At 39.2% G+C, this 144,179-nt stretch overlaps 1 protein-coding gene across 1 annotated transcript; it reads right to left on the bottom strand.

Annotated features, from left to right (window-relative positions):
• Positions 1-39,233: 39,233 nt before the first annotated feature.
• Positions 39,234-87,645, bottom strand: LOC137287084 (pyrokinin-1 receptor-like). The gene is made up of 4 exons (XM_067819214.1): positions 87,244-87,645; positions 41,863-42,402; positions 40,712-40,843; positions 39,234-39,958 (listed from the first exon to the last, which is right to left on the bottom strand). Exons 1-4 carry the CDS (start codon positions 87,575-87,577, stop codon positions 39,390-39,392), a joined length of 1,575 nt encoding a protein of 524 aa, XP_067675315.1. The 5' UTR covers positions 87,578-87,645; the 3' UTR covers positions 39,234-39,389.
• Between the last annotated feature and the right edge of the window lie 56,534 nt (positions 87,646-144,179).

Consider the following 144,179-nt stretch of genomic DNA (forward strand, 5'->3'; position numbering starts at 1 on the left):
CCTCTGGTGATGCACGTCAAGATTCATGATGAAAGCAAGGAATTCCACAGCTACTTTAAGCGTGCCAAGGTTGTTGGACACAATTTGAAATTTGAAGTTGATTTTGTTGATGGCGATGTACTGCTGGACGGTACAGTGATGGGAGTAAACCAGGTGAAGTCTTTCACCAAGTCTGCCCAGAGTCGGTCCTTTGTGGAGAAGCTGTCTGAGAAGCCATTGCATCGTGTGTATATGCAGTGTGTGGAACAGAACAGCAATCCAACCGACTCCTTCGCCTGGATGAAGTCGGCTGGTCTCAAATGTGAAACTGAGGGCTTCCTTTTTGCTGCTCAGGACCAGTCACTTCCCACTCGCAATCGCCAGAATGTGATTCTTAAAGAAAATATCAATATGAAATGTCGTCTTTGCAATCAATTTACAGAGACTGTCCAACACCTTGTCAGTGGATGCCCTTCCTTGGCACAAACAGCTTATCTTAAAAGACATGATGGCATGGCTCGCTGCTTTTATTATCGTCTCCGCCATGCCTGTGGCTTTGACTCCGAGGTCCATCCATGGTACGACCCTGAGCATGTCCAGGGCGTCCTGGAAAATTCCAGCTACAAACTTCTCTGGAATAGGCCAATATACAGCCCGAGACGAATTCCAGCCAACAAACCTGATCTTGTCCTTTTTGATAAAACCAATGAAATTATTTATATCATTGAATTTTCTGTCCCTTTTGACAGCAATGTGATTGGCAAGATTCAGGAAAAGCATGATAAATATGCGGACCTCGCCTTTGAAATGTCTCGCTTGCATCCCAAGTACACTGTCGTCAGGCTCCCCATTGTTCTCGGTTCCCTTGGTTTGGTACCTCCTGATCTCTTGGCGCAGATCAGGAGAGTGCCCGGGTTCTCCACCGGGAGCACAGCCCTTCTGACAATCTGGGTAATGCAGAAGGCTGCAGTGTTGGGGAGCCTCCATATTCTCCGGAAAGTTCTTGGTGGGTTCGACTAGGCAGTGTTTCCTGGGAGAAGTCCCATTCGCTGTCTGGGCTGCGCGTAGAGGGGGCGAGGGCCCTGAGCTGATGATGAGCTTGACCAGCCTGACTGTGCCAGGATCACCCGAACCCTCTCTGCTGCATTTCAATTTTTAATCTGTAAAACATAATAATAATAATCGGATCGGATGGATCGGTCTAGTTACAAGGGGGAGGAGTTATTGAGCATCTTGTGGAAGATCAGGCCTACACCTATCTTGGAATGCAAGTTCGAGACAAGCTCCAGAATGCCCAGATTCAAGATAAACTTCGGGCCGAGTATAAATCTCGTTTAAAGAAAATCTGGAGTTCAGAGCTAAATGCTCGAAACAAAGTCAAAGCCACCAATACTTTTGCTGTGCCAGTCCTCTCCTACTCCTTTGGAGTAGTTGATTGGACAAAACAAGACATCCAGAGTCTTGACCGCCTGACCAGAAGGATCATGTCTGATAACAGAGCACACCACCCTCGTTCCTCTCTTAATCGTTTATATATGCCAATCAATTCGGGAGGTCGGGGTTTGATTAATGTGGAAGCTCTTCATGACAGAATGTTATTGTGTACTTTTGCACATATTTATTTGTCAGATGATTCTCTGGTGATGCACATCAAGATTCTTGATGAAAGCAAGGAATTCCACAGCTACTTTAAGCGTGCCAAGGTTGTTGGACACAATTTGAAATTTGAAGTTGATTTTGTTGATGGCGATGTACTGCTGGACGGTACAGTGATGGGAGTAAACCAGGTGAAGTCTTTCACCAAATCTGCCCAGAGTCGGTCCTTTGTGGAGAAGCTGTCTGAGAAGCCACTGCATCGTGTGTATATGCAGTGTGTGGAACAGAACAGCAATCCAACAGACTCCTTCGCCTGGATGAAGTCGGCTGGTCTCAAATGTGAAACTGAGGGCTTCCTTTTTGCTGCTCAGGACCAGTCACTTCCCACTCGCAATCGCCAGAATGTGATTCTTAAAGAAAACATCAATATGAAATGTCGTCTTTGCAATCAATTTACAGAGACTGTCCAACACCTTGTCAGTGGATGCCCTTCCTTGGCACAAACAGCATATCTTAAAAGACATGATGGCATGGCTCGCTGCTTTTATTATCGTCTCCGCCATGCCTGTGGCTTTGACTCTGAGGTCCATCCATGGTATGACCCTGAACATGTCCAGGGCGTCCTGGAAAATGATGCTTTTAAACTTCTCTGGAATAGGCCAATATACAGCCTGAGACGAATTCCAGCCAACAAACCTGATCTTGTCCTTTTTGATAAAACCAATGAAATTATTTATATCATTGAATTTTCTGTCCCTTTTGACAGCAATGTGATTGGCAAGATTCAGGAAAAGCATGATAAATATGCGGACCTCGCCTTTGAAATGTCTCGCTTGCATCCCAAGTACACTGTCGTCAGGCTCCCCATTGTTCTCGGTGCCCTTGGTTTGGTACCTCCTGATCTCTTGGCGCAGATGAGGAGAGTGCCCGGGTTCTCCACCGGGAGCACAGCCCTTCTGACAATCTGGGTAATGCAGAAGGCTGCAGTGTTGGGGAGCCTCCATATTCTCCGGAAAGTTCTTGGTGGGTTCGACTAGGCAGTGTTTCCTGGGAGAAGTCCCATTCGCTGTCTGGGCTGCGCGTAGAGGGGGCGAGGGCCCTGAGCTGATGATGAGCTTGACCAGCCTGACTGTGCCAGGATCACCCGAACCCTCTCTGCTGCATTTTCATTCTAATCTGTAAAAAATATAATAATAATCCACACTACTTGAGTGTGCGATGGCGACTGGATGGCCTGACAATCCACGCATAAATGGCAAATCGCTTAAGCTGCATTGGGACAATGCCATGCCCATGTATGCTTACCTGACGGAGCAAAATCTCCGAGATCAACTCCGGAGGCTAAAACATCTTATGCCCCGTGAGCCAGTTCAACCCACAACTGGTGCCCGTCAGGAACCATTGCAAGAGCAAAATACTCAAGTGGCAGCAGACCCAAAACTTCTTATGGACGTCCGCGTCAACCTCTTTCCTCTTCCTGGTGGAAACTCTTCCGAGAAAGAGCCAATTGGCCCCGAAATTTTGGACCCTCAATCTTCCTCTTCTTCAGTTGCAGACCTTACCGAAAACCCTGTTTATATTTTGTTTACTTCTATTTATGAGGAAATTTGTGATTTACCTTTAGAGAAACGGAGGCCAAGTAAACAACTAAACATGTCTTTTAACAAAAATGAAATTGATTTACTTAAATAAATTATCTCTTTAAAACTTCCTGCGGACTGTTCATTACATGAAGTGAATTGTTGTGTCTATGCTGCCGCTCGAACCTTGGAGGAACTTCACACAGTTTCCAAAGAAAAGTCTTCTAATACTACTAAAAATAAACCAAGAAAAAACCGGTTTCAAGTAAAATTAACAGAAACTAGAAAATATATTTCCTGGATAGAACTGTGCCTGAAATTAAGATCATCAGGGAATCCCATGTCTAAACGACAAAAGGCAATCTGGAGAAAATTAAAATTACAGTACAAAACAACAAAAGAAAATGTACTTCTCCAAATTGTCGATTTCCTTAAGGCAAAAATAAAAGTTTGGACTGAAAGAAAGAAAAAATGGGAAAAGAGAAACAAATTTATCAAACAAAATAAACTTTTCAAAAATAATGAAAAGCAATTCTATAGGCAACTTAAAACAAGTGGTGATGGTGAGCATGATGAACGGCCTCCCATGGCTGCCAGTGAAAGGTTCTGGAAACAGTTGTGGTCTGTACCCGGCAACTGTAACCTGGAGGCACCATGTGTCAGTGATTATGACCATGCAATGCATGAGAAAGTAACTAGGTCGTTTGTGTGTTACATCTCACCAGATTGCCTTAAAAGTGTCATTAAAAAGTCCAAATCTAATACAGCTCCAGGGCCTGATGGCATTCGAAACCGGTACTGGAAACTGTTTCCCTGTGTCCAAGCACCACTCCTTCACTGTTTCAATTCTCTTGTGGATACAGGTGATGTTCCTCCATGGTTCTGCAAAGGTCGCACAATACTCCTTCCCCAAAAAGGAGACTTGACTGATCCCAAAAACTTCCGCCCTATCACATGTCTAAATACTCAATATAAATTATTCACAGGGTGTTTGTCAAACCTTGTGTCATGTTACTGCTCTTCCAATGAGATAACTTACAGGGAGCAGAAGGGGGCGAGAAAGGGATGTTGGGGGTGCAAGGATCAACTTCTTGTACAGAAAATGATTTTGGAAGAGGCTAAAACCTATCACCGCAACCTCTCCATGTGCTGGATAGACTACAAACAGGCATACGACTCTGTCCCTCACGAATGGATTCTGAAATCTCTTCAGTGTATTGACCTCCCTGAGCGATTACTTGATTTACTCAAGTCTTTAATGAGTTGCTGGTCGACTCAACTTGAGATGTACTCACAAGGGCAGGTGCAGACTTCGGAATCTATTCCAATTAGAAGGGGAATTTTCCAGGGGGACTCCTTCAGTCCTTTGCTTTTTTCTCTGTCTCTGAATCCTTTGAGTTTTCTGCTCAATAGGGAGGAGGGCTATCATCCCGGACCTCCTCAGCACAGATCCCCAACACCTCTTACTCATCTCCTCTATATGGATGACATCGAGCTCCTTGCCAAGGGAGAGACCAATTTGAAAGAACAGGTTCTCCTTGTCGAGTCCGTCTCTAATGATATAGGCATGACGTTTGGACTCGACAAATGTAATACTCTTCATTTGAAACGTGGCAAGGTAACTAATGATGGATCGGTCTAGTTACAAGGGGGAGGAGTTATTGAGCATCTTGTGGAAGATCAGGCCTACACCTATCATGGAATGCAAGTTCGAGACAAGCTCCAGAATGCCCTGATTCAAGATAAACTTCGGGCCGAGTATAAATCTCGTTTAAAGAAAATCTGGAGTTCAGAGCTAGATGCTCGAAACAAAGTCAAAGCCACCAATACTTTTGCTGTGCCAGTCCTCTCCTACTCCTTTGGAGTAGTTGATTGGACAAAACAAGACATCCAGAGTCTTGACCGCCTGACCAGAAGGATCATGTCTGATAACAGAGCACACCACCCTCGTTCCTCTCTTAATCGTTTATATATGCCAATCAATTCAGGAGGACTGGGTTTGATTAATGTGGAAGCTCTTCATGACAGAATTTTATTGTGTACTTTTGCACATATTTATTTGTCAGATGATCCTCTGGTGATGCACGTCAAGATTCATGATGAAAGCAAGGAATTCCACAGCTACTTTAAGCGTGCCAAGGTTGTTGGACACAATTTGAAATTTGACGTTGATTTTGTTGATGGCGATGTACTGCTGGACGGTACAGTGATGGGAGTAAACCAGGTGAAGTCTTTCACCAAGTCTGCCCAGAGTCGGTCCTTTGTGGAGAAGCTTTCGGAGAAGCCATTGCATCGTGTTTACATGCAGTGTGTGGAACAGAACAGCAATCCAACAGACTCCTTCGCCTGGATGAAGTCGGCTGGTCTCAAATGTGAAACTGAGGGCTTCCTTTTTGCTGCTCAGGACCAGTCACTTCCCACTCGCAATCGCCAGAATGTTAAAGAACATATCAATATCAAATGTCTTTGCAATGAATTTACAGAGACTGTCCAACACCTTGTCAGTGGATGCCCTTCCTTGGCACAAACTGCATATCTCAAAAGACATGATGGCATGGCTCGCTGCTTTTATTATCGTCTCCGCCATGCCTGTGGCTTTGACTCCGAGGTCCATCCATGGTATGACCCTGAACATGTCCAGGGCGTCCTGGAAAATGATGCTTTTAAACTTCTCTGGAATAGGCCAATATACAGCCTGAGACGAATTCCAGCCAACAAACCTGATCTTGTCCTTTTTGATAAAACCAATGAATTTTCTGTCCCTTTTGACAGCAATGTGATTGGCAAGATTCAGGAAAAGCATGATAAATATGCGGACCTCGCCTTTGAAATGTCTCGCTTGCATCCCAAGTACACTGTCGTCAGGCTCCCCATTGTTCTCGGTGCCCTTGGTTTGGTACCTCCTGATCTCTTGGCGCAGATGAGGAGAGTGCCCGGGTTCTCCACCGGGAGCACAGCCCTTCTGACAATCTGGATAATGCAGAAGGCTGCAGTGTTGGGGAGCCTCCATATTCTCCGGAAAGTTCTTGGTGGGTTCGACTAGGCAGTGTTTCCTGGGAGAAGTCCCATTCGCTGTCTGGGCTGCGTGTAGAGGGGGCGAGGGCCCTGAGCTGATGATGAGCTTGACCAGCCTGACTGTGCCAGGATCACCCAAACCCTCTCTGCTGCATTTCTATCTCAATCTGTAAAACATAATAATTTCGTTTGTAACAAATGAATGAATGTTTGTTAATGCACTGTGAGTGACACAGTGTTCGACAGGTGTCGACAAAAACACTTTGGAAGCTCATATGTCTATATTGACAGATATTATTTGCACTTCGGTATGTTGTTTTGCTGATGCCATTCATACACTGATATCTAACTGGTGTGTACCACAGCTAGTGTACAAAACAGTTCCATTCTCCACTCACGCCATCTTGTGAATATGGTATGGGATTTGCTCACCTTTACGTTAAGACGGACAGTGTTGCCATATATAGGAAATGTCTTATGCTGTATATCACTGATTAACTGGACCAACGGAAGCATATGCCTGTCCGTATCCGTGAGTCGTCGTGAGAAAATATGTGGCTAACAACGTTACATTTAGGCTACAAAGATGCTTCTTATTGATGGATTGATGGCCCACCAAAGCTAGCTATGATTAGTTACAGTATCTCCTGATTCTTAATTAAATGAAGAACATTTGGCTGGTGTCATAGACGTTGGTAATGGATCCCTTGAAATCTGAACACTTGTTCTCGAGTACTACGTTTCCGATGACAGATAACGGATTTGCAGAAAAGAGAACTTCAGTTTCTGCGTCTGATCAGTCACCTTATGAAAGTCTCCGATAAAGGTATAGAGTGACTATGCGCTTATAATACCTCTTGGCGTTGTAAATACTATCTTTTCTGAAAGTGTAACGATGTTTGTGTGTAATTAAGATACTCATTACCTTACGAATTATGTAAATGTGTCAGTTTGGAGGTTGAATGATTGAAAGATTTGAATCAAACCTGAAACACCTAAGATAGGATGTACCTAACTGAGCCTTTAAGGCCATGGCATTTGCACATAACTAGGCGAATCCACTCGATGCTACGGGCCCTAATGCCAACTGTCAAGTGACTGAGAGCAGATTGAATAGCAAAGCACTTTGAATGAGTACACGGATAAGTATGATTGAGGAGAAATATATTTCCAACATCGACTGATGTAGGTCGTCCCTCATATCGTCCTTCATCAGTACACAGAGACAATGTCATTTAGCTAATTGAACATGAAGACTGTTGTTGCTGAAAAACAACAGCATGAGACTTCTTTGTTGGGTGAAACTTTCACTCCACTTCTACCTTGCGCGTTATGGTCCAGGTGAGTAAAATGACAAAAGATGTCGTTTTGGGGAGAAACTGTCCACTTCCACCTTATGGTCCAGGTGAGTACAATGACAAAAGCAATGTGTACTAATTTACGTGCTGAAAACATCACACTTGAGCAGACCAGTGAGTAGAGTCAAGCCAAAATGTCTGACTTTTCCTTGCCAAATTGTTAATTTGTACCTGTTTGTATATCAACATGGTTTTAATTTGTTACACAATTACAAAAGACTAAAGGCACTGCAGAGGTAAAGACATTGACGAGTGTAAATGGCAGTCATGCTGGAAAGGATGGTCACTGTCTAATCCGGCACCTTGACTACACCTGCATTTTATATCGGTCTCGTGGGGTGCCGTTGTAGACAGGTTTCACTGTACTTCAAAGCATTTTGTCAACACCTGAACCACACTCTATATAAATACAAAGCTGGTGAAACTGTCGCCTTATAAAACATACACTCACCTGAAAGTGATGTGGAGTGTTTTATCTATCAAAATTCACGCATCCAAACATTTTGACACTCTTTTCGCAAACCAGGTTTGATGCTAATGTATTAATCATTTTCCATAGCAATATCAACAACTTCGTGACATAAGTACCCTTTCGCGTCCTTGTATGGCAATATAGTACTACTTATAACTAATATCTTTGTCCCTACGAGACCCTTTTCCGGGGAAACCACTCGATCAATCATGCATTTGAAATTCATTTATCTAATAAGAACGTGGTTATGCAAAGCTACTGGGACCAGAGAATCTGGTGTTACATACTTGTCAGACGTCTATACATCGTGCTTGGATAAAATCAATGTGTTTATTTGCAGCTACGTGTACAAGAGTGACTACGTGTCTTAAAGGTAATGCTGCCTAAATATTGGTTTCAGAACTGACTAGGGATTCCGGGTTCGGTGATTGATGGAACGTAAACCTAAACCTACACCAAGGGCGTGTTTTTCTGCTCATAACATAATTAGTCACTGGGATACTAGTGCTATTAACATAAAACACGAAAAAATGAACTCTTGTGTTGATTCAAGCACCGAATAAAAACAAATATTCATCGGAAAATCTAAAAGAATGTGTACTCGGTAAAGTATATTTCACACTGTTGACGCCACCTATTCAAAATCCAGAATTCACGGGACCGCGCATGCCACATTTATACTGAATCAAAGATTAAAACCAGAAAGTTGAAAACATAACGTTCCTTAGTTCACATACTAATTAATAATATATTTTGGCTTTAACACCTCTACTATGTTACAGTTCTAAAGCGTGACGTTGTAACTTACGTTCTTCCTCAATCCAAAGACTGAATATTTATCTACAAATATCTACAAACAACGATCACACAATTAGACATGGAGAAAATTTGATTGCTTTTGCTTACTTTTACTTATCGTACTTATTTAAGTAAGCTAAAGGACAATCAGAAAAGTTGACAAAACGTACACTTCAATTTCATCAACATATTATCATTTAATGAATGATTCCGTAAGAAATTTTCGCAACACCTTTATGTTATCGAAGAAAAGTGGCATTATCGACAATGGAATCCGTAAAATGAACTCTGCTCTGCACGCGTTAACAATATATTGATTGATACTAATAATCTACAAAGTGAATTCACAAATAGGTCCAAACTTCTTGTTTTCCTGTAATAGATATGGGCAACTAAATACATATTCAGCGAAAGAATTCATGACCAGAGCATTTCCTCTGCAAAAGTGCCATAACAGCATAGGATTCATTTATGGGATAATGTATCTAATCTAACTATAACTTACAAGGAGACTTACATCACGGACTTGCCTTGAAAAATCATCTTATAACTGAATAAATATAATTTTCAGAGCAATCTTCAATGATTCGAATGAAAACCCAGAAAAAAATTATCGGGTGTATGCTTGTGTAAGGCTGACAAGAAAGAGACTCTGGAACAATCCCGTTCATAAAGCACCACCGTGATTTAATTGTGGAAAAGAAATCGCGCACGATGTGATTATCTGTGGCGATAAGTGACATAACTACGTGATTTGCGTTTCTTTTAAGAAACCACTGCATTGTAGACCTGATTTTAATATAATAAAGGGGTAACATGCAAATCACTAAGCATCGTCACATGCTAAAAATGACACCGTTTATCATCTTTCAATGACCACCGTTCGTCAGTATATCACAGCTATGCTTGGTTCACTAATGCGTGTAATCCTCACTTGCTCATGGAGGAATATGAATGTTGTATTCACCAGGAAAATTAGTCACCTTTACTAGTATAACGAACCACGTCTCTGCTCTGCATAAATTAGCTTTACGCCGCAGTCAGCAATATTCTGACTATATGGCGGTGGTCTGTAAATAATCGAGTCTGGACCGGACAATCCAGGGAGATACAGCATGAGCACTGTTCCACGACAATGAGAACTGATGACATGAGTCAACCATGTCAGCGAGCCTGCTCATCCGATGCCGTGAGTCAACCATGTCAGCGAGCCTGCTCATCCGATGCCGTGAGTCACCTCTTACGACAAGAATGGGTCCCTGAAGACCAATTCTTCACGTATCTTGCAAAAATTGAATTGTCCAAAATATTTCTGTAATAATGCCATTCTACTCATTGTGGATCATCTTCTACCAACATCTGATAATATTTCTTCAAATGTTCACAGCCTTTGTAAGATACCAAAGACGTGATCTGCATATTTTCAATCTTCCCTTCGTAAGATGCACATAGAATCAATACACATCATTGTACCAGGACTCCACTCTGCATCTTTGACGTTGATCATAAATCTGAAGTATATTGATCCCTTGAAAGACGACCGTCATGAGGCCAAACAAGGTCGATATTCCTTTTATTTGTGACATATCTCTCCAAGTTACCTCTATAGCTTTTATATGGCTTTATCCAACTTACAAATAGCAGTAGTTATCCAACAAAATATGTCACGTCATCACTGTTATCCAAGCACCTGTCAGTCAGGATGGAATTTATCAGGGCTGCATGGATGTGCATCACACGCTCATTGATACATTCTATCAGAATTCGATTACTTAGATACAGCCATGGCATCAACCAACAATCCAAACAGCATTCGGATGGCGAGTGTAAACGTTCAAATATCCCTTATATATATTCGCAGCTAGCCTCCATAAATTACTACCTACTGACATTTGTTTGAGTTCATCAGACAAAGTAATGTCTATGATAGGGATTTACTGGATCTGTCAAATATTCTCCACAGGCCAGCACAGGATGTATGGTAAATATACACTGAAGTGAACTGAACTTTATTTTCACTCCGACCGCGTCATCGGAATTAGCGGCTCATGTTTATATCATAATGTACAACTAAATACAGGTATGAAACATAAAGTGGTCACGGGGGAGCCAAGAGAGCCAAGATGGTGGTTACATAATGTGACAAGTAACAGTGTGGTAGCTGTTCTTTCATAAGCCACTTCAGACCCATGTCTTTAAAGTTCTCTCTGATGTGTGATGTGCTAACTAGGCGTTCATTGAACAATCTTGCCTTTGTTCTATAAAAGGAAGAGCATGTGTTTGTCTCTCAAACTCTAGTCAGTGCTGAATGGAATACGTCTATTGTGCTACACACAATCTGTATAGAACCTGTGATATCCATATTACTACCAATGACAGATGATAGATTGTGCGGATATTGCAATGTGATCCACACCTGAAATGCAGCAGGATGGGATATATGATGTGAATAGCAAAAACATATTTGTAAGCATCAGGGTCTCTGCGTCCCGATACAACAGTCGCAATTCAATTAATTTGCTTAGTTTTGGGTATGTCCATTTTTATCTATTGATCGCATGATCAATAAGTCATGTAGTTGTAACAAAAATGCTGTGAAAAACATGTTTACATATACACCTTGCAAATGTATTTCTAGGTGTGATCATTGTTCAATACATAATTGGAGGCACATGAGTGCATGTAATGAACGCGATGTTGATATATATTTCACTTCTAAAAATATGTGTGATGTTTACCTACGTTCTAGAACAATACAAGCACAAGCAGACCTTTGGTCGTGATATCAAAATACAAATTGTGACGAGCATGTAATTTAGACAGATTGCATATGGCGCTTTATTGTCCATATTGAATTTGTACATAGCAATGGGTTGTCGGAATCCAACATTACTCACGATTCAATCAATTTTCCGCTACAGTATATCTGCTGTTGTAATGACTTCTTGTAATGGAAACTAGAGGCATTGCAGTTATACATTGTCTAGCGAAAACCGTTTCTATTACAATTAAGTATGAAAGTAGATGGACCTCCGCAATGCATTACCCAGCTGGGTCCCCGTATTTTAACGCCACTACATTCGAGTAGGGTGCCAGGATAAAATGAGGGATGTTGTGTATAAACGCCCAATGTGAGACACAATGATCCGCAATACTATTTACTACCAATGACACCGCTCAGAAGTGTAGATATCTTAATGAATTCCCACAAACCTCATCCAGGTTTATATTATCCAGAATACGATATTCTGTACTCTGATTACATGCTTCACGTCCCATCTATTATGATCAGGTTGATGGGAAATAATAACCTGACCCCAGGACTGAATTGTACACTAATTGTAACTGGATTTCCTCAGTTGTTAATGGTCAGGAAACAGACGTGTTTACTATTTAAAGGTAACATCGGGCAATGGAATAAGAGATAAGATTTTGCTTCTTTGGAATCTACAGACTTTAAAGTTTTCATGAACCTTTTGTGTTGACCTTTTCCACGCCGAAGGTATCTTTGATATCTCTAAATATCATTTCTTATATACTCATTATTTTCAGAAATACATTTTACTCGAAAGTACATCTACATTTTTCACACGTTTATATTCCGCATTTCTTGGCTATTTTTCAAGTGTTGATCTTACCATCCATTCCATTATATTAATTGTTTCAAGTAATAACTTTCAGTGGGAAATACACTTTCGCCTCCTAACAAATAGTAAACTGTGTCCATGTTTTAGTAGTAGTGAGTATTTTATGTCTATTAAGTTTATTAGTCTATTAGTTAGATTGCTTTTCATCAGTCCGCTTATCAGCCAACCGGGCCATAGGTAAGTTGCAGATTCGTTCTATGTACATCATCCATATTTCCGTGAACAGTCATAGGATTGTCATTTATTGAAGTACCTGGGTCCTATTTGTGTCACGGATCAATGATTAATTTTGATAACGCATACTGCATAAACTGAGTGTGTGATGCTTTAGATTTTGTTCTTCTCATTACGCGATACATGGCAAATTACTCAAGAGCTCATGATGCTTTCGTTGTATTATGATTGTTGATATGTTACTTCACTACATGGTGCCAGATTAAAAAAATAGTTTTCAAAAAGATTAAAAACGTAGTATCACCCAAAATTAATTCATCTTGTTTGACCAGTTTGCATATATATTATCTTCTTTTATAATGTTTTATTTTGCTGACGGTTAGATCAAATTAGAAATGTGTATAACACTACATATTGAGAGTCCTGCTCGTGTGCGCTTAGTTGAATGTATAGGTAAGATCGGAAACTGTCTTCCGATTTTCTGACATTGTCAATCCCGCAGCACCCGCTCTGCTAAATGTCCTGCCCCTGATATTGTGGTTCGGGCAAGCATAAGATAGGATAGAACGTTACTATGATCGACGCTCAAGTTTTACGAAGTATGATACAAACGATATATATTTCATGACCGAGAATGGCCTACGTTTTCTATCTTGAGTTACATACACTGTATCAATGATTAACTACGAAGTACAGGCAAGCTTTAAGGATGTCAACTATGGGCGTTAATGCAGTGAATTTAGGTCTCGTCCACTTCTTCCAATCTCCCATCAGCTACTTTGCACTCATTAGTTCAGGCTATAACCTTCTCTTATATACAATTTATGTGCGTAGGTATATAATTCGATGGTTAATGTCTGATCAGTATTTTGTCTATCGCAAAGCGCAATTTACCTTACAACTATATAAGTTTAGAACGTTTCAATTTTAGGACATAAGAGACAAGAGATGAATGACCTAGGTTTCGTATCGTGAGTCAGATACACAAACGGATGGGAACACTGTTTTTATGATTAACTGAGAGGTAGTTCTTGAAACTCTCTTCAGAAGGTAATGAATGTAGCATTATTAAACAATATTATGTCATGTTTACTTTAGACACGTGTGCCCCATTAGGACTCTTAATCATGAAGCTCCCTGAGAGCATTATGTATGCAAACTAAGTCAATGTTAAGACCACTGTTACTCACATTTTACAAAATACGTCTACTATTGGATGGTTTTAATGCATTGAGAGTGACGCAATGCAATCTCCACATCAACATACATTATAGGTACTTAGGTTTACTGTTTTATTGATGTCATTCACACACTGATGTCTGATTGATATCTAACGCAGCTGCTGTACAAGACACTTCAGTTCCCCACTCATGTTGTCTTGTGGATGTGAAAAGGGCTTTGCCACGTTTATGTTATGACGTGATGCAAGCAGTGTGGTCATGGATGATTACATAAAGGCCACAAAGATGCTTCTTATCAATGAACCTACATTGAACCTGGTCATCATTGGTGACAATATCTCTTGATTCGTAGTTAGTCATGGATTTTTCTGTAAATGTTCAAATTAGTCATCGAGTGTTAAGCTTCCGGTGATAGATTAATTCCTCTTTACAAGAATCAATCTGCTAAAAAGTGAATATTATTCAATTGTCAAAGAACGTGTCTGAAAGAATACATCTGATGAACATCTCATGAACATCTCTTGAACTGACTCTGTTTCATTTCCTTTTTTCTGATGTATGATGTAAGCACACTACACATGAGTAAACAAGGGAAAGTTTTTTTAATCTGCAAGTCGGTAACATAACAGCTTCAAAACGAGAATGGGTAAATACTCCTATAGTTTAGTAGTTCCGTCCTCTGTTCATACTACTTTATGATAAGTTCACACAAGCACCGAATATGATTAGACTGCTTCTAACAATATTTCACAGTCGAGGACACCAGGAATAGACTTCGAACAAGGTATCCGTGACAGAAATCAAACCCAGACGACCCACAGGATAGCATAAAAGAGGTGTGTGTAGAAACAGCGTGTACAATTACGTATGGTTTAAGGCATTTCTTGTTTGGTAGACTATCCTACTAATATTTGACATTGGAAATACCATTGTGTCTGGCAATTACTGCACCTGTCACCTTAAGATTGATTTTAATGAGTAATATCGAAACAGTCAGTTTAGAGATTGAAGGATTGGAATCAAACCTGCAATCACCTACATTAAGATGAACTCGTTTGACTTTAAGTTCATGGCATTCCGCCATGACTTGGTGAATACATTTGATGCAGCTTGCCTAATGCCAACTGTGAATTTACTCAAAGTAGATTTGTAGAAAAACGATTTGTATAAGTATATGGGTGACCTAGTGGGAATTGGGAAGACACATTTCTATTGCCCTCTCTGTGAAGAATACTCCACTATGAAGGAATAATGCCGGCCGCCTTCGTATCAGAAAAAGACAGAAATAATGACAACGCATTGGCATCCATTAGCTAATGGACTGAAAGGGGCATAAGAGACTGACGATTGCTTCAAATGTATGTCCATCAATAGCACGGCTAGTTTCACAATTAACAGAATACTTACTGAACTTACCCAACCCTGCAGTTCTTCGAATTCCTTGCGTGTTATGTTCAGGAATGAGTAAATACTTCTGCAACAGAATGCAATTAATGCAAAGGTACATAATTGATAGATTTTCTTTTGTTCAACAATTTTAACAGAACGTAATGTCATTTCAATGATTTCAGGAGGCCCAGAGTCGAACATTTACGCAAGAACAGACGAACATGACTAAATAAGCGGTACCATATTGCGGGAGTATTGCTGAATGTGGTATTGACTACAAATACCCCCCACAATATCTCAGCAATTTGAGACAGACAACATGTAACATGTATTTGTATTATTAAACATCTTTACGTCATATGGACTATCGCCATCAGAGACTGTGGTACTCACGAATCTATCAGAATTCATGCATGCAAACATTCTGACACTCGTGTCCCAGAAGCACAGCAGTCATGTATGAATCTCCATATCGTAATACAGAAACTGCCGAGATGCTGAAACTAGGGTGAGAACAGACTAGACGATTAAAATCGGGCTGTGACTCATTCATATCATGGAAATAAATACCATTAATGCACTAGAATATCTTATGGGATATGGCACAGTGAACATCTATCTTAAAATACGAAACTTTGGTGTATGTACAGCTAGTGGTGCCAGAGAATCTCGTATTTCAGATCTTTCATAAGTCTATACATCTTGATTGGACAAAATCAGTGCTTTTGCTTTTCAGCTTTATGTACGCGAGTGACTAAGTGACGTAAAAGCAATGCTACCTTGGATATAGTGTCAGACCCAACTGTGTGATTCCACGCTTGGTGACCGATGGAATGTCAACATAAAGCTATAACAGGCGTGTTCATCTGCTCATATTGGGGAGTAAAATAGGTCGACGTGTTTAGGTTTAAGACAAGTATGTACATGTTCACGTGTGGCGTTTTACCCAAAGCAAACCGTTTTCTCGTGGTGGGTGACAGATTCTTCCAGGATGTTATAGGAATGAGGTGAACACCTTTCCAGTGTTAGTACCTTGAGTTACTTGAAGATGGCTTTTAACATCCTCTTTGAACCAAAACACATTGTTCATTGTTCACAACACCACAATCGCGTTCAGGAGTCTCAGGATCGCATACATAAAACATAGTATTTACATTCCACCTGGAAATATATGTATACTGGACATTTAAAACAGGGATATATTTGTATTTTGAAATTATCAATAATGATGTATTTGACATGATACTAATAAATACCAATGTCCCTTACTAAGTTTTCCAGTATATATGCAGACTGATGACATCATTGCTACAAATCTTCCAGAAAGCGCGGTCACAGTTGGGTACATGGCTTCCTTGGTTTTCATGAAAGCTATTAAATAATTCATATAGGTATGACAAATTTTTCATAACATATTCATCATTCGTAAATCATCATCTGAAAATAATTTCATCTCCGAGTCTGAGAAAGTGTTTTGTGGGATGGTGTTTCGAAACTGACATTCATATTTCCTTGCAATATGAGAGAAGGTCACATCCGGATCTCTTGAAACATGAGTTGTTCCTTCTAGAACCATGCAACTTACAGTACAAGGTGAGGAGTTACCACAGTCAATAGTGTCCGACAGAGTCCACGGGGAGAGGACGGGAAAGTCAGTCTTGAGCATCTCCTTACACTATGACACATTATGACAGATGGCATTGCATCGGTATGATCCGAGCGAATGATATTCATCTGAAACACCGAAACGGTACTTACAAAGCCATCCTTCCTTTCTTTCCGAAGAGGGTACCGTAAGTCCAAAAACGTTCTAAGTAAAGCTTAAAATTACCACGTTTTAACGTAATATTTTTTGTTTTTGTTTTTCAGTGTTGTCTAAATTTTCCCACAATCGCCAGTGGCTGAAGGAACCATATAAAACCAACTAAGGTCAATGCAGGTAGGAAAAGTAATGTATGTGGTCATAGTCCCTGGTATGGTGATCTACCGTCAGCTGCTGGCAATCTATAGCCCGTTTTTATATTGTATTGCCTTCTATGATTAAACTGTTTGGGATTTATGTACTAGTTTTAAATGGATATCTGCGATATACTAGCGGTTTTACTGTTCTTTGTCAGCAGGGTTTAAGTCTCTAATATTCGTGATATACAATGTAATCTTTGATTGTTCTCGTCATGATATTGCGGATGTGACGATAAATATTAACCCGCCCACTCCTGGTATTGTTGGCGATCTGTAGCCAGTTTTCATACTGTATCGTCCTCTATAGTGAAAGTATATTGCCGCACTCAGCAATATTCCAGGTATATAGCAAACATTGGTTGCTTAAGGCCTATTCTACCCTGGGACCTTCACGGGTCATATTAAATTGATCACCTTGTTTTCATCGCTATATGGCTGTGATATTGCTTATGCGATTGATGATTTTACCTCACTCACTCGCTTTTCTTTCAAGACTTGGCATACAAATTTGACTGGTAACAAAACAATGCACTCACACAAAACAATGCAACAAAAAGCATTTACGTAATATGTCGGTAAGTCGGTAACGCAAAACGTACAGATTGAAAAAGACATCTCTCCTATATTTCGTTGTTCCATGATAATGTATTTGGTTTGCGTTTGTAATAATATGTGTATGTGCCTATTTGGGACGAACATCTTTAATTTGTACACACCTGCAATAATTATATTAACTAAAGTGGTAACCTGTAATGTAAAATGTTGTCTGTATTCTGGTGAAATATTTTTCAATGGTCCAGATGTGAGAGAAATTCTTTGTCCAATAACATGTTTCTAACTATTCGAGTCAATTGCTATTTGTGAGGTTTTCATGTCATTCCTCTGATTCTGTTTATCATGCGGTGTATCCTGTAGATATTCACATCAGTCATGACATTCTCCAAGTAGAATATGTGCCACTGAAAGCACGTACATAATGTGAGAGTGTTAGTCTACTCCTTGTGGGTTCTGTGCTTTCAACAACCGAAAGGACACCTCTCAACTGGTCACCACCCTTTGAAGGATGCTTATGACATGATGTTCAATACAATCCTCAGTTCTTAAGCTTCTGGCAACATCAACACACGCCATTGAACGAGGCATTCCGCATTTTTGACGTACTCCACTATAGCTCATCGTAGACCTGAAATAATATAGCCTCCATGAATGACGACATGATGAGTGAGTGAGTGAGTTAAAATTTATCGTCACATCGGCAATATGTCAGCCATTTCGTGACGAGACCAATTAATGTATACATAATAGTGAACAGAAATTGGTAAATCTCTGTCAGCGAAGGACAGAAAAACAACCATTATCATAGATAGTTATTTACATCAAGAAATTAAACCTAAAACAGTTGAACTATAGAGGACGAAACAATAAAACTATATACCGCCAACAACTGAAGGTAGATCACAATACCAGGGACGATGGGGACTTACAGTATCTTTGATACCTGCATGGACCCTAGCTGAATTGCCACCTTCCCTTCAATCCCTGGGGATTGTAGGGAAATTCAGCAACAATTAAAGAAACATATATATTGCGATTAAGAATAATAGGTGGTTTAAAACTGACCTTGAGTGCTTTGGGACATGCGTACCCTCTCAGGAGGACAATCAATTTTCAATACTTCAACTCCCTTTGAGGGCCACTAACAATCTAATATACTAATTTAAATTACCTACCACTAAAATATATCTTTCTACAAAACATATTACTCAGAACTCATTAATAAAATCAATTTCGCTTAAAAAACACATTAATTAAACGGTAATTAAGAGTAGTAAAACGAACCTTAACTGTGTTTACATTAAAGTATTCACCCCTTGTGATGGAGAATTCAGCTGCGTCAAGCAGGATATGCTTGACCGTGACTCTCTCGATGACGTGACGATATTGTTGCATTAATGAAAATCTCTAAGTTCTCCCAAACAAAGGCCTGCCAGAAGTTGTTCAGAGACCTTGAACATAGCAAACTCCTCTATTTGACAGTAATTGCTGACATGACACCTGCTAGAATTTCAGAGACCTTGAACATTGCACCCTCCTGTGTTTGACGGAGCTTGCTGGTGCTTCTGCATTCAATGTCGGGGTCAGTTTTATTGCCAGCAACCCTTTGTTTCTTTCTTGACGGGAGCCCTGTATCTTCAGTCCTGTGTATATGGGTCTGGTGTACACGTGCCACATGTTTTCATTTCCAAGGGAATTATATTTTCAAATTTTGGTCTGAAGCTTCATTTAGTCAGCATCACATATCCCTTGGCGAACGTCGATGGCATTTATGTTGACGTTGCGTACACAAATGATTAATAATGTTACAAGATAGTCCCAGCGAACAATTTCACGTCGTTGCAACGTTATTCTGTGGACTCATCGCAACGTTGTGGTCTGGGAAACGTCAATTTTCAATATTTATTCGTCAGTTTGCTTATTGTTTTGGTCGTGTGTTTCCTGGCGCTTCAGTTGAATAGTGAAGAAAGAATCTCTGAAAGGTTTTAGAGAAACGCTCTTGACACCAAGTTATGAGAAACATTGTTGTAACATTCTGAGCAGCCCAAATAAAACGTTTTCTCAACGTAAATTTTACAACGGGGTTATTACGTTGTGACAAAACGTTACTGAATGACGTAATTTGACGGTACCAATCTACAGCATTCCCACAAAGTTGTGCAACCTTTGTATACTAGGTGGGACTGACCTACAATGGAGGAAAAGGCATGAATCAGAAGTAGACAGCTGCAACTACGAAGACAATTTTCTGTGAGAGGAAAACCAACAACACCATGGACGAAGTCACTACACATGATCTCTGTATTTCTACACAACAGTAGTAATTAATTTAATTTACAAGTAGATATTGGCCAAGATCAGATGACTCATTTGATCACAGACCATGCAAGTAGGAAAGGCACTGTAAGCCTCCATGGTCCCTAGCATGGTGATCTATCTTCGGTTATTGGCGATCTGTAACCTGTTTTTATATTGTACCGTCCAAATAGTGATACTATTATTTTTTAAGTTTCCACGCTAGTTTTAGATACTAACTGTGATAATCTAGTGGTTTTACTGTCCTTCGTCGACAGGTTCTTCATAATATGCATATATTTTTGGTTTGTAATGTCAGGCATGTTCTCGTCACGATATGGCTGCAATATTGCCGATGTGACGTTAAATATTAACTCACTCACTCTTTTGATCACAGTTTACCGATGTATGCAACTGAACCATAAATGCTGTGAATATAGTATGTTCCCTTACCAGTGTATTTCTTCGCGAGCTCATCGACAACCACTGTTTAATGCATAATCTGAGAAGTACGCGGACATTTCATCAACGTCAAAGTAAACGAGAGTTGATGCGTATATCACTTCGATAATATGTGTCATATTCATGCATATTGTAGAACAACAGAGTAACACAAAAACAGACTTGTAGTCGGAATATCGGTACCGTGCGATCAGATATCAAAATCTGTAAAGAGCATGTAATGTAGATAGATGATATATGGCTTTTTATTGCCCATAATGAACTGGTACGAAGCTGTGGATTGTCGGAATCTAACGTTACTCGCGATCCAATCATTTTTAACGACAGTATTTCTACGGTATTAACGACTTGCTGTAATTGAAACTAGAAACATTGCTGCTAATACTGTCAAGCGTAAGCCGTTTTTATTTGAATCCAAGATGAAAGCAGGTGGGTCTTCATAATGTATTACCCAGGGGGTTTTCGTAATCGAGTATCGTGCAACGATAATACCAGTAATGTTGTGCATAAAGGCGCATTGCAAGACACCATGACCCATCATATCATTTGCCGATGACACCCTCCTAGTATCCTAGGTGTTGTCTTCTGGAGATCCACAGGCATGAGGTATCGTCCTTGTTGACACTCCGTGGTGGGCGGGAAGCTAGGAGGGTGAATCATATATTTTTCTATTATATATAAGTTCTACCCCCACTTAAAAAAGATCACACGAATCTGATGATTCGTTCTCTTCAGATGATGAGTCGCATACAACTTCCTAAAACCCTGAAAATTGGCCTTGTTTCATTGTGATGTGTGCCCCTGATGGGGGCCCTCTCAAGTTCCCTTTGCTGTGTCACAAGGCATTGAAAGTTTGGTTGCGGAGGTGAAAGACATTAAAAGTTGAGATCTGGTTCCCTGCCAATCGAATGGAGGACAGAAACACATTACAACATTTTGCTCAAAACAAATTCTTTAGCAAATGTTCCTGTGGAGGTGTCCCCTCACGGCACATAAGATACCAGCAAAGGCATCGTCCGTGATACTGGACGTTGCCTTTCAGACATGAGTGAACTTGACATAGTTACTGAACTACAATCACAAGGTGTTAATCATGTTAAACGCTTTACAAAAAGAATAATATTGTCTCCCAGACAAATTCTAGCTTCTGTTGTTGGCGATCTATAGCCTGATTTTAGACTGTATTGTCCATAAAATGATATCAGTTTTAACTTTCCACACTAGTTTTAATGCTAATTTTTGATATTCTAGTTGTTTTACTGTCCTTCGTTGACAGATCTTTACAATACGCATATAGTTCATTTAAGTGTTAAATGCTCTCGTCACGATATGTCTGAGATATTGTCGATGTGACATTAAATATTAACTCACTCACTCAAGACAAATACTTGCTTGTTCACATTTTGTCTCCAGGTGTCTCCAAATACTCTGAAAGCAGAATGCTGCAACTTAAGGGTTGATACTTTTATCATGACCCCCGAAGGAGTTATAATTGCCAAGTGTATTGGCACGGGTCCAAGTCTTGCCACAATCCAGCTGCATGCCAACGATGCGCTGGAGCGTGCAAAGACAGTACCCTTTGTGATAGAACACCTGTATGTGTAAAATGCTCTGGGTGCCATCCTTCTTCATCCATGGAATGTCCTTCCAGGCAGTTACAGTCAAATACTTCACGGGTGAAACATGATCAAAACGTTTCGTTCTTTGAAGCAAAACAGATTGTTCTGGCACAAGAACAGTCGGACCCGAGTTATGCTACCGTTGTTTCTGCTTTTGTACAGGCCTCTAAACCCAAACACGTTTCGTGCAGCTCAGTCGGTTGTCAGACGGATTACACGTGGGCTAGAACATCAGCTCCAACATTGCTGTGTGCTGAAATTCAGGCGAAGGCTTCAAAAGAAACTTCCAGCGTACAAACCATTGTTCAGGCTAAATTATCCTCTGAGAAGGATCCCTCTGCTCCTCAGAAACAAGCATCTAAATCAGACTCAAATGTGAAATCAAATGTGAACACTACATTAAGATCGAGCAATGATATCAGTACGATAAATGAACGTAACAGACCTTCTAATGACCAGGTCCAACTATATAATAAGGTCGGATCACTTGAGGTCATGGATGTGTCCGACCACATCCAAGGTCGGACTCGTAGTTTGTCACCCACAAGGAAAGTGAGGGGTAGATCTCCTGTACATAAACCAAAGAAATAATGTCTTCTGCTATAATTCAATGGAATAATTTAAATTATCTACAGTTATTAAACCAAGATTTCAAACAGTCAGCGTTCTGATCCAAGAAACTCATCTGAAACAGACAGATAATTTTTACCTCCGTCACTTCAATGCATACTACTCCTTTTCTCCTCCGGGTGAAAGAGCTTTTGGTGGATCATCAATCCTGGGGAGGAACAATCTTATCCATAGCATGATAATCAGGTATGAATCCCCATATTGTATACAGAAACTACCGACAAGCTAGCTAGATGTAAACATAACAGATGTAACTCGTTTCCTCATTTCGTTTCATACGTGAATAAATAATATTAATGCATATAAAATCTTTGCCCTTGCGAGACAAAGATATTCTGGGGAAGGAATGCAATAAGCCAAGCAAGGTGAAGTTCAATGGACATATTATCCTAAAATATTTCAGAGGATTTGGTGAATACTAAACTCGTGGTACGAGACTATCTTTTGTTTCACACTCTTCAGAAATTACCTCTCGCATGGATTGAATAAGACTCTACGAGGGATTCCGATCGCCGTGATTGAATGTCAACGTATAACTATGTTGAATGGACGCTCATAATATCAATCACTTACCCAGACTCGATATTACCAGCATATGCCTGGGACATATGGAAAAGTACGGTATGCAACAACGAACACACAAATCACTGAAGACAACACATCCATAGGCTGCTGTCATTTTCTTTCTATTATCTCTAATCCAATCTACTTCTGCTCATGTAGTTTCAAGACAATTCTGTTTATGCTCGTGTGTGACTTTTACCCATTTTGTGTAGGTACGTGACAGATTCTACTTGGATGCTGAAGGCTCCGCCCTTGTGTCAATACTTAATAACATAGGGGTAATTTGACAAGGAAAGATTCGAACAACAACGCATTCTCATCCACGACATCCAGTTAGATCCGAACGATTTATGTTCATATTAAACCCCCAAACGGGACTATTTTAAGAGGTGTGGCAAACAAAGGTGATTTACACTTGAAAACATTTCAGTGTAATACGTTCGTAAGATGCAAAACAAGAAACATTTTAGGATGCAAGTACCTCAAACCTCTTTACCTTATTTTCGTTCCATAATCATATCACATATGTATTTGCCATTGGTTTGCGTATGTACGTATTCAATAATTATGTTTTTGTTTGTACGTATTTGGAATGATTATATTCACAAGTTAAATATCTATTATGTACATGTAATCTGTATTATGACGAAATCCTTCGTCTTTGTTCAGAAAAATGGATCCATTGACCAATAGCTTGTTTGAAAATATTCAGTCAGAATAATTATTTGTACACGTTCACTTCCTTCATCTGCTTCTGTTTATCATGTGGTGTAACCGGACGACATTCAGATCAGTCATGAAATTTCTCAAGTAGAACACGTGTCACTGAAAACAAATAAACAATGTGAGCGTGTTAGTCTACCCCGTGTGAATCCATTTTTCTTTCAACAAACGAAAGGTCACCTCTCAGTTGGACACCAGCTTCGAAAGATGCGAATGGCATCTTTCAGTACAATCCTCTGTTCTTAAGCACCTCGCAACATCAACACACACTCTTGACACAGGAACGCATTCCGCATCTTTGGAGTACTCTGCCATCGCTGATCATTAATCTTAAGCATATTGCCTCCATGAATGACGACCGGGGTGAGGTCAAACAAGGTCGATATTTTGTTACATACATGAATATCCATAAGTTCTCTCAAAGACCTGTCAGATACCACCAATCAATGACAAAGCAAATAACCTTAATGGGTTGTTCATTAGTAGTACTGGAATAGTTAGTCATCCGAACATGTCACGAACACTGGCTATCTGAACACCTGTCTATCTGTATTACAGTCACTCAGCTCCATGTCATGTCCATTGATACAATCAACACGACTTCCATAACCGACTGTGTATAAGCGCCCTTAGACATAACTGAAGGATGGGATGTGTCAACAATGAAATGTGTTTTCTTCGCAGTTGTCGTTCAATAATTATTTCCTATTGTCCATCCAACTACTCAATGATCATGGTTGGGATGAATGGTATCTGTCGAATGTACGTCACTGTCCAGTGCATTAGCACACGGTAAATATATCATGGTTTCCATTTGGGAATACTCTTGAATGCTATGAATTATGGCGACACGGGATGGTGGTCGTATGTGATCTGACTGATTGTGTGTCACGGTTGGGTGGAGCGTTGTCCTTCAAAATCCTCAAATGATAAACATTACCAATTAGTACACAGATGGCTATGACACACACGAGTGCGTTTAGTTTTACGCCGCGCTCAGTAATATGCTAGCTTGTGGCGGCTGTCTGTAAATAGTCGAGTCTGGATCAGACAACCCAGTGATCAACAGCATGTGTATAAATCTCCTTTCAGTTGGGATACGAAGAAACGTCAACCAAGTCTGCGAGCCTGACCACCAGATGTACTTAGACGCCTCTTTCAAGTTACTGGCGCCCAGTTCTCACCGGGATCTTCGTGTCTATGATATGATTTGCATGCTGACAGCCTCCTCCGTTCGCCTTTTATCTACCTTCAAAATTCGCGAACATCGAATTTGTCTTTAAATTTAATGTTTCTCCATTTCCCGTATTATGACTTCACAAACTCAATGTGATTTTTTTAAAGCTGCTTTATAGGTGGATTAAACAGGTCTATTGTGGTACAAACGACCTGTGTAAACGCCTCTGTTGTCTCTTTTAAGCCACTATTAACAGCGGATGAAGTACTAGTGTTTCAGGCAGATTGGGAACCGTGAATGTTTGACCATGACCTTTGAGGATATGGGAACGCTGCAATACAATTTTCACAACCCCGATCTTTTCCTCGGTGTGCACTTCAAGAGGGTTATGAGGTCGTGTCGATGAGGTCGATTTAATTTTTTTCCGTTAGCCGTTGCAAGTGTGCTCAACCTGTTTGATTCAAATCTTACCAGAGGAGTCATGGATGTTTAGCATCGCAAAAGGCAAAACTAACCAGACAATACAGACCAAATCACTATTACTGTGTTTGACTCTAACACACGCTCTAGTGACTTTATAATCTGATAAAGGCACAAGACCGGAGCGGTTTATCTCTCTGCAACGTATGTTTACCATTAAATGACTAGTTCTTAACATACTTCCACGAATCAATATTTACACTGGTCCATTATCGTACGAAATTACGTTTGCACAACCTATAATGCATGTTTTTCCATTCTATTACAGTAGCACCACATGGGATCTTGCATTCGAGTGGTTTGACGTAATGCAACCTGAAGACTTAAGTCGTGTTATCAGTTTGAAAGATAACGGTTTACGTGTTTCGTCTACTTGTAGTTCGTAGCATGGGATGAAATAGGGCAAATGAATATGTTTTTTACATTATATTTATGTATGTCATCGACAAAATAGACATTTAATCATAAACACAATGACTCGCACAGTGCTGTATAACATTCGTGTAAGCAGAGAATGTTCTACGTTTTTACACAGCTGTCGTAATTCTGTTATCCTTTTGTTCACATGCATGATTATCTGGAGTGATTAGTTCGTATTCCGTTGTAGTACCGTTGTGCGACTTAGGGTTGTGAGTGAGTTAAAATCTTACATCGCATCGGCAATATTACAGCGATGAAAACAAGTATCTGTCGAGAAAGAACAGGGAAGCCAAGTAGTTTATCACAGATATATATTTAAAACTAGTAATGAAATATAAAACATTTTAACTATAGAATACGATACAATATAGAAACATGCTATAGATCGACAACAAATGGAGGTAGATCACCATACTGGGGACCATGGGGACTAACATTACCTTAGCGACCTGCATGGACCCTAGCTGGATTTACACCAACCCTTCAGCCGTTGGCGAGTGTAGGAACTATTAGCCAAACAGTAAAAGAATAAAAGTACTATCCTACGTTTAATAACTCCTGGTAAGATGTAAATTTACTTTGAACGTTGTGGGACTTACGTACCCTCTCAGGAGGACAATAATTTTCCATTACTTTAACCACCTTTGAGGATACAGTAATAACAATCTAAGTTTCTAATTTAAACTTAATTTAAACCAAGGCGCAAAAATAGCATTATTATGTATAACAGATTAAAGTAAATATGCGGCAAAGAGAGTCGGGGCGGTAAGACTCATCATCAGCCCAGGGTCCTTGTCAAGTCTACACGCAGCCCGGACAGCGAAAGGAACTTCTTCATGGAAACGCTGCCTAGTCGAACCAAAACCCAGAACCTTTTGGAGAATAAGTAGACCCAACAACACTGCAGCCTTCTGCATTACCCAGAGTGTCAGAATGGCTGTGCACTCTCATCATTTGCGCCAAGAAATCAAGAGGTACCAAACCATGGGCGCCAAGAACAATGGGGAGTCTTACAACAGTGTACTTTGGATACAAACGAGACATTTCAATGGCGAGGTTCGCATATTTAAAAAGCCTTTCCTGTATTTTGCCAATCCATTAGCTGTGAAAAGGGACATAATTCAATGGTATAAATAAATAGCTGTCTAATTCCTTGCTTTCATCACGAGTCTTGACATACAACACCAGAGGATCATGTAATAAGTAAATATGTGCAAAAGTACACACAATAGTGAAGCGTCATTAATCAAATCCCGAATCAGATCCATCACTGGCATATATAAGAGAGAAACGAAGGTGGTGTGCCCTGTTATCAGACATGATCCTTCAGTTCAGGCGATCAAGACTGGGTGTCCTGTTTTGTCCAATAAACTCCTCCACGCGAATAGGAAATGACTGGCACAGCAAATGTATTGGTGGCTTTGACCTTTCTCTCGCAGAGCTCCAGGTTTTCTTCAAGAGTGATTTATACTCGGCCCGAAGTGTGTCTTGAATCTGACATTCTGGAACATGTCTCGAACTTGCATTCCAATAAAGGTGTAGGCATGATCTTCCACAAGATGCTCCATAACTCCTCCCCAATGTAACTTGACCGATCCACCACTAACTACGTTGCCACGTTTCAGACAAAGAGCATTACATTTGTACTATTAACACCAAACAGAAACGGTTTCTGAGAATGTTTTTGGATTGATGTTGGCTGGACATAGCCCAGTTTTAAACACAAACAGGGTTTCACTGAGAATATCAGTATCGGAATCGTGCGGTCAAGTCGTCAAAACCAAATGCTTGAAGGGCACGTAATTAAGACAGATGGCATACTGCGCTTTATTGTTGAACTGGTACGCAATAATGGGTTTTCGGGATAATGCATTACTCAGGATCTAATCAATTTTCACCGACATTTAACTACAGATTTGCCGTTATGGAATCTAGAATCATTGCGCTTTTATATATGACTGTATGTCTCGTTAAGCAAACCCCGTTTGTATTTGAATCTAGAATGGATATAAATAGGCCTTGACACTACCAAGCTGATCTCTTGCCCGACCTGACTAGTGAAGATTCGGGATAGAGTAAGTCTTCAGCAACCCATGCCTGCCATAAAATGCGACTATGCTTGTCAAAAGAGGCGACTAACGAGATCTGACTGGGTTGACACAATTCATCGGGTTCCCTATTGCGCAGATCGAAGCTTATGTTGTTGATCACAGGGTTATCTGGTCAAGACTTGATTATTCATGGACCACCGCCATATAGCTGGAATATTGCCCAGGGCGGCGTGAAACTAAACTCACTCACTCTTGCCTGACTTTTTACCCGACTGCATTCTGGTACCTGTAGGGTGCCATGATAAAGCAGGACTTTGATACATTGTAAGGCACAACGCTCCACCAATGCCTTTTCCATCAAAGGCGCCCCTTGTTAGGAGAAATGCAGTGAAAATATATACCTACAATCTCCATGTAATGCAACCACTTTTGTGCTTTTACAGGGTATGAAACCATACACTCATAAACAAACTTGGCGCCATTGGAACAATTACATGTTTTATACCTAATCTATCGCGATCACGTCGGTGAAGAATTAGGTCCTTACTCAAGAAATGAATAAGTACTTTCGCTGCCGTTTGTGTTAAAGCAACCAAATGAAATGAAAGATTTGGAAAACACGTTTGTGGAAGGCTGCCAGCACTGCCTGGTGTAAACTTAACCTAATATAAGACTTTGGTCTATCACCAACATTTTGTGCAGAATGCATCCATTTCAGCCTCAGGTTAGCTCTCTTAACACACATTCGTGTATACTCATTTAATATCTTCCAGAGACAGGAAGAACTATTTGGATATGTGAAAACTTAAATGTAGAACGAGTATTCATCTAGACTTTACCAAACACATAATGAATGTCGTGACTTGAAGCACATAATGCGATCGTACATATATATAACTCTAAGGAGATCGTGAATTGTTAATGTCTCAACAAAGAATCTGAACAAAGCTGAAGGAGGACGACAAGACCCCTCCTATATCCGAATGTGTATGGCCTTATAACACCAAACTACATTGTTTGCAGCATGAAAGGATGCCACTTCTGGTTTTGACACTCTCGAGAAAGGTAGATAAATCTCTGTAGACCATTTATGTTCTCAATCGTATGGATTGTTTGATCACATTTTCAATTACTAATTGTGTCTGAACAAGCGATGTGGTGTCTTCAATTGGCAATTGGCATGTTGGAAACTGGCAGAAGAACACGCAGGTACCAACAAGCCCAAAATGACGATGCTATCAGGGGTCGTATGTCACCAACACCAGAAGAGAACTGATCCGAAATCAGACTCGAGCGTCTGAAATCCGAAATCAGACTCAAGCCAGATTGCTTCAGGGTTTCGTCAAGTCGCTGGAGTACGAGTTATCATTTAGTTGATTTGGATTCGCTGGCCATATGGCATTACCATAGTCGATAGCCATGTTTCCTGCCTCATTTTACTCATTATGATATTGCCAAAAGTCATCAATAGTTCAGTTGATTTGTTTTTTACGTCACATCGTCATTATTTCCGTGACAGAGTAACGACATCAGGTTTTATTCATAATCACAAAGTACATAAGTACAAAGGTCATGTTAAAACATATATATTTCTTACATATTACATTATTATTTGGAAACAGTAAATGTCATAGCATCAAATTTAGAAGCAAGCAATTCGCTTTTTGCATTGCATGATTAACATTTAGGATACAGATCAACTTCCATCAGATAGTTTACAGTGAGGTGCCCACTAACGCGAGCCCTACGTCAAGACTTAGATAATCGTCGCTAGTTTTATTCTCAAATGTCCCGATTGTCTTTGCTCTTCCTTGCGAGGCCGTGCCTTGTAGCACCAAAAGAGAAAATCTGAGACCTTGTGTCCGATTCGGCTGTGGATCGGTGAGGTGTTAGATGGCATCACAGCGACAGAGAAACTGTGACATAGTTTGTCACTTGACAATACTCTCAGGACAACGTACTCGCACAATTAGTTCTCATGTTTGCAAAGCATGCTGGTCAACGTTTGGTCGTCAGGACAAGGCTCGTTGTCACCTTTTATGAATCGTCAATACTCACCGCCAGCAGCACAGAATCCATAGGAGCTCAGAACTTTATCTAACAAGTGATCTTAACTTACGACTTTGCTGAACAGACTGCCTGTCCATTCTGTGGAACGTCATATGCGTTATGCCTCTTATGCCAAATCGTATTAGGCACCCCAGACGCAAATACGAAAACCTGAAATTTCTTACCCAGATCATTTGCAATCATAATTATAACATTCTTGCATCACTGACGGCTTTCATGTCTAGTTTCCAATTCGGTCAGTATTTGCATTCCTCTGTTGTTAAAGACTAATGTCTGAACTTACCAAGCTATTTCAGAATGTCATGTTCTTTCTTTAATGAATATATCAGGATTGCCAGCTGTAACATATCACTGACCAATCCGACAAATGAAACTTAGTTGTCCGTGTCCCTAGTGTCGAATGAATTGAATCAGTCCTACCGAGACCCTCAGTAGGATTAACCTTATTCCACCTTAGGATCTTTGTAATCAGTCGCCACTTGGTGAGACATTTACCTAATGTCAAGTAACACCGTGTAGAGACGTCCCAAAGCCATTTGACAAAGGACAGGTGGAATCAGATGGACTAGATGTTTGGTGTCCGAGTATAAGGAGTATTTCACTGTGAAAGACAGTTGTAAATCTTCCTTTGTAGCGAACCAAACCCTCACAGCGGTTAGGCATGGACAAGCTTATGGGCTGTAATGTGTTAAAATACAACATGATTACTCTCAGAGATAATACTTTCATAACAGAAAAACGCTTTCAATTAACAAAGAATACTTCAAATGACATTAGTGTGTCACATACGAATACATTATAATGTATATAAACATGTTATGCAACTTGATTTAAAGAACAACTAAACTCATTTTTGGTACTCTTTTTACCATTGTATATGAAAGATTTCTGGTTAGTCATAAACGGAACACCATTTTTTTCTTTAAGAAACTTGTGGTTAATTAATACCAAGCGCTCAAAAGTTGCTAAAAAGCCGTCTGCTTCTCTCTCGCCCGCATACGAAACCGCAGTCAGGTTACGTAACTCTGTCGCCAGAACCCTACAGTGACGTCATAGAAGGAACGATTTTGCCAGTTGTAATAATGCTGTTTGTAAATTGGATGGATAGGTATATTATTGATACAGTTCCTTATTTTGCTATTTTCTGAGAATGTGAGGACCATGGCAGTAACTACAGCATTTAGTAAACCATTGATGTGCATAACTGACAGACCAGCATTATAAATCGGATATATTGTAAAGTCAGCCTGTACAATGCCCACAGTGTGGCATTGGTGTCGGTACGGACATCTCGCCGTCATGCATCCTGACATCACGATTGATTGCTTCAAAACGATGAGGGTGTTGGACAGACTAGTGGTTAAAGCCGAAGATCCGGGTTCGTTTCCCCACATGGGCAGTGTGTGAAGCCTATTTCTGTTGTTCCCAGTTGCTTGAATATTGCTAAAAATGTTGCTAAAAATATTGCGACGTAAAACCACACTCAGTCAAAACGTTCTACCTTTCAGTGGATAGTGCTATTGTTTTTCATTCCTGTCCATTGATCCAGAGGAAATTACTTGAGTTTGTATGACATACTGGAGACACTGAAGTAGGGAAAGAAGTCATTATGATACTTACTTCTCTAAAACGTATAAAATGTTCTCATGTGCGACTCTGTGTATCCTATTTGGCTTACAAAGTGTACCTAAATACAATTTAGGAACACGATCTTTTGGATATGAATCATCGAATACCAGCAGCGCCGGATAGGCGACGCTTGCTGTCTAAAATTTTAATGTATGTCTGTTTTCTTCATTTCATGTCTTTGAAAAGCAGTATATTACCTGCAACAAAATCTTTCCCCATGTACATGTTACTGGCGTAACTTCTTATTCAACCAAATCCATTTGGACGAACATCTATCTTACAATATTTACGAGCATTTCGTGAGATGCACAGCTAATGGTGGCAGAAGAACACACATATTTCAGACTTTTTAGAGTTTGTTTGTTCCACTGGCTGCAATGAAATCAATGTTTCCACTTTGTAGCTGTGCACAATCGGGTGTCTGTGTTTCTGCTTTGAAGATGCGTAGAGGTTTGTCTATTATGTCCGGGTTGGTTGACATAGCTGATAATGTGTCTCTGTGGCGTTTTACCAGGAGCAAAGAAAAAATGGCACATGCAGAAATGTGAGGAAAACGAATAGCTAGCTAGTGTTTAGGTCAACGACAAGATAAAACTCATTTTGTTTAGAGACATAGACCGTGTAAATCAATTTTTATATTATGTTCAAATTATTCCTGGTTGTTCACAAAAGCGGGTGCTTGATAAACCATTGGAAGAACATGCATTGGACCCCACAAAATGGAATATGCACAAAATGTACAGAAGGCCATCACGTTATAGTAGCGGATTATTTAATGATGCAATTTACAATTCGCCCAGTAAACTATACAGTGCTGCCATTAACACGACTAAACGCCAGGTGAGTGCCAAAACAAAACAAAAATAAAATATATAGTGATTAATATTATTCTTGGTAGTAATCATCCGTCAGCTGATGTCACAGTTGGATATAGTGCTTCAGTGTACAAGAAAGGTGTCCAATTATATGAACACATTTATACATATTTATCAGTCGCCCAGTATCATGTATAATGTAATTTCTTCTCCATGACTGATTTTCAGGAACTTACAATCACAGTATTGTGACATTTAATAAAGAAATATGGCAGAAGAAACTGCTATTGGCATCATTGCAAATAATATGAATGTTATAACCAGACTTCGAAACCATTTTGAGGTGTAACGCTTTTATATATGAAATAATGTCGAAAGCTGCGTCAGCCATCCCTGAAATACAACAGAAGTATTTTAATTTGTGAGTTAAAATCGAACACCGCAGCTGTTTTTTCAGCTGTGTAGCGACGGACACAGTTTGTCGCTCTGTACGGCCAGCATTGATTTGCTGAAGACTCATTCGGATCTTCCTGGTTTTTAAGTTGATATCACTAACCAAACAAAGTATGTTTGATAGTGAGGACATTGTAAAAGGACATTCAAGTAAACGGTGTCAAGTACACGTTTTGCAGGTGAACAAAGAACGAACCACATGAAAAAAAACGTAACAAATAAATAACAAACGTAAACAATAAATGTCACGCCCGTCCAAATATGGCCAGCTAAACATCTTATGCTCATGTGAAGTGCCGAGCCAATTATAGTGTCCATTCGCCTTTAAAAGGAGGAAGGACCGGCAGGCGGTGGGAAAAGCGCGGACTAGGGGAAAAGCAAGCCAAGGACAAGAAAGCAAGGAGGGACCATCAATGACGAGTCAATAATCCAGCTCGTCTACTAATAAATTTGACCATGATTCATCCTGACTTCGCCATTCCTTTGGTAGTTTGTCACACTCTGTGTAAACTGCTTGCCCTACTCCACATTGTTGTACTGTGAGAATACCCATTCTTCGACCTCACCACGACTCGTGTTCTTGGAAGAATGCCAGAGGTGTTTACAATTCGATTTACAATTCTGCAACGAGACACTTGGACAAGAGCAATTGTGATATATACTCTGAAAGATAAGGCAGCAGATATATTATGAGTTTATTAAAATAGAGAGTTTTTAACAAAACAAAGCACAAATGGAACAGTTGGAATCGGTATGTCGGTGAAGTGCATTGCAATCTCCGATTCTATTCTATTAATGTTTCTAGGGCTGACTGCCGGCATTGGTCATTGAGATTGATAATCGTTACCCAAATTTCGATCGATTATCGATAAATATCGAAGACGCAACGTTGAGAAAAAATGCCTTATTTTTCACATTACTGGTGAGTGGCGACATGTTGTTGCAACAAACAGCTCCCAGGACATGATTTAGAAGCACACTGTGAATATATACAGTCCTCAAACTGCACGGTATATGCAAAAACATTTTTCTGTGACAAAAGGTAATGAACGATATTATAGACAATAGATATCGATAATCAGTAAAAACCTTTCCGCATTTTTTTTCATCAATATATCACGGATGTATGTGGTTTACGTATGAAAAACGACTAACTTATCTGTCCGTTTGTTCCTTTTTGTGAAACACCGAGGTGCTTTTTTTCCAAAAAACACAAATACCGATCGCAATGGTTTGCTTGTTTTTTTTTGTTTGTTTTTTTGTTTGTTGTTTTGTTTTTTCAAATTACGATAATCATCAGTCATGACATTCAATATGGAAATCCGATGTTACTGGAAAGAGAAACATATAGGTGGAAACCAGTCCGCATTAGTGTTATTCTACTCTGTGTGGTTCATCTTTTTCTTACAACCGAAAGGTCACCCCTCAGTTGGCCAACGCCTTTGAAGGATGCTAATGGCGTCATCTTCAGCGCTTCAAGGTTCTGTTGTTAAGTAGTTACAAGACAAAAGCCCTTGACCAAGGATCCATTCCCTAACATTGAAGTATACCACCAAGCTCATAAATCTAAAGTACTCGACTTCCATGAATGACGACGACCTTGATGAGGTTAAACAAGGTCGATGCCTAGAATATTTGTTACTTGCGTGACTATCCCTCTACGTTCTCCCAAATGCCTCATGTAGAATGCCACTAAGTAATGATAGGGTAAATAACCTTTATAGATTCTATATTACACGTCCACTACTTGCAATAACAGTAATTAGTCACCAAATGTGTAATGCCATTGGCTATCCTAACACCTGCCAATCAGTATTACAGTCATTCACAGATGCATGTCGCGTTCATTGATAACATCTACCGGAATTCGATTACTGAGTGCGTGGAAGTGCACTTAGATATTATCACAGGACGTAGCGACAGTTCAACTAGAGACAGGGATGGCGAGGGTAAAAGTTCAAGGTTCCTACGTGTGTTAATGTGTCTTCTTCATAGTGATCCTTTAGTAATTACTTCCTGTGGTCAGGTGTTTTGCCAATACATCAGATGAATGACAAGAGTGCTGGATCTATAGCATTTGTCATGCGTATCAGGTATACGCCAATCGACTATCGCAGGACACCATAACAAGAAAATGTGTAAATGGTCACATTTCAACATGATACGTTGTTTATCGCCACGTGGATTTTTTCTCTGGTCTTGCAACATTTTTTAATATTCAGCAAATTAAGCCAGTGTCCAGAAAACAAGGTACATGTACTTTACATTTACAAACAATTTCCCAGGTACTCAAAAACATCCTCTGTGTAACTTTGAATTCATAACGATGTCACTGTATATACTACCGCTAACTCCGTTTACAAGTAGTCCGCAATAATTATGCGGCTACAAAGATCTGGTAGTCAGGCACACGTTTATCTGCCATGAAAAGCAACAAAAACATTTCCATAGTCTTGAGTAATGTGTTGATTACATGATTTAACATAAACGTGTTTACGAACCCGTCGAAATGGCGATGTGTCTCTAAAATAAGACGTATCAAACCACATCGCTGACATCCGTTACTAAAACAGGTTAAGATACCTAAAACAAATAATATTGACTGAATTGTACCTCTAAATTAATAAAGACAGAGGGATTTACCTGTCACATAAACATGCGACGACATGTCAACTCTTCCACTAAACAAGACACAAATCTTCTGAATTATGAAGGTTAGGAGAGACGGGTGTTTAGGACATGTCGTCTGATTGTATGTCATCGTACTCTGAGGGAGAGCTCATTGATGGGAGTTAAATCACCATGTTCAATATAAACCCCAATGGTCCCTTGCATGGTGATCAGCCTTTAGATGCCTGTAATGATATGTAGGTCAAGATTTGTCGTACAGTTGAACAGTTTTACTGTTCATCGACGACTCGTTTTTACATTCTAAATTGCATATTTTCATATATTTTCGTCATGATATGACTGCAATATTGCCGATGTGACGTTAAATATTAACTCACTCATTACTCACTGATATTTATCCATCGTTCACATAGGTAACAGGTAAAGAAAACGTGATGTTTTATATGTCTAATTAGTCACAGTACATCCCATCTGTGCAGAATTTTCTTACATGATTTATCTAGAATAGTATCATTAACAGGGAAGTCGTGTCTATCACACTGATTAAGGAAGAGCTATCAAACTGTTTTCGATGGTACTTGAGAAAACTACAAGTGGATGGGTACATTACATGGATGGCAAGGTTACCGTAAGGGAATCTTCACCTCAGTGTGTTCCAGAAGTAGGTTGTGAGGATACATCTTCAAAGGGTTCTTCACCGTAATTAGTGTCGAAAGTAGACTTGGCTCAGCTGAAATTGAGTGAAATTCGGACAGCATGAGCTTTACCTACTTGTCTCTGAGTGCATATCTTATGATATTTTTGTGTTGGTCTTCGATCGACGCGTGAAAAGTGAAGAATAATTTCGCACATTCTTACCCATTACCTTAGGTAATCAGGTTTGTGAACCATTATGTATTTTCTATGTTTTGTTATACGAACACCTGTAGGGCTCTTGCGAGTATCCTGGTGTGATACGTGTACAAAATTACGGCCAGACCGACCTTATAAAAAAGCACATCAAGGTAGGCAAAAGCTATGGTCTTAGTTCGAAGTAAACTAAGTGTGTTTGCCAGATTTTGTTACGTAGCTTGGGATACAGTGATGGAGACATTTAATACAGGGTGCATCACAGGGCTCCTTTCACTAGAGTTGATAGAGTATCCCAGCTGATAATTTGCTCGTCACGACAATATCCCTAGTTCGATTCCCCACGTGGATAGATGTACAATGAGTAGGGCCCATTTGTCGCGTCTATAATCGTGATGAATACTGATAGCCAAAATCGGAAAAAAGGTAAAATCAACTTACTCAAGGATTGCTGTGGTTTTCTAAGGCTACGAAACAAAAGCCAGAGGTATTGGGGTGCTTAACTTTTTCCCAGGTGTACATATGTGATCTACGAAGATCAGTTCACATTCCACCATTTCCAGAAACCTCGAATGCAATGCAAGTTCCCCATAACACTTGTTTACGTGTATTTAGAAGATGTGGTCGACTTCTATTTATGTGTCACTGGGAAAATGTTACTCTCTACCGTACAAATTGGCAGAGGTCTTACACTGTGCACTTTCGATTCGTTGTCCCCAACCTGTGGAAGTGCGAAAAGGTCTTCAGTAAAATAAGAAGCTGTCGTCGCCACAAATATTTCAGATTACCTCCTTTTCCGTTGTTGATATTAATCTACCCATCAAAACTTCAGACTCACAGGTGTAAAAGTCCCCATGTATGGTGATCTACCTTCTGTTGTTGGTGATCTATAGCCGAATTTTATATTGTCTTGTCTTCTTTAATTACACTGTTTTAGTTCCACATGCTAGTTTTAAGTTAATTTAAATCTGTGATGATCTAGTACTTTTACTGTCCTTCGAGAGCAGAATTTTACGTTCTGAATGTTTTAATATTAATACTGGTAAAAAATTAAATTGTTCTCGTCACGATATGGCTACAATATTGCCGATGTGACGCTAAATATTATTTTACTTACTTACAGGTGTAAATGTGCCCACTTACTTCAGTCAACTGTCATGGGCTAGATTTTGCAATATACAATGCTTTTTACAGGTACTGTTTACACATGAACTGATGTATTTTAAAACAAAGTTGCAATGTTGATTAGCGTATTGTCCTGAGTTCAATCAACGATGAAACTCAATGAAAACTGGCGAATTCCTGAACACAGATGTTCACATGCAAGATATGTAATACATCAGGATAAGGTTTGCAGTTGTTCCCCCAAGTTAGTGGAGAAATTCATCTCCGATGTAACCACATACATATACATACCATATGGTGAGTGTTTTAAGTGAGTCCAAACTCACGGGTAGTATACATACAAAGGATTCTCATTTATGTATTTATGTGTTCAGTTAGACGCATGTTGGGTGTTGCGGAGAATGGAAGTGTGTTTGAAAGCAACTTCTCATTATTATAGTGATGTAGGACTTTTTGCGTTTATCTGTTATAACGAGAGTAGAGCTGTGACGATATATCATAGTATCGTGATACTTTATCAAACGATCTTTATCAAATGACCTCAACATTGTTAACTGTCACTAGAAATTGACGGTTATGTCAATATTTACTCTGGTTCTTGAAATATACGTTTCTACAGTAAATAACTGAAGGTAGCATATCGTGCTGTGTATCGAATCGCATCGTATCGTTCCAAGATATCGCGATACGTATCGTATCGTGAATTTTCTGTATCGTCACACCTCTAAACGACAGGTACACCGCATCGCGGCATATATACAATTCTTGACAGATTGTCAGTACGTTTACAGTAACAATGGCTCATGATTGACGACAGGTATTACTTTACCAATTTGTAGAAGAATACATGCTTGAAGTAGTTTCAAATGGCGTGTGTTCATAATGTAACAGACGAAATGACTCTATAATAGTGCAAACATTATCATGAGCCTACTACTCCAAGGATTGTTGGTTCGCAGTTCCTATTTAGGACGCTCGTTACACTGCAGACAATGATCCCCAACCTGAGTGCGAAGAGGCCTTATTCTAGTGTCAATCGCCTCCGTGGCGTGGTGGTCAGAGCGTCCGCCCGGAGATAGGAAGGTCGCGGGTTCGATCCCAGGCCAAAAGGTATGGTGCTTGTAGTTCCCTGTGTGACGCTCGGCATTAATGGGTAAAACATGGACAGGCTTGCTCGGAGTTAGAGTTGTTTGTGTGTGTGTATTCATGCTTAACTGCGGCAAGGTATCTCATTGTGCTAGCAGTATAAACCCAGCCAGACATACATTCGGATTCACGTCGTGACATGAGCGAAATACTCCTAAGAACGACGTTAAACCCCATTTCACCTATTCTGGTGTTCCTTGCGATATTGCTGACAGATTGCCAAAACGGCATTACACCATATTCATGATTTCATGAGTTCACATAGTTTATCCGGGTTAAAGCAGTGATAAATTTGTCGTACGTTTGAATACAACCCACTTTTAACGGCAGCAATTTCAGTACATACACATAACAACGCAGAACATTTCAATTCTGAGAAATGTTTCCTTTTCAAAAATCAACAATGCCATTTCAAGCATGACACAAATCACATGGAGCTACAAAATCCGCAACAGTGTCAGCAAGAAAAATATATATTTGGAATGTAATCTGTCCACTTGTCAGCGGCTGGCTTCAGAAAATAGTCGTCGCTGTAAACACTTTCTTACAAAACAAACAAATCTTTGCCTTTATCACGTTCTGTTCTCCAGTTGTCAACAGCCGACGACATCAGCAAACATCGACGATAATCCGACGGAACTCTTTGATCTTCTATAGTTGGATAGGAACCATTGAATCGACGATGATGTTTGGTTTGCTCGTTATTTAATCTTGCTCTCCTACTTGAGCAATACTTGTGGCGACAAAGAAGGTACAGTCTTCCATCTGAATGCGCATGCGCAGAGGAAGAGGAAGTAGATGGCGTGTATTGGCGCATGGAGGTTTCTTTAGTGGAAGGGTATCCTGGTGTAGGATTTGCCTTTCTGTACTCAACGTTTGTAAACTTCGCCATCCGTATGGGCTTCTCTGGATCTAGATATCTCCTTTCGCTTTTCGACGACGTTGTGATTTCTGCACGTCCAATAAATTTAGCTTTCAATTTATAAAAGGCGGGAAGAGACTCTAAATCTAAGCAACAACGACAAAGGGTCCGCTTCGATGCTTGACGAAACTTTCGAGACAACAGGTTGTATAATATAGGGTTGACAGTTGAGCTAAGGAAATATAGCACACCTGAAAATAATAGAAACAAGGAATAATACAGAAAGCCAGTGCTAAAGAATACCCAATCTTGACTATCCCCCTGAGCAAATTTCGATCAGTGTAATTGAGAAATTACCTGTGAAAAGATGAGATCCTTAACAATCGCACCAAGTCTGCGCAAAAGAGTAAGCATAACCTGACACACTAAGTGTAGTGCTTATCGTATACATTCTGGAAAAATAAAGTTACTTCATTTTTTGCGAAAAATCTGTACACAGATGGTACACCGAGCCACAAAATGATTCAACACAATCTGTAACGCGTTAACACAAAATTCCAGCACTTGTTTATAAGATCGCATTCCCTCATATTTCTGTAACTTTAGCAACGGTGTGTAAGTTCGATCTTTATGTTCTCCTTTGAATGTTAACTATATTGAAATGTCTCTTCCCTCTCACCAAAGGAAATTAATGAAGCCATTTGTTTTCTATGATTGGTGCTGTAAACAGGAATCAAGTTTCCTCTTTCAACCCATATACATATAGTACTTTAAGTAAGATTAATGTAGGTCATACTCGACACACTTCTTCATATACACTACAGATAATACTAGCAATAACAAATATCCTAACCCATAAGAAATTTGTTTTAAAAGACCTTGTACGGATCCCGTTACATCCTGGGTTTACGAATCATTGAATGGGCACTAAACGCTAGTTGAATAAATATTTCCCTGCACAAACATTAGACTCATAGATATATCTATCTGTTAAACAGACTTACCTGAGACGTAGAACAAATGGCTTTGAACCAAAAGCAGCTCTGGAGTCCACTGCTCGTGTTTTATGTACAAGGTCATCAGTCTCTGGGCGTGAAAAGGCGCCCAGCAGATGAAGAAGGCGACAACCACTGCGACTGAAACATTGGATATTCCATTGACAAAATTGCCCAAAGAGAATTTTCAAAAGAAAGTAAATATAAAACTAACAGCGGGGGGATTTAGATAGATGTAGAAGTTATGTTATAACGATATCAGAAATTCATATGTTATCAAAATACATACTTTAAAACAGTCAAATGATATTGCATGTAAATAGGTCAATGACATCACAGAGACTCAGTATTATCGCACAAATTGAAGAATGATGCACATACTATCCAAAAGCCGAGGCACAAATGCATAACGTGGAGTCATAAAGAGTTTGAGTAGTATGGGTGAAATTGAGTAATTTTCATAATTATTTATCATCATAAACGATTCCCTGAGGATGGTATTTGGCATTTTATCAACACACACAACAGCGTGTTCCGTCTGACTGACCCTGAACAGAATATCTCCTAGAATAGCTGCTACCCTTTCTTGTCTATGTCAAGACACTGATGCATTGTCTATTTAATATTATCATGCATGGCCGTTTTTGTGTGTCTCGACCAGACTACCCAGTGATCAACATCATGAGCATCAATCTCACGATTGGGATACGATGACATGTGTCAGCTAAATCAGCGAACCTCAACACCCCATCCCCTTAATCGCTCCTTACGACAAGATCAATTCTAACCAGTATGTTCACGGGTATTATTATTGTGGCAACCTTAACTGTAAGATTGTTCATCTGGACGTACTTGACTCAAACATGTTAGGGTTACCGGTACCCAAATCCTGACATGGAAGATAAATCCCCCTGCTGTTTAAAGGAACAGCTATAGGTTAAGTCGAACATCGCTGACAATTACTCACACTTCATTAAAGCACCTTCGCAAGGCAATACATTTTAACACCGATGTTTCAAATATGCAGCTCACCAGTATATATCCCATTAGAGCACCAGTATATATCCCATTAGAGCACCAGTATATATCCCATTAGAGCACCAGTATATATTCCATTAGAGCACCAGTATATATCCCATTAGCCTAACACATTTGCATACCTAGCATTTTCAGCACGGCTTTCCTAGCACGAGCAGCTGCTGTCTTCCCCGAATGTGATTGCATGTACATGGCTGACGCTATCTCCGACTTCCTCAGCTTCATTCCAATCATGATATACATCATCGTTATCACAGTCATTGGCAGGACAAAAAACACAAACGTTGAAACCTGGAACATATACGTCATCTTTGTTTGCCATTGGCGCGGTATATTACACAGGAGAGAATCTTTGATTGGCTCCCCTGTTCTTGGATCAGTCACAAAGTAGAACACACGAGTGTATATGGGGTAGGGCAAAGCGCACACCCCTGACAATACCCAGATTACACAAATACATTTCACAGCCCGGCTCAAGCCAAACGTTCTCTGGCCACGAATTGGGTGGCAAATTGCTATGTAACGCTCTATTGTAAAACCCGTAATTGTTAATACTGATGCGTTGGACGTCATCTCTATGAGAAAAGACTTGAAAATACAGAATGGTTCCCCGAATCGCCAAGGGTAGGCTTCCCAAAATGAATACAGCTCCGGCGGCAGGGCTGAAAAAGAAAAGAATAGGACAATAAAATTGAATGTCGTGCGGCATCGTTTTCGTCTATCAGTTTGTAGCTGTTTAGAGATGTCCTTTGCTTCAAGTACACTTCACATAAATTAATTTTGATTTTAAATTTTATTTTATTTATTTTAATCTGTGCACGTATTACAACGATTTTCTTGAGATTGTTAACGATGTGCCTTGTTCGATGATTACAATTAGTCCTCAACAATTGCAAATTTCATTTCGGTCGATATCATCATGTCAAATTTAATCAGTAACTGTTCCTTTGTTTTATGATATACGTCACATAAATCAACTGCCTAGTAACCCAGTTTATTGATGAACGGGACTTCAGTGTATGCCTTTGAGTGGATGAATAGATGTAGATAATGAAAAAGGAACAGAGCTCTTGTGCAAATTGATCCATCAAAACCTTTTCCATATTCATAAGAAATCTCCGCCAAAAGCAGTCGATTACAAAAGTATCACTGGCAGATATTTGTTTCAGCAGTACTACAGCTGCATGATGTTGTTCGTAAACAAATGCGGACTGAACCAGACAACCCAGGGATTGTCACAATGCGATACGATGAGAGAGCATGTTTATGAATCACTATGAAATAGTCATGATATCAGGTGTTCGGGGAAAGGTGAGCGTGTCCTGCGCAACCGCTGGCATCCGCCATAAACAAATGGTAAGTCCAGTCATTTGTTAATATATTTATAAATCGAAATAGGGAATTGCATCGCACCTTATCATAGTCACCGATGCATCCAATTTGGACATTTCCTCCACATGTCTACTATAAAACGTCTTTTACTGAAGCCTTGAATGAGAATTCTCATATGAAACTTGTACTCGTAAACTATAACAGTGCCCGAATTAAGTCTCAGCCAAGTCCAATAAACCTCAGTACGAACGGAACCATTGAAGTTTTAACAGCAAATAATCCCGTTAATACAAATGGCTACCCAAACACTCACTGAACTCTCCAACCGTGTTCTAATGACTTTTCACGACATTATTTATGCACTGGATGACGTCTGTAAACAGCTAAGTGGCTATGTATGATTGGTACCCGTTTCGTTATGATTGATAAGCACATTTAGAGGAGGACAACGGCATATCTTGTGAGGTTCAATTTGTAACAACCAATTTTTGTTTGTATTTGTCGTATATCGTAAGAGCTATTTAGAAACGTACACAATATTTTTAATGTAACTATGCATAGATCGCATGCACGTAAGCTAATGCCTGACATTGAATCGTCCCCTGGGTGGGAGGCTGATGCTAACGACAATTTCCATGAAATGAACGTTACACCTGCATGAAATTGTTAGTAACAACTCTGGATATCAGTCAGATACAGCAACACTTTCTATGATATTATCATTATGTTTTGATAAATAGAACATGTTCTTTTCATTTTGAGAAGGTTATTTTGAAATTTTCTGAATTTCTTTTGACATGAAAACCGTGTTATTATATGCCAAGATGAGTGCACTGTTGTATATTACATAAGTAATCATGTAATATTTTTAATTTGTAAAACCGTTATTGCAAGGACATAGAATACATTGTTACTTTACATTACATTGATGCATTGCATCAAGCACCAAAACATGGCCATTTCAAATTCAAGACAAAGCTTGAAGGAACTCTGCTAAATATCCGAAACACACCCATAGGCAATTTCCTGTTCTATTGTAAACATGTCCTTATCAATAACTCATTTATTGCTACGAATGTCCTGTTATGAATATTATATTGCTATCCACACATTTGTAGCTAGCAAAACAAACTATGGATTGTCCTTCCCGTGAGTAGGGAAATCAATATCATCCCTCCCTGGGGGTTCCGAACAAGTACAAGGTGTCATCTGTATAATTAGCAGGGCATGAATGAAACTGTCGCTAATGTTCTGCTGATAATACGCAGACCGGCGTCAACATAAATCATTCAAACATGCGGGGGAGGCGATAATACACAGTCAACGCCTCAGTGAGGTGAAAAGTTCAAGACTGTGGTATTGAATGAAAAACATCACTGATGTACACTGTCAGTATTAGTAGCTAAAGTAGCTGTAATAATAGTTTAGCTTAGTCAATGTCGTATCTTAAATATACTGAAAATACGTTCTCAAAACCTCAATGAGGTGGAACGTTCAAGATCGGGTTGTGGGATGACTCGTGGACAAAAACATAAAAAAACATCAATGAGGTGAAACGTTCAAGATCGTGTTGTGGGACGAAGTTTGCATAAAAAAACAATGAGTTGAAAAGTTCACGATCGTGTTTTGGGATGACTTGTGCATAAAAAACATAAAAAACATCAATGAGGTGAAACATTCAAGATCGTGTTGTGGGATGACTTTTGCAAAAAAGCAATGAGGTGCAACGTTCAAGATCGTGTTGTGGGATGACTTTTGCATAAAAGCAATGAGGTGCAACGTTCACGATCGTGTTGTGGGATGACTTGTGCATACAAATATCAATGGTGTAGCATGTTAGTATTAAAATAGCTGTAATAGTAGTATAGTTTATGTCGGATCTTAGCTATACTGAAAATACGTTCTGAACACATCAATAAGGCAATGGGTATATTGTTGACTGCCTTTTGCATAACAACACCATTGAAATAACACGTCGCTGTTGTAGAAGTTGCATTAGCAAGTGTTGGATTGGATGATGTCGCAGATCACTTATACTTGGACATTTCTGTACCTTCGAAGAAGCGGCAGTTCGCAGTAATCTGCTTGCACTGGGCACATCAATACATCACATTTACTGTCCTCAGGAACAGATTCCATGGATAGTAAAGTGAAAAATACCTGTGAAATGTATTTCAATGAAAATCAATGATCCCACGGATTATATTTGATATTAATGCTGACAATATTTCACAATTAGTATTTATGGAACTGTATCCACGGATTCTTGTACTTGTAAAAAGAAAAATATTTTCATAAGAATGTGTTTTGCATTCACACCGAGGAATGAAAACTTCCAAGACAGTATATAACCAGAGGGCACGTTAATGTCGTGGACCTCGTCCATTCTTATGGTGACGAGATTGGTCTTGTAATCACATCGCTTGCACCTCTACAGTTAAACGAAACAATTACTTCATGCTCAGTTGTGACATTTACGTGAGTTGTGAGTGTAATAGACTTTCGAGTATCAGTGACAAATATACTGCTCAACTATATTGGTCCAGACATCTTGGCATCGACAAGAATGTTAGAGTATGCGCCCTTCGCGGGTCGGTCTTAGGAGCACCATTCAGAAGAAGGTCAACGGTAAAAAGGATTATTTGTTTGTGCTCCTGCATTAGCTTATCAGGAATATTTTTGGAAGCATGTGATAAATGTATATATTAATACTCCATTTTGTCACCAGATATCAAGGTAGAGGGGATTATGTTCATTTGTGTCGTTACATTAGCTTATAAGAAACATTTCTAGAAATGACTGATAAGCGTATATGTATACTCTTTATTTGATTCACGCATTATTATATGGGGACTTTGCCTATATTTTTCTATATTACTATAATTATATTTGGATATATGAAACATATTCTTACCATCTGATATTTATTCTGTTAAGGTCATTTATCACATGCTTCCAGCTTTCACTTGACATAAACACCATGTACCATTATATGAGTGCATTGTATTTTATAACCACCTGTAATCATGCATTATGTTTACTTTGATACCTTACATACATTGCATATTGTTTATTGCGGCGCACTAAAGAGGATTATTTGTTTGTAGTGTTACATTAGCTTATAGTTCCATAAATAGCTGAGAAGTATGCAAATCATATGTTCATAATTTGTATCACGAATTTACATGGATGTTAGATGATGCAAAATTAATAAGATTGAACAATTCACCACAAAACCTATTCAGCTTTCATTACTCCACGGACATAGACACCTGAGATGGCAATCAGTTCAGTACTGGTTTGGTAGATCCCAGTACATCGTATTGACTCAAGTCAAAAGAACAAGTGTTCTCCTGGTTACCTGAGTGCCGTGGTACAAAACGATCTTACAGCTACAGACTCCCATACCTTAACATTATCTTAAGGTAGACTCAGCACTAAGGTTGTTATGTAAAACAGTGTTGAAAAGGGATAGAATAGGTCTTCAGCAACCCATGCTTGAAACAAACGGCAAGTATGCTTGTCGTAAGAGACGACTAATGGGATCGGGTGATCAGGTTCGCTGACTTAGTTGACACGTCATCGGCTCCCAATTGCTCACAGCCGGTCAACTTGTACACAAGTTAGACTACTAGTAAACACTGTATATAACAGTGAAGTACACACATTTGCATTCCAGCAGAACAGTTTATCAACACAACAGATTCATGTAAATGAAAACTCTAGAGACAATTGTCATTCGTATTATTAATACGGCAGATGGTAATCAAATCGCCTAAATTAAGCCTAAATTGACATCTAAATTACCAGGTTATCGACTTCAATCTACAAACAAGCCACCCACAACATGAACAATCTCATCAATACTGACGCCGATTGACAATATTACAATCGGGATTGGTTACTGACAAGTCTGTTTATTGTCAGGTAGATAATATGTATGGATTTGTCGGAAGTCCGACGGAGAGCAAACTAGTACCAAGAGATGGAATGCAAATGGCCTTTAGAAACGTTCTTTATCTGGCTTGCAAAACCATAGATACAGAAAACCAGAAAGAGTGGCAGTTATATGGCAGTTAACACGAGCAATGGTATTGGATCGGTAATAGGGCTCCAGGGTGTTACCGGTACACCGGTATATCGCAACACGCTTTTCAAACAATGCGTCTTACAATACTTTTTTTCTGAGAACCGTATATTGGGTAAAGTACATATGACGTTTTTTTCTGATTATCTTAACGGTTTAAAATCTACACTAACTTTCATTCACAACAAATGTTTTTCTTCGTTATTCAGTGGCAAAACGACATACCATAACGCTATATATGGTATGAAACAGGAAAATAGAATCCATGACGGTGAAACTTAAATTTGAGATTTCTGTTTAGGAAATTAAAATGTAGGAAATAGAATGGATTTAGTGTCACGCACTGTCAAAAGGCGAAGTTTCCACTATATTGCAATACGTATCACAATGCGTATGTCTGTATAGCAATGTATACTGGCCTAATGGTATAATCCGTTGGGGATAGCTGCTCATGTGATTCACCATACTTTTATGATCATGCAAATAGAACATTATCATTACATTATGCAGATGCATTTGTATAACTGGCAGGTATAATCCACATATCTGCTGAGCATTTGTGAGATACTGATATCCAGTATAATGCTATTTTGAGTGAGTGAGTGAGTAAGTGAGTTTAGCTTTATGCCGCTCTGAGCAATATTCCAGGCATATGGAGACCGTCTGTAAATTTAAGTCTCTGAGGACGCCTTAGTGACTTAAGATCACTTTTCTGCTTTGTGAAAGAGGCCCTGGGTCTTCATGGGTTTGTTTAGAATAACTGTTGTGCTGTATATTACCGATAAACGACACAGAAACTGATAGACCATTACGTTGATCTGTATCTCTGGTGTATCCGCCATATTGGACGATACGAGCTTGACACTTTTTGTGTTTTGTTCAGTGTGTTTGTCATTTTTGTCTGAGTAAGCGGATATCATCTTGAGTTGGTGCTGGTCATATTGTTGTTCAAAGTTTCTCACGATGATTTTAGCTAAGGGAACTATGACTTACGCACCAGACCAATTTGGCATACTTATCGTGTCTACGTTCCAAAAGACTGGGGTGTCTGAGATGGCACGTGTCCCCACATTGTTCTCGTGTGGAGGACCACAGACCAAACTACCAACATTGCTGACGACACATTATGTGAATGTTGGATTGCCTGGTTGAGACTTGAGGTAATGTTAAGTATACCGTTCTCGCAACGCAAAGACTCGGAACAACACCGGACGCACACACACACACGCACACACGCCCGCACACACACACACACACACAAAAACCAACAGACATAGATGTAGACACACATACACACAATCAATGAACAAGCTGTATACACAGGGACTGTTAAAAAAACATGAAATATTTTAGAAGATGTCACTGGTGTATCTTAAGAGCAATTGTTTCATGTAATGTCAGTGGTAAAAAGGTGAAGAGTCATCAACACATCAGCAGCTTTTACTGCGGTGTTTCTGTTTACTGGAGTCCGCAAGATAGCGTCAACGTCAGTGTTTAGTATGGCCACCGTTAGCAGCAATTACTGCTCGGCACCGTCTCGGCACAGACTGGACAAGTCGACAAAGTGATTCTTGTGGAATTCTTTCTGCAGTCTCGAGCGATACTTGAACGGAACTGGCCTGCAGGAAACGACCACAAACGCAGATATGGCGCTCCGTTGAACGTTGAAAAGTATGGCAACTGCAGACTGCGACTCACTGGCTTCATGGCGCCCTGTGGCGATGTTTCGATTGGCGGCCTACAATCGTGGCATTACGGTTTCCTCTTTTCCAGGCAGAAACAAATGTCAAAATTGAACGTTTGCCGTTTCATAGTGATCGATACTGCATGCATTTCCTCCTACGTGCAAGTGCAAGGGACGTTTTGGCTAATATGTCTACAAACGCTTCTAAAACAAGGGAAAACAAGTTAATATCGCTGCGTCGTCTCGATTGCATCCTATACTATGGGTGCTATTATTTAATAAGTATACAAGCTAACAAAAGTTGATACACACTTGTGTAAATGTGGCCAATTAATTTAGTCAACTGTGCTTAACCTGACTTTTCGAAATGTTCCATACTGTTTAAACATACCGTTTGCACATAATTCATGTATTGTAAAACAAATTCCTAACGCTGAAAAGAATAAAAAAACATGAGTTCCATAAATGATGAAACTCCCTAACAGTTGGCGAATTCTTAACACAACTTTACATCAAAACCCAGCACCATACTTGCACATGCTTTTCAGCGATTTAATGCATGATCCTCATGCAATTCGTCTACATAAGGTTTGCAGTGGCTTCCTATAAGTCAGTAGAGACATTCATCTTCGGTGTAACCGTATATATCTACATAACATACAGAGAAAGGTTTAAGGGAATCTAAACTTTGATGGACAGTATATACACATCCACACTACATATGACACGAAATCATATACGGGAATATAATGTCAACAGTGGTAATTGTAGATAACGAATGGCAAGCTGTCCCTTGACGTCGACCATCTGGTTTTCCAGAAAATGTAATATGCAAAGACGCTTGTGACACATGCATCAGTCTCCGCCTCCTACCTTCTACTTCCTCTTCCTTTCTTTCCTTTCTGACCCATGAAGGTACCGGGGTAGAATAGGCCTTCAGCAACCCATGCTTGCCATAAAAGACGGTCAGGCTCGGGTGGTCAGGATGGAGTGGTCAGAATAGCTAACTTGTTTGACACATGTCATCGGTTCCCCATTGCGCAGATCGATGCTAATGTTGTTGACCACTGGATTGTCTGATCCAGACTCGAATATTTACAGACCGCCGCCATATAGCTAGAATATTGCTGAGTGCGGCGTAAAACTGCTAAACTCACTCACTCACGCTCTCTTGTCTTCACAATAATTTCTCACCCACATCGTGATGAGAACTATCTAATTTATATCATTATTAAAATCAATAAATTGAGATTCTAAAATCCTGTCACCGAAGAGCAGTAAAAACAATACATTATCAAAGGTATGAACATAAAACTAGCCTGTAAAACTAAAAAAACAGTTAAATAAGACAATGCAATATAAAACATGGGCTATAGATCACCACCAACTGAAACTGTCACAAATTAAAACAACTGTAATACCTTTCTAGGGAATAAAACATTTTATGTTTAAAATGTAATCATTCTTAAAACTATCGCTGAATGAATTAACCACTGTACACAAATTCATTCATCATGAATTTTCCTATTATGACCTTTTTTTACTTTCTTCGTAATAACGAGGTTGCTAACATTCCCGTCTTATGAGAAACATGAGAACAGGAGGTATTAACTAACTAATAGGAACAATTTAATAATAATAGATCTTAAGAAGAATAGAATAGATGTGTGAGTTTAGTTTTACGCCGTTATTAGCAAGATTTCAACAATGTAACCTCAGGGGAAACAAGAAAATGTACTAATGCAGGTAATCGACTCCATGTCTAAGGAGAGACATGCGAAGGCTTTAGCCACAAGCCAAAACAGCCGTCCCTATTGAAAAGGTAGTTACTCATCTAAATACACAATGACACTTAACAGAACGGGAAAATACACGAGCAGACAGTATACTGAGAACAGACGTATATAAGAACAGACGTAATTGACCTATTGTTACACTGAATGTGAAACAAAGGCAGCAACTAACTAGTTGTAAAACGTGTTATACACGTGATGCACTTTCAGTCACTCGGGAAGACGTATGATTGCATTATCTGTGAAATGTATACCATTTAACAGTACGTTTCCCGTTTAGAACAGGTCTGCAGCCACCTATGTCTTCCGTAAGTGCTAAATTAGTAGACTGAGTGATCTGGAGCTGTTACTTGACCTGAAGACAACCTCACGGCGCGGGAGATGGGCGATAAGGCCAACCACGAGACTGACCTGCTGTCCTGATATAAGTGGAGCATTGAATCAGGAAACAAACATACGTCAGAGTAAATATTATACGATTAACAGGACTCCTCGCAAAAATATTTGTTTGGATTTAATGGAGCTAATATGCTTACAGCCATTCGTTTTCACGTTTTCCAAATGAACACGCTCTGCCTTCGGGGACTAAATTAGTACTTTCTTCACCTGCGCAGGAGCCTCAAAACTTCACACAATCAATTTGATTTTTCTGCGAATCAACTACACACGTGAACGTCTTTGTCTGAATCAACGCATTATGCTGTCTTGGACGCCGTCACTGCCATATGGCATACTCCACTCTTAGTAGTTGAAGATGATTAATAGTTTGTCAAGGAAGAATCCCGAATATGAACCAACGGGTCTATACTGTATGTAACAGTATCTATACTTTATTGGAAATTCCCACCTAGAATGCTTACTTAAGCAGAAAAACAGAAGCCATAAATATCTCCGAGTTCGCATGTGTTTTGTAATAGGTTTTGCTTATATACAACTCTTCAAACGTAAGCCGGGATATATTTTGACGTTTCTTTTGCAACACAACGAGAACCATATGTAACAAGTGTGTTACACTGTTAGAAAAAACTCGTACTTAAGGCATACCGAACACATACATGTACAGAACTGGGTTTATTGAAGATATGTGTGTTGGAAACATGAGTCTGCTCTCCTTCCTGTCGCGCAGGTGTGAAACGCCGCATCCTCTCATTAGTCCAACACGTATGCGCACGCATCACCGACCTATATTGTCTACTGCACATCGCGTAGAAGGTGGAAAGAAATGGTGACGATGCATACAGTTCAACAACTGGCTGATAATGAGGAAAACATCTGAAAGAGACATACACAAGTTGTCGAATATCGTACTCTCCTCTTTTAAGCCGTACTCTCATCATGAAAGAAAATTTAGGGTTTACGTAAACACGAATGTGATGTAAACAACTGTCGTCGAAAGAACAAGTGTCAGCATATTTCAACCATATCAAGCTCTGTTTACAAGAGCAACACAAAGAAAATGATGTAGGCAACGGCCATGTATGTGGGAGCTTAGAATCCAAACGATTCTTAACGTGTTAATAGTTTCCTGTTCCGCTGACAGAAGGTATCGGTACCGGTAAATCATATATACAACGCCTGTCTTGCTTAGTCAACACTTCTGTATGGTCACTGTGTGTTTCGCCGTTACCATATAATATATGCTGTTTCGGTAAACATCATCAGCCTGTGTATTTCTGATCTACAGAAAACCAAACACGTCAGGACAATATATCTTATAGAGCCTTGTTGATCGTTAGAATGAATGTGGTTGCACGCCGCTTTTAGCAATAGCACGGGAATATTCCACGGCGAGGACATCAGAAAGGGGCTTCACATATCATACCAACACGAGGAATCGGTCCCTTGTATTCATCGAGACCAGCGTTTATGCACAAGGTTACTATACCCCTTCCGACATAATTAACGTGAGAATCCAAGGGGTCTATACATGAAACATTTTTGGATCACAATGTCCGTATTGTTTAAGGAATATTGTGAATATTGAAATGTAGCAATGTACATGTATTATTTGCAGTATGTAAAACAACTAAAAAATCCGTTCCCTTTGTTTGGTTTAATAGAAGAGACAAAACCCTTTCCACATCTTGGAGAAAGGGCAAAATCTTTCCTAACAGCTGAGTCGATTGTTTCAGCAGTATTACGGCTCGACGAAGTTGTTAGTAAACAACGTCTTCAACATGAAACACAATAGTGTACGGGGAAACGCGCAAAAGTGTTGAATGTGTTAATATTGCTGCAAAAAAGTTGTATAAGCGTCTAGATCTGATTCCATTTAAACAACAGCAAAACATTTGCCAGACATGCTGAATATTCTCGAACAGGAGAACTTTGGAAAACTTCGGTTACTTTGACGCAATGTTCCTGTCTTTGAGTGAGGGATATATGACGTGCCTTTGCATGTGTTTGTGACGAGTGTCACCTGTAGAGTGGACACACAGTTTACTACAGCTTGTTCAACTGGACCTGATCAAGTGATTGATAACGCATTGCGTGACCATGTCACAACTGGTTGGGTCTATTATTATGTAAGGAGGTACCTTTGTCAGGTCGCCATTTGACATCTCAGTGTCGCAAAATCGTCAGCACTGTCCTAACTGTCTTTGAGAAAGAAGCTACATGTGGTTAAATTTTTCCGATTCGGCATTGTAGTCAGCAAGCTGCAGCGGCAACTGCTGTTTCCTGGGCCGAATAGGACAAGAAAAGACGTTTGTGCCATTTCACCTGCCGGGTGATGCACATGTACAGTAGATCATGTCAAGCTGAACAGGCTGCATTTGTTAATTATTCGTAATCATTTCCTCATGGGATAAACAGGATGGTACAAAGGACTCTGTCTGCATTTGGACAGATATTCCTTGTATTTTCTATTTGAAGCTGAAAATCGACAACATTTTCTGTCTTTGACAGAATTGTACAACGTTTTGATTCACCTTTCAATTCTGTCATGATACGACATGACACTGGCATTAAAACATGTTTTAAAGAAAAACAGAAGCTTTAGATTCAAAATCCATAACAAGCCCTCTTCCACACCCTCAAATATGGACAGACAGACAGACAGATAGATAGGTAGAAGGAATCAGCGTAAGCCAAAAGACCGAATGTTGAAGACAGGCTGAATCAAACTGGCGTTTAATTAAGATAAGATGATATCAAACTTGTCGAAAATGACGTTTTAGCTGCAGATGTTCAGTTAGTTTCATAAATTATTGAACGAACGTCAATAAAAATAAGCTTTCGACACTTTAGGCCAAATCTTTCCCGTTCATTTATTTCACATTATATCAATTGTATCAGTTACAACCGTTCATGGCATTTCTAAAGATTAACAACATGATCTGGTGAGATTGTCTCGAACTTAATCAAACTCTCATTGATGGAATAAATGACTCGTGAGAAATCTTCCCATCCCGTGCCCCATATCTCACAAGCAATTCTGAAACTTCGTCATATCGAAGACAACCAACTGTGCTATCTGAGCACTGATTGGAAAGATCAATACATTTTCATCAAAGATGTTCAGCCTGTCAAAAGCATGGTATAGTTTTAAGTCACACGAGCGAGAACTGTGGAGTGCATTGCTCTCATATGAACTACATATACCGTTACACCGCGAGCGATTAACTGAGGACCACAAAACACCAGGAAATCTTTTAATTATAAGAGGACTCCAGAAGTGGCTGCTGCAGTAGTTTTAAATGGTTTCCAACTGATGGGTGGAAATTAGTTCTCAGCAAGGTTATACCTAAACGAAACAAGACCCAAAGGTATGAAAGGTTGCTTTAGTGTGGAATGTGTTTTGGGTCTGAACGCGTGGATATAATGATTACAATACTGATCCAAAGATTTTTTCGCACTGAAAAATAGTAAAGACTGTATCTGGTGTCATAAGTGTAATTCATAGGTATCAAGTACAACTTCATGATATCAAGGATGACACACGCAAGCATGCACATTTGCTCACTCACACACTCACTCTCGCACGATCGCTCTCACTCACCCACTCACACACGCACTCTTGCTCGATCAATCTCACTCACCCACTCACACACTCACTCTCGCACGATCGCTCTCACTCACCCACTCACACACGCACTCTTGCACGATCGCTCTCACTCACCCACTCACACACGCACTCTCGCACGATCGCTCTCACTCACCCACTCACACACTCACTCTCGCACGATCGCTCTCACTCACCCACTCACACACGCACTCTTGCACGATCGCTCTCACTCACCCACTCACACACTCACTCTCGCACGATCGCTCTCACTCACCCACTCACACACGCACTCTTGCACGATCGCTCTCACTCACCCACTCACACACTCACTCTTGCACGATCGCTCTCACTCACCCACTCACACACGCACTCTTGCACGATCGCTCTCACTCACCCACTCACACACTCACTCTTGCACGATCGCTCTCACTCACCCACTCACACACGCACTCTTGCACGATCGCTCTCACTCACCCACTCACACACTCACTCTCGCACGATCGCTCTCACTCACCCACTCACACACGCACTCTTGCACGATCGCTCTCACTCACCCACTCACACATTCACTCTCGCACGATCGCTCTCACTCACCCACTCACACACGCACTCTTGCACGATCGCTCTCACTCACCCACTCACACACTCACTCTCGCACGATCGCTCTCACTCACCCACTCATACACACACTCTCGCACGATCGCTCTCACTCACCCACTCACACACTCACTCTTGCACGATCGCTCTCACTCACCCACTCACACACGCACTCTTTCACGATCGCTCTCACTCACCCACTCACACACTCACTCTCGCACGATCGCTCTCACTCACCCACTCACACACTCACTCTCGCACGATCGCTCTCACTCACCCACTCACACACGCACTCTCGCACGATCGCTCTCACTCACCCACTCACACACTCACTCTCGCACGATCGCTCTCACTCACCCACTCACACACGCACTCTCGCACGATCGCTCTCACTCACCCACTCACACACTCACTCTCGCACGATCGCTCTCACTCACCCACTCACACACGCACTCTTGCACGATCGCTCTCACTCACCCACTCACACACTCACTCTCGCACGATCGCTCTCACTCACCCACTCACACACTCACTCTCGCACGATCGCTCTCACTCACCCACTCACACACGCACTCTTGCACGATCGCTCTCACTCACCCACTCACACACTCACTCTTGCACGATCGCTCTCACTCACCCACTCACACACGCACTCTTGCACGATCGCTCTCACTCACCCACTCACACACTCACTCTCGCACGATCGCTCTCACTCACCCACTCACACACGCACTCTTGCACGATCGCTCTCACTCACCCACTCACACACTCACTCTTGCGCGATCGCTCTCACTCACCCACTCACACACTCACTCTCGCACGATCGCTCTCACTCACCCACTCACACACGCACTCTTGCACGATCGCTCTCACTCACCCACTCACACACTCTCGCACGATCGCTCTCACTCACCCACTCACACACGCACTCTTGCACGATCGCTCTCACTCACACACTCACTCTCGCACGATCGCTCTCACTCACCCACTCACACACGCACTCTCGCACGATCGCTCTCACTCACCCACTCACACACTCACTCTCGCACGATCGCTCTCACTCACCCACTCACACACGCACTCTTGCACGATCGCTCTCACTCACCCACTCACACACTCACTCTTGCACGATCGCTCTCACTTACCCACTCACACACGCACTCTTGCACGATCGCTCTCACTCACCCACTCACACACTCACTCTCGCACGATCACTCTCACTCACCCACTCACACACTCACTCTCGCACGATCGCTCTCACTCACCCACTCACACACGCACTCTTGCTCGATCACTCTCACTCTCTCACTCACTACCTCACTCACACACAAGGTCATGTTGAAAGGCCCACATCTATTTAGCTCAGTGGATTCAAGGGTAGAGGTTGATACATGTACTGAGTGGATAAAATGGGTATCATGAGAAGGGATCGGATTTATATATGTTACTTTTTATTCAATACCCACCGTTGTCCCAAAAATATACTTGTGGCCTTTAGTGAATATTATAGTTACACATTAATTCGCTTTAATAAGTTCCATTGAGTATTTCTACGAACTATTCAAGTGAACACACTAGACATCCTTTTGCGTATCGTAGAACGTTTTCGTCGTAACAAGTGCACAGTTCCAGAAAATGGAGACTGGCTTCTCTAAGTTGACGTTTCATATTCAGAAAAAAGTGTTCTCGTTCCATGACCTGTTTTTCTTTAGAGACTCAAACATCACGATCCGGTTCATAGATACGACCGGGGTAGAAGGTAAATAATATACGGCGCCATCATGTCTAAACACTGGATAAATAATAACGATGACCATCACATTCTATGTCAACATATTGCACTTGTCTTAAATAACCTCTATGGACATGCCGACGGGAATAATTCTCTGACCAATAACAGCCATTAATATGCATTACTATTTACTGGAAATCAGATACACGTTCTTGTACCAGCACAGGTCGTGTAAAGATATCCATCCATTGTATTGGGAGAAAAAAACAACATTTTGTATAAATTGTTATGGTCACAGCAGTCAAGTCCGCTTTTAAATCATGTTATGGAAATATGAGGAAGATATTTTCAAAAGTGATGCGTTAGTGACAAAAGCAGAGAGTTGTTATGAATATGGAAATGGTTCTGCGTTTCTATTTACATCTGCAGCTGACTTCACTGTCCTTTGAAACGGATCACGAACCGGTGACTCGATGATAACATTTTCTTTCGGATATCGAAGACATTTGCCATCATTCTAAATACAAACGATTGTGACCACGAATCTTAGAAACCGATATACGTCTCCAATAATCGTTGCATGTTCACCGACAGCCGTCGTTCTAATAAACTCTGATTCTGTTGACAGAAGTAATGCACATTGCTCACGTTATTTTCTTTCCCTGAATCATTTACGTCACGAGAACTGATTCCTAGATTCCACAAATCTTTAGTTCTAGTTAAGAAGATTAGATTTACCAATGCGGATCTCAGTTCTCCTATTTGAAGTGTCAATAAAGGAGACAGAAGCGTTGGAATTTCCTCTGTATCCAAGGTCTTAAATTAGGTCTTGCTGCAGCGTCTGTAACGGCTTATTGATGACATTCATCTTGTATCCCACTCGTCTGTCATTTGCAGACACTTTACATTATCAGGTCCCAGTCTCCAGTGGGAAACAATATCACCTACTGTGACATTTACGCAAGGAGGTCGGAATCTGGAAGTACGACCCCAATACCAGTAGGTCACATTACGAGCACCCCTGAGGGTAATAGTTTGATTAAATCATTACCAGCCGGTTCCCACTGGCCATAACTCGACGTCCATCCAGTAACCTCTGCAAATTAATGCCGCTCATAATCTCGTTGTAATAGTGTTAGCTCTGTCGAAGGTAGACAATACCGAAATAATAACCACTTGACAGAGTTTAATGTCAATTTACTGAATTGGAACACGAAATGCAACCTGCAATAGGGAGTCAACTGGATATCCGACCTCTTATGCCGGACTTTGACATGACACGAATTTTTTCAGTTAAACCATGATAAGTCGGAGTATGAGGGTCCCTTCAGCTTCCACGAACTTGGTCGTAGTTCGACTGATTTTAAATATGTTAAATATGGACGTAACGAGTAGGTGGTTTTTAATCTGATCAAAGACTCATTATTCTCATGTTGTGTGAGTTGCGTATGTAACGGCCTAATCATAATTTGTCCAACACAATTCGGCTGAAGAAAACCGTATTCCTGTAATATTCCTTAAATAATCAAATTGTACATAGCACCTTTTCCTTTAACTGTCGCGTGACAAATCTTACAAGGGACAAAGTATTAACGGTACCTATTCACCAGCGATCAATGATCATGAAACCGAAATTCGAGGAGTGATACGATAGATCCATGGTATTATAGTCAAGGACATGATGGAATTGCGTTAGTTTATCTCTAATCATAAGTAAATAAAAGCGCAAAAGCCATTCCCATTATGACCAAAAATCGTTGTCAAAAATACTTGTTAAGAATACTGGAAGCAGTCCAATGGCAAGTTATGTGGTAAGGTTCTATCGTTCGCACGAATAGTGGAAGAGGCTAGATAGCTACATTTAGTTACGTGATGAGGGTTCTATCGTCCGCACGAATAGTGGAACAGGCTTGATAGCTACATTTAGTTACGTGATGAGGGTTCTATCGTCCGCACGAATAGTGGAAGAGGCTTGATAGCTACATTTAGTTACGTGATGAGGGTTCTATCGTTCGCACGAATAGTGGAACAGGCTTGATAGCTACATTTAGTTACGTGATGAGGGTTCTATCGTCCGCACGAATAGTGGAAGAGGCTTGATAGCTACATTTAGTTACGTGATGAGGGTTCTATCGTCCGCACGAATAGAGGAACAGGCTTGATAGCTACATTTAGTTACGTGATGAGGGTTTTGTGGTGAGCTGTGGTGACGTTTCCGCGGTCCGAACAAACAATAAAGCTGCTACATTCGCTGCTTCTGGCGGTTCAGAACGTGAACCACATATTCACATTGTCGTTTTCTTAACAGTTGTGAATTTACTTTGCCAAATGCTAAACGGGCTACGTGCATCTTGGGAGGTTGACAGACGGCGATCGTTGTCGGCGGACAATGTTGACAAAGCTCTTTTTCCTTGTGGTGGTAAATTACAAGGTTGAATCAACACAGATTGACCCATACACATTTGTTTATGGGTGATGTCCTTGAGTCGTGTTCAGATGAAAAATCCACTCAGTGAGAGCAAAACACCATGTCCAGTTCCAATACATGTTAGATTGTATTACACTGACAGGCAAGAAAATACGCCCCAACAGGAAAATGTCACGAAATGTATGTTTCACTCGAAATATTATTTGTTTTCCTTTCATGATGGCAAGACGTACCATTTTCAGGTATGGTTGCCACCAAAAACACACAGCTTGACTATTTCTGAGTGCGAAACTACCTGACACACGAATTGGTACAAAAATATCTTATACCGTCTTCATTTAAAGGCATACATGAACAAAGGAAATGAACAAATACAGTAACGATTGATTTTAAGGTTGCTGAACAGCAAAAGAAAAGCAGCTCTTTTTTGTCAAGTTTTTAAACAGAACACAATATATATGAAAGCTTACTTTTATTAGCTTTCATATTTTTCGAAACTTACGAGATTTTTTTGCTGTTTTTGGTCTTTTTCCGTTTTGTTTTGTTTTTGTGTGTTGTTTTGTTTTTGTGGGCTTTTTGTTTTGTTTTGTTTTTGTTTTTTGTTTGCGGGGGTGACAGAGGTTCCTTTGTTTATAACACTTAAACCAACTATGTGCAGCTGCAAATACAACAGACAAACCTGGATGAGTGAGTGAGAGAGTTAAGGTTTAAGTGTTATATCGACATCGTTTCAGCCATATATCGACGGTACAATGTTTCGACCAGGACGTGATGCTTCAAGCTATCGAGGGATCGGTACAAGCGTAGGGGTGAAAGGAAGGGTTGAAGATTTAACCCCGAGACAACCGAAAGGTTCGACATATCAAAGTTTGGCACAGAGGGGTTAGGCTGTATTTCGATGGTACGTATGTCCCAGCACATTCAAAGTAAACTACAACTTTCTACTGTTTTAAATCGTTGCATATATGTATTTCTAATATATGGCAAGATGTGTCTAATTTGGAAAGGGATAGTGTAAATCCAGCTTGGGTCCATGCAGGAAGCAAATGTACTGTAAATCCCTGTTGTCCATTGTATGGTGATCTACCTTCATTTGTTGCAATCTTTAGCCCATTTTAATATTGTTGTCCGACATAGTTAAACTGTTTTAGATTTAATGACTACTTTTAAATGGATATCTGTGATATATAGTGTTTTTAATGTTCTTCGAGGATCGCCATAAGTGTTTCAGTTTCTAATTTTCTTGATATACAATGTAATTGTTCATTGTTCTCATCACGATATGGCTGCAACATTGTCGATATGATGATAAATATTAAATCAGTCAATGTATTTCGAATTTTCTCAGTGACCAAGTAATGATGTTTACTTATATGTAGATGAGATGTAAAATTATCAAGTAAACCTCTTGCACAAATGAGTTCCTTCCATCTTTAAATACCCAAATCTTAGAAAACCTTGATCGCATCCAAGCACTGATGTAACATTTAATCCTGGCCATTGTTAAATCACCATCAGCCTCATAGTTCTAACGACATTAGGGTTGCTATAGGTGGAAGCTTTACTGTAGGCACGGCACTTTGAAGTCTTCACGACTTCGCAGAACACTTATTAGATTAGTTATCGATTGTTGAAAGACAATCAGTGCAGAAATTTACTCGCAAGTTGAGACAAACAATAAAGAAAAAGTACTGCAAAGCAATAATACAATATTGATTATAATTTTTTAACATCACAATGTCAGCGCCAGAGAATCAATCACGAATATCTTCTGAAACAGTCCAGATCGGCATATTAAGCCAAGTGGTTATTTATAACCTTATTAACTCGTGCTAATATAATTGATATCAGTAGACATTTGGGTGAGTTACCAAATTGGTAATTGTCAGTGTAGGACGTTTGCAATTTCAATATCAAGATCTTCTTAAATGTATAGCTGTGACATCTGTAACGCCTTATAAATGTGTTAATGCTTCCATGTATTGTATTGCTATTTTTTAGCAAACATTTTTTAAGGGCTGTGAAAATCCGGTTTAGAATTGATCTTCATTTATATGCTTGTCTTTGGGGGCGATTGAAGGGATCCAGATGTCAGAGAAGCTGTGATAAAATAATATTATCATCGTGTCCAAATTGCAAAGGCCGACGCTAATCACTGAACTGTCTGATCGGGATTCGATTGTTTACAAACAGGTGAAATACGGCCGAATGCGGTGTCAAACAACAAACAAACTAGCAAACAAAAGAAACTGTTGACTTCTCTGTTTTAATTTTTAACATCCAAGGAAGGTGGAATGTTTCAGTTTGATTACTACAATCAATGCTAACCTGCAATCTGTTAGTCTATCAACATGTACGCTCCAGCAAACATTTGCCAGGTTAACTGCACAAACAAGCCGATGGATACTGCCGTATCCTCCTCGGAGGGATGAGTCACGAAACAGATGGTATTTGCTGATTTAATTGCTATGTTTGCTGAAGGACTTGCTGGATCATGATTTACACTTCCAGTGCGTCTCAGCAAGCAGATCTCATGCCTCGAAGACGTCTTAAATTTCCCATAGAGTCATATACAGCTGCATTAATATAAAAGATTATTACAGAGTGAATGTGCAATATTGGGGTATTGCTCTGCTGGGTCGGACTGTACGTACCTCAGTGTCTCAGGTAAATCAGATGAAATGTGCTATCGGTGGGGAAAGTCACGTTTGCCCGTTTCACGAACACCTGCTCTTATGGCTCACATTCATTGGTCCATTGATATAATTTCCACAGCCGTTTTGCCCTTTAGAGTAAAAGTAGTCCGTTTCTGATGATCGTCAAGGCTGGACATTCTATTGCACTGACATTATATGTGCATGTGTATAGCTGACGCTAATAGGTAGATGAGGCTTTTGAGAGACGTTGGCTCTGTGAGGCAGATCAAGTCTTTTAAAACCCAATGTCGTATCGTCTAACATATTTAGGATGCACAGGTTCATTAATAAATTAATACCCACATAAACCAAAAATAATGACTCGCATACTGAACCGTCTAGTAATCTAGCACCTGTCCTGGATTCAAACCTACACCGTCACATTGATGCACCTAATTGCTGTCACACAAAGTTAGCTATCTAACCCAGTCAGCCAAAGAGCTTCGAGACAAACGTCCGACAACAGGTATTCTGGAATACGTACTTTCTCACCTTCCCTGGCAACATATTATAGCCAGGACACCCTTACTCGTACTCACAGAATATGTTTCCTCTGGGTTAAGTTAATTTTGGCTATATACTTTCAAAAGTTAACGACCAAACACAGTTACCAATTCGATTTACCACCACGCCTATGTTAAAATACTCAACTCTAATCCCACAATATTTACCACGTTCAGATCACAAAGTAGATCTTTACCATCACAACCATGTTAGAATACTTAACTCTAATTCACTTCCTAATCCCACAATATTTACCACTTTAAGATCACAAGGTAGATCTTGACCAAAGTAATCTGCAGTATATGTTTAACTGAAGAGGTAACAATACTAGATCCGTGTGGTAGACTCATGACACAACTTATCATGATTTATTGTTGATAAAAATGGTTGAAATATGAAAACAATCTTAAATTCAAAATACGAACACGTCTTTGAGCTATTCACCAAAGCGGAGTAATGGAGTTACAACGTAATTACCAAACAAAATGATGGACGAGGCATAGGGAGGCGGCCGGGCCCCAACAGTCGACACCCACTCCCCAGGTGCTACTACTTCCTCATGTGTTAAACAATTGCCTATCCTTATTTGGAATATAGACGGTTTAAGGTCAAAAATTAATGACAAAGGATTTATTGATTTCTTATTGAAATTCGACATAGTATGTCTCTTGGAAACATTTCTTGATAAAGAGATAAATATCCCCCGACTTTCTGCTTATGATGTTTATGTTGCAAATGCTCGTAGACTAGCTAGTGCGGGTAGACTATCAGGCGGTGTTTACATGCTAATTCATAAATCTATTGCTAAACACTGCCTACACATGAACCTAGGTATACCAAATGTCATTGGCATCAGACTAGATAAATCTTTGACAAGAATGAGTAAGGACCTTGTACTGCTAGGAATGTATATACCCCCAACTGGCTCTCCCTTCTACCTCACCACAGATCACCTGCCAGCCTTCGACGAGGTAGAACAGTGGCTCACACACAACGCAGACGGCAGCTTTGAGACTGTAATGTGCGGAGACCTTAACGCACGGGTCGGGCTTAGTAACAACCCCCCTGAGACAGTTGACCAGTCGGGGATCGACAGAGCAGCGTTTCCCGAGGAGGAAAGTGTACCTCTCGATACGAGAAGCTCATGTGATTTAGCTGTAAATACCTTAGGGAGAAAATTACTTGACCTCTGTTTTACTCATAATTTGTACATATGTAATGGTAGATGCGCGGGAGATAGGGAGGGGAACTTTACTTATATATCAGAAGCTGGTTCGAGCGTTATTGACTATTTCATTGCATCTGTAAATATTCATTTACATTGTGAATACTTAACGGTGCACTCGAGAGTTGAATCGAAGCACATGCCTGTTAGTTTGATGTTAAACTTTGATGCAGATGTGACTGCACCTGTAGATAGCGGTGGTGGTAAGGATAGTGAAGGTTCAACTCAATATATATGGAACGCAGAAAAGGAACAAATGTTTCTAGACACACTGTGTGAGCGCCTACCGGCTCTTGATGATTTAGCAGATTTAGTTAATGTTGATGTTAATAACGCACTTGATCTATTTGTCAAACACGTTTTTGAAATCGGCAAAGGTGTTTAAAAATACACCCTATAAGCAATCTAAAGGTGGATTCTATACTAGCAGATGTCAGTATGCTAAGCGAGAGGCTAAAAGAGAACTTAGGCGTTATAGAAACACTAAATCAGCCATCAGTAGACGTAAATACTGTGAACTGAGGAATAATTAAAAATATGAATGTAGAAAAGCTAAGGTCTCATTTCAGCAAAAGAAAAGTTCTAAGTTAAAATCTTCCATCCATAACACTTCTGCGTTCTGGAAAGAGCTGAGAAGTCTGAATGCTACAAAGAGCCCACGTTGTCCACTAGACAAATCTTTACTGTATAATCATTTTAAAGGGTTGTTCACACCTAGAAATCTAGCTGACGATACCACTGAGAATGATGTTTTCTGTCCTGATGTGAATATTCCTTTAAATGATATTGATAGCTATATTCTTGAGTCTTCTATCACTGATGAGGAAATATGTTCATGTCTTTCCCATCTGAAAAATGGCAAGTCAGCGGGTAGTGATGGTGTAATTACTGAGCTGTTGAAATCATCTAAGCATGTTATTATGCCCTTTTTAAAGGTATTGTTTAATAAGATTTTTGATACAGGCGTTTTTCCCATGGCTTGGACGAAAGCAATACTTATTCCTTTACATAAAAAGGGCGATCGCAAAAACCCAGATAATTACAGAGGAATTTCAATACTGTGCATATTAAGTAAATTATATACGTCCATTTTAAATGTCCGCATCAGAACCTGGGCAAATATAAGGAGTAAAATTCCCGAAACACAAGCTGGTTTTAGACAAGGGTACTCTACGATTGATCATATTTTTACTTTACATGGTGCTATAGAAAAATGTCTAATTAAGAAAAGGAAAAAGTTATATGTTGCTTTTATTGATTTTAGAAAAGCCTTTGACTCAATTGACCGTCCTAAGTTATACAAGTGCTTATTCAAATCTGGTCTTCAGGGGAAAATGCTATCTGCTATCATGAGTATATATAGTTCAGTAACAGCTTGTGTTAGAGGTTATAATGGGTATACTGAATATTTTGATTGTCCAATTGGTTTAAAGCAAGGTAGTGTTCTTAGCCCCGTATTGTTTTCTTTTTTCATTAATGGATTATCAGATGACATATCTAGATATGGCAAATATGGAGTGCAGTTATTTCCCGACCTATTAGGAATAAAGTTACTTATGTTTGCAGATAATGTTGTTCTTATATCTGATACAATTACAGGCTTACAGAATCAACTTAATATACTGCACAATTACTCTGAATATTCAAGTCTAGAGGTAAATTTAGACAAGACAAATATAGTTGTTTTTAGAAGGGGAGGGCGCTTAGCAAGGAATGAAAAGTGGTTTTTAAATGGCCAGCCAATAACAACATTAAGTCCTTATAAATATCTGGGAGTTGTATTTTCGTCAACATTCAAGATGAGAAATTGCATCACTGATTTAGCATTGAGGGGCAAGCGGGCCTTAATGGAAGTAATAAGTAATTTAAATGGAATTGGAATAATAGACCCCAGTGTGTACTTCAAAATTTTTGATGCCCAGATACAGCCGATATTACTGTACGGAGCAGAAATCTGGGGAATGCATAGATTTTATGAAATAGAAAAGGTCCATTTAATAGCCTGCAAACGTGTCTTGAATGTCAGCCCTCAAACACCTACTGCTATTGTATATGGCGAATGTGTAAGATATCCTTTCTATATAAACGCATTGTGTAAAACTTTGAAATATTGGGTAAAGGTTATTCATATGCATGAAGATAGAATCCCCTTGAAAGTGTCCAAAATGCAAGTGTATTACGATAACTGTGGCTACAAGACAGATGCCTCTTATATAAGAGAAATACTTTTTGCACATGGGTTTGGTTATGTCTGGATGTCCCAGACAGTTGGTGACGCAGCTTTATTTTTAAGTAGATTCAAGATTGTTGCAATCAATATATTTTTTTCAATCATGGAACAGTACATTGAATAACAGTTTACGATACCATATGTACCGTGAGTTTAAAAGTCTGTTAACTCCAGAAAAATATTTATCATGTATATTGGACAAAAAGTTTCGAAATATTTTGACCAAATTCCGATGTGGATTATTAAGGCTAAAGTATAATGAAGGTAGATGGTTGAATGTCGAGGTTGCTGAACGTAGTTGCCCTCTGTGTAATCTAGGTGTAGAAGACGAGTACCATTTCATCTTTATATGTACTGAATATAACGCACTGAGATTAAAATACTTGCCATATATATATCAGAAACAACCAAACTACTATAAATTTAAGTCTCTGTTATCAACGAACAATGAAACAATTTTAAGAAATTTATGTAAATATATCTATCATGCTTATAAAAGCAGGACAATCAAACTCCAATAATTTTTCTTCAAACCACAGGTTCGTACATTTTAACCATATATTTACATTTGTGTGTATATATGTTTATATCACAATGTTATATTTATGGTGCCAAGAATCTGTTAATACAATCCACATGTACCATTAATATGTATACCCTGTAATAATTAACTTATATTTGTAACAATTGCGTGTATATTGTATATGGGCCTGTGGCCTACGTACGGAATAAAAATACTTGACTTGACTAATGACAAATACAAATTTGAACTTTGCTATTATATATGATGCCTTGTCATATAATAATTGACAGTGCAATATGGTGGTTTTGAAAGAGATAAGTACGGTTCAAACACGTACTACAGTGGGCGTCGTGATGATTTGATAAATTTAGTCGTCTCAGCTCAAGATTCATTCCCCATTAATCATTCTACGACAGTTCTATAACAAGATGGAAACATTATATTAATTAACCATCCAATCATCATAATTACTTAGATCAGAGATCAGAGATCAGAAGATCAGAGCCAAGGATCCGATTTCAAATGACGCTAATGCAATGAGGGAAAAGGGTACCTCCCTCTTCATGTCTTTTGTGCACTTTAATTCAATAATTACTTCTTTAAAATATTAAAAGGCAGCTTCGAGTGCAATCAGGAGACGGGGGCAGTGGGGGGTGTACATGTGTGCAACAATGTGCACGTAATTAAAACGTTTGCTCATATCTCTGAGTATACAATACAATACTATCTCTCTAGTATTGTACTATTTTCACCTTTACCCTACATAACAAGCACGTACTCCTCGTCTTAATAAAAACACCGGCGCCTTTTACGTCACAAAAAACAAACACATGCTGTGATGGACATTCTAAAACCCAATCACCTGGAGTGGTACACGCTGACGGATCCACAGGTTTTTAAATAAAAAAAACGATGCCTTCCACTCGACCAACAGTCATGCTGACAGCACAGATTCACCCCTACTTCAATGTTATCCCAAACATCCCTGTCCAGCAGTGAAATTATTAATGACCATACTGATTCGAAACATCACGTAGTGCTGTACCGACCATTGAAGACGACTCGTTCCAAGACATCATTAACTTTGATAAGGTCTGAAGACGCGAGACACGATCATCTGGCTGCTTGAAAACGTATGTAGTTTTAGTAGCATTGAGCTCATTACGAAACGTGCTTATTGTTACATGATGTTACACGATTGTTACATGTGTATGACATGACCTGTGGGATACCAGGCTAGCTATTGTCGAAACGTTCGTAGCCTTACGAAGTTCTTAAGGCTATTCGTAACACATTGGCTACGACCAAAGTTAAGAATTCTTAGGGCAACGAACGTTTCGAGAATAAGGGCCCAGCTTAAATAATTCTAAATGCGCGAGTACTTTATTGTTTGATTTAACTCGTTGAACTGTATCTGTGTGGTATATGGCTTCAAATGGAAAGTGAAAAAATGTTAAACAATAATCACGATGTAGCGATAATCGTCATAAAGGTGAAATCTACGACGCTAACACTGCGCCGACAAACCATGGATTATAATCACCCACAAACCATGGATTATATTCACCCCAAACCATGAATTATATTCGGCCACAAACCATACGTTATAGTTACCCACAAACCGTGGATTGCGAGGTGGTATCAACAAGTAGTGAGCCTCAAAAGGACAATGATGTAAGTGCAGCTATTTTATTTTTCCACAAACTATATGTGAAACTCAATCAAATTGGTTTTGCTATGTTCTCTTGGCACCACCCAAAAATTCAACTTCTGCATCACAAACTTCAGGAAACATTATGCAAGAAACATTTTGTGCCTCTTAGATTGATAGAAGTCCGTTAAATGCTTAGATACTAAAGTGCATAAAAAGCAATTTGAAACCGCAATCGCTTGTTAAAGTGAACCCCCTCCTTCATGTATACTGAAAGTGCTTGTTTTGGAGACACTACTATAATGCTGGCAGGAATCTAGGACTCCTACTCCTGGCGTGTCAACGATTTGGCCCTACAGACCTTTCGACTACTGTTCTACGTTGTAATGTGTGAAAGGAAACATCTAACATTAAAGTGAACCCACGAACACAACTATGGCCCTGACGAATCCAAGAATATAAGCTACAGTCTGTATATTGTAGACACATATCGAAATTTGTTGTCTCCGCCCTCAGATTAACCCGTTGAAGTGGATATATGATAGAAACAGCAGATAGAACCCACACAAGCCACAGTATTATCATATAACGATATTTGTTTTCACGAACCTCCGTCTAACCCATCCTCCAGATGGTGGTATGACAGAAACTGCTGACAGAATCAATGCGATTATAAGCAACAGGTCGCATATCCTGGCAACACGGCGGGATTTGTTGTCTCAAGCCCTAACCCATCGTCCAGATGGTGGTATGACAGAAACAGCTGACAGAATCAATACGATTATAAGCAACAGGTTGCATATCCTGGCAACACGGCGGGAGTTGTTGTCTCAAGCCCTAACCCACCCTCCAGATGGTGGTATGACAGAAACAGCTGACAGAATCAATACGATTATAAGCAACAGGTTGCATATCCTGGCAACACGGCGAGAGTTGTTGTCTCAAGCCCTAACCCATCCTCCAGATGGTGGTATGACAGAAATAGCGGTACCATTAATTTCATGGTTCATGGAATGTTGACACATGTTACACATGAGATAGATGTTAAGTATCAAATACATATGCGTATTTGCCAGTAATTTGTGCGAAGCAATGGATGTTTAATGTTTGCGTAAGACTTGGATATGTTTGGATGTTCCTTAACGCTGCACTACAATATTCCCGCTCTATCACTGCGGTCGTCTGTAAAATATCCATTGTCGACCAGACAATCTTGTGATCAGCAATACACATAAGCGTCTCTCTACGCAAATGGGATACAATCAAGTTCGCGTGTTTGACCAACCGATCCCGAAGTATGGGTTACCGGAGACTAATTCTCACCCCTCTCTTCACGGGTCGTTTGTGTAAGAAGTAAGTAATTGCCATACACATAAAAACTAACCTCCATGCAAAATACAACGTTATAACATTAGCAGCACTCATCAAAACATATAATGTAAACAAATAAAGGAAACAATATTCACATCAGAAAGTAGTAAAAAATGCCTGCTGAAGAAATCCTTGGAAAGAACATTAATTACACACGTACACAATACACATGTGTATGAATCTGTCACATATGTCTTCCATAAGGATAAACAGGGCCTCACGAAGCACTAATGTGATCGTAAGTCACTAGGTTACCCATAATGCAGTGTTAAAGAATAGGAGTTGCGGTTAACCATAGTAAAGGTTGCGTTGTGAATGGACCTCCAGGTCGTTACACAATCACCTAAGCCACCGCACCGAACGCTGACCCATCTCGTCGTGTTCCACAGCCACGGTTTGAAGGGGAACATTTTGAACCCGAAATCCTCACAGGGTCAAAGGACATGATTAAGCCAACCATTCATGATTATGTAAAATGATCATGGAAGGGGCCAGTTTGTGTCTTGTGAATTTATTTGATGGACCAAAACACTTGTTTAACAAAAGAACCTCGACCTGAAATATCTTGGTGAAATCAAATGACACAAACATGCTTCATCACGACTGACCTGCAACGAAGTATTGATTAATATTGTTGCTAGACAAAAACCTGGCATTGCTGAATGAGAACTAGTACACGTTTAATCGATCTCTCGGAACAAGTTTCAGTCCACATTCTTTTTAACAGCGACAGTAGGAAATACGAAATCAAGCGACCTTAAAGTTGAACACTGTCTGGCAGTTCATAGTGCAGAAACTCAGGCTGAATCTCTTCGATGGTCTGTTAGTACTTTGGTCTGTGGTCTAGCATAATGAACTAGAAACAATTACGCTTTTCAATGAGCAACGATCTGAAACTAGAGTTGTTTACTTGTTAGGTAGTCCATAGTGTAAAAACAAACAACCTCAAACTGTACCTCTCCGATGATCTGTTCGTACATTGGCTCGAGACCTCGAACTCGAAACAATTAATTCCGTGTATACTTGTTCATCACATGGCTTTTATATATTTCATCCGAGAAACCTCGATTATAATGTGGTATTTATCAAATCTTATGTACAGGTCTGTCTTTTGTTCATTCACTGGTTGGTTTTTACAGCTGTTATTCGTATCTCGTTATAAATATCTCTGCCTGGACGTCCTTAATTAACATGACTGCAGGTTTCCTCCTACTGAGATAATGGCTACGAAATGTATCCGTGGATAACAACATCCCATTCGAAGGAGGAAATGTCAGGGCTATATACAGATCAGGTAGCTTTCTCCCACGCATGAGATCAATTGCCTGTATGTGCCCAGGAGTGACGAAGACGTTGGATCAACTCCTACGACATTGACGTCGACGTTAGTGAAGATGATAACGCTATCCTTAAGGATACTACTATCTTATGCTCTTCATACGCTTGACAAATCTATCAGAATATCTACGAAAGATATTGATGAAGGTCGTTTTAATTCGTATGAAGTTCGTAAAGATATCTTGAGATTTTTAAAGAAGAATGCTAGATGTCACGTCCTGTGGCGTCACCCAATCATCGTGTTATTGCAAAATAACATGCATATTAATATATTAGAAATGTATATTTGTGACAATAGCATTAAATTCGAAACTTATTGCATGTTAATGTCGTGTATGTGGGCAGTAATATTGCAACATGGAAAGATCGTATTTGTGCCTTTGAGGAGAAAGTTTAACCGAGCTGTCAAAGGTCTAATACTATGCCTTTTTATTATTGTCATAAACATCGTCATATATATTCCCTGTGGGATGCTGCAGAGATAATGTATTTAAATAATTTGATAAGCCAGGCTTATTTATACAGTAATTTCATGTTGTAGCGTACATGCTGGTTCTTCGTCTTGTCTTTACTTACTTAATATAGAAAGGTGTGCATGATAATAGTAAACCAAAGACGTTTGTTTTAAGATGTAATAGTTATATATACTAGTTACGTAATGAACACAATGACGTAAATGAACCCAACGTCGTACAAACCTTTAATACTGTCAGTGAACTGCCAATGGATATCGTCCAGAATATCTGACATTACAAAACATCTAACTAGATAGACAATGTAGATAGTGAGATAGATAGATAGTGTTGGTGTGAATACTCAGTAGTGGCACAAAGCGTTTGTGACTAGGTTCAGCAAATCCGTTACACCCATGTTGCACCCGTTACAGATTATAAGGCAGCTTAAGAAAAGATATTTGGTACGAATAAAAATAGTGATTAGCTCCACGTATCATCCCTGTTATTGATTGTCAATTTTGGACATTACCTCCACTTCTACCAGGCATTCGTTTGAAGGTTTTACCGAAGCCGTTAAAGACAAACAATCGCACACCTTCTCAGGAGGAAACTCTTTGGGACTTCTCTAATCAAAGTCCTGGAATATGTGTTATTCCTGCTCAATGAGCATACATATTACGTAGTGGATATTTCTGTAATCAGACGAATCTTTAACATGAAAGACATTATGTTTCCGGGATATTTGAACTTCGAATATAACATGATATAAGAAACAATTAGCATTCAAAATTTATTACGTCAAATCATGGTGGTTAATTTACTTTGCCGAATCGATACTATTCACAACAGAGTTTTAAATGATTTATCTTTTTCAGAAGAATGAAGGCAGAATCATGTTTCTAGCAAACACCGTTCTCCACTAACCGAGAGATGGCAAGTCAATGATCAGAGTATTTTCAAATAGCAAGTGTTATAACCAAGAATTAAAAGAATGTATTTTAAAAGGATTTAGGGAGCATCCTTATCATCTGTGCCTGCACACTATATATTTTGAACAGTTTCAACTAGTCATTTAAACACTCTCGCCTCATCTTTGTCTACCGACACTTCAAGTGATGGATGGTCCTAAATTTTAGATGCCAAAGCAGGATTTCTAATGACGTGTTTCTGAGCCCAGATATAAGGCGGTGGTGGTGTTTTCACAACCTATCTGGCACAAACAAAACATACCACACATACAAAACTCCACAGTGTTCAGTAATATGTTACCATCCATTATTTTTGTCCTGAAAACGTAATAATATATGGGACCACTCCTGAGAACAGAATGCCTAGTTTGATTAAATCATGACGTTCAAAAGTTTTCAGATCAAAGCAAACTTGAAAATAATTTTCAGGAGCTCTTTTTAAAAACATTACATAATAAATCACGTACATGTAAATACGACTGCAAGACTAACGGTTCAGATTCTTTAACTTGTATGTTCACATAGGGCGGCGTAATGCAGTGTGCATATTTTCGCCCTTGGTCACGCCAGGATCCGTTCATTAAGATATCGCGATCGCAACCTACTTCAGTGTTTGGCGGCACATTGTCGTGGCTTCCAGACTTAACTGACACGCAAAGATAAACTGAAATCATGTTTTAGATGCAAACTCACTCACTCACAAGCGCACCTATTACATAAATTATAATGATTTCTTCGTAATCTATATCATCCAGTACAAAGACTGATGACAGATGATTTATATTCACAACTTAAATACAAGCAAAGTGGAGATCGTATCTGGATTTAGTTTGTCTAAGAGACCACGTGATATGATCTCCTTTACAGCTAATTCAGCCATCAATATTCATAACATGTGCAAACATCAGACAAGCTTATTGAGTGTGTTTGGGTAAACGATTAGGTTTGTTCTCTCCATCTGATTTAGATAAAGACACAAAGTTAAGCCGTGACGTCCATGTCAAGGCGTTTATTTATCGAACCAAATAATACTCGAGATGTATAGGTTTGCTTACGTGATATTTATGCAAAACAGACTGTACACATTGCTTTACTATATCGACTTTTAAGACTGAAATTAAAATTGCTTGTTTTAAAAGCTGACGAATTGGATCTGGTCGTCAGACTCGCTGACTTGACTGACGTAGGTCAGCGTATCCCATTAGCGTTGATTCATGATCATTGCGCCAATCACTGAGTTGTGTAGTCGAGACTCGATTATTTACAGCCCTCTATCTTATGGATGGAACATTAAAACAGTTGTAGTAAAAAGACAATTGCCCAGACAAACAAACACTAATTCATTAAGCAGTTATACCCATGTACTTTATTTCTCAACATACTTCATAATATAATATCTCCGTGTATTGTGTTTCATGCGATGAAACAAACGCTAATAATATTGAGATGCGTTTACGATGCTCAAGTGAAAACCGAGACTCGAGTTTGCTGAGAATTGCTGAGGTTCTTCGTCTTTCCTCACAGAGCATATTAACCTCACAGTCACCACCTAGATAGTGGAAAAACGAGGAAACGCCACAAACAGGCTCCATGCGACTGTCACTGCCTACATACTCTCACGTGATTTCACAAATACCTGCGTGTATACGTTTAATGTTTCACCTTTCTATGACGTCATTCTGGCGTTAGATGTTATATGATTTGTAATTCTTAATAACGGTGTGAGATTCAGGTGGGTGCGTGAGTTGTGGATGGTGTCGGTTTTGAGTCATTGTTAGAAAATGAACGCTTTTCTGACTAGCCTCACCGATTGCTCTGTTTGTCATACACATTTGCCCAGTAGAACATGATAACGAGAGGCTGTTTTTTGGTTTGTTTCTGTAACTCAATTTACAACAAATAAACATTGTACTATTGCATTAATTTGTCTTTCAGGTCACCTACTGTATCCGATTGTTGCACTCAATGTAAAAAATGTTTCGAGGCTTAAAGTAATTACCACGTACCACTTACCATTAAATATACATGGACGTAGTTCAGTGAAAGACTCATTAAAAACTGACTGCCGTAATTCGGATAAGACGTTTTCTTTGTGCCCGTTTATGGGAGCATGATCATGACGTCAACGCCAGCATGCATAATGGCGGAGCATCCAATAAAGTCACATAAGGTCAAAGACAATATGTCAAATATCACAATGTATAACTCGAAAGATAACACACTTTCATGTAGTATTTTTGTACAGCTGTGAAAGAACCAGTTGCATTGTTGAATGAAACGGTTGTCAATGGGAGAGTGACTGACTGACTGAATTTAGTTTTACGTCGCTTTTATCAATATTCCCGCAATATCACTGCGGGGAATACCAGAAATGGGCTTCACTCATTGTACCCATGTGGGGAATCGAAACCGGTTTTTCGGCGTGACGAGCGAACGCAGTAACCACTAGGCCATCCCACCGCCCTCTCAGCGGGAGAGATGAACAAGTGTTTGTACAATATAGTTATCCTTAAGCAACATCGTTTGTGGCTCGGCACAAAAACTGTACTGACAGACACAAATGTGGGAACATCACTTTACCTAGTTCGAAATGTAGTTACTCAGGATGTAATACAAGGCTCTGGAGTAAGCTGGAAACATCGTGCAGTTTCATGTGGTCCCTTGTCTCTTTCCCTCAGTATAGATGCCAATAACACCACCGTGGGACAAGAAGGATCGCAATAACCGCAGTGAATCACTTTAGGTTTACGCCGATTTCGCAATGTTCCAGCATATCTAAAGAAATGTACTTCACAAACTGCACATATGCTCGAAATTGAACCCGGGTCTTCAGCGTAGATAACGAACCTGTGGCTACTACATATGTAGGTCCTCTTTGATAAATTGGTCGATCATTGAAAAGTGACAGCAAATCTGTGACAAGGAGAGACTGGGAAAAGCTCTGTCATTGTCACTGTCACTGTAAACGAGTACTTGTGTTAACGGACTTATGAATATTCAAACTTCCTCACTTCCTGGAGTTCATTGACAAGATAAATGACCAGAATGAACGCTTCTGCGTTGTAGACGTTCTAGGCGTTTTCCGAGAATGATCTAGTCCGTAGTTATGTCATTTTGGGTCGTATTCCCACGAAAAACACATGGACGTCAAGAAGTGTTCATTTACACACATGGACGTCAAGAAGGGTCATTTACACACATGGACGTCAAGAAGTGTTCATTTACACACATGGACGTCAAGAAGTGCCATTTACACACATGGGCGTCTAGAAGTGTCATTTACACACATGGACGTCAAGAAGTGTCATTTACACACATGGACGTCAAGAAGTGTTCATTTACACACATGGACGTCAAGAAGTGTTCATTTACACACATTGACGTCAAGAAGTGTTCATTTACACACATGGACGTCAAAAAGTGTTCATTTACACACATGGACGTCAAAAAGTGCCATTTACACACATGGACGTCATGAAGTGTTCATTTGCACACATGAACGTCAAGAAGTGCCATTTACACACATGGACATCAAGAAGTGTTCATTTACACACATGGACGTCAAGAAGTGTTCATTTGCACACATGGACGTCAAGAAGTGTCATTTACACACATGGACGTCAAGAAGTGTCATTTACACACATGGACGTCAAGAAGTGTTCATTTACACACATGGACGTCAAGAAGTGCCATTTACACACATGGACGTCAAGAAGTGTCATTTACACAAATTGACGTCAAGAAGTGTCATATACACACATGGACGTCAAAAAGTGTCATTTACACACATGAACGTCAAGAAGTGTCATATAAACACATGGACGTCAAGACGTGTCATTTACACACATGGGCGTCAAGAAGGGTCATTTACACACATGGACGTCAAGACGTGTCATTTACACAAATTGACGTCAAGAAGTGTCATATACACACATGGACGTCAAAAAGTGTCATTTACACACATGAACGTCAAGAAGTGTCATATAAACACATGGACGTCAAGACGTGTCATTTACACACATGGACGTCAAGAAGTGTCATTTACGCACATGGACGTGAAGAATTGTCAGTTACACACATGGACGTCAAGAAGTGTCATATACACAAATGGACGCCAATTTCATGCAACGGGTGAGAAAACCACTTATGTAGTTATGACAACATGGCAGCGGGGGTAATCTGTTACACATAGTAGGGAATTTGTTACACACGGAGTAATATCTCCTAATACAAATATACTGCAGTATGTAAATAAGACAATTGTATAGCCCTGCACAGAGATAGGAAGGTGTTTCTTTCCAAACTAGTCTCGGTGGACTATTAAAGGTGAAAAACGTGGGGGTTTGCATGCAACGTCGGTCACGATGTTTAGTTCGAGTAATCGGCGAGATGACCTGAAGGTTATTAGATATACACGTGCGTGCGTGCGTGATGCGTGCATGCATGTGTGTGTAGATATATGCTTTGGACTTCACAAACGTGGACAATGACATGTTCAAAATAAACACTGAGACGAGTGGAATTTGGTTTGCAAATGACAGAATAAAGAATGCACACAAGCCTGGTTTTGCTCAGTAATGGTGTTTTTAGTAATGACGTAGGAGGACAATAGCAACAGTTTCCGTTGATCAATTATGACATATTTGGAAAACGAATTCATTTTTTGTGCTTTAAGAAAGATTAAGAACATCCAATTACGAACAAGGAATCGTTCAATATGCCTCCAAAGGAATCTGTATCTTTTGATTACAGAATGAATTCACAATGTAATTAAGTTTCTGAATTTCCTCTTCTTAAAAGCATACTGCATGTCATTTGGAGAAAAACTGAAAATTTAACTATCTTTAAATCGATTGAGTTTACAAGAACCAAGAAGCTAATTGTTTTAAATACAATTGTGCAGAAGTTACATCCGAACTGCCTTAACCTTTCATGGGGTATATACCTATACAACAACATGCGAGAGCTACGAGCCTCTAGTTGAATAGAAGTTGAAACAGAGCATACATCAATATCAACATCAACGTCAACATGAATTTTAAAACAGAGAAGCTGATGCGACGCCTCTCGGGTAAAACATATTCTTATTGTGTGGATTCGTTTCACTGACCGATCCCGTTTCTACAATGGAACATTGTTTTCCTCCAATGGGTATATCAGCAACTCAGTTTTGTCTTCTGAATCACAAAGGGTGCACGTGGACGGTGTATTATACAAAATTCGTGTCACTGTTCTTATGTTTATGAATTTAGAGTATTATTCCCTGCTCATAAAGCAGCCCGTTTATATGATTTGTAAAAATTCACAGATATATCAAACCTGTATTAAATCACGTCAGTGACTACAGGTCCTGGAAAAGAATACAATTTAAAGACGTATGTCTGCCAAAAATCAGTTCCCATACCTTCAAACTCTCATTGGAATTTACCAGCCTCCCAGAAACCTTCGTTCAGCTCACAAACTGGGACTATGCCACCGGTATATTAGGTCAGTGAATGAGTGAGTTTAGTTTTAGGCCGCACTCAGCAATATTCCAGCCATATGACCGCGGTATGTAAATAATCGAGTCTGGACAAGACAATCCAGAGACCAACAGCATGAGCATCGATCTCCGTAATTTGGACCGATGACATGTTTCAACCAAGTCAGCGAGCCTAACCACCCGAGGCCGTTAGTCGCCACTTACGACAAGGATAGTCGCCTTGTGATGAAACTCTTATGAAGGAAATCATTTCAGAGATGAGTGTATTAATGCGTTTATGTACTTTTAACAATAACATGTAAAATGTGGTTAAATCTAAGTCCATGTAATAATGACCATCCACCCTGATGCTCATTAGATCAAGGTGCGCAGGACGCCCGTGACTTGTGTACAATTACGATATAAGAAGGAATCGCTACCTTTTAGCACACATGTGTAAATTAAAAGCATGCAGTCATCATATCGCATTATTCACAAGAATTTAACACACGGGACGTCACTAAAAACTGTGTAGAAATATGTGTGTGTTTGTGTGTATGTTTGTTGTCAAGAGTTTGCTTATTATTGGTCTTGTTCGTTTGGTATTTATTTATTTATTTATTTATTTATTTATTTATTTATTTATTTATTTATTTATTTATTTATTTATTTATTTATTTATTTAATAAATTTATTTATTTATTTATTTATTTATTTATTTGGGGTGGGGGTGGAGGGTGGGGTTCTGGCTGGGTCTGTTACACATTTTTACGGGGTTTTACGGAAATCGAATTACGGCAGTATTGATTACACTGGATACATTTTCACACGAAGAACGCAGTCTATGGTGTTGATGGCTCAGACACTGGTTTTATACAGGACAAAGGAATGTCAGGGTCATGAATATGCGTGGATTTAGTTCATGACGTGAAACGTGAACACATAATTTCCTAACGATATCGTTATAAATATTCCTGATCTCTGGTTACAGTGTCTGGTATGTATATGTCTTTTATGAGGATCCATTATATGTTGTTTAGGGGCTTCAGTACACCATGAATATTGTAAAAGTTCATCATGAGTCATGTGGCGAAAGTTAGAAGCATGTGCCATCGATATTCCCCAGCTCCGAATAAATCTATTGGTGGACTAGAAAGCGTTCAAACACGTTTTCTTATCGATGGGTCGTCGGCGCTGTCCGCTGGACCGCCTCTCAAAGATTTCTCGTGACAATACTTAAATGTCGTTAGTCGTCTATTGATTGGCTCGACACATTATGAATAATGCTATACTTCCCATGTATCATATCCTTTTTCACGTCAGTCCCAAACATGCTGGTTTGTAGTAATACGTATCGCCTGAGTCCTACGTTCTTCAGAGCGGTGGAGCGGTGAATGTATGAAGCCCATTTCTGTTGTCCTCCGCCGTGACATTCCTAGAACATTGCTGAAAGCATACTTAACACTTGCTTAATGTTGCGTCAATTACGCTTACTCACTCACTCATCCACTCACTAACTTTGCAGTTGAATAGGTAACTGTGAAATACTTGCAGTAATTTCGGGTGTGTTCGGTCGGTACACAAAGGTGAGTGAGTAAGCGAGTTGATTTCGTGCTTCAGAATATGTGTTTCACGAGTTTATGGACTATATCATGCAAAGGAAAAGACGCAAACTGTACATGTCACCAATAACATGAGAAGCTAACACGACCATCGACTCGACTAAGAGCGATATAATCTAGAGGGCTGTCGTTATCCATTTTCACCGTCGTGTATTTGTTAATGAAAACACTAGTATTTGCTTTAAAGAAGGCGATTTAGTATGGATGGTCATATCTCTCTTGAACTATGCTATAAATATTTTTGTTATACTGACAAAGTGCAATATACATAATAAGTATAAGGAAACTTAAATAATTATTAATTATCTAACGCAAACTAATCGCAAGTTAATTATTGGCAAGTTATTGGTTATTATGTATCACATCTGATAATATTCACAAACGGAACAAGTCATTACATTAAATACATTAAAGCAACATGCAACATGAAAGGTGTACATTCATCACAAATTATGTCTCAACCAATAGCGTTCAACACGGTACATTATTCTGTGTCGCTAATAACTAAATTTAGTTATCAAATTATAAATAGATAAGATTTTTATGTGTCAATAAACTTATATAAATTGCAAATGCACGTGAGGATTCAGCATAAAATTCAGCATCAAGTATTGCAGCTTGGGTAAATTCATCACACCAAACGAATCGACTTTGTTGTGTTCTGGTCAATTGTTGAAAGCAATTGTTGCCATTCCCAGGCGAAGTATATGCACTTCTTGAAATGATTAAACTCACCCTAACGTCTCAAAAGCAGACACGAATAACCCTAAGAAATGCTGCTGACATCGCAAATCAATCATTTTGCAATCATCGGTTACTGCAGAGCTCCTTTAAGTATGCAGCTGTCAATGGAGGGCAATTTACACCAGTTTCCGGAACCACATAAGCAACGGTCCATCACCTTCACTTCGTGCCTTGGAACTGCTGGAAGACCAAAAGGCCATTACCGCAAGTTTAAAGACAGAACGTTTGTTTTACGGGCAGCTGCAGTATAGAGCCAGCACCAAATTTGTAGATGGATTCCGACAACAGTTGGTACCATAGCACGCCCATCGGACACCATGTTTCCTTTACAGACACGGACTCGTTTTCACGAAGAGAGCAAACATTACACTGAACCTCCTTTGCGTAGGAATGATCACTGATCACACAAGATGACAGATGCTTCTCAACTCAAACACAAATGTATGTGTGAAAATATCAAACTGTGGGGCGTAATCCCCATTTCCACAGGGAAATCTAAAATCTGTATGCATGATACACAACCGACCGCTGCTAATCGCCACAGGGGAGATTGGATCACTGCTCCTTTTGGGGTATATGCTGATAGTTAACAGATGTGACGCGCCTTTTAAGTTTGTAACCCTGGAAACTTCAATTATGCTTTTTATAGAAGTGACAAAGTGCCGGTATTTGTGTTAGGAATCTAAACGATTACTGCCAAAGGTTAAATATATGGCTGTTTAGTTTAGACAACTACTTGCTATTATGATTAATGATTTATCAGTCAAGACATATCTGGATTTTGCTGAGTGAGCTGTGTGTGTTTTGCATCAATGCATTGATGTTTCAGTACAGACAATATTCTTTAATAAATATAAAATTATGTTCATGGAATGAATTAGTCTGAAACCGATTTCGAATATATGGCATAGTAAAGTTCAATGTGCCGTTAATAACTCACTTTGAGTATATTTGATTCGCATTCAAATGTTATCACTTGACATGTGTAGACTAAGTAAATACTCTTAAAGGCAGTTTTTAGCTGTATGTCCTTCTTTATTTATTAGTGACGTCAGTGAATTTAAATGGTACGTCTAACTGCATAAAATATCATCTTTCGCCTCAACACAATTATCAGCTCGTTAATTGATGTTTAGTATACTCTACAGTAAAGTGCGGAAATGGGCTTGATATGTACCGTGACTACTTTATGGTTAATGCTTAAAGTACCGTGACTACGTTACGGTTAATGCTAAAAGTACCGTGACTACGTTACGGTTAATGCTTAAAGTACCGTGCCTACGTTACGGTTAATGCTTAACGTAGCGTGACTACGTTACGGTTAATGCTTAAAGTATGCGATTAAGCGTAAGCTTAATCCAATCTCTTTGGCTTCGTAATTATATTGTTATTTTTGTACAGTCTCTCTTCCATCAACACACCCCACCCCCGCTCTTGATTTTGTCATTATAATATATTGTTTTCTTTGTGCATTAATCAAATGTCATTGGCTTCGTAATTATATTGGTATACGTGTCATTTAGTCATTGACTTGTCCTGGTAAGAAATGCGGTGATCCTTGCACTGTTAATCATGTAATGGATCGAGCATACTCGACCATAACTACAGCAAATACATGTGTACAGAAATCCGAGTTGGCCTAATAGAAGTATACCTGATAATCACAGAAAGTATTTTGCTCATTACATAAACGCTATGATGTTCTATGTAAATCAAAATCATAACTCTATCTTTTAGTTAATCCACGAACCAGCTGACATGGGTCTATGGCAGGAAATATAATTTGATTAATATGATTAACATGTTCTCTTTCGTTAATAATCTTGGAGCTGCCATAAGCACGAATATCTGTTTCGTCCAAGTCAGCCAATCCGCTCATCTCTGCCCTCCCTAAGTTTGACGGTCTCTTTGACAATTCTTGACAAAATATATACCAGTATTCAATATTTTCAAGAAACAAACTTGACGTCTGTAGTAAGCTTGCAAAATAATTTTATCTCGCGTTAAAAAAACGTAATTTATTCGTGAAAGAAAAAGATATTGTGTAACATCGTGTATAGATTATAGTTTGCCGACCTCAAATATTTTGTCAATGTGCAGTATAGTGTGTTCTCAGCGCTCCTGTCAAACAGTCGTCATCATGCTCTGCACTTGTATTATTGGGCGGATAATCATGAATAATCATTAAACCAGCATTGTCTCACAGCTAAAATAACATGGTTTCCGCAATGCGGAAACCTGGTGAAAAAGGTTTCTACCTAGAATCCAGTGATTTTCCGTTCTTCTACATTGGGGTTCCGCAGTAACGAAAACTTACAATTATCCACTTCCTAAGGGTTTTCACAAGGTATCCGTGACCCACACTTCATAAGTTTCAGTTAGCTTCGAATCCATCAGGTTTCGGGAAGGTTTTAGTTACTAAGACTAGCAGGTTTCCGCAAAAACGGAATCTAAGTTATTTTTGCCGTGTCTCATTGTCGTCCATTTCTTTAATCACAACCACTCCATGTTATACCGTAAAAGAACTGAAATAATTTCTCGTCACCCATCAAAAGGCACTTTTAATACTTAACGCTCCATCGTCTCGGAAACGCCTTACAAATTCAAACGTCAAACAATCTTGCAAGTATCTATTAAAAACTAACGCGGAGAGAGAGCTCAAAATCAGTAAGTGTAATTAAACTGATATTATTATCTTCCTTCTAAAAGTTCATTAAACTTTATGAGGTGTACGAACATACCTCCTGTGTGGTGAACTCGCAATCAAACCCCTCCTTCCGTCCCACCCAACGCGAACCCCGATCCACTATCATAGCGGCCTCAACATGTTAATGACATTAAGTGCAATATCATGTGCAGAATCCATTAGAGAAGGGTGCCCCCTGGTACTGACAATTATATTAACAGTAGCATCTGGCAAAACGTGCTCACTTGGTAAGTGAACAAAGTGGTATTTTTACAAAGTATCTGGTGAACCTCTGCATAAGTGCAACAGCATCTTTACGAAGTGTCATGACCATGAAACTCACTACTGTATTAGATTTGACCACATCAGATTTGATCCAGTTGCACGTGTTCGATATTTAATGTTATATTGTTCGTATTAGATAATATCTATGATCGATCGATAATTGAAAATTTCGTCGATAGGCAGAAATATTAATGATTGTCGATATGAAAATAGTGTCATTTATGACATCGTTCTTACATTTTAGATTTGCTCACACAGGTTTTATTCATGGGCTTCTATTGTGTATTCATGGGCGCTGTTGTGTAAGTTACCCGTGCAAAACACAAGTCCCCACTCACAGTGATGCGAAATATGTTCATTTCTGGAAGGTTCTTTATACTATTTTTATGAACGTTACGTCTCCGATATTCATCGATAATCAAACGATACTTAGTTAACCAAATATCGATCTCTATGAACTACATCGACACACAGCTCTAATTTTAGAAATCAATTTTCATTAGGAAATGCCTTGATCCTAACAATCCTGACTTCACTGCACTGTACTGTCAGGTCAAATGAAGGCTTGCCATTCACTATTATAGGCGATGTAAAATTAAGAAAAGAAACGTAAAAATGCAAACACATAGTTTAACTGACATCTTTTAAATTTCAGAAAATAACTTTCCATCTCTTTTTAACTGAGTTCAACTGTCTTCAACTGGATACTGTATACTTGAGCAATTTTGTTGACATAACTGGATATCAGACATGAACTGAAGAAAATTTGAATGTTAGTTCGCGTTTGGATACTTCTGGTGGGGTTGATAAACTTTTTCTTTCAAAGCAACGTTTTGTTCCTTTTGCTGACGTAGCACTGAAGGAATATCGATTATTGTGAGTGAGTATGGTTTTACGCCGCTTTTAGTAATATTCATGCAACATCAAGTCGGGGAAGACCGGATAATTTCTTCAACTTGTGCGCATGTGGGGAATCGAACCCGTGTCTTCGGCGTGATGGGCGAACGCTTTACCCCTAGGCTATCCCACCACCCTAATGAAATATCGAAGTTAAACCAAATAAGTCAACTTTGTCTTAACTGATCCTTGTACCGTATCTTTGAAGACATAACCATGGTAGAGAGTAGCCATACTTAATAGGTATATCTTATGTATTTCCTTCACACTCTGCACTATGTTGTTATGTTCAAAAGCCAGGTCTGCTGACTTTCATCGATTACTATGTCAGAAGCTACTAACAGACACCCATTGTTCCTTCTTTTGTTCCAGTATGAATGGTATTATCATGCTTAACATCTACACAAATAATTCATTGCCCAAGTCCTCAAGGACGCCAATGGACTGGCCATGGTGGTTTGTAAGCTTCCCGAGGGTATACAACAGTCAACATTTAGAAAGATGGTATAAATCATGCTAAAAACAGAACATGGGGTTATGATATATTTAAAAATTACAAGAAGTGCACTTGCACTGATGTATAACAAAGTAGGATGTATGCCCCAATTTCTTCAGTTCAAACTAAACCATGTTATGTAATGTGCAAGATTGTTTTCTATCATCAAAACAAATAAGAATATCGAGTCATCATCATTTTATATGTGAATATACATGAACGTTTCAACGCATAATTCCACACAAATATTGCTTTGATGAGTGAGTCTAGTTTTACGCCGGTTTAGCAATATTCCAGCAATATTACTAATGGGCTTCACACTTTATATCCATGTAGGGAATCGAACCCCGGTCTTCAGCGTGACTGGCTAATGCTTAATCACTAGCCTACTACCCCACCGCCCCGGTTTTGATGAGGATCAAGTGTATTAAGAGGATTGTCAGACCTGTACATTTTGTCACTTTGTGAAACATACCAGGCAGGTTCTTTCCACATCACCAGTCTGCCCATAGATACTCTTTAACATGTTATGAAATGATAATATAGGACGTGGGCGAGTGAGTTTAACGCCGATTGCAATATTCCAGCAACATCACTGTGCGCCCAATGGGTTTCACCTATTGTATTCATGTGGGGAAGCGAACCAGGACCTCCGTGGTGGCGCACAACCGCATTAACCATTAGGCAACCAAATGCCCATAAACAAGAGTGAGTGAGTTGTATTGTACGCCGCTTTTAGCAATATTCCAGCAACATTACAGCGTGTGACGCAAGAAGTGGGTATCAGACAGTTTACCCATGAGGGGAATCGAACCCATGGCTTCAGCGTCACGAGCGAATGCTTTAACCTCCAGCCTGTCCCACAGTCAATAAACAAGAAATGATATCATGTATAATGGAGTATTGCCTGTTAATAACAGGTGTGGCGTATGAAACAGCTGGCGCCGCCAAATATATATGCATACTTAAGCCATCGCGAAGTCATTGCAATGAAACCAACACCAAGCCACTAGATACGCTGCATCTGTTGCCATTTATATTTGAACACCTGATAACAGCTACTGCGGCTCAGCGGTACATTAAAACTCCTACTAACTGTATATAACCGTGAATTAACTCATTCAGATCACCTTTATGTACGTGATAGCCTACCGTTATTATTTCATAATGCTGACACGGTGAACCCATCTCTTTGTGCGTCTACACACACCTGCATGTTGTGTTAAAGCTATGTCTACATGGTTCTGGATGAATAGATGGAAAGTTATCTTCTCTCTTCTCTTCTTCTCTCTGAATCAATGAACCCAAAGTTCATGTTGATAAACCATCTGACATATATACCATTATCAAAATACGTTTACGGGATTTTAGGTGTGGACTGTAGTAAATCAAAATATTCCGTATTGTCAATGATCTATTAAAAAAAACTACAAAAAAACCAAAAACATTTGTAGCAGGTAACTGACATTGACTCATCAATACAACGAAATAACGCATGACTGAGCACGAGTATTGTTGTACGCCGCTTGTAACATTATTCCACAATTGTCTTAGACATCCGAAATGAGCCCACATAACCATTTCGGGATTCAAACACGGGCATTCCATCCCGAATGAACAGTGCATGGATGCACGTTATAAATATGATTGTGCATATCAACATTTATGAAACGTTCGTATCAGTATGAGTCTCTCATGCAAATTTTGATTATTAAGTTTCTCATGCACATTTTACCTATCAAGTCTCTCATGCAAATTTTACCTATTACACGATGCATCTAAACAAAAGCACCAATTAGCTTACTTCGATGAAGCAATGTGTACATTTATGATCATAAACCAAAAATATATTTGTTAATCATTAATACACGTAGTATCAATCATGACGTCTAAAAGCCATCATCATCTGAATCGATAAGTTGCATGTGCACCGGTTCTCCATGAAAATGTATTCGTCAGTCATTCCGATAAAAACAACCAAAGGTAGCAGAAAATAGCAACTGAGGCACACCTGTCGCCAATATCGATCCCCACTGTTCATGCACGTGAGGATAACACACCTGCTCTTTACCGGCAGTCTGACCCAAATCTGACCCCACACCTCTACTCCGCACAGCAAGGCGATGCATGATGCATTTTTCACAAACACCACTGTTGATTACTTCACGTACGCATGAAATAATACTATTCGATATCAGTAATACATCCATATAATAACGGCATTTCCATTGCGTATTACGTTATATGATAACAGGAGCTACGTCACACGTTGTTAGAGACTTTCAACAACAGCATATATCACAATTTTCATTCTTCAATCAAACATGAGCGAATAACTGACGATGATACCTGAAAGGCATACACGTGATTCTTCTGAGAGTCACATGTACAAAAGTGCATACATAAAAAAATAGAATATTGATCTGCAAAGTCCATCTTCAAGATCGTAACGCTTTGAAACGACTGTCAATATGACGGATATTATAAGATATTAGGTATGCGAATCGGAGATCGTTTCGTTTTGAAATGACTGACAATATAGATGGACATCATTAGGTATTAGGTATGTGACTCAGTTATCCGGACGTGTGTTATGACGGGCAGTCTCGTTAGAAAATTCACGATCCAGTTAACAGGGTTACATTTCAAACATTAGTGCAATGCAAATGCTAACATTTAACCCAATACCTACCTAAGATGAGTGTCAGTACATCCGATATTGCAAGGCAGAGAAGGTAATAGTTAGTCACGGTATGCATGTAGGAATTCCTTGCTATCACTATACAAGTGCTCACATTTCCTATCATTCCTGTTAGAAATATCACACAATACACCACAGTCAGAACTGTGACGGAAGCCAGATCCTTTCTCTTGGCACCAAGGATTGAGGTGAGAACATTCTCCACGTACGTGAAATGAGTTTCATTTTCGATGCTCAGTAATCCACTTAAGTCAAGGCTGGATAGATTCTGCCCCGATCCGTTGCTTTCATTCATAGACAAAATTATCCGTTCCATCGTGTACATCCAATATGCCTAAGACGGCTCGAGAATTAGTCTGAGCTTTGGAAACATTGACGGGCCGTCGAGACACGTTTGAGAAACTTTCTCGCCCGCTCAAGCAACTTCACCATTTGTTTTGATCGGTCTACGCATGGTCTGTGTGAATATAAACTCTCTCCATAGCACACATGCGCAGTGCCATTCAATTAGTTTCCGTCCTGCGGTGTGCAGGGACGGTGGCAGCGATTTCATTCTAGTTGTGGCTGCTGCGAGTGTAATCCATGGAAGAATTGGCGACAGCGCATGGTTTCTGGCTGAATTAGGTCCATTTAAGATCAATACGAGCGACTACCAAGCCATGACGCTGCTTAGAGACTTGGATATGAGCTAGTAGATGACAAGGTGCAGCAGGAGTCTACATGACTAGTAGTGAGGGTTATTTAGTGCAAAAATGACTTGAAGCACATGGTGTTGATTTTGATCCCAGCATAAGTGTTTCGTTGCAGCGATGCTATGTTATTGAAGAAAAGAGATTCTTTGCACCAACGCCTTAGGCTTGACTCAGCATGCGATTGCTTGAAAAGTTTAGTTTCCTTTGTAAGCCAAAATGAAATATGCCAAGGCTGCATCGCAGTTCAAAGGCACCTATAGACCATGAATTAAGAGTGTCTCACATTTTAGGATTAAATAATATCATAAATCAAACACTATTAGCAAATCCAATTGTAAAAGCCCGTCAAGCACATCATTCATGAAACAGAACCATTGACGTTGTACCGTTCCTTCTTGTCGTTCCGTCGGTTTCATTAACGTATCTAAATTGTTTTCAGCCCATGGGGAGAATAACCTCTCCATCGCCACAACTGATAACGTGCCGTAAAGATCAATGAGGTGATTGTATGTCATCATGCCCCCGTGGCGTGAATCTTTGTTTTTTGACATGGTGCATTTTCGTCACTGGTCGCATTTCATGTATCTTTTACTCCTTCTTTATTCAACTTAAATGAGATTACACGCTGGTGGCTTGGGTGGATTCGGAGCATAAGGAAAACCAAAAAAATGTTGCCTGGAGTAATGAAAAATATATAGAGATGAAAGAAGAGTTCGTGTCTTCGAAAACCTATGATGGTACATACAAACGTCAGTAACAGAGGACAATGAGCCTGGATCATCCGGCGAAACAGGTGTGGAAACAGAGGCCGCAAAATATAAAACACGTGGTATCAATCAATTGTAAAACAATCGCTTAATGAGTCATTTCTAGATCTAGTAAGATAAAATCGTTCAAAAGGATTTTATCAGAATACACATTAAACCTGGATCTCATTTCAAACCCATTTGACCTATGAAGATCCGGGTTTAGAGCTGGTCTTCAGTAACCAATGCTTGTAGTGAGATGCGACTAACAGACTCGAATTGTCAGGCTCGCTGACTTGGTTGACACAGGTCATCGTATACCACAGGTCATCGTATACCAGTTACCGAGGTCGATGCTCATATTGTTGATCACCGGACTGGCCGGTCTAGGCTCGAGTATTTACAAAACGCCATCATATAGCTGGAATATTGCTGGGTGCGGCGTAAAACTAAACTCACACAATCTCTCAAAGCCAGTTGTGGATAATGGCAATGTTAAGGGACGCAACTTTTTGGAGGTGACTATTCTTCAAACACATGTACATCATGTATAAATTCATGTTCCATTTGTACTTACACAGGGAGCGTAATGATAGAAACGTGTGCTTGTCACGCCCAAGGCTCCCGTTCGAATCCCCACATGGGTTCTGTATGTAAAGCCCATTTCCCACTCTAGCCTTTCGTGACAAATAATTTTGTACAATACTGTCAAACACGAGACTGAATGCAGAGAGGAACATCTCGCCATTGGAATTGTAATTGGTCTGCCTTGTTGAGACTCAGGCCTTCATTCATTCAAAAAGTTGAAAAAAATATCTATACTGAGAAACCTCAAACATGCTGGCTTACAGATCTATGTCCTCAGAGAATGTCTGCTCCGCGGAGGAGATGAACGGTGTCTTCGTGAATATTTTATTGTTCCTGGAGGCCTTTTGTAGCCGTTTTAAGTTTAAGTTAATCAAGCAACTAAAGATTATTTCCTCATAAGATTATCTTTATACACTGCATAGAATTGCAGGAAACAGTTTTCGAAAAAACGTCTTAAATCTTATTTGAAACTTCAACACGTTCGATGAAGTCGGTACTTTCATTGTCCGAATAACATTCTTTTTACGGGGTCTACCTGGTCTCAGGCAGTCGTAGCCCTATGTGTCAATTCTCTGTCTCATTCAATGTCTCCTTTTACACAAATGACATCGGTGACAATGAGCAATAATTTGGCAGCTGAGCTATCAAAGTACTGGAACAGCCAAATACGTATAGACAACCAACTTGCGACTGATCTTGAAAGAAGGGGACATCGTCGTCGACGGTTGTTATCTGTCTTATGTTTGAGTATTCTCAGAGAACAACACGGGGTTGTTCTGAATTGGTCAATGATATCAAATTTGTCTTCATAGTAATCGAGTTTAGTTTTACGCCGCACTCATCGATACTCCAGCTATATGGTCTGAAAATACTCGTGTCTCGTCCAGACATACTAGGGATCAACAGTATGAGCATCGATCTACACAACTGGGATACGATGACGGGCATCAAAAAGTCAGCGAGCCCAACGATCCGATCCGATCAGTTGCCTCTTTTGACAAGCATAGGTTGCTGAAGATCAATTCTAAACAGGAGTTTTACGATTGTGTCTTTATATGTTAGTTGGGTCATTGCTTGAAGTTACAAGATGGAAGGTGGTTTTAAGCGTTTACTTAAACTAATATTCGTTTGACAGCTCCTGATTTCCAGACCCGTGAAGGTCCCGGGGTAGAATAGGCCTTCAGCAACCCATGCTTGCCATAAAAGGTGACTATGCTTGTCGTAAGAGGCGACTAACGGGATCGGGTGGTCAGTCTCGCTGACTTGGTTGACACATGTCATCGGTTCCCAAGTGCGCAGATCGATGCTCATGTTGTTGGTCACTGGATTGTCTGGTCCAGACTCCATTATTTACAGACCGCCGCCATATAGCTGGAATATTGCTGAGTGCGGCGCAAAACTAAACTCACTCACTCACTCACTCACTCCTGATTTCCAACATGTGTGGCAGAAGCTCCCTACACATTTTGCTCGGCCCCTGTATGACCCGTTGCCGGATTAGCTGAGAGCACTTTGTTTATTCATTGCGCCAGTTCCTGATTATGGCAGACAGGTGATATTAAACGAATAATTCCCGATTGTAAAATTGGACCTATATAGAACAGAAGCGACAAAATATCCTTCCCATATCCATAAGAAATCTCTGCTAAAATCAGAGTATGTTCCGTTCCATAAATAATCAATGCATTATAATGCATTATAATTTAATATCCTATCCTGAGTTTACTAAGTAGGTTGAAGGTTTGTTGCACAGAGTATGAACGTATTCCAGCCATTTTTGTGACAATCAATTTATAATACCGTGAGAGAATCATTTTTACAGTATGATGATAATGTCGTGCTTCAGGGATTTGACTTTTTGTACGAGGAACACTACTGCATTCGCATACACTACGGTTCAAGATCATGTGAGAATATATATAGTCCATATGTCTTTGAGAGTTAGAACTACAGACCCGTGCAAAAGTATTCGGACACTTGACGTAATTGAACTGATGAAAATTATTTATGCTACACTAAATTAACATGTAAGTCTGTGGAAATTACGTAAAGTGTCCGAATACGTTTCGCACGGGTCGCACATATATGACATTCAAGCGTACTAAAGATTACTCTGCTCTGGCGCATGTTAAACAGCATGGTTGAATATTGCAGATTTAATGTGAGCGGGCCTTGATGTAAACACTCACTGCTCTTCCTCTCGCTGGAATCAAGTCGTGGCTTGATTCCATGGTAAACGTTTTTAAGCTATTATTGCAGGCGAATTATGTCGGAAAAGCTTTAATAACTTTAATCATACTTTGAGGACAAAATATGTTTACAGGTACGTATACAGGTACATTTGGCTGTTCACAAGACTAGCTCCAAGACAGTACGGAGGGCTAAGCCGACGGGTGTACTCTAATTCTTAAATAAAGCAGCAGGTGTAGTTAAGCGGACAGTCTAAGGACGCCAGTCTGTTAGAGAATATCGTTAGTTAACTATGTTAAACTATTAATTGTTACCTTCGAAACATGTGCAAGCTTAGTTGTTAAAGTACAGAACTTTCCAGCATTAATACGCATTAAATTGTTGTAACCTTTGACATTTCCTGTTTTCTTATTTATGTTGCTCATATGGCGTTAATTAGGCCTAGTGGCTAAAGCCTTCGCTTGGCATGCCGACAGACAAGTCGATATGGGTTCGGTTCCAATGTGAGCAAAGTGTAACTGAACAACGCTGTAAGAGTGTATATACACCTCCAGCAAGTTGGCACAAAGCCTTTGAGAGGGAACGGATGTAGAACAGATTCACGAATACTTGCTCAAGTAGTACAAAACCTAAATTAACCAAGGCATACATACATGAACAATCTCTGTCCCCAGATTCTATTTATGAACACACACACACACACACACACACACACACACACACACACACACACACACACACACACACACACACACACACACACACACACACACACACTAATGTCAGTTGCGTTGATACCTTATTCATTTGAGTTTGATTACAGAATAGATATTCCGCATAAAACAAGTATCCCGTGTCATCCTATATCCCTCTGCTCTCAGCCACCGTCCTAGGAATATATCGTAACTTTATGTTTGTAAATATTCAGCAATATGTGAGTGTTTGCGTATATGTGCGCGTGTGCGATCCATGAGTTTTATGCCGTTTTACTTTAAAATCGAGAGGACTTCAGATGTACTGTAAACAATGGCTGTTCTCCCCTCAACGCTGACACTAGCCTAACAAAGGGAACACACGCTTGGATTTCACGGCTGACGTACGCAGACCTGTGTAAGTTTACAGAGGCACTAATCAGACATGGTGTGTACGGTGTTTCAAGGAGAAATGATCTTGCCAGGCTTTCAATGCGTGTTTTGCACTTCACAGAACACATTTTACCGTTTCAATATAACTGCATGGGTGGTCTTGAAGCCTAGTTAGTGAGTGAGTTCAGCAATCTTCAAACAATATCACGACGGGCGACGTCAGAAATGGGCTTCACACAGTATACCCGTATGGGGACTCGAATCCGGGTCTTCAAAGACATGATAAGCATGGGTTCGAATCGTACATTTATGGTTTATATGCAGCTTCACCTTGGTCGTAGACAAACCTCTACCTTTTCATGCCAGTATTGCCTCATGTACGGGAACAGATTGAGACAACATTTATATACACGGAAACTGGATATCAAGACGCTATTAGTCTGGAAACATTGCAAAGATAAGGTCAAAAACTCATCTTTGATTCTTATATCACACACATGGACTAAATCTTCAGTTCTTATTTGTTTCAATGTTTCGCTACAAACACCCATGGCTGTATACTTTCTTTCGTGCTTCATTATATGTTTCGAAATTCTCAGGGAAACGCGTTTGTTAAAGTTTTTGTGATTAGTGAGGAGGCTTTCGGTCTACCTCCATTAAAGAACTTTGCAGAAAATCCACACAAAAACAGATGGTAATGACAACATCAATTTGCTTGTGCAAATTTAAATAAATATGGCTAAATAAACTTGGCGTCAACTCACATGACACACATTATCACACCTTTCCTGTCATAGAATTTTGAAGGACAGCATGCAGAGACGGAAATGGATCACTAATGGAACCCTAAGGTAATATGTTTCACAGGGATTACACAACACTCCAAGGAATAAAGGAGATGCCATTTTGTTATTTGATATTTATACCAGCTCTAAAATAAACTACTCTTACAAATATTTCCAAACTACCCTCCGAGCGAGGGGCATTTCGAACATTTACGATCCAGAACTGTTTTTGGTAGGTGCCATTGCCACTTAGCCGTGAGACGAATCAGAGACTACCATGATATTCATTTCTGGTCCATCACCACTGCATGGCATATTCATATCTAATTTGACATATACACTTTCGGATATACGTAAATTTCTAAAGAAAAGAAAATATCCCTTACATAGAATGATATATAATAAATTGGTTTTTCGTATTATCGTAGCTAAAATGGCCATTTTCCTAAGTACCTAAAAATTGTGGAATGCCGGAATATTTAACAAGTCAAAACACCTTGCACAAGGTTAATGTTTTAACATACAAATGATCAAAATGCTTCTTCGTTAGCCTTCTAGGCCCGTTTTGCAGACACTACAATCACAGTTCCAATTTAACCTTTGATTCAATAAAATAAATGGATGTAGCCTAGACCAGTATCACGACATAAATATCATACTGGCATTTTAATTCTGGAGGGAATGAGTGAGTAATGCTTTACGATGCCTTTAGCAAGCGGGGAGCGGGGAACGGGGAACACCAGAAATGGGCTTAACACATTGTACTCATGTCAGGAATCAAACTCAGGTCTTCGGCGTGACGGGCGAATGCTTTGAACACTGGACTACCCCTTTGGGATAATCACTTTGCTGTTCCTAGTCGCAGCAATCTCAACAAATGATAAATGCCACCGGTAAGTCTTTAACTAAAATTTCCATGCATCGTACTTAAATGTAGCAAGTGATAAAACATATTATTACATTCTTTATAATACAACTTAAAATATATTGTGAGAACCATTAACATTACTCCAGAAGAGGATATGTAATCAGTAAGGTTGAATAAGTGTTGTTTCTATTCGTTCCTATTCTACACCAGAAAATCCAGTGATCAACTGCATGAACATCGATCTACGCAACTGACATACGTCAACAAAGCCATGACCCCCGAGGTAGCCTAATACAACAAGCATGAATTGCTTATGGCCACAGCTATCTTAATGGGATCATAGACAATTGTTGCTAATAGTCAATAATACCGAGTGCCATCACATTAATTTTTATGTGACGGGTTTTTTATTTGGTTTGATTTCGTTAAATTAAACATTTTGGGAAACATCCACATCCACTTGCAGGACACATTTCTTGTACGGGAAGAAAAGGTCCACAGTATCCGGTGTATTTGGTAATAGTCAAGTGGAGTACAACGGGTGTCTGTGGTGGGTGATTCAACTGTCTGTGTCTCACCGTGGAACACCGTGGCCTTGTAAAATTATGCAGGTTCACTGGACGGTCGCGGTGTCAGTTGGTCGTCCTGACGATCTCGGATGAAAATGGTCTTCAGAAAGCCATATTTGCAATGAGCTAGAGCGTGTGGTTTAACACCGCTTTTAGAAATATTCAGCAAGAACACCAGAAATGGGCTTCACACTTCGTATGGAGAATCCAGTCCGGATTTACGGCATGACGAGCGAACGGTTTAACCACTTGGCTCGCTGACGGGGTTGACACTGTCATCGTATCCCAAGTACGTAGATGGATGCTCATGATGTTAATCACTGGATGGTTTTTTCCACACTCGATTTACATGTAGCTGACAATTGCTGAGTGCAGCGTTAAAAATTGAACAAAATCTCATTGTCATGAAAACAATGACACAGTATCAGTCTGACAAACACATGTCAAGTAAATCGTCCATCAGTAAATGTTTGTGTTTCTGTGTAGCTATCGTAAACATTAATACCTACCTGTCCCTTAAAATGTATAACTTATACACATTACTTGCATGGGACTGACAAAGAAAGCTTTGACACTGTACACAGCAATCATGGAAATATATCAACATAACATAATATCTCGCTAGGTAGGAAGAAGTTTTGACTATATGTGGCCATTGTCCCAGTTTGAACAAAGGTTTGAACATTCCCTTTTCAAAATATTCCCGTTGCGTTATTTGGCAGTTATCATCAGCATACGTGTGTGAACACGTTTTAGTTCACTTTCCATGAAATACTGATAATAATAATTTCGACATATTCAATACCTTTTCCAGGCGAGGCAACGCACGGATGCTCGAACATTTGAAAAAAGCGCGGATCGTAACGCGCATACGCAGTAGACTCAAAGTTCGTTTATGTACAAACGTTGCAGTTTCATTGTTTTTCGTTGCCGTTTTTATTGTTTCAGTAGTGTGTGAGTCGTGAATATTTCAGCCATATCGTGACGAGAACATCTAACACTGAAATGGAAAGTATGTGTATTATAAAGACCTGTCGACAAAGGATAGTAAAACAACTAGAATACCACGATTAGCATTACAACTAGCGTAGAAAGTTAAAACTAATATCATTATGTGGACAATACAGTATAAAAGCAGGCTTTAGATCTCCAACAACGGAAGGTAGATCACCAGACTAGTGACCATGGGGACTTTCAGTTTCCGTAGAGAGGTAATATGTCTATGTTGCTATTTCCACTATTTGCTATTTCTGCACAGTGTGAAAGCTATCTTTGGCAGGTCTGTTACTGCTTCTACCTAATGCAAGCAGCCCAGCCAGAATACACGCTTTTCCGGACTTGTGGATAACTGTGGCACGAACAGGAAGACAGTATATATTTTACTAGCGCATCAGTCGCTACTTAGCTGTTGTTGATTGGTGTCATTTTATTAATCACAACATAGCATCCGGCAACATTCAGTTACTATGTATTTAATATGGTTTGAGCTTCAATACCTGATGTAATCGAAATGCTTTAACACCATTAAACGTTCTCTTGTACGTTCTCGGCGCTCTCTTGTATTTTGAAAATATAACTTCGTTGCACCATACACCACAATGAAAGGGAATAAACGGATCTGGTTACTGAACCTTACATCCGACGTTGTGTATTATGGAATCTTATAAAACAGCTTTTGGCCAATCCGGTCCGATTTAAAACTTTAATTTATAACAAGAGTCATCAGAAGATGACATATATCCCCGACCCCCACGTATTTGAAAGGAAAATACATCCGACAGTTACCTATGTTTACTTATGTGTTTTTAGACCAAGTCTGAATTGTTTCCCTGGAATTCATGAAAAATATAAATGCCATACATCTGTAATCAGAACAAGAGTCATCAGAAGATGACATATCCCCCCGGCCCCCACATGGTTGAAAGGACAAATGATCTGAGAGTTACTCATTGTTTTTTCAGACAAAGTTTGAATTGTTTCCATGGAATTCATGAAAATTATAAATGAGATATATCTGTAACCAGCAAAGTCACAGTTTCAAGATCTGTCTCATATATCTGCCAAGATCTGTTGAAAGATATGAAATGGTTTTCGAGTTGTGCTCTGGGAACGAAGCCCACCCCTCCATTTTGAGACTAAGTCTGAAACGTTTCCATGGAAACCGAGAAAATAATAAATCACAAAAACGTGTAGAGAGCAAAAGACACCACTTTGGGGTCAGCAACACATATCTAGAAAGTTTTACGGACAGATATTAAGAAGTTTTTGAGTTCTGCTCTGGAAACGAAACTCACGTCTCATTTTTCAGAATCGTCCGAAACGTTTCCATGGAAACCGAGAAAATCATAAATCACAAAAACCTGTACATAGCAAAAGGCACCACTTCAGATTCTGACTGATATATCTACTAAGTTTTGCAGAAGAATATTGAACGGCTTTTGAGTTCTGCTTCGGAAACGAAACACCTCACTTTTGAGACTATGTCCGAAACGTTTCCATGGAAACCAAGAACATAATAAATCACAAAAAAAACTGTACATAACAAAAGGCTCCACTTTAGGTGCTGATTGATGCATCTACCAAGTTTTGCAGAAAAATTATTGAACGTTTTTTCAGTTCTGCTCCGGAAACGAAGTAAACCCCACCATAAGACTAACACCAAAATATTCCATGGAAAAAAAAAATAAACGCCAAAAGTCTGTAAACAGCGAAAGGCACAACCATAGGCTGAGATTACTATATCTATCAAGTTTGGTCTAAAAATATTGAACCGTTTCTGAGTTATGCTCCGGAAACAAAATGATTACGGACGGATGGACAGACGGGGGACAGACGAACGGACGGACGGAGGGTACAGCCACTAACAATCTGAAGTACCAATTGAAACTTTCAATAATAAAATATTTAGCTATTTACAATTCATTTAACAAATCTACTTCTTTTAAAAAACCAATAATTAAATGAGAACTAATATTGTTAAAAAAATCCCTCATAGTTTGTGTTTTAAAATAATTATCCCTTGTGATGGAATATTCAACACAGTCAAGCAGGACATGCTTGACTGTGATTCGTTCATCACAAGGGATACAAAACGGAGGATCTTCACTTTTCAATAAATATCCATGAGTATATTTAGTGTGGCCAATGCGACATCGCCGCATGATGACCTCCTCAAATCTGGACTGACAATCCAAGTAGGTGTAACCGATGGAGGGTTTTATTGCATGTAACTTATTAATACCTACTAGGGTGTCCCACTTCTTCTGCATAAGATCACGGATATACGATCTGATGACAGCTTTGTAATCAGAGTGAGGAATACAAAGTGGTGTCACAGATTTGTTGAGTGCTGCCTTGGCAGCAAGATCCGCCATTGCATTCCCAGAAATGCCTACATGGCTGGGTAACCAACAAAGGACGATGTCGTATTGGCCAGTTGCAAGATTATTATACAATTCAATAATTTCAATTAAAAGTGGATGTTTACAAGATAAGTTTTTAATAGCCTGAAGGCAAGAAAGAGAGTCTGAATATATTACTTACTGTTTATGTTTAGGGTGTCTTTCAATATATTTAAGAACTGTTAATATGGCGTTAGCTTCTGCTGTAAAAATAGAACTTTCATCTGGTATTCTAGAAGTGATTGTCCTGGATCCAATGACAGTGGCACAAACTACTGCATCACCGTCCTTGGACCCATCAGTAAATATGGATTTGTAAGTGCTATATTTAGTTTTTAGTTAATATTCTTGTTTATATTTTAAGTCATTAGTTTCTGATTTTTTATGTGCAGTTAATGTTAGGTCCACGTGTGGCCTAACCAATTGTCAAGGGGGAGAAGAAAGAAGACGGGAAGGCATTATGTTGTCCAACTCAATGCCGGCAGCAGAAATAAATGGTTTAATTCTGTGGCCTAAAGGCGGAACAATAGAAATTTTTCTGTTGTACAGTTCCTCAAAAAGGGGATTAAAGATGCAGTTATAGGCAAGGTTTGACTGATTGGAATGTAATTTTGTCACGTACTCTAAGGCTAATTTTATACGGCGTTGATCAAGGGATGGCTCATCAGCCTCGACGTAGAGGCTCTCAATGGGTGACGTGCGAAAGGAGCCAAGACAAAGTCTTAGACCTTGATGATGGACTGAATCTAAAAGTTTAAGGTTACCTTTGCAGGCTCCACCATATACACTTGAGCCATAGTCAAGTTTAGAGCGGACGAGTGACCGATATAAGTGAAGGAGAGTGGTCTGATCCCCTCCCCACTTTGAATTGGAAACAACCTTTAACAAATCGAGCGCCTTGAGGCATTTAGCTTTAAGAGATTTAATATGTGGCAGAAATGTTAAATGGGAATAAAAAATTAAGCCCAAGAACTTGGCCTCCTTCACCACCTTAATGGGAGAGCCATTTAAGGTTAGCACTGGGTCCTTATGAGGTTTATATTTTCTACAGAAGTGTATACAATTAGTTTTGGATTTAGAAAATTTAAATCCGTTTTCAAGACACCATTTGTTTATTCTATGTAAACATAACTGCAGTTGTCGTTCAATTGTATGTATATTTTGACCACGACAAGAAATATTAAAATCATCCACAAAGAGTGATCCATCAATTGAATCATTTAAAACCTTAGATAAACTGTTGATTTTAATGCTAAATAAAGTGACGGATAAAATACTGCCTTGTGGAACACCCTGATCCTGATTATAATGATCAGACAGGGTAGAACCCACTCGGACTTGAAACTGTCTGTCATTGAAAAAGTTGGAAATGAATTCAGGCAAACGACCTCGCAAACCGAAGTCATGTAAATCTCTTAAAATGCTATATTTGTCATATGCCTTCTCAAGATCAAAAAAGATAGACACAGCGTGTTGTTTATTAATTAGTGCGTTTTTAACAAATGATTCCAAACGCACAAGGTGATCGACCGTACGGAAACCACATTGTATATCTGTGATAAGGTTATTTGTTTCCAAGTACCAGACAAGTCGATTATTTATCATGCGTTCCATGGTTTTGCAAACACAGCTAGTTAGTGAAATGGGCCTATAATTGGAAGGATCCGTATGATCACGTCCAGGTTTAGGAATTGGAACAATTATAGCATCACGCCATGAGGCCGGAAACTTCCCAGAAGTCCAAATATTATCAAAAATATTTAAAAGGGTCTCTAAACAGGATTCTGGTAAGTGAGTGAGTGAGTGAGTTAAAATTTAACGTCACATCGGCAATATTGCAGCCATAGCGTGACGAGAATGAGTAATTATACAAATACAAATGAATTGTTAGCACATACATTGTAAAACCCTGTCAGCGAAGGACAGTAAAACTAACTAGAATATCACAGAGTAGAAGGTAAAACTAGTGAAGACACCTAAAAAATGTATCTATAGAGGACAGTATAGGATAAAAATGAGCTATAAGTTGGCAACAACTGAAGGTAGATCACCATACTAAGGACCATGGGCACTTACAGTACATTTGCTTCCTGCATAGACCCTAATTGGATTTACATCACCCCTTCAGCTGTTAACAATTTAGACAAATCTAGCCATAAAGTAAAACACACTTATTCTACGATTAAAAAGCTGGAAAACTGAACTTTACTTCAAATGTTTTCGGACTTACGTACCCTCTCAGGAGGACAACTATTTTACGGTACTTCAACCCCCTTTGAGGGTACAGCCACTAACGATTTGAGTTACTATTTTAATCTTCCAATTTTAAAATATTTATCTATTTACAGTTCAGTTAACAAATCTAATTCCTTTAAAAATGCAATAATTAAATGAGGACTAATATTGCTAAAAAGATCCTGCATAGAGTGTGAATACTGATCCCTTGTGATGGAATACTCAACACAGTCAAGAAAGATATGCTTGACTGTGATTCTTTCATCACAAGGGATGCAGAACGGAGGATCCTCACCTTTCAAAAGGTATTCATGGGTATATCTCGTATGGCCAATACGACATCGCCGCAAAATGACCTCCTCAAATCTCCTCAGTAAGGTTTTACTGCATGTAATTTATTGACACCCACTTGGGTGTCCCACTTCTTCAGCATCAGGTCACGGATATACGTTCTAATTGCAGCTTTGTAATCAGAGTATGGAACAAGAAATGGAGTCACAGATTTGTTGAGTGCTGCCTTAGCAGCAAGATCGGCCATTGTGTTGCCAGAAATGCCTACATGGATTCTGGTAAGTGCTTCAGAAGTTGATAATGTATGTTATCAGCTCCTGTAGCAGTATCATGAGCCTGGTCAAGTGTAGTATGAAGCTCATGTATGGAAAAAGTTTCGTTGTAATCTTCCCCATTATCTGAACTGAAATTTATAGCCTTCTATTCTTGCTGAGTTTGGTATTGTTGGAATTCAGGTACACAATTAGAAGAAGAAGAATGTTTGGCCAACGTCTCACCAAGTTTATTTGCAATACCAGATTTATTAGTCAATAACTGGTTTCCGTCTTTAAGATGGTGGATGCTACATTTGGATCCCTTACCCTTAATTTTCTGGATCATATTCCACACCTTTGATATCGGAGTACGTGAATTAAGTTTGGAGACATAATTTCGCCAAGACTGGCGTTTGCTTTGCTTGAAAGTACGTCTTGATTTAGCATTTAAAATTTTAAATTTGTCTAAATTGTGGACTATAGGATGGCGACGGAAATAATGTTCAGCTTTCTTCCGTGCCTTCCTAGCCTGTTTGCAATCATTGTTGAACCATGGTTTTCGGATGTGAGGAACTGCAGAGGACTTAGGAATACATTCGTCAGCTATGCTCTTTAGTTCATCTGAAAAGCATTTTATGGCATCAGGAATATCATGAAAAAGTTCAGGTTTGAGTTTAGCAGTACAAATAGCTTCATATAAAGACCAGTTAGCCTTTTTAAAATTCTATCTTGACGAAGGAGGAATATCAGATGGATTTACAGGATTTAAGATTGTTGGGAAGTGGTCACTTCCACAGAGGTCGTCGTGGACAGACCATTCAAATTCATTCAGTAGGTTAGAGTCAGTAATAGACAAGTCAAGAGCTGAATATGTTCCTGTGCCAGGATGTAAATATGTATGTGAACCATCATTATAAATGCATAAATCGTTATTCGGGATGAAATCCTCCAGCAATTTACCTTTGGTGTCAGTATTAGTACTACCCCAGAGTGGGTTGTGGCCATTTAAATCCCCCATGATTAAACAAGGTTTAGGTAATTGGTCATAAAGAGCTTGAAGATCAGACAGTTGAGAAGGTGATGTTGGCGGTATGTACAAAGAGCATAGAGTAAAAGCAACCTGTAATGAAAGTCGTACTGCAATGACTTGGAGATTTGTTTTAAGGGGTACTGTGCTATGAATAACATTGTTTCTCACCAGGATAGATGCTCCACCAGAAGCCTTATCCCCTCGAGGAGAAAAACAGTGGTATGTATTAAATTGACGGAGATCACAATTATCTGTCTGTTTCATATGGGTTTCCTGTAAGCACAACGCTGACGGTTTAAAATCTTGGACTAGTAATTGTAAATCAGTCAAATTGGTTTTAAGTCCTCTACAGTTCCATTGTATGATAGGCGAGGATATCATTTCTTCGGAGGATGGACGGGTGATCTACCCCTCAAATTCCTTGAGGGAGACAAGGTATGTGTCCTACCATGGCTATGGTCGGACACGTCCATGTCCTCAAGGGATCCAAACTTGTTAAAGAGTTTAACAGGATTATCCGCTCCCTTCGAAGCTCTGCCACTGTGACACTTTTTGATAGTTTCAGTGGACGGGCTGTGTTTGTTTTGTGCAGTTTGTTTGACATTTTTGTCTGATTTGGCTCGTTGATCTGACTTTGATGATTGCTTATGTGATGTAGTTGGGTCCATGTTACAAGATACCATGTCCGTTTGTAAAGAAGACATCATTTGTGAACTTGAATTCTGTTTTTGAGGCCTCACATGGACTTCGGCAGGTAATAAAGTAGGTGCCGATGTCCTTGTCCAAGTGTAGTCAGTTTGACAACTGACAGAGTTACATGAAAAATGTTTAGATTGGTATCCCTGAAGAGAAGCGGAACCTGTGGCGGAATATGTCTGACCAGGCTGTTCTTGTGCAAGCACAATCTTCTTTGCTTCAGAAAATGTAATCTTCTGTTCATGTTTTACTCTGGAAATTTTAGACTGCAGTTTCCAAGTTGGACAGTCCTTAGAAGATGATGGATGGTTACCAGAACAGTTGACACAAACAGGGCTTTTGTTACACAGATTACCATCTTCGCAATTTCCGGCACAACGATGACACGCTGGTGGATTATGGCATGACTTGGAGCCATGACCATACTTTTGGCATTTGTAACACCTCAAGGGGTTAGGAATGAACGTCTCAACATTGAGGTGAAAGTAAACAGCCTTCAGTGATTTGGGATAGTTTGGAACGCAAAATGTCAACAGATAAGTGTTTGTTTTAATGATTTCATTATTCTTTCTGACAGTGAAACGTTTAACATCTGTCACCCCTTGGGCATGTAATGCTGTCACTATGTCAGTTTCTGTCATGTCCGAGAGGCAATGTCCAGCATCACGGACAAAGCCTTTACTGGTGTTTAATGTCCTGTGTGGAGAGACCGTCACAGGGACATTTGCAAGTGACTTGGTCGAGAGCAGAATTTTGGATTGTATCTGTTTTTTGCATTCGATAAGTAAAGAACCGGAACGTAGTTTTGTAACTCCTTGTACTTCGCCTGCTAAACCTTCAATGCCCTTCGCAATGGCAAAGGGATTAAGTTACAGAGGGCCATTATCCACTGAAGACATGACAAGGAAACGAGACCAATTGTCAGGATTGATTAAAACTATTGGAGCCTCATCGTCCGAAGAGAGTGAATCATCAGACTCATGCGATCGTTTTTTGAGTGGGGGTGATCATAATGGATATAATTCACCCTCCTAGCTCCCCACCCACCACGGAGTGTCAACAAGGACGATGTCACATGTCTGTGGATCTCCAACAGACGACACCAGGGATACCAGGAGGGTATACTCAGGTAGGAAAAATCTTGAAAAGATCAATCCTACCAGATTGGCCCATGAGCCATCGCCTTCTGGGCATTTAGACTCTAGGCAAATTAAAGAAGACATATGTCAAATCGAGTGGGGTGTTTGAGAAACCAAAAGAGCCAAGGCCTAAATTTAACAATACGGTTTAATAATATAAGTTGTGCAAATACAGATAATGCACAGGGCTCGACATGACCAGCCGATTGGTTGAACCGGGCCCATTCAACCACCCGTCTAGGTGAAGTAAGGGTCAAAGGAGTGTGTTGAGCAAAGGGAACACGATTACAGGCTCCCAATGCCCTCAACCCCCAGACTCCCGACCTCCATCGGCACAGGGCCGCAACCCACGGCAACCGGGTTGGTGAACCAAATATACCCCCGGGTCCACAAAGGAGGTGTCGGCGAGCTCTTGGCGTTACCCAGCACCCAGCACCCAGCACCCAGCACCCAGCACCCAGCACCCAGCACCCAGCACCCACCACGTGGAGGTGGCTCGCCACGAGTGCCGTATTTGGTCAGAATACAACAGAAATATGTAGGTCTACATTATTCTGGAAGCACGGTGAAGCAATGAAAAGTGGTAGGCAAATTTCATTTTTGATTTACGGCTAATAGAAATGGGAGATGTATCGGAGACTATGAATGTTGATATGATAACAATGAATGTGTTGAGTGTCCGCGTCCTTATGACCATGGTTATTTGTACAGTAATCGCTCTTGAAAGATATATGTTTTGGGTGCGTGTGTGGATTTAGGGCCTCTAAACATTACTACAACTTGAACGTTATTGACATTAAGATAATATTTTTCTGAGCTGTTCACGTTTACGTGCCAAACGATTCCACAAAATATTTCAATACATACTTTTGTGAATTGTGTTAATCCTAACGTACGTGGACACATACGTTCGTTTGTTTCCACACACAAGTGTTAACGAGAATGATAAGATAAAAAAAATATCAATGTAAGTGACGCCACTTCATTAAAAAAATCTCCTGATCATATTTCATTTATGTCCTGTTACTTTGGTACCTACAACAGAAACACATATATTTATGTCTGTTAGATTGAAACCTGTGACATAAGAATAGTGACTTTGTAAAACCAAAGAGTGTCGTTTTGTTTTTTATCAGTTTCAATTCTAGTTTCTACCTTCGACGGTATCATTGACTTGCATTGATAAGTGCTTTTTGTGTTTACCTTTTCAGAACATCACGCTTCACTTGTTCCTCACCCATCTACTGGTGCGCATAGTAAATATGTAAATGAGCCGAACATGTGACGTAGTTGACACAAGTACATGGACATACTGAAGCATCAAAGTCATAGCTGCTTAAACAACACAATAGTTCTGAAAACGTTTATTGCATAATCAAATTCCGGCGTTTGGGGTTGAACACGCAAAGACACTGCACATAACTTTCTAAAGCACAAAGGGCGAGCCGAGGCTATATGTTTTCGATTGGATTGGATTGTCAAATGAAAGAAAAGCTCAGTCTTTCTTAAGCCGTACCATTCATTTACCCTGATACGGTACGTCCTATCAAGAAGATCTCTTTGCGCTCTGAGTTCCAAAATAAATGTTTCTTCAAAGCACCGGTTCCAATCCAAAGTTCAGCTTTTGTAAACGTCCGATCTGGTTGATATTCCTAATGTTAAGTATCTGTTCCAGCAAGCACTAATATCACCATGTCTGATTTCTGTATCCCGGATAATGACTAACATGATCAGTTCCGAATGCAGAGTATATAGAAGTTAAAATGCCGTGGAGTTTCGTTTAGGTTTGCAATTAAAGTGATGCTGAATTGGTTTAGAAAGATGGCAGGCGATTGCCTAAGAGCCCATTACTTCTTGGGGAGTATCTGTAAGCCTGGTGTATGTGGAATGGAAACATTAGGTTATCATTTCATCTGTGATTCAAGAATCAAATTAAACTTTTGGTTGATGATGCAAGGAATTTATTTACAAAGATTGTCTGTGTACAATGGAATGATTCGAGGAGCTGATGAAAAACAAAGATCATACGCGATGATAAAGTTAGTAGCTGGTGTTTTTCTATCATTAAGGCGACATAAAGCACTGGAAAAATTGCGAGTGGTGCATGTTTTCTGTGACGAGTGTATGAAATCATATTTGGGTCCCGAGAAGAGCCACATAACAATTGGTCTTATACGGGTCTTGGTGGACAAATGTCAGCATATGGAATATCAGTGAGTCTGGCGTAAAGCAAAAAAAAAAACAAGAAATATAAAAAACGTTAAGGATATTTCAACCACCCGGCTCTACAGCTGAATATTGTTCAGATTTCCCCAATTTAGCATTACACCAGCAATATCACAACAGGTGGCACCACAAAGCGGCATCACACATAAAACCTATGAGGAAAATCGAATCCGGAGATTTGGCGTGATTATGCTTGAAAGAAGGAAATTCAAAGAGCTATATTTTGTGAAATAGTCTTTCCCTGCATACACCCACTGTACCAGACAGTGATCTGTCCTGATTCAGCACGACTTAACTACCTTCATGGTAGTACTAGCATTATTTCTAATCCATAGGGACCTTTAGCATTCACGGTTCCATCATGGAAAGTACAGTGGCGTATTTTATTTCCCTTGTGATCATTCAATATCCGGCTTTTCTCCACCACCTGTCGCCTGACACGGCCATCACAGTCAGCACAACAACCAATAGCTTAAAAAGCATCTGAAACATAAAACAGCACGATTGCAGTACACTGTTTCAGAGTAGGTTGTCCATGTTAAACTGTGGCATGGTCTCATTGCGGGCCAGTTTTGTAAAGTCCAAGTAGCCAGACATGCAAGTTGCAGTATAAGCGAACAATAATCTAAACAACAAGTATCTAATTGAGGAGTTTGTGTGTCTCTGGTTTGCTGTTTGATTGTTGTTTAACTGCTATGCTATGGTATCCTTTTGTGGTTTAGAGCATGTGGAACCTTCAACGGTCTATTTCCACATAACATAACATAACATAACACATCAAATGGCTTTTAACAAGAACAATGAGTAATGCAAAGAAGACGATGTACTGATATAGTCTGTTACTGACATACTTTATATCTCCAAACCGCAAGTAATCACTATTTACTATTTGACATCTTAAAAGTAAAGCAGGTTCCCTTCACCTTATGAAAGGAGTAAGCATATACACGGAATGTTGTGCTCTTCATAATAGTGGCAGAGTCTTGGTGGAGGACTCAATCAAGAAGTTTGAGGTTGCTTTTACTGGACCCACCTTACTTGTGATTTGTTTTCTTTAAAAACTGACGTTTTGCTTAACCTGCTGGATAACAGATGATGATATTCTAACTGTTCAAAACGTCCCAGTCTTATACTGAGTGAGTGAGTTAATATTTAACGTCACATCGGCAATATCTCAGCCATATCGTGACGAGAACATTTAATATCGGAATGGAATATATGTATCATAAAACCTGTCAACGAAGGACAGTAAAACAACTAGAACATCACATATGAGAATATAAAACTAGAAACTATACCTAAAACAATTTATCTATACAGGACAATACAAGATAAAAATGGGTTATAGACTGCTAACAACTGAAAGTAGATCACCATACTAGGGACCATGGGGACTTACAGTACCTTTGCTACCTGCATGGATCCTAGGTGGATTTACATCATCCCCTCAGCCGTCAGCAATTTGGGAAATCTAGCCATGCAAATAAAAGACACTTATGCTACGATTAAAAACCTGGAAATTTAGAATTTACATTGAATGTTTGTGGACTTACGTACCCTCTCAGGAGGACAATAGTTTTACAATACTTCAACCCCCTTTGAGGATACAGCCACTAACAATTCTAGTTACTAATCTAACCTACCAATTATTAAAATACATATATTTACAGAATCACAGTGCTCAAAATTCTACCATGAAATCAATTTCCTTTAAAAACCAATGATTAAATGAGAACTAACAGTTGTAAAATGATCCTTGATACGTAGTTTTGACATTGAAATACCTATCCCTTGTGATGGAGAATTCAACACAGACAAGCAGAATATGCTTGACCGTAACTCTCCTATCACAAGGGATACAAAACGGAGGATCCTCACCTTTTAACAGATACTTATGGGTATATGTTGTATGGCCAGTACGACATCGTCGCATGATTACCTCTTCAAATCTGGACTGACAACCCAAGTGGGTATAATCAATGTAGGGTTTTACTTCATGTAAATCAGAGCATGGAATAAGAAGTGGTGTCACAGATTTGTTGAGTGCTGCCTTGCCAGCAAGATCGGCCATCATGTTACCAGAAATGCCTACGTGGCTTGGTAACCAACAAAAGACGATGTCGTACTGGCCAGTAGCAAGATCATCAGACAGTTCAATAATTTGTATTAAAAGTGGATGTTTACATGATAAATTTTTAATCGCCTGAAGACAAGAAAGGGAGTCTGAATAGATGATGCACTGTTTATACTTAGGGTGTCTTTCAGTATACTTAAGAGCCGTTAATATGGCGTTAGCTTCCGCTGTGAAAATAGAGTTGCTATCCGGTAGTCTAGAAGATATTGTTCTGGATCCAATGACCGTGGCACAAGATACTGCGTCACCGCTCTTGGACCCGTCTGTGAATAAGGATTTGTAATTGTCATATTTGTTTTTTAACTCATGATATTTTTGCTTGTATTGTAAGTCATTTGTTTCTGATTTTTAAAATGATGTTAATGTTAGGTCAACTTGTGGCCTAACAAATTGCCAAGGAGGAGAAGAAAGAAGACGGGAAGGCGATATACTTTCCAGCTGAATGCCCGAAGAAGAAAGAAATGGTTTAATTCTGTGCCCTAGAGGCGGAATAAGAGAAGGCTTTTTGTGATACAAATCCTGATAAAGCGGATTGAACACACAGTTATACGCAGGATTAGATTCATTAGAATATAATTTAGAAATGTATTGTAAAGACAGTTTTATACGACGTTGTGTAAGAGATGGTTCATCGGCCTACACGTAGAGACTTTCAATGGGTGAAGTTCTGAAAGACCCCAGACAAAGTCTTAAGCCTTGATGGTGAACAGAATCAAGAAGGTTAAGGTTGCTTTTGCAGGCTCCACCATATACGATTGAGCCATAGTCAAGTTTAGAACGGACCAGTGATCGATATAGGTGTAAGAGGGTAGTTTGATCCCCTCCCCACTTTGAGTTGGAAACAACTTTCAACAAATCTAGTGCCTTCAGGCATTTAGCCTTAAGGGTTTAATGTGCGGTAAGAAGGTTAAATGAGAATCGAAAATTAAACCCAAGAACTTAATCTCCTTGACAACTTTGATGGGAGAGCCATTTAAAGATAATTCAGGGTCCTTATGCGGCTTATATTTTCTACAAAAATGTATAAAATTTCTTTTGGACTTACAAAATTTAAAGCCGTTTTCAAGACAACATTTGTTTATTTTATTTAGACACAACTGTAGTTGCCGTTCAATAGTATGCATATTTTTACCGCGACAAGAAATATTACAATCATCCACAAAAAGTGATCCATCAATGGAATCGTTTAAGACCTTCGCCAAACTGTTGATCTTAATACTAAATAATGTAACAGACAAAATGCTGCCTTGTGGGACACCCTGATCCTGATTATAATGATCAGACAGGGTTGAACCTACTCGTACTTGAAATTGCCTGTCTTTTAAAAACTCTGATATAAAAAGAGGCAGGCGGCCTCTCAACCCAAAGTCATGTAAATCCTTCAAAATACCATGCTTTCAGGTCGTATCATAAGCTTTTTCGAGATCAAAGAAAATCGATACTGCATGTTGTTTATTGACCATAGCATTTTCACGAAGGATTCTAAACGTACCAAATCATCAATGGTACTTCGATTTTTTCTGAAACCACATTGAATATTTGTGATCAGGTTATTGGTTTCAAGATACCAAGTTAGTCTATCATTAACCATACGTTCCGTGGTTTTACAGACACAGCTAGTTAGAGATATCGGTCTATAATTCGATGGATCTGTATGATCCCTATCAGGTTTGGGTAATTGGACTACAGTGGCATTATGCGTTGAAGGAGGAAATTTTCCAGACGTCCATATTTTATCAAATATGTCTAAAAGTGTGACCAGGCATGGCTCAGGTAAGTGTTTCAGTAACTGGTAATGTATATTATCATCACCCGTTGCAGTGTCATGAGCTTGCTCAAGAGCAGTATGTAGTTCATGTAATGAAAACACTTCATTATAATCTTCACCGTTATTTGATTCAAAATTAAGTTTTGTCTTTTCCTGTTGTTTCTGATATCTCTGAAACTCAGGAACATAATTTGCTGATGAAGAATTTTTTGCAAGAGTTTCGCCAATTTTATTTGCAATTTTACATTTATCCGTAATTAAATTCTCACCATCTTTAAGATGGTGAACAGCCGATTTTGAGCATTTGCCTTTTATTCTCTGTATTTGTTCCATACTTTGGACATAGGCGTTCCTAAATTAATTTTAGAAATATAGTTCCTCCAGGATTGCCGTTTGTTTTGCTTGAAGGTACGGACAGTTGGGTGATGACGAAAACATTTCTCTGCCTTTTTGGCATCCGCGGCGAGCCACCTCCACGTGGTGGGTGCTGGGTAACGCCAAGAGCTCGACAACACCCCCGTTGTGGACCCGGGGGTATATTTGGTCCACCGACCCGTTTGCCGTGGGTTGCGGCCCTGTGTCGGTGGAGGAGGGGATCCTGGTGGTTGAGGGCAATAGGGGCCTGGAACGTGTTCCTATTGCCTAACACACCACTTTGGCCCCTGACTTCACCTAGACGGGTGGTCGAATGGGCCTGGTTCGACTAATCGGCTGGTCACGCCAAGCCCTGTGCATGGTGATTATATTTGCACAGTAAATTATCATTTGGGTCTTGGACGTTATTGATTTGCAATGTTTAAATTATTGATAACTTTACGTTTGTGTGTTCTACCCCGTAATATAATTACATTTCCTAGAGTTCCGTGCCAGAAGGCGTTGGCTCATAGGCCAGTCTGGTGATGTTGACCTCCAGATTCAGCATGTGTCCAATTTCTTGTCACGGGCAGAACCACCCTGGCATTTAATATGGTATACAAATGTTGCTATTTGTGTCATACTCACTAGAGTATAACACCCCTGTATCCCTGGTGTCGGCATCTAGGATATCCGATGCTATTTGACACCGTCCTTGTTGACACTCCATGGTGGGTGGGGAGCAAGGATGCTGAATTATTTTCTTTTCATCATGCCACAACAACAAGCTGGTTCATCTCGTCATGAAAAGAAAAGACGTCTTGACGAAATAGATCCCCCCACAGAGCAAATTCAGAACAATATAGATTCATGGGCTCGGTTTCTTGTGATAGAAGCTGCGGATTTTCTTCCTCTCAAACTCAACCCTTTTGCCGTTTCAAAGGCTATATCTGGTATTTGTGGAGAGGTGAAAAATGATACTCGTCTCCGAAGTAGCTCACTTTTGGTGGAATGTTTACGGAAACAACAGTCTGTAAATTTGTTATCCATCAAAACATTTGCAAATGTAGAGGTTCGTGTTTCTATACATAAAACATTAAACTCATGCCGTGGCATTAACCGTGACAGGGCACGTTGCCTTGCTGATATGTCTGAAGAGGACATTGCTTTAGATTTACAAGATCAGGGAGTTTCAGCAGTGAAACGGTTCACCTTTAAGAAAGACGGCATTGTTACAAAAACCAACACCTATCTCTTGACCTTTTCCCGCTCTTCACTTCCAACATCTATCAAAGCATGTTATTTCAATATCGGGGTGGATGTGTATATCCCAAATCCACTCCAATGTTACAAATGTCAGCATTTTGGACATGGCTCACATTCTTGCCGGAACTCTGTCGTATGTTATCGTTGTGGCGATAGTCATGACGGTTCTGACTGCAAGAAAGATTACAAGTGTGCAAACTGTAATGGTGCACATCCCGCTTCTTCAAAATCCTGCCCTGTGTTCCAGCGTGAGTCTCAGATTATGAAACTTAAATGCGAGAAAAATGTCTCATACATGGATGCCAAAAAAAACGCTAAATCATACCTCTACTCCTTCAAACATTACCTACGCTACGGCAGTGAACTGCTCTGTGGTAGTGTCCTCTACTGCATCTCAGACTGACTTGTCTTGGGTCAAGACGGCAACACCTATCTCTGCAATTTCAGCTACTATACCTACTGCCACTGTTATTCATTCTACATCTGGTTCTCAGACTGATGAAACTGAATCCGAGTCATTATCTCAACAGACTGTTTTGCAACCAGCCATCGATAAATCTAAAGAGAAGAAAGGAAAAAAGATTAATAGGGATAAACTACCTGTTCCCCCCAGTTCCAGAGGTTCCTCTTGAAAACTCATTTGGACCTCTAGCTCTGGAGGTAACTCCATCCTCACAGGATAGGCGGAGAAGTTTATCCTCCTCACATTCACGAGAGAGATCACCAATTGAGGCGCCACGACTCAGTTGTCTACATTAATGCAATGGAATTGCAGAGGACTAAAAATAATTTCAGTGAGGTACAATTGCTGATACAAGATTTACAGCCGTCAACCATATGTCTCCAAGAGACATATTTAAAATCTACAGATAACTTCACTTTAAGACAACACTGTGATTACCATTCCTTTTCTCCCCCAGGAGATAGCAACAGGAGGTGCTTCTATCTTAGTGCGACAGGGTATAATACACAGCCCTGTTCCACTTACTACCAATCTTCAGGCTGTAGCTGTTCGACTGACCGTGCATTTTGCATTGACTCTGTGCAGCTTGTCTATCCCTCCGTCTTCTAATATCAGACAGTAGGATCTTCAAAATCTGTATGATCAACTTCCAAAGCCATTTATCATCATGGGTGACCTTAACGGACATAGTCCGCTTTGGGGAAGTGCCGACACTAATACTAAAGGTAAAATCCTTGAGGAATTTATTTCCGATAATAACTTGTGCATTTTCAACGTATCTACATCCAGTTACGGGAACATATTGGGATCTGTCACTTACCGATTCAAACTTATATACTGAATTTGAATGGATGGTCCATGATGACCTACGTGGGAGTGATCACTTCCCCACCCTTCTGAGAACAAGCAATCCTGGTGATGATCCACCTGTATCTAGAAGGAACTTCGCCAGGGCTGACTGGTCATTATATGAAACACGGTTTGTTGAACACTTGAAGCATGATCTTTCCAGGAACAGTCAAGATCCCATACTGTCGTTTTCAGATCTTCTAAACAACATAGCTGACAGAGCAATTGGCAATATTGCAGCCATATAGTGACGAGAAATGTGGTAGATGTACACAAAAAATACAAGTAATTAAAGAACCAGTCATCGAAGAACTGTAAAATAACTAGAGTATCACAAAAAGAGTTAAAACTAACTAGAATGTATTTTTAAAAGCAGAAAACTATGTTAGACAATACCACGTAAAAGTTGGCTATTGATCACCAACAACTGAAGGGAGATCACCATACTAGGGGCCATGGGGACTTGCAGTACCTTAGCTACCTGCATGATCCCTAGTTGGATTTACACCACCCCTTCAGCTATTGGCGATTGTATGCAAGTTTAGCCACGAATTAAATGACAATATATTACATCTAAAAGTGCGGAAGATTACAATTTACTTCAAATGTTTTGGGACTTACGTACCCTCTCAGGAGGACAATAATTTTACAGTACTTCAACCTCCCTTGAGGGTACTGCCACTAACAATCTGAGTTATTAATTTAAAGTTCCAACCATAAAATATTGATCTATTTACAAATCAGTCAACAAATCCAATTCTTTTAAAAATCCAATAATTAAATGATAACTTACATGTTCAAAAGATGCTTCATAGTTCGTGATTTAAAATAGGTATCCCTTGTGATGGAATATTCAACACAGTCAAGCAGGATGTGATTTTTTCATCACAAGGGATGCAGAACGGAGGATCCTCACCTTTCAGTAGGTAGTTGTGGGTATATCTGGTGTGGCCAATACGACATCGTCGCATGATGACCTCTTCAAATCTGGACTGACAACCCAAGCAGGTATAGCCGATATAGGGTTTTATTTCATGTAATTTGTTGATACCTACTTGAGTGTCCCACCTCTTCTGCATCAGATCACGGATGTACGATCTAATGGTAGGTTTATAATCAGTGTAGAGAATAAGAAGTGGTGTCACGGATTTGCTGAGTGCTGCCTTGGCAGCAAGATCAGCCATTGTATTCCCAGAAATGCTTACGTGGCTTGGTAACCAACAAAAGACGATGTCGTACTGGCCAGTAGCAAGATCATTATACAATTCAATAATTTCTATTAAAAGTGGATGTTTGCAAGAAATATTTTTAATCGCCTGAAGGCAAGAAAGAGAGTCTGAAAAGATTATATACTGTTTATGTTTAGGGTGTCTTTGAATGTATTTAAGAGCCGTTAATATCCGCTGTGAAAATGGAACTGTTATCCGGTAATCTAGAAGATATTGTTCTCGTTCCAATGACAGTGGCACAAGCCACTGCGCCACCATCCTTGGACCCATCTGTAAATAAGGATTTATAATTGCTATATTTATGTTTTAATTGATTATATTCTTGTTTGTATTGTAGTTCATTAGTTTCTTATTTTTTAAATGAAGTTAATGTTAGGTCAACTTGTGGCCTAACCAACTGCCATGGCGGAGAATAAAGAAGACGGGAGGGAGCTATGTTTTCCAGCTCAATGCCGGCGAAGAAAGAAAGGGTTTAATTCTGTGCCCTAGAGGTGGAGCAAGAGAAGATTTTTTGTTGTGCAAGTCCTCACTGGAATATAGTTTTGTTATGTACTGTAAAGCTAATTTTATACGTCGTTGGTCAAGAGATGGCTCATCAGCCTCGACGTAGAGGCTTTCAATGGGTGATGTTCTGAAAGAGCCAAGACAAAGTCTCAGACCTTGATGATGGACAGAATCTCAAAGTTTAAGGTAACTTTTGCAGGCTCCACCATATACAATTGAGCCATAATCAAGTGTAGAGCGGATGAGTGATCTGTATAAGTGAAGGAGAGTAGTTTGATCCCCTCCCCATTTTGAATTAGAAACAACCTTTAGCAAATGAAGTGCCTTCAGGCATTTAGCTTTTAGGGATTTAATATGTTGCAAAAAGGTCAAATGTGAATCGAAAATTGGACCCAAAAACTTAGCTTCTTTTACAACTTTGATGGGGCTGCCACTCAGAAATAGTTCTGGGTCTTGGTTGGGTTTGTATTTACGGCAAAAGTGTATACAATTGGTTTTTGATTCAGAAAATTTAAACCCGTTTTCAAGACACCATTTATTTATTTTGTCTAAGCACAATTGCAGTTGCCGTTCAATAGTATGCATATTTTTTCCTTTGTAAGAAATGTTAACATCATCCACGAAAAGTGATCCATCTACTGAATCATTTAAAACCCTGGATAAGCTATTGATCTTGATACTAAAAAGTGTGACAGACAAAATACTGCCTTGTGGGACACCCTGATCCTGATTATAATAGTCAGACAAAGTTGAACCTACTCGGACTTGAGATTGCCTATCTTGTAAAAACTGTGATATAAAAAGGGGTAAACGACCCCTTAAACCAAAATCATGTAAATCCTTTAAAATGCCATGCTTCCAAGTGGTATCGTATGCTTTCTCCAAATCAAAGAAAATCGATACTGCATGTTGTTTATTTATTATAGCATTTTTAACAAAGGAGTCTAGACGTACCAAATGATCAATGGTACTACGATTTTTCCTGAAACAACATTGAATATTTGTTATAAGGTGATTGGTTTCAAGATACCATGGTAATCTTTTGTTTACCATTCGTTCTATGGTTTTACAGACACAACTCGTTAAAGAGATTGGTCTTTAATTCGAAGGATCAGTATGATCTCGGCCAGGCTTCGGTATAGGAACTACAGTCCCCTGTAGTCCATATCTTATCGAATATATTTAGCAGTGTTTCCAGGCATGTTTCAGGTAAATGTTTCAGCGGCTGATAGTGAATATCATCATGAGCTTGCTCAAGTGCTGTATATAGCTCATGTAGTGAAAATAATTCATTGTAATCTTCACCATTGTCTGAGTTAAAATTGATCATTTTCTTCTCCTGCTGTTTCTGGTATTTCTGAAACGCCGGGACATAGTTTGATGATGAAGAATGTTTGGCAAGAGTTTCGCCAATTTTATTGGATATGTAGGTTTTATTATCACCATCCTTAAGATGGTGTACAGTAGATTTAGAACCTTTGCCCTTAACTCTTTGGACCATGTTCCAAACCTTAGACATTGGTGTAGGTGAATTTATTCTGGAAACATAATTCTTCCAGGACTGACGCTTATTCTGTTTAAATGCGCGTCGAGCCTTGGCATTTAAAATTTTAAGTTTATCTAAATTATGGACTGTAGGGTGTTTGCGAAAATATTTTTCAGCTTTCTTCCTGTACTTTCTGGCCCTTTTACATTCATTATTAAACCATGGTTTACGAATGTGTGGAGTTGCAGAGGAATGTGGAATTGCCCTGTCTGCAATGTCATTTACAATATCTGAAAAAGACTGTATGGGATCTTCATTGTCCCTAAAAAGATCATGCTTCAAGTGGTCAACACACAGTGTCTTATATAATGACCAATCAGCCCTGGCAAAGTTCCTTCTTGACACAGGTGGATCATCACTAGGGTTAACTGTTTTGAGAATGGTGGGGAAATGATCACTCCCACACAGGTCATCATGAACCATCCATTCGAATTCATTATGTAAGGTTGAATCGGTGAGGGTTAAATCCAGGGAAGAATATGTTCCCGTAGCTGGATGTAGGTAAGTGGCCAAGTCGTCATTAAAAATACATAAGTTATTGTTGGAAATGAATTCCTCAAGGATTGCACCTTTAGTATTAGTGTGAGCACTGCCCCAAAGTGGGTTGTGTCCGTTAAGATCGCCCATGATGAGACATGGTTTTGGAAGTTGATCATATAGGGTTTGAAGATCTGCTTGTTGAATGGTAGAAGAGGGAGGTATATACAAACTGCACAGTGTTAACGCAATGCTCAAGGTCAGACGAACACCAACAGCTTGGAGATTGGTACGGAGAGAAACAGGGCTATGGATAATACCTTGCCGTATCAAAATTGACGCAACTCCAGTTGCTTTATCTCCTTGGGGAGAGAAACAGTGATAACCATTATACTGCCGTAAATTAATAGCGTCTGTAGATTTTATATACGTCTCCTGGAGACATAACGCTACCGGTCGAACATCCTGTATTAGTAAATGTATTTCGTTGAAATTATTTTTCATACCTCTGCAATTCCACTAAATTAAAGAACCAGGACTCATGGTGATGGTGGAAGTACTGGAGATATACGTTTGCCAACCCGTGGCGACTTACTGTTGTCGCGTACACGTGGGTGAGGAGACACATCCACATCTTCAAGTGTCTCATATGAATTGTGAACCTCAAGAGAGGAAACTAGAGAAGATTCCACATTCTGAAGTGCTCTGATTTTCCTTAGTCTCTTTTGCAGATAACATTACTGTTTCTTGCTCAGTCTGAGATGAAGCTGTGGAAACTGATTGATTTCGCTGAGGTGAGACATCAAGGATAACCTGTTTATCCTTGACCCACGAGATGTCAGTCTTGCACGATATTGAAGAAGTAATAATTTTAGAGGTTGGAGGTGGGGAAGAAACTGTTGCCGAGTAAGTTTTAACTGAAGAAGACGGAGCTGTTGTAGATTGGACAAGTTGTTTTGCTTCTGAGTAAGTGATGTTTTGGTATGCTTTAGCTTCAAGATTTTTTACTCAAATTCACAATTTGGACAAACTTTGGAGGAAGCCATATGCCCCCTTTGCAGTTGGCACATTTCAAATCATGTGTGCACTCAGAGCTGTTATGTGCTCTACTGCGACGGCAACATACTACCTCCTTGCTACGACAGAATTTTTGGCAGTTGAAACATCGACGTGGCTATGGTACATAAACATCAACCCCGATATTGAAGTAACCTGCTTTGATACATTTTGGTATAACTGGGAGAGAAAAGGTAAACAGGTAAGTATGCGTTTTAACAATATTGCCATCTTGAGTTTTCCTTGTGAAACGTTTAACATGTGTAACTCCTTGCTTTTTCAGTTCTACAGCAATCTCTTCCTCGCTCATGTCAGACAGACAATGAGCTAAATCTCTTACAATGCCTCTGCTTGAGTTCAAAGTCTTGTGAACTGACACAACAACCTCAGTGTTGACAAACTGATGTAAACCCAGCAGATTGATAGACTGCTGCCTCCTAACACATTCTACTAGAATGGAGCCATTTCGAAGACGTGTCACGTTTTTCACATAACCACAGGCACTTTGAATGCCTTTGGAGATAGCAAATGGATTTAATTTTAGTGGCTGTCCATCCGAAGATGATATCACAATAAACCGAGGCTAAGCATCTGTAATCTCGGGCGAAACATCTTCATCCGTTGAAGTAGAGTCTACATGTCGGCGTTTAATTGTCTTGCCAGAACCAGAAGAATTTGTTTGAGACATGTTGTGATAATATAATTCAGCATCGCTGCTCCCCACCCGCCACGGAGTGTCAACAAGGACGATGTCGAAGTGGAAGCCGACTACAAACACCAGGGCTACAAGGATGCTATACTCCAGCAAAAGAGACACAGGTAGCTACAATTGCCAAACAGAGAAAATGCAAGGCTGGTTCCGCACTAGACACTTACCTGAAGACAAATAGAACCCGGAGGTCAATAATGCCAGATTGGCCCATGAGCCACCTCCTTTTGGCATAGGACTCTAGGCAGAATGATTACCAACAGAATACATCCGCTAGAACAGTTCATGATAGAAACACATCCTAAATCATTGGAAGTAATATAAAATTATTTGGAATAATAATATTTCCCATGCAAAGGGCATGGCGTGACCAGCCGATTGATAGAATCGGGCCGATTCTACCACCCGTCTAGGTGAAGTAAGGGCAAAAATGGTGTGTTGAGCAGACAGGAACACGGTTCAGGTTCCTACTGCCCTCAACCACCAGGATCCCGTCCTCCACCGACACGGGTTGCCCAATTCGGCCGCTCCTTGCGGCCAGCAATGGGGTGCTATGGACCTTGCTGACCCGAGTCCACACAGGGGTTACCCAGCACCCACTACGAGGAGGTGGCTCGCCACGGGTACCGACAGGCAGTTTCAAGTTCGAGTGGGTTCAACCCTGCCTGATCATTATAATCAGGCTCAGGGTGTTCCACAAGGCAGCATTTTGTCTGGAACACTTTTTAGTATCAAGATAAACAGTTTATCCAAGGTTTTAAATGATTCAATTGATTGATCACTTTTTGTGGATGATTTTAACATTTCATGTCGGGGTAAAAACATGCATACTATTGAACGGCAAATGCAGTTGTGTCTAAACAAGATAAATAAATGGTGTTTGGAAAACGGCTTTAAATTTTCTAAGTCTAAAACTAACTGTATATATTTCTGCCGTAAATATAAACCACATGAGGACCCTGAACTGTATCTAAACGGCTCACCTATTAAAGTTGTAAAGGAGGCCAAGTTTCTGGGTCTTATATTTGACTCCCACTTGACGTTCTTGCCGCATATTAAATCCCTCAAGGTTAAATGTTTGAAGGCACTCGACTTGTTAAAAGTTGTTTCCAACTCAAAATGGGGAGGCAATCAAACCACCCTACTTCACTTATACAGATCACTCATTCGCTCCAAACTTGACTACGGTTCCGTTGTATATGGTGGAGCCTGTAAAAGCACCCTGAAAATGTTAGGTTCTATCCATCATCAAGGTCTAAGATTATGTCTTGGATCTTTTCGAACTTCTCCCGTTGACAGTCTCTATGTCGAGGCAGATGAGTCTCTCACTCAGCGACGTATAAAATTATCTTTACAATATGCTACAAAACTAAACTCTAACAAATCTGACCCGGCATTTAATTGTGTCTTTAACCCTCTTTATGAGGATTTATATAACAAACAGTCTTCTCTTATTTCACCTCTAGGGCACAGAATTAAACCCTTTCTTTCTTTAGCCGGCATTGAGCTGGAAAACATAGCTCCCTCCCGTCTTCTTTCTTCTCCTCCTTGGCAGTTGGTGAGGCCACAAGTTGACCTAAAATTAACTTCATATAAAAAATAAGAAACTAATGAATTACAATACAAACAAGAATATAATCAATTAAAAACAAACCTTTATTTACAGATGGTTCCAAGAACGGTGGTGCAGATCCAGAACAATATCTTCTAGACTACCAGATAACAGTTCTATTTTTACAGCGGAAGCCAACGCTTTATTATCGGCTCTCAAATATATTCAAAGACACACTAAACATAAACAATATATAATTTATTCAGATTCTCTTTCTTGCTTTCAGACTATTAAAAACCTATCTTGTAAACATCCACTTTTAATAGAAATTATTGAATTGTATAAAAATCTTGCTACTGGCCAGTACGACATCGTCTTTTGTTGGTTACCAAGCCACGTAGGCATTTCTGGTAACGCAATGGCCGATCTTGCTACTAAGGCAGCACTCAACACATCTGTGACACCACTTCTTATTCCCTACACTGATTACAAAGCTACCATTAGATCGTATATCCGTGATCTGATGCAGAAAAAGTGGGACACCCAAGTGGGTGTAATTAAATTACATGGAATTAAACCATATATTGGGTATACCCACTTGGGTTGTCAGTCCAGATTTGAAGGGGTCGTTTTGCGGCGATGTCGTATTGGCCATACACGATATACACATGAATACCTTTTGAATGGAGAGGATCCTCCGTTCTGCATCCCTTGTGAGGAAAGAATCACAGTCAAGCATATCCTGCTTGACTGTGTAGAGTATTCCATCACAAGGGATCAGTATTTTAATTCACGAACTATGAAGGATCTTTTTACTCATACCAGCTCTCATTTAATTATTGCATTTTTAAAAGAATTGGGTTTGTTATCAGAATTGTAAATAGATAAATATTTTATTATTGGTAGTCTAGATTAATAACTGAGATTGTTAGTGGCTTTGCCCTCGAGGGGGGTTGAAGTATTGTAAAATTATTGTCCTCCTGAGAGGGTACATAAGTCCAAAACATTCTATGTAAATTTAGTACGACCAAACTTTTAATCGTAGTATATTTGTTGTTTTTAATAATGGCTAACTTTCAGTATAATCGCCAACGGCTGAGGGGATGGTGTAAATCCATCTGGGGTCCATGCAGGTAGCAAAGGTACTGTAAGTCCCCATGGTCCCTAGTATGGTGATCTACCTTCAGCTGTTGGCGATCTACAGTCCGTATTTTATGTTGTATTGTCCGAATTGTGGTATTTGTTGTAACTCTCCACACTAGTTTTAATTGTAAATGTGATGCTCTAGTGGTTTTACTGTCCTTTGACGACAGGTTTTATAATGTATGCATATTTCATTTCAATATCAAAATGGTCTCGTCACGATATGGCTGAACTATTGCTAACGTGACGTTAAATTTTAACTCACTCACTCACCCACTGTCTGCCTTTTTCCTTGCTTTCCTAGCATTTTTGCAGTCTGCATTAAACCATGGCTTCCGTACACGTGGAGCTATAGAGGACCTTGGTATACACTCATCAGCAATTATATTTAAGGCATCAGAAAACACCTGAATAGGATCAGTAATATCCAAGAAACATTCGGGTCTTAGTCTAAATGTGCATAAGGTTTGAATAAGGACCAATCTGCTTTGGAAAAATTCCATCGTGTGTGAGATGCAGAATCAGTTGGAGAAGTTCCTGATAGTATCGTAGGAAAGTGATCACTTCCACAAAGGTCATTGTGGACTGACCATTCAAATTCATTAAGTACAGTAGAGTCTGCAAGAGACAAATCCAGAGAGGAGTAGGCGCCGGTTGCAGGATGCAGGTAAGTACTCGAACCATCGTTGTATATATTCAAATCGTTATTGGAGATAAAATCTTCCAGTGTTTTACCTTTAGTGTTGGTATTTGTACCACCCCAGAGTGGATTATGGCCATTTAGATCACCCATTATAATGCAGGGTTTCGGAAGTTGATCATAAAGAGCTTCAAGATCAGACAAATGAAGTGTGGAAGAAGGCGGAATATACAGTGAGCATATTGTAAAAGCAATATGAAGAGTTAGTCTCAGTGCAACGGCTTGAAGGTTAGTTTTTAGTGTTACTGGGCTGTGAATAACATTCTGCTTAACAAGGATCGATGATCCACCGGTGGCTCGATCACCCGGAGGTGAGAAAGAATGATATGCATCAAACTGACGTAAAGTAAAAGTGTCTGTTTGAGGTACGTTTCCTGTAGACAGACAACTGATGGTGCAAAGTTTTGGACTAATAGCTGTAATTCATTAAAATTAGTCCTTAATCCTCTACAATTACACTGTACGATATTGTTGGAAGACATTATCTTTTAGGTGGGTTGATTGGGGATCTACCCCGAACTTTTTTTGAGGGCGACAAACTGTGGGCCCTAGAATGGACGTTTTCAGAGACGTCCATGTCCTCGAGAGATCCATATTTGTTATATAGCTGAATTCTGTTTTCCGACCCTTTTGGGGCTCTTCCACTTTGCTTTTTGGGAGCATCGTACTTCAGTTTAGTTTTGCTTTTCACAGCTTTCTGACTATCAGATGATGACTGAGACTGTGAACGTGATTGAGAAGACGACGTATGATTAGATGACGGTTGCGAAACTTCCTCTGATGTACTAGGTATTGATTCCGCAGTTTCAGATGATGTAGCAGGATATAGATTCTATGGAGAGTTGCCTTTTATCCAAGTCAAGTTTGTTTGGCAGCTTGTGGTTGATTTAGATACTTTAGGGCTTAGCTCGATTGGTGTTTTGGTTACTGAAGCATAACTTTCTTGTTGATCTGCATTTGTTCTTTCCAAATTGGACATTCTTTAGAGAAAGAAGATTGATCACCTTAACAGTTGGTGCATTTCTTAAAAGTACTTGTACAATCTTCAGTTGTGTGTGTCTTCTCACCACAGTGAGCACACACAACAGACAATGTACACGTATTCACACCATGGCCATACTTCTGACATTTAAAGCATCTCAGCGGATTGGGAATGTAGGTGTCAACAGTGATATAACAGAAACCTGCCTTCAAGAACTTGGGAGCAGTTGGTGACGAAAAAGAAAACAGGTAGGTATTTGTTAGAACAGTTTCATTGTTTTTACGTGTTGAAAAGCGTTTTACATTCCCAGTCTTATATAGACGGCAACCTTGTGATATTGCTGATCAAGAAACTTTCTCTGGAACACCCTGATCAAAGGGATAACATCTGTAAATTGTTATTGTACAATGTCTTGCTGTTACATGACTTGTCATAACTATCAAACAGGATGTTAGGATCTACAATGCTGACAATGCACAGTCTCAAAATGAAATGCCAGGCAATATATTATCGAAAACATTTTTTGTCTGAGTCTATGAAGACAGGCACATTGAAATGAAGTCGATGTTGAAGTAAATGAGACGCTAAGTTGGTTGGTGTCCTTTAACGTCATTTACGATAATTAAACCATAATCAATAATACAACGAGAAAAGTGTATAAAGGACAGGAGGCGGAATTTCATTCTAAGTTTGTCACAGCTCGACTGGTTTAAATAACAGTCCGCCAACTCTTGAGTGAATGGGTGAATCTAGTTTCACGCTGCTTTTAGCAATATTCTAGCAATATCACAGCCTGAGCAAACAAGAAGAGAGCTTTACACATTATACCCATGTGAGGAATTGGTCCTTTGAGGAGAGAAAAAAAACTATAAAATTAAATATGCATCATATGTTGATGAGTATATGGAATACTAGTATTACAAAATAAATATCTCTTTGAACCGCCACTGGATAACGTGTAGGGACAGCTTTTGCTCTGTGATAAGAATCAGAACATGACTGCACCACACCTACACAGCTGTTCTTAAAGTGCTAAAAGCACCCGGGTGTATATTTTCCACTCAACCTGTCAATCCTGGATATTACGCACTGACATCGATTTGCATACCGTTCACCTTTACTGCGGTCGGAACAGGACGTAGACCCTTAGGTGAAATGTCACAGTTCAGTTAATGAAAATGGCCAACGACCTGTCCATTTGGCCACATACCAATTAACGGGGGATTAAAAACGGCCAAGAAATAAGCCAGTGTTTCAACTGGGATCTATGGACATCACAGTGTCATTGACAGTTCACGCTGTGTAGATACAGTTCTTCTTTGCGCACTTCTCTTATCTATTCCTCTTATTTCCTCAATACATAGATGCAACAACACACAAGTATCTTCCACTACGAGATTTAGGAAGAAATCTCTGATTAACAGTGAATTTGTCATTAAGAACCGGAATGCAAACTGCGGCGTGTTCTTTGCTTACCTAATCTGAATGAAGTATCTTTATTGCTGTAGAATTCACTCTCAAATGGTGGCATTTTGAGTGAACAAAGTGAGTAAACTATGTTCAAACCCAAAGTGAAAATGCTAAAACAACACCACCTCACGGATTAGCGTGATTCTAGAAACACCTTCAACAACAAAGAATACCGCAGGTGGACCTTGTGTGCACAGAGAATTTTCACAAGATCCCTAAACCGCCTGTGAGCGTATACTGTGGGTCTGCAGAGACACGTTACCTTGTGGTATTAGGTAAAAACACAGAAAGCGGGTACCTTCCGCCATCTTTGAAAGCAAGCAAGTTTGGTTAGGGTTTGGGTAAGGTTAGGGTTAGGGTTAGGGTTAGGGTTAGGATTATGTGACACTAAACAATATGGCTAGTAGGTATATGGTATTCTGTAGATACACCTTAAGTTATATTTATCAACATATGATGCATATATAATGCTACATGTTTCAGTTTTTTGAAAGGGTCGCTCGTATTTCAAGTACATTTTACCCTTTTCCATTAATGAAGACTTTGAACAGTACTCTTTCCATGAGAACTTTTAAACGATGATCTACGAATCTCTGCATTTAGTTCTACTCATCTACACACTCACTATTCCAGCATCTTCGGCATTTGTTGTCAGCGTTTCGTAACTTGGCATCCTTGTTTGTTCTTGTTTTCCTGCAGATTACAAACAGCATCAAAAGAGTTTTTCTCACGATTTGCACAGCAATACAAATCTCTGTACACTACCCAAATATTTGACATATCACATACAGCATTCCCTGACATGAACCGTACCATACATACTCGTGTGTTTTCAGTGAACATTTGTTTGTAATGAGTTTCACCTGATATATATCCTTATGAATTTCATTTAGTTCATGGTTCTCATTTTTATGAAAATGTTTCTTGTTTAAGAGGCATCCGTGAATGTGCAGGGTAGAATTGGTCTTCAACAACCCAAGGATGCAAGAGGCCACCGACGGAAAAGGGTGGTCGAACTCGTGGACTATTGATATATGTCATCGTTTCCTAGTTGCGTAGAACGATGCTGATGTTAATGATCACTGGATAAGCAGGTTTGGGTATAGTTTGGATAAGTGATCAGAAATGGGAATGAGTAATAAACACGGAGTTATTTGATTTGGTACGGCACATTGGTAATCGTAACAATCGTATCAATCGTCTCAAGCATACTGATATCTTGGCATGTCAACTGATCCTTGAAGATCCGAGTGGATGTTTTGCCACCTACTAGTAGTACTCTTGTTAGCTTTGGTGAGCAAAATCAAGCGGTCACTTTTCTGAACGTGATGATTGCCATCATGGTTAAACTAGGCATACTGATGCTCAATATGCCAATCACTGGATTACTTGGTCCAGACTCATACACTAGTATTTACAAACTACAAAGACACTCATCCTTTGTAACAACAATTCATGCATGTATTCCTCCAAATTTATCACCCTGTACCACTTGTTTGACAACGACATTAGTATCTATGTCGAAAAGTCGCACCCACGGAATAAAAGAGGTTGTATATCCATAAATCATAGTCCTCATTCTTCATCTACTCAACTTCTAGAATGCCTATCCAAGATTACAAAGACACAAAACAACAGTCAAACAATACACCGAATGGAACCAAAACACATTTTTGAATGCAAGATCAACAAAACATGCTATAATCTGTTGAAAACTCAGGAAACTAAGTACTTCGCCATTGCTTCCTTTTTTCTTAAAGCTGTAATATTCCAAATCTAATATGGCGGCATGTATAAACAATCAACTCTGGTCCAGACAGTGCAGTCATTTACATCACGATCATCGATCAACGCAACTTAGCATTTGCTATTCATTCAAAAACGACGCGTTTATTAACCGAGAAAGAAAGTGTTTTCGACAATGTGTTGTCTGGAATTTCATTTTCAGATTGTGCATTGTCAGCATTGTAGATCCTAACATCCTGTTTCATAGTTATGATGTGTCATGTAACAGCAAGACATTGTGAAATATTAATTAGCAGATGTTATATCGCATTCCTCTGGGTGTTCCAGAAACATTATCTTGATCAGTAATGTCACAGGTTGCAGTCTATATAAGACGAGCACATTTTGAACAGTCAGACGATCATCATCTGGTATCCAGCAAGGTAAGAAAAACTTCATTATTTCCAAAACGCATCACTTGCCGGTATATATTAACACGTAATATTATTTTTGGCATGGTACAGTCGGTTGGGGGGATTTTGTATCCGAGCTTTATAAATGTCAACTTCTTCATTATGAGGAACATAGCATAAAGACTCCAGACAATCTTTAAATGGCATTGTGAAGTAAGGTCAAATGCATTAAGCACTGGTCTCGGAACATTAATACAACATGTGGAAGTTTTATCATTTTGAATATTCAATTATCTTCGGCTTGATATCAAATAGGGGTTTTCCTATAATTTGGACAAGTGAATAGATAGTGTAATGTGCATTTGTACATGGATGCCTCACAAACGCGGAGAAAATGCCAGCATTTCAAATGAGCCATAAATATCAGTGTTGTTCTGTAGCAACGTATATTTGTTCGCTACCTTAGTCACTGAATGTCATTGTATCATAACTCCGCAGATCAATGCTCATGATGTCAATCACTGAATCTTCTGGTGCAGATTCGACTATTTACAGACTACTGTCACACCATGTTGCAGTTTGTCATATGGGACTCAGTGACAGAATGCACTGCCTTCTGTTTTATGTTTCAGATGCGTGTTTTGCTATTGGCTGTTCTTGTGGCGCTGACTGTGACGGACGTGTCAGGCGGAAGATGGTGGAGAGGAGTTAAGCAAGGAGCGCGCCAGATATGGAGGGATCACAAGGGCACGATAATACGCACAGGTCTGTATGTTTTAGTAATAACACTAGTAATACAAGGAACGTAGTCATCTTGAATTAGGATTTATCACTGGCTGGTGCAGTGAGTGTTGCAAGAAAAATATATTACACAAAACGTACCTTCTTTCCTTCGGGCATGATTACCCTGAAAGCCCGGTTTCGACTTCCCACATGGGTTTTAAGTGTGAAACCCATTGGTTGTTTCACCTGATGTGATATTGCTGTAATATTGCTAACAGTAGAGCAAACTAGACTACGTTCACACTTGTATCAGTAGCAGTACTTCCAGTGCTTATATGTGGCCATATATGAAAACAATACTAGCTACCAACGTCATCATACAAAATGACCATTGTTTTTACTCCACCCGCCGAATTATTTCATTGCATGTCAGGACTCTTTGTATGTCAATTCCTCGTAGCATCATTCAAAATTCTTGCATCACAAATCAAATGATAACCTAATGCTTCCATATTCACCAGGCCTTGGGCTACTCCTCAAAGGACGTAGTATTGAGGACGTTGATCAGAACGGCGATGGTGTCCTGACTAGATCCGAACTGGAGCAGCACATGGATGAACGTGATGTGGATGAATTGATGAATATGCTAGATGAGAATGGTAGGTTTACATTTATACGAAATAACTCCATTGTGCATATTCCCCAAACTTCGTGTGTGGAAGAAACTCTCTCCTACTTGTAACCAGCACCCCATGCATTACGTGGAATTTGTCCCCAAGAAAAGGTTACTGTATTATAACCATATTGCATATAGATGAGATCTCTACATCACTACAATCAGTGTCTCCATAAAGATTAGCTGTCCATGCACAGGATGAACTGATGCCTTAAGGAACGTTGATCACCGTATTTTAAATACAGAACGTTAGTGCTAAAGCATATCCAGCCTTGTCTCTCACCAAAACTCAAACTTCGTTTGCCTACAAGGAAAACGACAACTATAAAATTATGTAAATGGATCTCTGCGATGACATGTGCTAATCAAAGCTCATGTTTTTTTATGACAAGATATGCTCTGCACAGGACGTACCCTATCAGAGTAAATAGTTTGACCTTATCATTCATCTAACAAATCAGTCTGATGGAAAACATGGTCTTCGCACGCCCTGGGCGCTTTACAAATTTATGATGCAGTGTGTATATTTACAGTCCCGAATGCAAGGATATGATACCTGCAATAAATGTTCGCAGAACTAATGTGCTGTTTATCCACCTGAGGGTTAGAGGTTTCCGGATATCCTTCTATTTGTATTACCTATGTTACATGCTCTGCTCATGTATATATTTACTATGTGTGACAAATCTGTAGACAAAGAAGAGTTAACGCGTGACGTTCTGGAAAGGTACGCAGAAGAAGCGTTCAGTACAAGCCACTGATACCGTCGGAGGTATGTGACAATGTATGTGTCTAACCATTGTGGTGTAACTGTGTTTACAGAATGAGAACCGAATTCCTAAAACATTATCGTATTTTACAAGCTCTACTCATAACAAATATCAGCATATGTGTATTACGTTGGAATACTTTTATCACTAGTAATATACACCTTCGTTCAATCTGTGTTTTCTGTTGCAGGTACCAAAGTAACCGGACATATTATCAGTCTGTCGATTTTGAATAAAGTGACGTCACTGCCATTGATTCCATTTCAACTTATCTTTCGTGTAAATAATGACAGGTTCCAACAATTATATTTATTAGACGAGTTCGAGTCTGCATACAGCTGCTTTTATAATGGAAACTGTGTGGATGAAGGATGCCCTTAGGGGTACTAACGTGCCGAGCTTAAGAAAGATAATATATTAATTTCACTAATGTTCAGTGAGAAGTAGAGTTTAGAGGTCCCAACTCAAAACATGCACTCGGAATAAAAGATTCTAAACTTGAAACGCAAGAGATTTATCATCAAACCCACAGTTACGATATATAAGCTGAAACAATGATCTTTACAAAACTGCTTGTCGTCATCTTCTTTAAGCGAAGAGAGACGTGATTATGCATTTAAAGAGATGTATAACTTCTCGAAAGAGTCATATTGGGCCCGGTTAGTCAATGGCTGTTCTGGAAGCTACCACAATACACGGGATCGACTGCAATGCAAGCATACATATCCCTTTACTTCCTTTCAAGGTGGCATATGATGCATTTGATTTAAACATTTAGAATATAAGAGAACGAGCAAGATGTTCATGTAGATGAACTATTTCAATAACGTCAAACCATATACACTGGACAAAAATAGTTATCTATTCATTGACACATTGATAAAATATCAATCATAAAAATACCGAGATCCCTAGCTTATATATCACGGTAGCGACTGATACTGATAACGATCGTTTTCATTATTGCTTGAAAGGGTTTCCAAAATGTTAATAATAACAACAGGATTGAATAGCTTCAGACATTTGATCAGACACATGATCGCCATTGTCTTTACAGAATCAGAACCGCTGCGCTATGTATCATTTCAAAGACACTAATGTGACCAGAGGCTGCAGCATCTGTCACAAATGTTAAGAGAGTCATCTATAACATATCGATCATAATCACCGACTCCTGTTAAACTCCTGCTAAGCCATGCAGGAGTATGACCAGGAAATGTGGATGTTTTCGGATGTCTCCAGTGAAATGGTTAGTGCCTGTGAGATTAAGTGTATTAAAACTTTAAGGCTAAAGGTCAAACATCCTGGGTATTCCACATGTTATAAGACATATCCTTAAACTTGAAACATTGATTACCCTTTTGCACATATCATGTGTTTTGATACTAGTCATTCTATAAGAAGCTTCAAATCATCTCTCTGACGGCAATTTTCTTCGCCTTATATATCGCCTGGTTATATTGAAAAGATGAAGTGGAGAAGTCTAATAGTGTTTATTCACCGTACTTGTATTCGCTACATAGGTAGACTATGTGCAGCTCATTTTCGGTGTCGCCAATCATGATATTGCTGGAATATTATTGATTGCAAAACGTGATATAAGACCACACTCTTTCATGCACTGTATTAATGACCCAAACATTTACAAATCAGCGATGGTTCCTTTCACGGTCACGTTCGTCAATACCACGCCAGTTCTCATTGGTTTAACCAAAGTTGCTTTTGGACGATCTTAGAGTCTATGAAACTCAACATTTCCAGATTTCCTTCACCATTGCTGGCGTATACTGTTCCAAGGGGCGTTAAATTACGCCGCTTTGATTACTGTATCAACGTTCAAACTGAAACGATACTCACAGTGATATTATGTAGACCCCCTGTAGACCTCTGCAGATGGTATTGCGGGAATGATTGAGATTCTGCGGCAAGATTACAATATCAGATAAATTGTTTAGCATGATTTTGCCGACAACATGATGTGAGGATCCATTTGAATAAAATTAAAGTTATGGTATTTAGGAAGGTGGTGCAATATCAATAAGAGGAAAAGTAGCAATTTCATATCAGTATTCCTCTTGAGACATTCTCAGCTTATAAGTATCTTGGTATGTTCTTCACTTTTACGGCTGCATGGGGTTTGGCCACAAATACCCTAACATAACAAGGAGAAAAGACTTTGTACATTTCATTTGTCTTTTTGCAAGGAGGCGTAAGAAAAGTCTTCAATCTTATGTTATGCATCAGGGGCAGTGCATCAAACACTCTAGAAGTTCTTTTATATGGAGAGGTGGGAAGGTAGTTGCTACCTACATATGTTCAGATCAATAAAATAATGGTTGAAACATTTACACAAGTAGCTATCAAAACGTTTGTTATTTGAGTTTGTGGGTCTGATGGTGCATTAGGCAACAAAAATCAAATATTTGTTGACTATCTACGGATTTGGTATTGTTTGGCTTGAACAAGGTGTTGGCGATATTTCCCATTTTCTTAGAGTTTGTAAGGAGCATACAGGAGTTTGTAAGAATGTTGAAAACAAGCGTCAGCACATACCATACATGAAAACAGTTAGCTTGATAATTATGTCAGAAACAGATCTGTTACACTCTGAAAGATATCTGCGCAACTTGTAAAGTAAATCTTTAGGAACTGTTTTAACGGATTCATAAGTTTTGCCGTTGGAAAAGGTCGGTAGTGATAATTTGCAGAACAGAAGATAGACGTGTTGTGTTGATAACGTGAATGCATCTGCAGTTGAAGACGACATGCGCTTTAGTACTTCATGCTATTTGTAGGACAAGTTGAGAAACAAGTTTTTTCCACAAGTAAGCTGTGTAATGTAGATAAACCTAAATATTCAGTCATTTTATTGTCTGTAGGCCACAGGCCCGTATACAACATATATATAACATACATATATATGACATACATTTACGCCTATATACAGTTACAAGGTCTGAGTTAACAAGACACAATTATAATGATGCAATATATAGAGGAATCATACAAACAAAAAATTATCTTGATGGATTGACAAGTATTTTTGATTCTCTCAGTTGGTATGCATTGTATAAATATGTACATACTTTTCTTAGAAGTGTTTCATTATTAGTATTTAATGGGGATTTTAATTTATGATAATCAGGTTTTTGACAATCTACAGAAACATTACAAACAAATAAAAAGTGGTACTCATCTTCCACTCCTAGATTGCATAACGAACAGTTGCGTTCCGTTACAGATATATTTTGAAATCTACCTTCATTGTACTTTAATCTTAGCAATCCATATCTAAATTGAATCAATATTTTAACAAGGTTTCTGTCGACAATACATGATAAATATTTCTAGTTAAAAGACTTTTAAATTCTTTGTAAATATACACGTCCATGAATGGAAAAAAACATATCGAGTGCCTTCAGGCATTTAGTTTTAGGGATTTGATATGCGGACGAAAAGTTAAATGGGAGTTGAAAATCAGACCTAAGAACTTAGCCTCCTTACACAACTTTGATAGGGGTACCATTTAGAAAGAGTTCTTGGTACTTATGTAGTTTATATTTAATTGTAATTGCAATTACCTTTTGACTTAGACAATTTAAAGCCGTTTTGAAGACACCATTCATTTATTTTATATAAACATAACTGCAGTTGCCGTTCAATAGTATGCATATTCTTTCCACGACAAGAAATATTAGAATCATCCACAAAAGTGATCCATCAATTGAGTGGTTTAAAACCTTAAATAAACTGTTAATACTAAATAAGGTAACCTACAAAATACTGCCTTGTGGAACACCCTGATCCTGATTGTAATGATCAGACAGGGTAGAACACACACGGACTTGAAATTGCCTGTCGTTTAAAAATGCGGATATAAATTGAGGCAAACGGCCTTCTAATCCAAAATCAAGTAAATCTCTTAAGATGCTGTGTTTCCATATAGTGTCATATGCTTTTTCTAAATCGAAAAAGACTGACACTAGATGGTAATTGTTTACTAAGACATTCTTCACGAATGATTCCAGTCGCACTGGTCAGTGCTACTACGATTTCACGTTGAATATTGGTGAGTCACAGCTGAGATGGCGGTCAGACGGTGCAGACAGGAGCTGGGCGACCAGATCGCTGAGGAGTAATAGAGCGGAGTAATAGAGCGGTGTCTGTGTTATCTTTGGTTGTGTAAGTTCTTGGCGATACAGGGAACGAACTGGGAGGACAAAATGGTGTCGATTGATATTTACCGAGCGAGGATCGGCAGTTTTTCTCAGCCTAAAGGGACACGGCAAGTGACGCTACACAAAGAGAGTGAGTACTCGCCGATCGTGTCAGGCTCAGATGTCCACTTCAGGTTACTTATATGTACATTTCTCATGTCTATACATCTGATCTCATCATACGCCGTGATCGATTGGATAGAAAATACAAAGTTTGTGCATTTTTTGCCCCAAGAGAACACCTACATGTGTCAAACATGTGACGTCACTGGTGACCCCGTTTTGTCTATGTACATGCAATATGCTCCATTTGCACGTGGGATGTGTTTTCTCGGTGGTAACATGCCGCCCGTGGGTGTTGTTACTCACATTCTAATGTGTGCAAACGATATTGAAACCAACCCAGGCCCTGTTTCTCTTGAACAAGTGAGAGATGTTATTTTAGCTGAAATTCGCGAGGTCAAATCGGATTTGTCTGCTCAAATTAGTGCCTTGAAAACTGAAGTGTGAACAATCGGTTCTAGATGTGACCAACTAGAAGAATCTGTGACTAAGATTAAGTCAGATATTGACAGAACAAATCAAAATTGTGATATCATACACGATGATGTTGACGCCATCGTGGAGAGAGTTGACGCTATTGATGAACATCTGGCAATGGTAAATGATGAGTTGGACAAGCTGGAATCCTTCAGTCGTCGTGATAACGTTCTTATCCACGGCGTTCCGGAAGCAGAAGGAGAGAAGTCAATGTCATGTAAGGAAACTATTCTCTCTCTATTCTCCACCCATTTGACGTATAAAACGTGGCAACCATCCGACGTTATCCGTACCCACCGCCTTGGACGTAAGCGTTCAGACTCAGCCAAACCACGCCCCATCATTGTCAAAATGCAAGTGTCTGACGATAAGGTCCGAGCACTGAAAGCCAGGCCTGTTTTAGAGGAATATGGATATGGTATATCCAGTGATCTAACCACACGCCAACGTCAGCAGCTGCAAGCCCTTAAGGAAACAGGCAAGTTTGACTACTTCAAGAACGGAAAACTTGTAACGAACCCTAATGTTAACGTCCATACATCGTTACACCCCCAGCCTAGACTGACGCAAGCCAGGGAAGCGCCGTCAAACAACACGACTGCATAGGAGCCCGGCCGAGGCCCGGAACTTTTACCACAGGGCCACTCTTCGGCTGACACCGGTAGTGAACACGCTCGCCATTCACGAACTGTCACTGGGAAACTCAGTATTTTGAGTTGGAATATAAATGGCCTGAGAGATAAGGTTGATGATATCGATTTCTTGAAATACCTGCGCAATTTCACCATAATATGTTTATTTGAAACATTTGTGGAAAGCATGAATTATAACTGGCTTGAAGGTTATGATGTATTTTATAACCCTGCAGTCAAACTATCAGACTATGGCAGACGTTCCGGCGGTGTTTGTATTTGCATCCACCATGGTCTTAGAAACGTATGCAAATTAATAACAACTGATCTCGATAACTTTTTATGTTTCAGACTTGCTAAGGAACTGCTTTCTCTAGATAAAGATGTCAACCTGATATGTACATACATCCCTCCGACAGGATCAACTTACTACAAACATAGGGCTTATACTTGTAATATTGAACAATTAGAACAATATCTTCTAGATAATCTTCATAGCATGATTGAGTGTCATACCCTTATCTGTGGCGACTTCAACGCACGTACAGGTAAAGACAATAATCCGATCTTGTCAAATGACGATAATGTGAATAATGTATTCCATGGTATGGATGATGATGACTACCCTATTGAAGATCGTAATTCCCATGACAATGTTGTTAACGGTTTTGGTAGAGTGTTGTTAGACCTGTGTTATGCCTTCAAACTGTTCATAGTGAATGGTAGAGTGTACGGAGATGAACAAGGCGAATATACTTACAATGGCCAGCATGGATCCAGTGTTAACGATTATTTTGTGTGCTCACCTGACTTTTTTCCATATATACATATGTTAAATGTTGGTGAAAGGGTGGACTCTGACCATTCACCGTTAGAATTGACCTGTCAATTACCAGATATGATAAGTATTTGTGACGGTTGCCAAGATGTATGTTCCACAGAAAGATATATCTGGAACGAGTCTTTTAGTAAGATATATTCGGATAATTTACAGAACAATATTACTTCATGTTACGATCATCTCTTGTCAAAACTTGATTTTGATCTGAACGGTGCCTTAGATGATTTTGTTCACGTTGTACTAGAATCAGCAGTATGTATGAAGAAAACATTTAATTTCAACAAAGAGAGCAGTAAGCTAACTTTAAATAATGATTGTAAAGCTGCTAAAAGAGATGCTCGCAAAGCACTGAGGAGTTTTCGGGATAGACGTACTGAGAGCAACAGACGTTATTTTTGCAAAATGAGAAATAAATACAAGACTTCATGTAGAGTGCATAAAAATAAGCAGCGCAACCAAAATCTAAGAAGACTTAATGAGTGTGTGCATAATCCCGCTAAATTTTGGAAACAAATCCGTTCCTTTAAAAATCGAAGTAATCTCAAAATAAATATTTCTAAATCTGAGTGGTTGATTCATTTTAAAAGAATATTTTCAAATGATTGTATTTTTCAGAATGATACTTTTGCTTTTGATGATGACGTTCGTGATATCAACCTAGAAATGGAATACGAAAGTATCGATAAATTGATTTTAGAAACACAAATTTCTGATGATGAAATTAAAAACGCGATTAATCATTTAAAGTGTGGTAAGGCAGCTGGACCTGACCACGTTGTGATAGAAATGATAAAATACTCTCAGGTTGAGTTAATGCCCTTCCTACGGAAATGTTTCAATCTGATATTCGACAGAGGTGTATTTCCAAACAAGTGGTCTCGCTCAATTATTGTTCCGTTACACAGAAAGGGAACTTTAGACAACCCGGATAACTATAGAGGTATATCGTTAATGAGTATTTTAGGCAAGATATTTACAGCCATATTAAACAACAGGATTTCAAATTGGTCAAGTATGAGAAACTTGATTCCTGAATGCCAAGCCGGTTTTAGAAAAGAATATTCAACTGCAGATCATATTTTCACATTATGTGCTATAATACAAAAATGTCTCTCACGAAGTAAACGCAAATTATATGTTGCTTTTGTTGATTTCAAGAAAGCTTTTGACTCTGTAGATCGTCCCAAACTGTGGTATTGCTTACGAAAAGCTGGTTTACAAGGAAAAATGTATAACATTTTAAAGTCGATGTATTCAAACATAAAATCATATGTACGTTGTGGTGATGATATAACAGACTTTTTTGACTGCCCCATTGGGTTACGACAAGGCTGTATTCTAAGTCCAATGTTGTTTTCTTTCTTTATAAGTGAACTGTATTATGATATCACACTCTCTGGTAAACACGGTGTTCAAATGTTCCCTGATATGCTCGAAATTTTCATCCTCCTATTTGCTGATGATGTGATCTTTGTGTTCGATACAATTACTGGCTTACAAAATCAACTCAATATCTTAGAATGTTACACAAACAATTGGAAGCTCTCGGTTAATTTCGAGAAAACCAATATAATAATCTTCAGAAGAGGCGGTCCCGTCGCTTCAAAGGAGAAATGGTTTCTCAATGGTAAATTACTGAGTATCGCTAACCATTATACTTACCTTGGTCTTATGTTTTCGCACACGATGAATTTTAGAAAAAGTGTCCTTGATTTGCAATCACGCGCAAAAAAGGCTTTCATAAATATTATGTCCGTTTCTCAGAAGATAGGTATCTTCACTCCGAAGATATTTTTCAAACTGTTCGATTCGCAAATTCAACCGATTATGCTTTATGGGTCAGAAGTGTGGGGTTTTCAGCGTCAAGATTGTCTTGAGAAGATTCATCTCTTAGCTTGTAAAAGATTTCTAAATGTTGGACAAGCAACACCGAATTGTATGGTTTATGGGGAATGTGGGAGATACCCAATTTATATAAATTCACAAATCAGATGTTTAAAGTATTGGCTTAAGATTTTGGAAATGCACGAACAGCGAATACCTAAAATAGCTTATAATATGCTTGTTCACCTCGATAATATGGGTAAGACAACTTGGGCGTCACATATTAGAAATCTTTTATTTTCTCATGGCTTTGGATTTGTATGGTTAAATCAGACAGTAGGTAATGCAACTCTTTTTCTTAAACGTTTCCGAGAGCAGTCAATTAATATGTTTCATCAAGAATGGCGTTCGACTTAATAGTTCAAGGTATGATCTATATCGATCTTTTAAAAGCCTTATACAACCAGAAATATATTTGTCTGTTTTGACATCAAGAAATATCAGACGTACATTTGTTCAGCTCAGACTAGGTCTATTAGATTTAAGCATTAATAAAGGAAGAAGATTGTCCATTGAAAGAAATTTGAGAATTTGCCCACGTTGCATTTCGGTTATTGAAGATGAAATCCATTTTATATTTGTATGTCCATATTATGATAATCTTAGAAGAAAATATATACCAAGTAATTATCTATCAAAACACCCAACATTATCCTTTGTTTCCATTCTCACTTCCAGAAATGAAACTGTCATCCGTAACCTTTCTTTGTTTGTGAAACACGCTGTTGTCATGAGAAATAATGTGTTATCCATGTAACTTCATAATTGTCATTGCATTATATATTATAAATATGTATATGTACGCAATTCCTTGTATATGGGCCGGAGGCCTTGAATACAATAAATTTCACTTGACTTGACTTGAGTAAATTATTGGATTCCAAGTACCAAGTTAATCTAACTGTATTGTTGACCATACGTTTCATGGCTTTTCAAACACGGCTAGTCAGAGAAATAGGTCTATCATTTGAAGGATCGGTATGATCACGTCCCGGGCTTAGGTATGGGTACAATTATGGCATCACACCAGGATGGTCCAAATGTCATGAAAGGTACTTAATAATGTTCTAAACACTGTCCTGGTAAATGTTTCAGGAGTTGATAATGGATGTTGTCATTCCCTGAAGCAGTATCATGAGTTTGTTCAAGTGCAGTGTGGAGCTCATAAATAGAGAAGATTTCATTGTAATCTTCTCCGTTATCTGAAAGAACATTCATAGTTTTCTTTTCCTGCTGTTTTTGCTATTTGAATTAAGAATGTTTTGCAAGTGTTTCACCTAGTTTATTAGCAGTGTCCGATTGATCAGTTAACAACTGATCTCCTTTTTTAAGATGCTGTATCCTTGATTTAGTACCCTTACCTTTTTCTGCATAATGTTCCATACATTTGACATTGGTGTTCATGAATTTATCTCTGAGACATAATTTTACCAAGACTAGCGTTTATTTCGTTTAAATGTACGCCGAGCTTTAGTATTTAATATTTTGAATTTATTCAAATTATGGACCAGTGGATGGTGGCGAAAGTGTCCTTCTTAGCTTGCTTGCATGCAATTTTGAACAGTTGCTTACGGATGTAAGGATGTGTAGAGGATTTCGGGATACATTCATCAGCTTTTTATGAAGTTCTTCACAGAAAATAATTATAGCATCAGGAACAAAATTATGAACGGAGGAATGTCAGATGGTGTCACCGATTTTAGAATGGTAGGAAAATCATCACTTCCACAGGTGTGGAATTCTGTAAGCAACTTAGAAACAAATAGTGAAAAATCAAAGCACGAATACGTGCAAGTGACACGATGTAAATACGTGTGAGAACCATCATTAAAATGCCCAATCATTATTCAAGAAAAACCCTTGGTATTTTTATCATTAGAACCCCAAATTCGTTTATGATCATTCAAATCTCCCATGATGACACAGGGCTTATGGAGCTGGTCATATAGAACCTGGAGTTCAGACTGTTGAAGTGAATAGGACGGTGGTATATACAAAGAACAAAGAGTAAAAAGTGTATTCAATGTAACTCGGACTTCGACAGCTTGAAGGGGAACAGGACTGTCAATCACATCCTTTCGCACCAGTACTGACGATCCACCAGTAGCTTTATCTCCCGCAGAAGAATAGTGATGATATGACATGTAACTGAAAGACTTAAAGTTTTATTATCTTCATATTCACATTGTTTTAGAAACATTGTCACCTTAATTAATCCATTCTAAGTTGGATTACCACTCCAGTGTAGTGTCTGGATTGAAAACTAGATATCGTGAAAGAAAACAAAATTATGTGACATTTTCATTTATGAAAATCATTGTTACTAAAATATTAAGGAACATGAAGTTAGAAACGGATTTGGGATTCGGGATTCGGGATGTATGTATGTATGTATGTGTGTGTGTGTGTGTGTGTGTGTGTGTGTGTGTGTGTATGTATGTATGTATGTATGCATCTCTGTAGCTCTGTATCTATGTATGTATCTATGTATCTCTGTATCTATGTATCTATGTATCTATGTACCTATGTATCTATGTATCTGTGTATCATGTATGTATATATCGTGTATCATGTATGTGTCTACGTATCTATGTGTTCATCTATTTAGGTATCTATGTATATATGCATCTATGTATGTATATATGTATGTATCTATGTTTGCATCTCTGTATGTATCTATTTATCTATATATCTGTCTATGGATCAATGCATCTATGTATGTATGTATGTATGTATGTATGTATGTGTGTGTGTGTGTGTGTGCGTGCGTATGTATTTATGTATCTATGCATGTATGTATCTATGTATGCACCAATGTATCTATGCATGCATCTATGTATCTATATCTGTGTCTATGTATGTATCTATGTCTCTATGTATCTATGTATCTGTGTATCATGTATGTATGTATCATGTATCGTGTATGTATTCTATGTGTGCATCTATGCATGCATCTATGTATCTATGTATGTATCTCTGTATCTATCTGTTTATCTATTTATGTATCTATGTATCTATTTATGTATCTATGTATCTATTTATCTATATATCTGTCTATTTATCAATGCATCTATGTATGTATGTATGTGTGTGTGCATGCGTGCGTGCGCGCGTGTGTGTGTACGTATGTATGTATCTATATATGTATCTATGTATGTATCTATGCATCTATCTGTGTATCCATGTACCTATGTATCTATGTATGTATATGTATATCCATGAATGTTTTATTTTTAAATTCGGGATTAAAATCATAAAGACAAGAACACTCAAACCTACATTTTTCCATATTTCAGCCTCAACATTGACTTTTCTTCATATTCGGGTTTCGGCTTTTGAATCCCGAATCCGAATATTTTGTTCGGATTCGCGATTCAAATCCCGAATCTGAATATTTTGTTCATATTCGGAGTTATGAACATCAGTGTCAATATACATTATCTCACCCCTTCTAAGGTACTAGGGGCCGCTAGTAAACCTGGGTATCGTAAAAACATGAACACCCAAACCTACATTTTTCCGTATTTCAGCCTCAACATTGACGTTTCTTCATATTCGGGTTTCGGTATTTGAATCCCGAATCTGAATATTTTGTTCCGATTCGGGATTCAAATCCCGAATCTGAATATTGTGTTCAGATTCGGAGTTATGAACAACAGTGTCAACATCCATTATCTCACCCCTTCTAAGGTACTGGGGGCCGCTAGTAAACCTGGATTTCGTAAACACATGAACACCCAGACCTACACTTTACCATATTTCAGCTTCAACTTTGGTTTTTCTTCATATTCGGGTTTGTAAAAAATCGAGTAGGAAACATTTATCGTATTTTTAACCATTGACCACTGCTCCTCAGTTTTTGCTTTTCGTTTGTCAGCGTTTGTCAGCATCGACCACTTATAGACTAAGGACTTCTAGGTTGATCAGTGCCTTCTAATTACATATGCCTAAACATGCCACTAAAGTAAAATACTTCAACGACAAAATGAATGCTTACCTAAAAATAGACCATTTGGCAAATACTACCTGTCGCTTCAGGGAAGAACAGTCCGTGGAAGAGTTGGAAAAGGCACCGTTTGTATTTAGCCACGCACACTTTCACTTGCAACATGTAATTTTATGAGCACACGAAGGCGATACAAAGAAGTGAAATACATAGTCCTCGCATATACTGACTTTACATCTATCACTGTATCGTTGACTAAAGCTTGGTCAGTATCGCGACATACCATAATACATGCGCAAGACACAAAACCATCAATGGCTTTCTACCACACGTATTCAATCTATGATATTTTCTTTCTTCTTCCAGACGCCATGAAAGAGGACATATAAAAATATTATTTGTTCATTATACCCACAAAACATCTATAACGTGGGTTGAGACAACTGATGCATTGTTCCTTACGAATGGTGCCACAGTATCCATTCTCGTTGTGTCTAATCACTCTTTGGATAGCGTACAAAATTATTCGAATCCCGATTCTGGCTGAAATATGGAAAAATGTAGGTTTGGGTGTTCATGTTTTTACGATACCCAGGTTTACTAGCGGCCCCTAGTACCTTAGAGGGGGTGAGATAATGTACATTGACACTGTTGTTCATAACTCCGAAATGCCGAAACCCGAATATGAACAAAAACCAAAGTTGAAGCTGAAATATGGGAAAATGTAGGTCTGGGTGTTCATGTGTTTACGAAACCCAGGTTTACTAGCGGCCCCCAGTACCTTAGAAGGGGTGAGATAATGTATGTTGACACTGTTGTTCATAACTCCGAATCTGAACAAAATATTCAGATTCGGGATTTGCTGAAATATGGCTGAAATATGGAAAAATGTAGGTTTGGGTGTTCATGTTTGTAAGAGTATAATCCCGAATCTGAAAATAAAATATTGATAGATACATAGATAGATACACAGATACATAGATACACAGATAAATAGATACATAGATAAATAGACAGATACATAGATAGATACACAGATGCATAGATAGATACACAGATACATAGATACATAGAGACATACACAGATACACAGATACATTTATGATACACAGATACCTACATAGATACATTCATAGATACCTACATAGATACATTCAAAGATACCTACATAGAAACCTACATAGATACATTCAAAAATACCTACATAGATACATTCATAGATACCTACATAGATACATTCATAGATAATTATATAGATAGATACATAAACAGATACATAGATACAGAGATGCATACATAGAAAGATACGTAGATACAAAGATGCATACATAGACAGATACGTAGATACAGAGATGCATACATAGACAGATACGTAGATACAAAGATGCATACATAGACAGATACGTAGATACAGAGATGCATACATAGACAGATACGTAGATACATGATAGATACATAGATACATGATACATGATACATACATAGACACGTAGATACATGATACATACATGATACATACATGATACATACATGATACATACATGATACATGATATGTACATGCTATATGATACATACACAGATACATACATGATACATGATACATACATGATACATACATACATGATATATACATGCTACATGATACATACATGCTACATGATACATACATGATACATGATATGTACATGCTATATGATACATACATGATACATACATAGATACATACATGCTACATGATACATACATGATACATACATACATGATACATGATACATACCTGATACATAATACATACATGCTACAAGATACAAACATGATACATACATACATGCTGCATGATACATGATACACACATGCTACATGATACATACATGATACATGATACATACATGGTACATGATACATACATGATACATACATACATGCTACATGATACATGCATACATGCTACATGATACACACATGCTACATGATACATGCATACATGCTACATGATACATACATGATACACACAAACACAAACACACACACAAACACAAACACAAACACATACACACACACACACACATACATACATACATACATACATACATACATACATACATACATACATACATCATGAGAATCAGTGGAGACATTACAGTTACTTATAGAAGTGATCGTCCTAAAAGTTTTACAAAGATGAAATATATATTTGTACTTGTCCTCATATCCAAAATTGTACTACATAAATTCAGATCACACGGGCGCCAAGGTGATGCTTACATTTGTACAAATTGCATTGGCGGATTTTGTTCCGAGAAGAACTGCAATATCTACACAGATCATGTTTATTGTAGTCACCACACAAATACATTTATACGTGTTGGTTTACTGGTTCACGAAACTGTTTTTCTGTGTTGGACGTGTGTGTTTTCTTAGATTGTTGTTCACTTCGTGATCTAGTGAGTGAGTGAGTTAATATTTAACGTCACATCGGCAATATTGCAGCCATATCGTGACGAGAACATACATGACAAAAAAGAATATATATGCATATTATGAAGACCCTGTCTACGAAGGACAGTAAAACCACTAGACTATCACAGTTAGTATTAAAATTAGCGTGGAAACTTAAAACATTATAGTATGACTATTTGGGCAGTACAATATAAAAACAGGCCATGGATCGCCAACAACAGAGGGTAGATCACCATACCAGGGACCATGGGGACTTACAGTACCTCTGCTACGTGCATGGTCCCTGGCTGGATTTACACCATCCCCTCAGCTGTTGGCGACTGTATGCAAGATTGAAATGACACATATTCTACGATTAAAAAAGTGGAAGATTAAATCTGACTTAAACCGTTTTGGGACTTACGTTCCCTCTCAGGAGGACAATAATTTTACGGTACTTCAACCCCCTTCGAGGATACTGCCACTAACAATCTTAGCTGCTAATTCAACTTCCAATCATAAAATACTTATTTATTTACATGTCAGTCAATAAATTCAATTCTTTTAAAAATGCAATAATTAAATAAGAACTTACGTTACTAAAAAGGTCCTTCATAGTTCTTGATTTAAAACAATTGTCCCTTGTGATGGAATATTCAACACAGTCAAGCAAGACATACTTGACCGTGACTATTTCATCACAAGGGATGCCGAAGGGAGGATCCTTACCTTTCAAAATATATTCATGCGTATACCTAGTGTGGCCAATACGACATCGTCGTATAATGACCTCCTCAAATCTGGACCGACATCCCAAGTAGGTGTAACCAACAAATGGTTTTATTGCATGTAATTTATTGATACCTACATGGGTGTCCCACTTCTTCTGCATCAGATCACGGATGTAAGATCTAATGGTGGCTTTATAATCACTGCAAGGAATAAGAAGTGGTGTCACAGATTTGTTGAGTGCTGCTTTAGCAGCAAGATCACCCAATGTGTTACCAGAGATTCCAACATGGCTGGGTAATCAACAAAAGACGATGTCACACTGGCCAGTAGCAAGATTATTATACAATTCAATAATTTCAATTAAAACTGGATGTTTACAAGAAATATTTT

This window comes from Haliotis asinina, chromosome 6, assembly GCF_037392515.1.
Source record: "Haliotis asinina isolate JCU_RB_2024 chromosome 6, JCU_Hal_asi_v2, whole genome shotgun sequence".
Lineage (NCBI taxonomy): Eukaryota > Metazoa > Mollusca > Gastropoda > Lepetellida > Haliotidae > Haliotis > Haliotis asinina.

Coding starts and splice junctions, on each gene's coding strand:
- LOC137287084 (XM_067819214.1), bottom strand. CDS start 87,577: ATGTACACGATGGAACGGATAATTTTGTCTATGAATGAAAGCAACGGA. Junction 42,403..87,243: donor TGTACTGACACTCATCTTAG/GTAGGTATTGGG, acceptor TTTCTTTTTCAG/CCCTGCCGCCGGAGCTGTAT. Junction 39,959..40,711: donor CCATTTGTTCTACGTCTCAG/GTAAGTCTGTTT, acceptor TATTATTTTCAG/GTGTGCTATATTTCCTTAGC.